We start from the raw sequence: 112,773 nt of genomic DNA on the forward strand, positions 1-112,773 counted from the left end.
TCTGACTGCGTTGAAGGCAGTAATGGATGTAGTCAGTCCTTAGCTGCCCCCTGGCCCGCCTGGTGGCTTACCTCGAGGCTAATCTGTAAAACTTGTTCTCCTTCTCTGTAGTACATTTTTAACATTATCACTAATTTACTTTTTCATAATTCCTCTATGACACACATTAGGAATTCAAAGAAAGATCTTGAAAGAATAGCAGTTGATTGTCTTAAGCCCTTCTCAATACTCAACTCCCCGCTCACATCTAGATTAGCTCGCACCTTGGAATTCAAAGTTGAAAAATTAGAAGCAGTTTCCCTTCTTGTAGCTGTTCTTAGGTTAAGGCTTTGATCCACCTGAGAGTAACTACAAAGATGGGGGAAGATGAATATGGTATAAGATCCACAATGTGGCTTCATGATTTCTTTGGCAGTTTTGAAAAATCCCCATGTACCTGACACTTCTTTTGTCAGGATAAAAGTATATGTCTATATATTCCAAAGCCAACTTAAAGGAGATTTGGGGATTGGGATCAGTTAGTATGATTTGCTCTATTTCAGAGGATAATTGAGAGTTGGCTCTTTCTGGGTAATAGTGTATAATATAGAGCAAATCTTTTCATAACAGTGGGGGAAACTATAAAAATACTTTATTAGAATCTCAGTACAGTGATTGTTGAGAAATTACTTTCCTGGTAACCCTAGGTTAAGGGGCAACTGCCACCATCTGAGAAGTCTGTCTCTCTCTCGCTCTCGCTCTTTCTCAAACACACAGTCACCAGTTCATAGAGTTCCCCAGGAGACATAATCAAGTATCCTCTGGGTAGCTTCAACTACTTAGGATAAAACAGCAACAATTAGTGTTTGACCTTTAAATTCTCCTGTAGAACAGTACCTCGCATCTGGCTCTGCTTTCCTCCAGCGTGCTTTCTCGTGACCTCACTGTATCCTCACAGCAGCAGTGGAGGGTAGAACTGTGGCTACAGTCATCTGCTGATGGTGATATGGGAGGTAGGTCAGACTTGCCTGAGTCCCTTAGCCCTCCAGCCCAGCTGTTCTCCCCACAGCAGCGGCAAGTCCTGGGGTTACATCTGTTCCTCGGTACCTGTGGGGTGCCCCGGGTCAGCAAGAGGTGCTCTTTTTCCTTATCAGAGTTGGCAGCTGGCATATGGGAGCTGAGCAATGAGCAATGCCGAGTTCTTTGTGCTGCCAAGACAGCGCCTAGAGCCAGTAGTTTTCTTACTGTCACAGTTGCCTGCTACCACTAGGCTTGGCTTTGTAATTACCCAGTGCTCCCTTGCAGGGTGCAACACTCTGTGTTTAGGGCATTAATTAGTAGCAGGCTGTCTCAGCCTGATAGAAAGCAGTGAACGCCTCCCAAAGTGCTGAGGAAGGTCACTCTCAACACACACCCCTCTGCTAGAGCCAACAGGTGAGCTGTGAGAGCCACCAGTGAGCTGTGCAGCCCTTGGGGAACCTGCCGCTGCAGGCCAAGCCCCTGGGTGCTTCTGAGCGCCATCCCCCGCCAGGCCATGCACAAGTCAGGGCGCACTTAGACATTACTGTGTGTGCATGCTGCCAGTGTCTGCTTTGCAGCTAGGAGGTGTGCTGTATGCATGCGTATTAGGGAGGCTGTGTGTTGCTGTGGCCTCCGTTCATGGATAAGGGCATCGTCATTTCTTCTCAGGCCGTGCTGTGAGGGCCGCCTTAACCCCTGCTCCCTTCCCTCCTGGAGCTGCCTTAAGTTCTCCAAAACTTTTCCTCTGTACAGGGATGTCTTGCCTGGAGAGAAGAGCAAGCCCTGTTTCTCAAGGTCTTGTGAGGGTTTTGGTTGGGTGTGGCCTCCAACCACTAATTCCTTTCCCCGAGTCTGCATGCTCCTCCCCGACCTGTTACTTCTTCCTTTCTTTTCTGGTATTTCCGAACAGGTAGTAGAACTCTGAGGCAGCAACAATCTCAGAGCCAATGGAATGTGGGCTTAGAAAGCCTTCCTGAGTTTGGGGGTCAAGGGGTGGGAGGACTCTATGTCACAAGTAAGCAAATGAACATATGGAAGAAATGTTAGATTTTTGGTAGTGTTTAAATGGCTTGTTTTCCACCAGCCTCTTCTTAATAAATAAAGGTAAAGAGTACCACTGTAAAACTTTTCATGGACATTCTTTAAAAATATTTTTTAAGAACCCGGTACTATAAAAGGTTGAAAACAAGAAAAAGTGCTATAAATTCGAACCCATTGTATTACCCTAAATTAAATCAGCCTGGAGTTAGTGGGTTTTCAGAAGATCAGGAACAGAAAAGTACTATGTAACGTATCTGCCAAAATGTGTTTTATACATTTTTTAATTTTATAATTCGGTCTAGCTAAAATGTTCATTAGCTTAACTTAATGGGTGTTAGTAGAGTCATAAATATCTGAAAATGACTAACCTTTTTAGTACTGTAATATTGCCTGAAATATTTGAAAGAAACATGTTTTTTGAGTTGAAACCGGAATGTATAATTCAATGCTTGGTAGGTGAGTACATTTTAATGCATTTTTCAGAGTCAATAATTTCAAATGTCTTATTGTTGCCATATGTTGTAAGATTTTAGCTCACATTTCAGGCTTTCTAAATCACTTGAGCCATTTAATTTTTCCCCAACAAATGCTGATTTTTTTCCCATTAAATGTGGATATGTGTGTTGTAATTTGTGATTCCTAGTTATGTATTTCTGTGGAATCCTGGAGTAAGGTTGACATGTTTGTGTCTTGGAAATTTTAATTGCTCTAACAGTGTTGCACAGAAATGAGCTCATGACATTTAACATATTGTATTTTAATTATTAACTTTAAATTGTTAATTTATTGTGAAATGGCTATGCCTTTTAACTAAAATGAAATTGAACATTGCAATTTTCCAAACAGTTTTTCTTCTTGGACCTGGAAAAGTTTTTAGGTACAGTATTCATCTATTAAAAAGGAAGCAGAAGTACTGAGAAATGAAGGAATTACCAACCAACTCTAGTTTTAAAGGGAACCCATCCCAGCATATCTCACATGTAGTTTTTAAAAATAAGTTAATAATTCACCTCATTTTAACAAAAGCCTTTGAAACATGGGTTTTTCACTAGATATCACCTAGTGCTAAGATGGAAACCAAAACAATATCAGATTGACATTTAAGCTCTAAATTTGTAGTTGTCTAATGTTGTATTTAGTAAATGTGTGTCATTAATGCTGTATTCTCCTAGCTATTATAGAAAATTGTTCAAATAAAGATATGGATATAAAGGATTTTTGTTGGTGTCTTATAAATAAACCCACAACACATGAAACATGGAATATAGACCACATTCTGGATCACCTTTAAAATTTAAAAAATAGAAGTTCTATAATGTATGCTTTCAGATGAAAACAGAATTAAACTAGAAATCAATGACAAGAAAAATGGTTGAAAAATCTCCAAATACTTGGAGATTAAACAACACACTTCTAAATAACACATGAGTCAAAGAAGAAATCTCAAGAGAAATTTAAAAATATTTTGAACTAAATGAAAATGAAAATACAACTTATCAAAATGTGAGGGGTGCAAAGAAAGCAGTACTTAGAGGGAAATTTATAGCATAGACTGCAGGTATTAGGAAAAAAGAAGGCCCTAAAATCAAATATCTAACTTTCTACTTTAGGAAATGAAAGAGAGAATTAAGTGCAAAATAAGAAGGAGGAAAGAAATAACAATTAGAGCAGAAATTTTTAAATGAGATTTAGGACAGGAAACCAATAGAGAAAATCAGTGAAATAAAAACTTTGAAAAGATCAATAAAAAATTGATAAGCCTCTAGCCAAGCTAATTAAGGAAAAAAGAGAAATGACATACAGTAGATAAGTGGTTGCCTACCTACACTTAGGAGTAGAGGGTACTGATCGGGTAGGGAGTGATAACTACCGGTAAAGAGCATTGGAGTTTCCTTGGAGATGACCATGTTTTAAAATTGACTGTGGTGATAGTTTAACATACCTGTGACTATATTAAAAACTACTGAGTTGTATACTTTAAATGGGTGAAGTTTATAGTATGAGAATTATATTGAAATACATTTTTATTTTTCAGCAGACTTTTGCCACCTGGTATGGCAGACTGAGGAAGGAGCTCAACAAAGTCTCTCCTCAAAAAAGCAAGCACAACACTAAACAAAAGTATCAAAAACAACAATTTTAGAGCTCTATAAACTGGTCAACAGCATACAACAAATTAGTAACGGTTATCCATGAAAAACCAGTGAACTCAGTAAGAACAATGGAATTTGACATTGTTGCCTGGGCTACTCCATCCTCCTCCCCTCCCCCAGTTCAGATAACGTGGTAGTTCTGCCACAATTGGGGAGCTGTGAAAACCAGCAGCTTTGCCTTGGGAGGGCTCACTTGATTGGAGTGGAGTTCAGTAAAACCCCCACAATGAGCCGCACTGTGAGAGAATACATTTCTGTTGTGGTACTTCGTTACAACAGCTGTAGGAAAGGAATACAGTGTTAAACTGAAGTATCTGTGGTGAGTTCAAATGCATTAGTTAATCCCTAGAGGAACCACTAATGATTTAACTCAAAGAGCCTTGGTCGGTTTGGGTCAGTGGTTAGAGTGACGGCCTGAGGACCAAAGGGTCTCAGGTCTGATTCCCGGTCAAGGGCACATACCTTGGTTGCATGTTTGGGCAAAGGGGGAGGCAACCAGTCGATGTGTTTCTCTCTCTCCCTCCTTCCTTTCTTCCACTGTGTTTAAAAATCAATGGAAAAAATATCCTTGGGTAAGGATTAAAAAAAAAATTAACTCAAGAAATATACCGTAGTTCTTTTAAAGGTAGGAATTAAAATGGCCCACTAAAAAAAATCTATCACCACAAATATTGGTAAAAGAGAAGCAGAGGAATAAAAAAGACCTGAGCCATATAGAAAAGATGTCAATCATAAATCCACCCATATCAATGGTTACATTAAATGTGAATGGATTAAACACTTCCACCAGAAGCAGAGATTGTGAAACTGGATAAAAAAAACAAAAAAGCAATAACAACAACAAAAAACAAGACCCAACTGTATTGCTGTCTATAGATTAAAGAACAAACATGGGTTGAGAAAAATATATCAATCCTATTCAATACTAAAAAAAACATAACAAACTAGAAGTAAGAGGAACTTCATGTATGGAAAGACCTACTGCTAACCTTATAATTAATGCCAAAAAAAACACAAAACAAAAAATGGAATACTTTCCCCCCTAAATTGGGAACAAGGCAAGGATGTCTATTTGTTCTTACCACTGCCACTCGACATTGTGCTGGTGGTTCTAGCCAACTCAAGAGGCACATACGAAAATAAATGCACCTAGGCTGAAAAGAAAGTTAAAAAAAAGTGTATTCATTTGCAAGTGACACTTTGTGGAAAATCCTAAGGAATCCACAAAAAATTACTATAATAAATTCAGGAAAGGTCACAAGATATAAGATCAATATACAAAAATCAATTACATTTCTATATGTTAGCAATAAACAATTGGGAAATGAAATTAAGAAATCATTTATATACATTCATAATAGCATAAAAAAGAATAATATGCCTGAGAATCAGTTTAGTAAAAGAAGTGCCAGACTTGTACACTGAAAACTACGGAACATGGCTGAGCCATCTTGAAGTTTTCCAGCAATCCACACACTTCCCAGAGGCTGGTGTTCAACCAGGATGGGACTTTAGACCATAAAAAATGTCAAATCATCGTACAATTTCCCAAAAGTCCTGCTAGGGTTTTTGTTCCAAATATATTAGGCTTACATATTATTAATTTGGGTAGAATTGACACCTGTACAATATTAAATATTCCCATCCATGAAAATTACATGTCTTACTGAGGTCTTCTTTTATGCCCATGAAGGGAAATTTAAACATTTTCTCCACAAAGGCCAAGTGCGTTTTTGTTAGTGTAATTTCTGGACACTTCGTATTTTCGTGGATATGATAAATATCTTATTTTCCTTTCTTCGTATTTTCTAAATGGTTATTGTGGTTATAAAGAAAAGTTACTCATTTTTAATATTTTATTTTGAATATGGTCACCTGGCTGAACTCTCACAAGTTTGTTGGTTCTCTTGGGTTTTCTATGGAAATGGTCCTATCCTTCTGCTCTTGACAGTGAACCCGCAGCGACTTAAGGGAGCTGAGACCGGGGCCGGGGCCGCCTCGGACACACCTGTTTCCTGCGGGCGGGACAGCGCCTCGCGCTCCGCCTGGTTCTCGGAGGGGCGCTCGGCCCCGCGGGTGGACCCACTCCACCGCGGACGCTCCCCGGGAGGAGGGTCGCGCGCCGCCCCGCCCCGCCCCCGCCCCGGCCAATCGCGGCGCGGAGTCGGGCCGGAGGGACCAATCCGCGCCTCCCTCCCCGGGCCGCAGCTGGGAAAGTGTGTGGATCCGCAGGAAACTTCTCCCGCAGGACGGCCCAGCGCTGCTGACGCGGCGCCCCGCACGGCCACCTCCCGGGGCCTCGGAGCCGCTGGCCCAGTCCCGCGCGTCGCCCCGTCGCCCCGTCGCCCCGTCGCCCCGTCGCGGCCTCGAGCTGCCCAGGCTCCTTCGCTCATGGCGGTGGCCGCGCTGTACACGCAGGTAGGCAGGGGGCGGAGGGCCGGGCGGGAAGCGGCAGGTGCTAGTGCTGACTGTACCGGTGCCCGGCCGCTCCTGCGCACCTGGCGCGCCCGCTGCCCGGAGCGGCCGCGGAGAGCCCGGAATGAGGGCGCGGGGAACCTCGCCCCCCGAGGACCCGGGTCCCTGTCCGTGGGAAAGGCGCCCCTGAAGCCTGGGTCCCCCGGGACGAGGAGACCGAGCGTCACGGGGGCCTGAGCTTCCAGGGGTCGCGCGTCAGGCCCCGTCTCCGCGTCGCTCCGTCCCTCTTCCCGAGCCGCAGGGGGAATCTGTTGCCCGCGAGCTCGCAGAAATCTCAGACGTGGGAGAATAATCGCATCCATCATGTTCCCGGCCCTCGAGGGAGCCTCTTGAACCTCTGGGCTCAGAAGTGTAGGGGCGCGGCTTTGGGGCTGCTTTCTAGAGTTACTGGGTCTCCCGAAGGCCCGCGCGTGTGTTTAAGTTCATCTGAGGCCAGAGCTGCAGCTGCCTAGACGGGTGGTCCAGGCCTCACCCTACGAGCTGGGGGCTTCCAGGAACCCAGGGCTCCTGACGACGTGCACTCACAGGCTCCTCACCGAGCACTGATGTGGTGCTTGCAGTTTGTAAACCACCTTCCCTATACACCCCTGACCCCAGGAATCACTAGAGCATTCCTCGGAAACCTCATCTTCCCTGGGGGCCGAGGGCTCCACACTTTAGGTGGGAAGGACGGCATTCCCACGCGGTGTCCAGAACTTTCTAAGATGACCTTGGTTAATAATTGGGATAAAAAGTGTGAAAGTGTTGGTCCTTTTGGGAAAAAAAAAAAAAATCCACTTCAATCGCCATAAAGCCAGGTCCTCCTATACCCTCATCCCCAGGATTCAAATTGATGAGACTACAGCCCATTCATTTCTCCTGACACATGCCCCATCTTTATATTTAAAGACACTTTTGCTATAGATGGAAACAATAGTTGTGAGTAAATATTTCAATAGCCTAAGCAATCTTTTTCTTCTACCTTGTTTAATTAGTAACAGACCTTTTCCCCACGAATGCACGTGTTTCCATTAATGTGTTCTAAATGGACAGTGTTTGAATTGCCTCTGTTCTAGGCTAGTTTTACCAATGAGAATATGAGCCATCAGATATCCAACAGTGCTTCTTTGGTCTTCAATTTACTGGAGGTAAAAAAAAAAAAAGTTCTTGAACAAAACCATTCTTGGAAGATACTTTGGAGGACAGAGAAAACTGTTAACCCATTTTAAGTAACAATCCCTCCCACTCCCTATCATCAAGTGCCTCATAAATATATGTAGGTTTACAGTTGTGAGTACACGAAACACGGAGTGTATTCTTAGACTAGAGGCCCAGTGCACGAATTCGTGCACAGGTGGGGTCCGGCCGGCCTGCCCCAATGCGGGCCCCTCAGGCTGGGCTGGTGGGGAGGAGGGGCTGCGGGCAGTTGGCCAGCTGGCCCCGCCCCTGATCAGGGTGTTGGGGGCCGATTGGGGGCCTGGCCGGCTGGGGCGGGGGGGTGGGGGGGAATCAGGCTTGTCAGCTGCCGCAGTGTGCATCATAGCCACTGGTCGTTCCGGTCATTCTGGTCGTTCCACCATCTGGTTGCTGGGCTTTTATATAGATAGATTATTTATTAATTATTGTATTATTGATTTGTATTACAACTGTAAACCTATGTTTGTCCACCCATATATGAGATGCTAACTCGGACCAGGCACAGTGTAGGAAAACGGATATGGAAGAGTTTTCTAGAGATGAGCTTGAATGGATAGAGAATCTGAGAATCCCAGAGCCAGAGGAACCGTGATGGCTGCCCCTGCCCACCTTGTGTCCAAGTGGGCACACGTGTCCCTAGGCTGCCGCCTTCCTTCCAGGTGGGCAGTCAGCCCCCCATGGTGTCAGTTTCAGAGGTGGATGCTCTCCCGTTTGTGTAGCTGCCTGTTTAGGCTTTAGAGAGCTTACTCGTTAAAGATTTCTTTTTTAAAAAATATACTTAGTTTTTCTTTTCCCATATTCCTCTCACTACCCTATTCCTCTCTCCCAAGGAAAAAAAAAACACTACAAAGTAGCCCTAGCTGGTTTGGCTCAGTGGATAGAGTGTTGGCCTGAGGACTGAAGGTTCCTGGGTTCGATTCCGATCAAGGGCATATGAAACGGTTGCGGGCTCGATCCCCAGTGGGGGTGTGTGCAGGAAGCAGCCAATCAATGATTCTCTCTCATCATTGATGTTTCCATCTCTCTCTCCCTCTCCCTTCCTCTCTGAAATTAATAAAAATATGTTTTAAAAAAACCTACAAAGTATATTGTGTACATTTTCAGAGAAGGAAAAGGGTAATATATATTCTCATACATTCTTTACTCTTCTTTTCCAGATCAGCACACACTTCATTTTTAAAATTTATTTACTGACTTTAGAGAGAGAGAGACAGGGAGGAAAGGAGGTAGAGAAGGAGGGAGGGGTTATTTATGCATTCAGTGGTTGATTCGTGTATGTGCCCTGACCAGGGATGGAACCCACAACCTTGGCATATTGGGATGACACTCTAACCAACTGAGCTACCCGGCCAGGGCAGCATACCCTTCATTATAGTTTACATTCAATAATACTTTGTGTTACTTTCAGGTGTATAGCATCGTGGTTAGACATTCATATACTTTACAAAGGGTTTCCCCCAATATTTCCAGTGCCCACCTGGCACCATACATAGTTATTACAGTATTATTGACTACATTTCCTATGCTGTACCTTACAGCCCCACGACTATCCTCTAACTACCGACCTGTACTTCTCAATCCCTTCACCTTTTCACCCCGTCGCCCAACCACCCTCCTCTCTGGCAACCATCGGTCTGTTGTCTGTATCCATGAGACTGTTTCTGTTTTGTTTGTTCATTTACATCGTTCTTTAGATTCCACATATAAGTGAAATCAAAGATTTCTTTCTTAGACGAAATCTAAACCCTCTCCCTTGCTCCCCCCCCCCCCCCCGTGCCTCCCACCCCACCCCTGATCTACTCTCCTGAGTCTAAAGATCTAGCCGATTGTCCTAGAATGTCAGCCCACAGGACTGGCCTAAATCAAATGTTTGTGACTGGAGACCCTTAGCCACATTTAACCCACACACCATCTTAGCCACACAATGTTTTAAAACAACCCGGAACTCATTTCTGCACCCCGGCTAATAGTGGCCCTGCAGTGGGGTGGCGGGTGGGCTGTCCATTCAGGGCTCCCTGTGTGGCAGCCACACCGACCCCATGTCGCTTGGCTGCCCCAGGCACCCCCTTTTCACAGTTACCTGCCTGGCCTCCGTCTAATCTCTTCCTGCATACGTCTTGAAGACAGGCATACTCTCTCCCATAAAATATTTATTGGGCACTTTCTGTATATACAACTTTATGCTTGGGGAAGGTTAGAAAGTGTTGTGTGTGTTTTTACGTGATAGTCCTGCCTCTCAAGGAGTTTTCTGATCAGTGAGAAATGAGAAATGACAAGTGACCCAGCCTGCTGAGGCGTAGAAGGCAGGGAGGAGCGTGCTGGGCAACAGAGCGAGAAGGGGAGGGTCATGGCAGGCAGAGGTAGGCCGGGCCTTACACTCTGGAGAAGGTTTTAGGGGGGCGGGGGGACAGGGTCAAGGGCGGTGTTTTCGGAGGTTGGGTGTGCCAGCATGGCCTGTGGGACTCTGTGCCCATGGGAGAGAGGCCAGGGTCACATTGCTGATTTGTCAGGTCATCTTGACTTAGGGCTGCAGTATTGGAAATGGAGGATGAGGCAGAGTCTGGAGAGCATGTGGAGATAGGTGAGAGGAGAGACTGGACTGGCGTGTGTGTGGGAGCGTCTGGATGATTGAGAGTGGGGGCGCACCATTGACACAACGAGGGACAACAGGAGGTGGGGATGTTTCTTAGGAAAGTCGTGAGGCAAATCCCTGCCAGGGTTGAGGTGGTGGGGGCTTCCAGGTAGTTGCAGGTTTGTGTAGACTCCAGAGGATGGGCCAGGAGTCTTGTGCCCAGAGGTGGAGTTGAGGCCCAGGCAGTGAGGGCCTCGCCAAGGGAGAGAAGAGGGCCAAGACAGGGCCCTGGGAAATGCATCTGATCAGGGAGGGAGGGGAAGCGGAGGGGCCTGGGCTAGAGCCAGGGCAGGGAGGAGGAGACAGGAGAGCCGGCGTCCGGAACCAAGGAAGAGAGGTTCCGAGAAACAGGGACTCCTGGGAGGAAGTGGTGAGAGCCGCAGTTGCTTCGGGGAAAGTATACAACAGCCCATCTCTTTTCCAGTGCAGTTTGGCGACATGCCTTAGAAATGCCCAGAGCATTTGACCCAGCAGTTCCACGCTGGGAAAACCAGTCTGGTCATTCTCTTCTGGAGGCCTCTAGAGGCTCCGTCACTTTCAGACTCACTAACCGGCCATGAGGTCCCGCCTCTCCGCCTCACCTCCCAGCCCCCTGCCCACCAGCTCCTGCCTTGGCACATGCTGCACTGACTTCTTTTTCTTTTTAATTTTTTTATTGATTAAGGTATTACATGTGTCCATATCCCCCCATTGCCCCCCACCCCACTCCCATACATGCCCTCACCCCCCAGTTCTTGCATCCATTGGTTATGCTTATATGCATGGATACAAGTCCTTCGGTTGATCTCTTACCTCCCTTCCCGCTCCCCAGCCTTCCCGCTGTAATTTGACAGTCTATTCGATGCTTCTCTGCCTCTGTATCAATATTTTTGTTTATCAGGTTATAATGTTCTTTACTATCCATAAATGAGTGAGATCACATGGTACTTTTCTTTCACTGACTGGCTTATTTCGCTTAGCATAATGCTCTCCAGTTCCATCCATGCTGCTGCAAATGGTAAGAAATCCTTCTTTTTTAAAGCAGCATAGTATTCCGTTGTGTAGATGTACCATAGTTTTCTAATCCACTCATCTGCTGATGGGCACTTAGGCTGTTTCCAAATCTTAGCTATTGTAAATTGTGCTGCTATGAACATAGGGGTGCATATATCCTTTTCTGATTGGTGTTTCTAGTTTCTTGGGATATATTCCTAGAAGTGGAATCACTGGGTCAAATGGGAGTTCCATTTTCAGTTTTTTGAGGAAACTCCATACTGTTCTCCACAGTGGCTGCACCAGTCTGCATTCCCACCAGCAGTGCACGAGGGTTCCTTTTTCTCCGCATCCTCTCCAGCACTTGTCATTTGTTGATTTGTTGATGATAGCCATTCTGACAGGTGTGAGATGGTACCTCATTGTTGTTTTGATTTGCATCTCTCAGATGATTAGTGACTTTGATCATGTTTTCATATATATCTTGGCCTTCCTTATGTCCTCTTTCGAAAAGTATCTATTTAGGTCTGTTGCCCATTTCTTGATTGGGTTGTTTATCATCTTTTGGTAAGTTGTATGAGTTCCCTATAAATGTTGGAGATTAAACCCTTACTGGAGATAACATTGACAAATATGTTCTCCCATGCAGTGGGCTTTCTTGTTGTTTTGCTGGCTGCACCGACTTCTTGCTGCCTCTCAGTGCATTCCTCTGCCTGGGCACCTGGGCTCCCCCTGCTTGAAATGTTTGTCTCTCCTTTGCTCACCCCTGCCTGCACCTTCCAGATTCCATTTGAGCAGGGCCTCTTCTGAGAAATCTTTGCCCTCCAACGGGCACCTTTAATGTGACTGTTAACGGCTCATTAGCTCTCTGTCTCCCCTGTGGACCAAGAGTTTCTAGAGAACATGGAGCACTGGGCACTCAGTATGTGTGTGATGTGGGCATGCATGAGTGAAGGAGTTTTTCTGCTCTCAGAAAAAGCTACGGGCATGAAAATGAAGATGTTGATGATGGTTACTTTTATTTCGGTCACTGAGTACTTTTTATGTGCCAGATACCGTCCTCAGAACTTTATGTGCCTTCTATCACTTAATCTGAATAACCAATATCCCAGTCTTACAAAGGACCCAGGTTAAGTTGCCTAATGTTCCATAGATGTGATGGAGCCAGGATTAAAAGCCTAAATTCTTTTCTTTTTTTTAAATATATTTTATTGATTTTTTTTACAGAGAGGAAGGGAGAGGGATAGAGAGCTAGAAACATTGATGAGAGAGAAACATCAATCAGCTGCCTCCTGCACACTACCTACTGGGGATGTGCCTGCAATCAAGGTACATGCCCTTGACCGGAATCGAACCTGGGACCCTTGAGTCCGCAGGCCGACGCGCTATCCACTGAGCCAAACCGGTTAGGGCAAAGCCTAAATTCTTAACGCCCCCCACTACCATCCCCTTGGTTTTACCACCTTATCATCTTCCTCCTCTTTAAGAGATCTGACCTTCCTCCCACACAGAGGACTGGTGGGAAGTCCATCCACTTCATAGCTGCCTCCCTTTACGCCGCGTTATCACATCATTTCTTCTAATAACAAATGGAAACAAACCCAATGTCCAGCAAAAGGGGTAGAATTTGGTGGGTTATAGAAGACCCACAGGATAGAGTAGTGTGAAGCCATTTAAAGTGCTACCTAATGAAGAGTTCTTAGCAAAATGGGGGAAAATGCTTGTGTCACATAAAAAATGAGGGCACAAAAATTATATATGCTGTGTGATCATAAACATGTAATATATGTGTTTATATATGGCCTTCTTCCTTTCAAACCAAGGAGGAAGTCCATGTGTCAGTAACTGAAGACTGGGCAGTCAGTTGTATTGTAGCTGCCAAAAAGTCAGGGAGGATGAAGGCCGAGGAAGCGTCATTAGGTTTGGCCACTAGGAGGTCCTTGGCATTGCTTCTCTTTCAGTAGAACTGTGAGGGCGAAAGGGGACGCCTGAGCATGGTCACAGGCTGAAGAGAGGGAGGTGGAGGACTGGGGTCTGAAGCTATAAGACAGGCACCAGGCGTGGGATAGCCTCAGAAAGGAGGTGGGGACCTGAGGCTGTGGCCGCAGGAGGATCTAAGAGATACTTAGAAGGAAGGAAGCCCAGAGGCTTGACAGCTGCTGCGAATGCCACGTGGGCGGGGCTGAGAGGTTGGGGAGAGTGACAGTACCACCAGCCTTTTCTCTTACAGCATCATTCCAGACCCTCAGCATCAAGGCCACCTTCCTCTGGGTGAGTTTCCATACCTGATATCTATCTTATCTTAGTGGACTGTTTTCTAGAGCTGGTCTGCTGAGCCATGAGTGCCAGGGGACTGGGGGTGCAACCTCCTGTGATTGCCCTCAGTGCAGGCCAGCCTTAAGTCCCTGTTCCGTTTGTTTCAAGGAGAGCTGCTCCTGTAGCTGGTGGCTGAGGTTGAGTCTGGTTCTGCCCCTTGCTAACTGGGTGACGTCGTACAAATTACCTAACCTCCCGGGTTTCCACATTCATAAGATGGACTTCGGTTTTACCAGTCATTGTAAGGATTAAATCATCTGTGTAAAATCCTTAGCAAAATACCTGACACACAATGCCTAATAAAAGTTTTTCACTATTGATGTTATTATAATACTGTTGATATGGGGTACCTGTATACTGGATTTTACATTTATCCCTATTAAATTCTCCAACTTGTTGTTTAGTGTTCTGCAGATTGTTTAGCAGTCCTGACCTCCTTGGCTAATAACATTTCATCTGATATTTGATGCACACATGTTGTTTTTCATCTGAGATGTTGGTGAAAGTGATGAGTGGAGATGAGGCACCAGAACTCTAAAGACCTTCCTTAAAGTAGTCGCACTCATTCATCAGAACTCAGGCTATGACTGGTTATAGCCACAGATTCCCAAATTCTATTATCCTTCAACTGTGTGTTTCTTTCACTTGTGCATGAGGAACTCACAGACATCTTCATTGAAGTGTTGCTTAAATTCAGATGTGAAGTGTCTTTTTTTTTTTTTCCCCCTGCAGCACTTTTATTTTGAAGTGTCTTGACTAGCAGTCTGGGGTCCGTGGCTAAACTCAGGTCAAAATTCAGTTGAATGACTTTCCTTTTGGCTCTGCTAAGCAGCTTTTAGATTTCTAGATGTCACCAACAGCTCTGGAAAACTAGGTTTATCTGTTGTATTGTATATGGGTGGTTCAAAAGTGTAAAAAAAAAAAAGAGGGGGGGACATAAAGACTAAACTACCACCTAGTCTTTCATTGATGCAACTGAACTACTGCAAATTCAAGTTTTTGTTCAAAGATGTTCATTGAACATCTAGTGCTAGCTAGGGGCAAATCATTGTATTGGGTTCCAGGGCAAAAAGACAAGGCTCTTTAAGTTCAAATGTCAGTGGGGGAGATGGAAGTGAGGCGGAAACCTGGGAAGGGTAGAGAGAGCTCTAAAGAAGAAGCATTCATCTCTGCCTGGGGTGAGGGTGCCGGGGAACGTGCCGCAGAGAAGGGGATTTTGAGCTGATTCAACTGCAGTTGCTCAGTGATGGGGAGAGGAGGGAGGCTCGGGCGTGGAAGGACTCGAAGTGTTCAGGGTGCTCTATGAACTGCTGGTGGTTTGGGTGGGAAGCGGACAGAGGGCGGATTCACAAGAGGGTGACCCAAGGAGGAAAGTTGGTTAAGATCGGCATAATGATCACTTGAGCTTGGGCTTTGTGTCTGAGGACATTTCGGGGTTGATGTCTAGAAGGCAATTGGAATTGTGGTCTAGACCCATGGGGAGAGCTGGGCTGGAGGACTCAGTGGTACCGTGTTGTGAGAAGAGACCAGGAAGGACTTTGGGAGACACGAGAGGAGGCCTAAGAAGGGCCCTCGGGAACGAGGGAAGAGGAGGGAGAGAGGGAGCACTGTGTTACCACTCCGGCCTGGCTGACCCAGAAGGTGTAGAGTCCCCTCCAGGCCAGAAGGCGGCTGGGGAGGAAACGGGTGACATTCCATGATCCCTGTGAGGTCTGCAGATGCCAGTAGACCCCCCTCAAATGGGGGGGCAACCAGAGAAGATGCTGCTCTCTCTCACATGAGCATGTGGGGTATGCGGATTGGACACGTTCCTGGGAACATATCACTTCCTAAGGGTCAGTCAGTGCCTTTGCCTCATTCCCGCGCCTCCCATGGCTTGGGGACACCACGATCTCCCGGCCTGGGGGAGGATTCCCAGGAAAGGTGTGGGAGATGGGCCTGCCCCAGAGGGTGGCCTGAGTCGGGTGGCTCCTGCTCCAGGAAAAGGAACCACACTGGGGAGATCACATGAGAGCTAGTCACATTGTTTGCAGGAACTGCGTTTGTTTGTCTAAATGCTGTAAAGTTAGCTCTTCCTCCACTTTGAAGTGTTGCCTTGTGGGTAAAGGAATGAGAGGAAGAAGGGAGGGACCGAATGGGTGTAACTTATGTGGAACTGGGTAAACGTTGGTGTGTTTACTTACCAGGCTGGGTTTCAGCCTAAATGACTGGCAGCGTTGTCGGTAGAGGCACCGGGCCCAGTAGTGGGTGGGGGGGTCTGGGAACTCAGGGGACCAAGGAGGCCACTGTGTTCACACCAGAAGAGAAGCAGACACGTCCTAACAGTGCCTACCATGTAACACTACTTTGAGCTGAAATAAACCAATGAAACAAATGTAACGCGAGTGCTGGGAGAATCTGTGCGCCCTCAGCAGGCGGTTGCACCTGGTCCCTGGAATGTGTCCGCACCGCAGACCCCCACATGCTCAGGAGAGATCAGAATTATTTTCAGGGCCAGACTCGTGTAGTTAACGAGTAGTTCAAGTAGGAGTCCTGGCCCTGGCTCCCCTGAAGGCCGCACCTTTGCGACTCTCTGTGTGGTATCTGGTGGGTTACTGACCTCTCTGGGCTCCAGTTTAGGGATCAGGAAAACAAAGGGCTTAGATTGGCTGAGGGATTTGAGCATTACTTCTCAGACCTCATGCTTCCGTGGAGGACTTGACAGACCTCAGCCGCAGCCCCCTCTGGGCTCCCGCCTGGACACCTCCATTTTCACCTCTTTCCCCTGTTTCACTGAAGTCAGCTTTCTGCGGCTGTGTGAAGAACCCCTGGAGTAGACAACCTTCATGGGCCCTTTCAGCTCTAAAATCCTACCGTGGCCAGTTCGTGATAAATTGGGATATTCTGTTAATGATTTCAGCTTTATGAGGTTAGTAAGAAATACTTTCAGTAGCAGACCTGAGGTAGAAAATGGTAGCCCGTGGCAACAAGGATGCATAGAGTGTGGGCGTCTGTGTCTGAGAGGTGTGTGTCTGTGTGTGTTTATTAGGCTTCTGTCCACCTGTTTGCAGGGGGAGGGGTGTATCTGAGGATGTGTCATTGCCTGCCAAGTCATGCTTCCTCTCTCTCTCCCTCCCTCTCTCAGGTCTTACCCTCCCATGCGACATTTCAGCAAGCTTCTGCTCTTAACTAGCTGTCAATAATTAAAGCAACCCAAATAACTTAAGGAGTCATGATTGATATCCAACCAATTTTAACCATTTGCACTCGGATGTCGAGATTAAAATTACTCTTTGAATGTATCAATAATTTGAAATATAAAAAAATCCAAATAAATAAGTTTGTATAAAAAGAAACTCCAGTTTTTTATTCTACTGCCGCGCTTTGTAAAATCTGGGGTATTTAAAAAATTAAATCCCGAGTAGAATAAAGGAATTGAGAAAAAAGCAAGCGACTGCAAAGGGTTAAATATATATTTTTTATTAAGTGAAGCAATTTATGTTAACTAGCAGATTAATAGCTATGCTCCTCAGCCAACTTCACCCAAGTCTAGCACTGAAACCCTGAACTGTGTTTTACACTTATTTTTTATTTCCTCCAACATCTTGTTATGAAAATTTTAAGCGTAAAGTTGAAAAAACTCTACAGTGAGCATCTGTCCCACCACCTAGATTTGAGCATGAACATTTCACCTTGTTTGTTGTATCACATATCTATCCATCTTTCTATCCTTCTATCCAGCCCTCAACCCATCTTATATGGAAGCATTTTAGAGTAAATTGTATATGTCAATACCCGTCCTCCTAAATACTTTAGTATGCATATTGTTAAGAGTTCCTATTTGTTCTGTGTGTAAAATTTCCAGACAATGAAATGCACAAATCTTAAATCTATGTTCTCTGAAGTTTGAAAGTGCTTTGCACCTGTGTAACCCAAACCCCATCAAGACATAGAATGTAGCCATCACCCCAGAACATTTCTTCAGGCACCTTCCCAGTCACTCCCAGGCTCTATCTACCCCTAGAGGCAATACTGCTTGGATTTTCCTCACTGTATGTTAGTCTTACCAGTTCTAGCACTTCATGTAAAGGGACCTATACAGAATGTACTTGCTTGTATAAAGCTAGTGATTCAAAGATTCATTCAAGTTCTTGCTTGTATCAGTAGTTGACTTTTTTTGGTTAGTAGGATTCCATTGTGTGAGTATGCCACAGTTGTATGTCTTTCTCTTTTTAAAATGTATTCTCATATTAATGGACATTTAGCCTGTTTCCAGTTTGGGGCTATTATGAAAACTGTGGAGCTCATCTTAGCTCTGTTCCTGGGAAACTTGGAGGCCAGTGTTCTGTGGGCAGTGAGGGTCAGACACTGCCGGCCTCTTGGGCTTCATCCAGATCTGGGATCCTGGGCTACTGCGCCTTTAGATTCAACAGCTTTCTTTCCTAGGTGCTGCTTAATGTCTTCATGGGGGTGCTTTCCAGTTCTTGTCCCTGTTGGCCTACATTAGGGTATCCTGGAGGGGTGCCCTACTGATAGAAACTGCTGGTACTTGATCTGAGAGATGAAAATATGCACATATGCACAGGCCAGTGATTGGCTGGTTAGTAGGAAGACCATGGTGACTATGAGAAGATGCCTTTCCTTTTTGGTAACCCGGCACTGTGCATCATAGATGTTTATTAAGTGTTTATTGAATGGATGAATGGATGAATGGATGAATGGATGGGCAGAGGAATGAATTTACAGACTACTACAGGAGACTTAGATGTGGGGTCTAGGGGGAAGGGGATGATGTACACAGCATGCCTGGAGGAGAGAGAGGAGCAAGTTATGGACTCTAGGATGGCAGCTGCAGTGTAAGCATCTTATGTTTATTTTTCTAAATATATATATTGTTATTAGAAGGATTTCTTACCCTTTGAGACAGCATAGAGGGACCTAGAGAGTATTATGCTAAGCGAAATAAGCCAGTCAGAGGAAGACAAGTATCACATGATCTCACTCATATGTGGAATCTAATGAACAAAATAGATCCAGAAACATAGAAGCAAAGAAGAGAATGCGGAAGGAAGGCGGGGAGGGTGGGTAGGTGAGAAGTGATCAACCAAAGAACTTATATGCTTGCATATATGCATGACACATGGACACAGACAATAGGGTGGTGAAGGCCTGGGGAGAGGGGCAGAGGCAGGCTGAAAGTGGTCAATGGGGGACCAAGGGGGACATAGGTAATACTTTCAACAATAAAGATTTAAAATAAAAATAAAAATAAAAAATATATATATATATATTGTTATTGATTTCAGAGACAGGAAGAAAGAGGGAGAGGGAGAGGAAGAGGAAGGGGGAGAGGGAAAGGGAGAGAGAGAAACATCAATGATGAGAGAGAATCATTGATCGACTGCCCCCTGCATGCCCCCTACTGGGGATTGAGCTTGCAACCCGGGCCATGATCTGACCTGGAATCGAACCATGACCTGCTGGTTCTTGGGTCGACACTCATCCACTCAAGTACACAGACTGGGCACCTCGTCTTTATCTCGAACAACATTCAGGTATGACTGGTAAATTTTGGAGTGTGAGACCACCCTCTTCCTAATATGTGAATTATTAAGTGTGTGTATTCATCGGCTTGGGTTGATGTAAGACTATACCACAGCCTGGGTGCTAAACAACAGACACTTATTTCTCACAGTCTGGAAGCTGGGAAGTCCTATAGCAGGGTGTTGGCAGGGTTGGTGTCTGGCGAGGACTTCTCCCCCCCCCGGGTGGAGACAGCTGCCTTCTCACTGTTTCCTCACATGGCCTTTCGGCAGCGCATCAGGTGGAGAGAGGTTGTATGTGTGCGAGCTCGCTGGGGTCTGTTCTTATAAGGACACTGATCCTAAAGATCAGGGCCTTATGACTTCATTTAACCTTAATTACCTCCGAAAGACCCTGTCTCCAGTCACATCGGAAATTCGGCCTTTAACATGAATTTTGGAGGACACAGTTCAGTATACAGCAGTGTGGTTCTGCCTGAAGCCTTGCACATCAGCACCGGGTGTACCGATGGCTTGTTGGGAACTGAGCTCGGCAGCTCCATCTGGACTTGCATTTCCCACAGTGGGAACCCTGGGCTGCTGGCCTGGGTGGTAAGATGGGGATCATGCTGCTGTGACATTACCTCTATAGCACTTTGCAAAGTGCTTTCAAGTACAGTGTCTAATTTAACCTCCCAGCAAATCTGTGAGGTAGGCCTTGTTGTTCCCATTTTATGGATGTGGAAAAATGAGGCACGAGAAGTTAAGTGTCTGGCCCAGATCCCCATGGTCCATCAGCAGTGAACCCAATCTCTGCTCCAACGCTTGCAGGCAGCGCTCAGGTCTTCTGTTTAGGGCACTCAGGGACTTCTTGTCACTCCCAGGGTTTCAGCTTTCCAGGTGGATGTAGGAGGCTTTGGGAATCCCGTTGTCTAGAAAACGAAGCAGCCAGGCCTGATGCGTGACAGATACCTAAAGCTTACCTCCTAAGCAAAAATTAGGTGCAAGTGTTCCTATTGAAGGAACAGAAACAACCTTCCGAGTCTAATCACCAGGGGATCTGTGTCTTATTGTCGAAGTGCTGGAATTAAGCCTGTCTCATTGTGCTGGTCAGTACAACAGGGTTTGGATTCCGGATCCTGAAGATGTTTGGAAATCTGCTGAAATAGCAAAGGACTACAGAGCCGGTGACAAAGTCCTGCGACTCCTGCTGGAGGATGGAACGGTAGGTCCTCGCTGGCTGTGGCTGCCGTGACATATGAAGGGGTAACCGGGGTATGTGTGTGTCTGTGCGGCCGGGGGTGGGGGGAAGGGGGGGCGCAGATGGTCCCTGTGGGAGCAGCCAGGGGAGGGCCCTTGAGGGGCACCCAAAATGGCCAGGTGGTGCTGTGGATGCACTTGTGTGTGTACCACTCTCGCTTCTCGCCCCACCCCCCTACCCCCACCTCAGGCTGCCCCACTGAAGGCCAAAAGTGCCCTGCCTCAGCTGGGCCTCTCTGGCACCGAGGTGGGGCAGGCAGGGCACCGAGGTGGGGCATGCAGGGCACCGAGGTGGGGCAGGCAGGGCACCGAGGGGGCAGGCAGGGCACCGAGGTGGGGCAGGCAGGCCTGTGCCCTCTGCTGCATTTCCAGGGAGTCCGCACTGTTCGGAAAAGGCTGAAAGGCGATTAGCCATTTTGGTTTCCTAGGTCTTAGCTCAGAGACTGGGCAAAGACAAGAAACTTGGAGGGAATCCTTTGAGCCCGAAGCATAAACTGGCAGAAAACACCATCAAGATGGGAAGAGAGCCCTAGCTGGTTTGGCTTAGTGGATAGAGTATCGGCCCATGGCCTGAAGGGTCCCAGGTTCAATTTCTGTCAAGGGCATGTACCTCGGTTGCAGACTTGATCCCTGGCCCTGGGCAAGGCAAGTGCAGGAGGCAACCAATCCATGGGTCTCTCTCACTTCAATTTTTCTCTCCCTGTGTCTCTCCCCCTCCCTTCCTCGGGTGATGGGAAGAGGAAGAGAAACAGAGTGGGGAGATAGAAAATAAGACGGGAGTGGGAGGCGTGAGAGGAGAGCAGAGGGAGAGCGAGTCCGGCTGCAGGTGGATGAAAACATGAAGAATTGGGACCTCCACAGGGAGCATGATGGGGCGATGAGGAAAGTGACGGGAGGTGGGACAGTCGGACAGGAATGTCCAGCTTTGTGTGACATCATCAGGGCTTCTGTCCGTGTTGGTGGCGAGGGAGAGACGGGGCTGAGCAGTGCCTGTGGTGGAGCATGTTGGTGAGGACTTCCTCTTGAGGCTGGGTATGACCAGCTTCCGCACATTTGCCTTTGCTTTAGTTATCCATCGTGCGTCGTCCTATTCCTCCCTGGTGCAGATGACATCCCACTGGGCCCATAGCTGAGGTGGCTTCTTCACCTTTTTAGAATCAAGTATGAGGATACAGAGCTGGACAGAGGATTCCTGACCCATCTGGATGCCAGAGTTGGTCTGGGGAAGATCATCTGAATATTACCATAAAATGCTGGAATTTCCAAAGCATGCAAATGGCCTCTGTAGAGACAGGACACACGATTTCCAATCAGAGTATCCTGGCTTTGGGAGTCACTTCCTGAGATACTGAAGGAAGATGAACATAGATGTGAAGGGCACATCCTCTAGAATCAGTATCTGGATTCAAATCCTGCCACAGCTACTCGCTGGTCTGTGACCGCGAGCCCCGTGATTGCTTCATATGTGAAATGGGTTAATAACGGCACCACAGCACGGGGAGGGTTGCTGCAGGTCAAATGAGATGACCTAGGTGTGCGTGTGCAGATGCAAGAGACAGGTAGTGAGAGGGTGCTGTGCCTCCATTAGCCTCTCCCTTCCCATCCGAAACTGCTCACAGCATTTGTGGAAAACCTCCTGTGCACAGCCACGCTTCTAATTAGGGATCAGATGGCTCTGGGAGAAAAATCTCAGACAGCAGATGCCGTGGCGGCTCGCTGCCTTAGTAATATCAGCAGGGCCTCAGGTGGCGACATTCCTGGCCCTGAGGCAGGTGAGATGGAGGCTGCCAGGCTGCTCTGTAACTTGACTCTTTGTACCGTGAAGGACAGAGCCTGCTTTGTGTAGGAGAATGGCAATTCTGCCCCGACTGCCAAGCTGATGTTCTTCACATTTTCTCCCTCTACCCCCCGCCCAGGCTCTCCCTTCTGTTTGTCTTTCCCTCTGTTTCTTACACACACACACACACACACACACACACACACACACACACACACACTGGCTGAACTGGAAAAGGAGGCTGTTAATTTATAACAGAAAACTCAGGGAATGTAAAAATTACGTATGACCAGCATTTTTCTTTTATTCTCAAAAGCATGTAGATGAAGAATGTTCTGCAAACATAATGACATTGACCATGGAACAGGCAGCTGCGCTGAGGACTCACGTCCAGTTGTCCTGGATTGTCCAGAGCTCCTCTCCTTACGCAGAGCAGAGCAAGCAGCCAACAAACCACACCGCTGTCGGCGTGGATAGGGGCCATCCTGACGCAGGCTTCAGGGTCAGCCAGACCCGTATCATGGGTGACCTTGGACAAGGGCTGAGCCTCTCTGAACCTGTCTCCTTCACCGTTGCTCAGGATAGTCATGCCCTCCTTGGAAGGCAGTTTTGAGGATTAAATTAAACAACCAGTGCTGAGTGCTGACACAGTGGGCACTTGCTAAGGGGCAGCTGGCTCACCTGGAGCTGGTCCAGGACCAGGTATCGAAAGGAAGGCAGCCTGGGAAGGGGGAAGGGAAGCAAGCTTGCTGGTGCCTTGTTCAGTCATTCCCCAAGCTGTGAACGGCAGGTGAAGGCAGTTAGAGCAGGTAGCCATAGGCCCCTTGGCGCTCTGACATCTGGAAGGCGCAGTTGTCTGAGGTGTGGACACCGCCAGGCAGGCTAACCTGGCCTTCACTCTGCTCAGGCAGCGGCCTCCGGAACACAAGGTGCAATCGGCAGAGGCCAGCCTGGGGTTCCCCAGCCCAGGGCTGAGGTTGGTAAGCACAGGCAGCCCTGCAGGGGAGCCTCGCTCAGAGAGACCACCACCTGCACGGGCCCCTTCAGACACTTCTCATCCCGAAGCGTGTCAGCTTCCAGCAGAGATTCGGCAGCCTGAGAGCTGCAAGGGACCTTAGGTGACCATGTCATCTTTAGCAGCAGGATTCAGTTTTCAAATAAAGACTTCCATGGCACCCAGTACCTAAACCACATACGAGTAGGGCCCTGTGGTAGGACTGGGGGTGAGGCACCTGATCTGGTCCAGCCAGTCTTTTCGCAGATGAGCGAAGAGAGGCCCAGAGAAGGTGAATGACTTGTCCTAGGACACACAGCCCCTGGCTCCCACTTTTCAAAGCCAGCCATGAAGATAAGTTTCTCATTGCTCTACATAAGTTTGGTTTTAGAGTGTCGAGGGTCAGTCTGAAGGGAGGGAGGTAGAACAGAGATGGCGGTCCAGCAGAAACACCCCAAATCTTTCACTTCCAGAGCTTGACGTTGGTCTTTGTGCACAGGAGCTGGATTATTCCGTTGATCCGGGATCTCTGCCTCCGCTCCGGAACCCTGACATCCTCGTGGGGGAGAATGACCTCACGGCCCTCAGCTACCTCCACGAGCCCGCGGTGCTCCACAACCTCAGGATCCGCTTCGCGGAATCCAAGCTCATTTACACCTACAGCGGTAAGGAGCGGCTCCCGGGAGCAGGATCGCGCAGACACAGTGTGTGCTGCCCAGAGCACCCTGAGGATACATTCCATATTACGTTTATATTGGAATTGCTGACTTCGGTCAAGATGTGTAGTCACACCGACACATGTGCCCGCATTTCCACCTAAACGGTACAGGCATTGGATCTTAGAGAGTCTGTTATAAAAACAAGTGTCTGGGTGGAGAGAATTTTCAACAAGAGCTGAGGTTGGACTACCAAGAAAACTATATGTGGATGAAGCTTGTGTTTGAGTTTCCCAATGGAGTTGATAAATTTATTACTTATTTGGGGCAATGACATAATCATCATATTTCCATTGAGAATTGCCAAAGCCGCTCAGTATTAGGGTAGTCTCATCTGTCACCTCACCGGTCCCTCTTGGAGTAGCCCAGACATGGGGGTGGCATCGGCAGGGAACTGATTCAGAGCGCTGAGTGACCTGCCCAGAGTCACACAGAAGGTTTTGTAAGTGGCAGAGCTGGGGTGACGGTGAGAACCCCATCACTGTGTCTAACGTCTTTTCTCAGGAATCATATTGGTGGCCATGAATCCTTACAAGCAGTTGCCCATCTACGGAGATGCCATCATCCATGCCTACAGCGGGCAGAACATGGGCGACATGGACCCGCACATATTTGCGGTGGCAGAAGAGGCGTACAAGCAGATGGCCAGGTAGCCTCCTGCGGGGCGGGCTTGCTCTTGCTCTCCTAATGCTCCTGCATTTGCTGGGTCCTCGCCGGGGAGGGGAGACATCAGGCTTGTTCTCATTAGATGTGACCATCAGACCGGAGGGGCCCCGGTAGAGCAGACTACCTGTACCAAGTAGCAAATGACTCTCGGCGTGTACCTGGCCTGTTTAACCGAGTTTCCTGGGTTTGGTTCCTTCTGGGTGATCAAAAGTTGTTCCTACAAATCCGGGACTAGCAGGTGCCTTTCTTGCAGTGTGTTGGATTGGAGGAATACTGACGTATTCCCCACTGTGAGATGTTGAAGCTTTCTGACCCACCAGGGCAGCAGAGCCCAATGGTAGATGAACACAGGTTTCAGTGTAGATTTGGGTTTTATCCTCATTTTGCCACTTGTTTTTTTTTGTTTTTTTTAAATATATTTTATTGATTTTTTACAGAGAGGAAGGGAGAGGGATAGAGAGTTAGAAACATCGATCAGCTGCCTCTTGCACAGCCCCTACTGGGGATGTGCCCGCAACCAAGGTACATGCCCTTGACCGGAATCGAACCCGGGACCCCTCAGTCCAAAGGCCGACGCTCTATCCACTGAGCCAAACCGGTCAGGGCTTGCCACTTGTTTTTTGTGTGGCCTTGTGGAGTTCTTGCTTTGCTGGCAAACATTTATTAAAAGCCTCCTCTGGACCCATGACCACGCACACATGCCTGTACATCAGCCTTGCGCCCTCAGGATGGCCGTGACGGAGGTGCCTGGGCAGTAAACAGAATCCAGAGCCACCGCACGTACGAGGCTGGGATTGGCACTCAGATATTTTTACTCCATATGTAATTTCTTTTTCCCATAACCAGGCTCTTTTGGCTTCAATGTCCTCATCTGTAATGCATGAAGAATAAAACACCACCTTATCTTTGTAGATCCTTTCACAGTTTGCAAAACAACTTTCACAGTAATCTTTGAGTTTTCCAACACTCCAGTCAGCTGAGCTACCATCGTTGCCCTCATTTCACAGATGAAAACCTGAAGTGAGGGACCTGGGCCTGCTCATTATTTACCATGTAACCTTGGGCCCAGTGCCTGGTCCCCCTCAGCGCCAGGGTCCTCACCTGTGAGCTGGATGCACCCATTCCAAGCTCCACTGCTTGTCATCAGGAAAAGATAATGGCGGCTTAAACAAGGTAGACGCGTGTGGTTCTCTCCTGCAGAGGAGTCTGCTGGGCAGTCAGGGCTAACACAGGACCTCTACCAATCACCAGGGCCCTGGTGCCTCGCAGTCCTCACCCCTGGGTGGCACTCGTCATCGGGGCCAAGCTGATACTTTTATTTTTTTAGTATATTTTTATTGATTTCAGAGAGGAAGGGAGAGGGAGAGAGAGATAGAAACATCAGTGGTGAGAGAAAATCATTGATTGGCTGCCTCCTGCACACCCCCTACTGGGGATCGAGCCCGCAACCCATGCATATGCCCTTGACTGAATCAAACCCGCAATCCTTCAGTCCACAGGCTGACACTCTATCCACTGAGCCAAGCCAGCTAGGGCCAAGCTGATACTTTTAAAATAAATTTTAAAAATGTTTTTTATTGATTTTAGAGAGAGAGAGAGAGAGTAAGGGAGAGGGATAGAGAGGTAGAAACATTAATGAGAAACATTGATCAGCTGCCTCTGGGGGTCGAGCCTGCAACCCAGGCATGTACCCTGACCAGGAATCAAATCGGTGACCTCTTGGTTCATGGGTTGGTGCTCAACCACTGAGCCACACCAGCTGGATCCAAGCTGATACTTAGCCATTTCCTGCACATGCTAGGTGACAGAGTCCCAGGGAAGGTTGTGCCCCCTCCAGGTGAAGGAGACTTTCCAGAAACCCCACAGAGCACTTCTGATCACAGCTCATTGACCAGGCCCCACCCACATGGCCATGCCTAGCCACAAGGGAGCCTGGGATATGCAGTTTTTCATATGGGCAGCACTGTGCCCACTAAAAATTGGGGCATAGTCCCTAGGAAGAAACGGGAGAGTGAATGTTGGGTAGAGAATTGCCAGTTAATAACCAAATACCTTGGTTTCTGCCACAGCAAGTTTTCTCCCAACCCTAACACACCCGTGTTGTCACAGTGCATTCTGGGATTTTCCCTGGCTCCCTGCAGGTCCAGGACATCCGCTTGATTAGTGTCCCTGGCTCAGGGCCCGAGGGGCCAGGGCTGCTCCTGGGTGCCAGCAGTATGCGCTGCTTGGAGCTGCAGGGCTGAGCCAGCTTCAAGCTTGAAAAGCCAGGTTTCCACAGGTCTGTCTGTCTGACTGTAGTAGCAGAACAAACATAAGACAGGCTCCTGTGGGACTTGCTGAGGCTAGACTGGGATCGGGAGAGCCTGGCATTAATAACCCCAGCCCCATCGTACCCGGCCGGCCACGGAACACTGGGGGTGTCACCCACCTCGGAGTCTTAGCTTCCTCCTTTGAACCAGGAGCTCGCTCTCTCTCTCTCTCTCTCCCTCTCTCTCTCTCTCTCCCTCTCCCTCTCTCTCTCTCTCTCCCTCTCTCTCTCTCTCTCCCTCTCCCTCTCCCCCTCCCCCCCCTCCCCTTCCCCCTCTCCCTCTCCCTCTCCCTTACTGGCCGTCACATCCCTCTCCCTCTCCCTCTCCCTCTCCCTCTCCCTCTCCCTCTCCCTCTCCCTCTCCCTCTCCCTCTCCCTCTCCCTCTCCCTCTCTCTCTCCCTCTCTCACTCTCTCTCTCTCTCTCTCTCTCCCTCTCTCTCTCTCCCCCTCTCTCTCTCTCTCTCTTTTCCTCTCAAGCATTCACAAGGGAAGCTGTGTGCTCTGAGCCCTGGGTCAAGTCTCTCACTCTCTCTGAGTCACTGTTTTACTTATCTGTAAAATGGGTATAAGCGGCATAGGATTTTTGTGAGGCTTGAATGAGAATCCCTGTAAAGTATTCACAGAGCCCCTGACACATCAGCCGTGCCGGATACATAAAATGGCATTATAATAAAGTTCTCCCACCATAATCTCATGATATGAGAAGTTCAATGCATTTTTTAAGCTCTCTGAGTTATGCAGCACAGCATTTTGGCTTGCAGAGCATCTAAATATGTTCCCAAGCATATTTTGAATAACTGCTCTCCAAATAATGTCTTTAAAATGTCTTATATTTAAGTGGGGGTATGCAGAAAGGGGTTGACATAGGCTTGAGACTGCTCTCACGAGAGGCCTGTTTGCCAACATGTCCCGTGGCTGGCCTCTGGGGACCTGGCTTTCAGGAAGGTTCTCCCCATTTCCTAATCGATGAGTGGCTCGCTGTACTGACGCTTACTTCCCTGGTTCATGCTGAACATCTGCTTTCCTCTGGGCACCTGGACTGTTGGTACCCGTTAGGGGATGCCTGTGTGACCAGCCCCAATGGGAACTCTGGGCACTGGGTCTGATGCGCTTCCCGGGTAGACAGCATTTGCGCGTGTTGTCACAGTGCACGGCTGGAAGAGTTAAGTGTGTCCTGTGGGACTGACTGGGAGAGGACTCCTGGAAGTTGACGCCTGGCTTCCTCTGGAGGTGGCCCCATGTGTCTCTGCCCTTTGCTGAGTCTTTTTTGTATCCTTTCGGTGTAATAAATCTTAGCCGTGTCTACGTGCCTACGACTCCATGCTGAGTCCTGTGGGTCCTCCTAGCGGACCACTGAGCCTGGGATTGGTCTTGGGGACCCTCAACACAGGAGACATAGAACACAAAATTGTGTCTTCAGCATGGTCACATAGGAAAAAAGACTGGGAGGAAATTCTCTGGAATGCTGAAAACAGGTACGTGAGAACAGCGATTTTCAACCTGTTTCATCTCACAGCACATAAACTACTTACTAAAATTCTGAGGCACACCAAAAAAAATTAATTTTGCTGATCTGACAAAGTGGGTAGAATTTTGATTCATTCACACTGGACAGCATTGTTGTGTTGGCTGTTGTCATTTTCTTATTTGACAACCTAAGGGAGAAGAGGTCAGTGCCCTGACTCACAGTCAGGTAGTGCATGTTTTACAAATTCTGTGGGAAAACCATTGTGCCTGTCGCCAGCACCCGGGCTGAAAAGCACTGCTTTGGAGTGATGCAAGTTTCCCTTCCAGCTTGTCTGCATTTTTCTTAGTGACTAGATACTGCTCTTTTAATAAGAAGGAATGTACATGTTAAAATCCTTTCATTTGTTTGCTTTAGAAACAATAAAAATCAGTCAATAATTGTGAGCGGGGAGTCGGGTGCTGGGAAGACGGTGTCTGCTCGCTATGCCATGAGGTACTTTGCCACCGTCAGCAAGTCGAACAGTAATGCCCACGTGGAGGACAAGGTGCTGGCGTCTAACCCCATAACCGAGGTGTGTGCCCGGGTGGGTGGGGGCAGGCTGGGAGGCAATGGCATGTGGTGATGGAGAGGTGGGCTGGCCTGTGTGTGTGTTGTCTGACTAACCATAGTTCCCTCCCTTGAAAGACCTGACTAACCAAAGTTCCATGCTTCTGTGTCTCTGTCCAACCTCAGAGGGAAGGTGAGGGTGGGTGGGAAGAGATTAACCAAAGAATTTATATGCATAAATGCATAACCCAATGGATACAGGCACTAATGTGGTAAAGGCCTGGGGGTGGGGTGGGGTTGGGGGTCCAGGTGCAGTCTAGCAGAGGTCAATGGGGGGGGGGGGAGCAAAAAGGGGACACCTATAATACTTTCAACAATAAAGATAATAATAATCTATATATATAAAGAGCCAGGGGCCGTCACAACCGAAACAACTGAACAGATGACCAAACAGGCTGAGTGGGGCAACAAGGCCAGCAGGGGGGTTAGTGAGGGACAACCAAATGACTGAGCAGCAGGCTGTGTGGGGCAACCAGGCTGGCAGGGGGGTTAGTGAGGGACAACTAGCCTGGCATGGGGGACAGTTGGGGGCGACCAGGCTGGCAGAGGGGGGCTGACGGGGGTGACCAGGCCAGCAAGGGGGGGCAGTAAGGGGCAACCATGCTGGTGTGTGTGGGGGGGGCAGTTAGGGGCGATCAGGCAGGCAGGCAGGTGAGCAGTTAGGAGCCAGCGGTCCTGGATTATGAGAGGGATGTCTGACTGCCGGTTTAGGCCTGATCCCTGGGATTGGGCCTAAACCGGCAGTCGGACATCCCTTGAGGGGTCTCGGATTAGAGAGGGTGCAGGTTGGGCTGAGAGGACCCCTCCCCACCACACCGTGCACGAATTCCATGCACTGGACCTCTAGTAATAATAATAAAGATCAAAGAAGTGAGGGTGAGAAACAGCCTGGATCTCTGTTCTCAGTGGGAGCTGAAGGAGATGGGGCAGAGATTGCTGCCTCTGAGGCTCCCCCGTCTGTCTGCTGGGCTAGAAATTCTACCAGCAGATTTCAGGAGCCCCCTGTTTACATTTACATCCCGGGGAAATGTCCTCAACCACAGACACCAGTGCACAGAGACCAGCAGTTCTGCAGCCAGCGGGCACCAACTGTCCCGAACTGAGTGTTAAATGTGCAGGCATTGTATTGTGAGCTATTGTTGAACCCATGGGAGTTTGAAATCAATCATGGTGGGAGTATCCACACCTTAAAAATCAGCAAATGCCATGTAGCAAGGTTCTTCCTCTTCCCTGCAGCGGATTCATCAGCATAATATTGATGATCACGTGTGCGCAAGACCAGAGGTGATAGCAGCTAGGTGTGAGGACACTACCCTCTCAGAAGAAGGGGCATCTGAAAGGCTCAGGGCCGGACCCAAAGGCTGGCTCTGGCTGCCTCGCAAAATGGGAAGAGGATTGATTTGGGTTTATTTGGAAGTGGAGCAAGTAATTAGAACATTAGATTTCTAGACCTCTCCTCTCTACTTCCTCCTCAATTAATATTTATGTATCAGACCACCTATTTTGTTTAAGCCACTGTGCCAGCTAATATGGGATGTAATGAAAAAGAATAAGACCCAGTCCCCAAGTTTTAAGGCTCCTCTAACATAAGCATATTTTCAAGTTAAATAGAAACATAAGTCACAGTCCAAGGTAGCAACAGAAGAGTCCAGAAGCCCTGCCCAGTTAAGTGCCCCGTGGGTGGTTTTATGGTTATTTGTTCAGAGTTGGCCTTGCCCACCAGCCTATAAGCTCCATGAAGGCAGGACCAGGTCTGTTGGGTTCACCTTTGCCTCCCGAGCACGTGGCCCATAGCAGGGGCTCGGTAAATACACGTCGTAATGGAGTGTGGTGACCGGGCAGGAAGCACAAGTACATGTGCATCAGAAGGGCACTTCCAGACAAAGGTGCTCAGGAAGGGAGACAGGCAGAAGAGACGGAATTCAAGGATGGAAGTAAAAAAGCTGAAATCATGCACAGAGTGTGTCTGTGTGTGGGCGGGGTGGGGTGCAGGGGGAGAAGGCAGTTTTTTCGGTTAAGGGAAGTGGTAAGGGCTAAGGATAGAAATAAAGGTTGAATGAAGGATGTGGACTTTTAATTGAGCATTTATACTATGCGGGGCATGGATAAGGTGAGGCACTTTGTATTATCTCATTTTCCTCCCAATTCTGTAGGGTGCTTATTTCCCCATATTACAGAGAGAGACGAAGTAACATTTCTAGTATCACACAGATAGTGAAAAGGAACCTAGGGACCTGAAATATCAGAGCCTGCGCTCTTTCTGTTCTGCTCAGCGTCTCCCAGAGATTGAGGAGAGCTGCTTTCCCATTCCCCAACCTCCCTCTGCTAATACCCTCCCCCCCGCCCCCCGCATACAGGATTGGATTTTACTAACACTGCTCCAATAATGTGAATGCAAAGATCTTTTTAATGTGGTTATTTCAAGGGAGTTCTATGCTTTGCAGGCTGTTGGAAATGCCAAGACCACCCGCAATGACAACAGCAGTCGGTTTGGGAAATACACAGAAATCAGTTTTGATGAGAGAAATAAAATTATAGGAGCCAACATGAGAACTTACCTGCTGGAGAAATCCAGAGTAGTCTTTCAAGTAAGGATAAAAATATTTGTTAAATTTTCCTTTTCCCAACTTTTTAAGTATTGTTTCCATTCATATATGCATTAGACAGCCTGCATTGTTCTGTGACATGAATAGTCACTTCATTTACAGTTTGTTTGGTTTCTTCTGTTCTTAAAAAAATGTTTTTAAAATTTTCATTGAATTTATTTGGGTAACATTGGTTAATAACATCATATAAATTGCAAGCGTACAACATTATAATACAACATCTTTATACTATATTGTGTGCTCATTACCTGAAGTCTAGTCTCTTCTGCCACCATATATTTGACCCCTTTTTTCCTCTTCATCCTCCCCCCACCCTCCTTTCTCTCTGGTAAGTACTGAGCCAAACTGGCCAGGGCCATTTGTTGCTTTTGTTTTATATCCCACATAGGATTGAAATCATATTGTTCTTATCTTTTTTTTCATCAGACTTACTAGTATTTCAGTTATAATACCCTCAAGATCCATCCATATTGTCACAAATGGCAATATTTTATCCTTTTTTATGAGTAGTATTCCATTGTATATATGCCCTACATCTTCTTTATAGTCTTCCATTGAAGGACGCTTAGGTTGTTTCCGTATCTTGATTATTGTGAATAATGCTGCAATGCACTTAGGGGTATATATCTTTATTTAATTTTTTAAGAGTAGTTTATTGATTTTTAGAGAGAGAGGAAGGGAGAAAAGAGAAACAGTGTGAGAGCATAGCAGCAATCAGCAGCCTCCTGCGTGGCCCTCTACTGGGGCAACCCCCAGAGACTAGACTTTAGGTAACGAGTGTTGGTCTGTGCACCAAAGGGTCTTGGGTTTGATTCCCAGTCAAGGGCATGTATCTGGGTTGCAGGTTCCATCCTCCACTTCAGTCAGGGTGCATGCGGGAGGCAATCAAGGTGTCTCTCTCTCACATTGATGTTTCTCTCTGTCTCTCTCCCCACCCCCTCCTTACCCTCTTACTCTCTCTAAAAATCAGTGGAAAATATATCCTTGGGTGAGAATTAGCCAAAAATTTTTAAAAAATAAAAAACATTTTCTCTGGGGTCATTATTTGGAGGGCCATCAGAGCCTCCAGTTCTCCGTCTGTAAGAGGCAGGGCTGGCCTGTGGGCCAGCAGAGGGAGCAGGGTGGGTGCCAGCATTGCTGATGCAGCAGAAACCAAGGTAGGTGCCTGGGTCCCCAGAACAGAACTGTCAATCCAGATCAGCCATCTAAGACCCTCTGGTAGAAACCTCACATTTTCATTTATAAAGATTTGGTGTAATTTGGGGACTTTTCTTTCTTTTACAGTCAGAAAATGAACGAAATTACCACATTTTCTATCAGCTCTGTGCATCTGCACAGCAGTCGGAATTTAAACATCTTAAATTGGGTACGTGACGGATGGTATGTGGAAGAGTCTCTCTTTTACATAGGGGTTTAAATTCTAGGTTAACTTCTTCTTACAAAAGAAGTTATATCACTTCTTATATCACTTCAAAAATATATTCTGTCCAAAGGTACAAGATCCTTGGGTTTTGGTGTGGGATGGATGCCTCTAAGGAGATAGATAAGGGCTGGAGGGTAGGGTGGGCCCACAGAGAGGGGAGCCCTTCAATTCCAGGCTTCTTTTCAAGGTCATGGTGATTGTGTCATCCATCTAGAGCCACGTGGATAAGGCCTCCTGACAACTAGAACTTAGCTCTAAGTCTCCAAACTTTTCTTTTTATCTGAACTCCTTGGTCATTTTTCTAACGTGTATGACATATTTGTTCCTTCTAAGATAGAGTACTTTTATCATAATTTGAACTTCCTTGATGACTCAAGGTCACCATTTAGGAAGTCGTAATGAAGTCACACGAAGATAATACCCATGCTTTGTGTGCTAAACAGACTGTGAATAGCGAATGTGGAAGAAGGGTTACCTACTCTCCAAATATCAGATGCACAGGAGGTCATGATCTTGTTTGTGGTGATGTTTTATCAGGGTACACATATATCAAAACTCATCAAAGGGTACATCTAAAATGTGTGTGGCTCATCGTACCTTTAATAAACCTCACTAAAAATGTCTGTGACACAGACATTTGCACAGAAGTTTGACACAGAAAGCTGCATAATAAAATTGTTAGATGTGGGATCAAAACCCATGAGCTTTGGAGGCAGCCTGTGTTTAAATTCTTGCCCTGCCATCAGTGCAGGACCCTGAGGAAGTCACCTCCCTTCGGAGCCTCAGCTTCTGAGTCTGTAGGTAGAATTCTAGGGAATAAATGGAATAATGTGTGTAGAATGCTTACTATAGCTAATTAAGAACTTCCCTTTTTGATAAACTTGCATGTCCAAGTTTTTATGCTACAGATGTAACAACCTTGTGGTTTCAGGGAGTGCGGAAGAATTCAATTACACGAGGATGGGCGGCAGCACCGTTATTGAGGGGGTGAGTGACAGCGCTGGCATGGAGGAGACGCGGAAGACCTTCACCCTGCTGGGTAAGGGAGGCGTCCTGTCCACGGTGTGGCCATTTCCTCTTCTAAACAAATTTAGAAAGTTTAAAAGCAGGGTGCCCAGCATGCATGTGTGCAGAATATTCCTAATAAATCCTAACTTTAGAATGAGCCGATCAGAACGTAGAGGCCAAATGATCAGGACTGTGTCTTTCCCGGAAAAGATGGAGCCCCCAGCTTCTTGGTCCTCTGCCTCGCCGTTGCTGGGAGACGCCTGGGCTGTAGCCCTGTGGGTGCTCGGAAGCACTTCTGGGCTGACCAGGGAGTAGCTGACTCAGCTCAGAAGTGCAGTGTTGACCCCAACTGGCCTTCATGGACCTCCTGATGATGATAAAATGGTGGGCACTTATATGGAGCTTAGGTGTCACCCTGAGCACTTTACCATGCTTATCAACGCATCTGAACCTTTCAGCCACCCTGGGAGGTAGGCGCTAGTATTTCCTGCATTTTACAGCAGGTAAGCTGAGGCACCAAGATGGTAAATGATTTACCCAAGGCCACATGCCAAGTATGGAGGGAACTGGAATTGAACTCAGGGTCTTAAAACATCTCATTTAAAATTTTTTATTTGTTTTCAATTACAGTTTACATTCAATATTATTTTGTACTAGAGGCCCAGTGCACAATATTTGTGCACTGGGACAGGGGGGTCCCTCAGCCCGGCCTGCGCCCTCTCACAGTCCGGGACCCCTCGGGGGATGTCTGCCTGCCGCAGAAGCAGGAGAGGCTCCCGCCACCGCCGCTGCACTTGCCAGCCATGAACCTGGCTTCTGGCTGAGCGGTGCTCCCCATGTGGGAGCACACTGACCACCAGGGGGCAGCTCCTGCGTTGAGTGTCTGCCCCCTGGTGGTCAGTGCGTGTGATAGCGACCGGTCATTCTGCCGTTTGGTCAATTTGCATATTAGGGTTTTATTATATAGGATTAGTTGCAAAGCATGGCATAGTTACTTGATAATCACATACTTTATGAAGTGTGTCCTCCTGATATTTCCAGTACCCACCTGGCACCATACATAGTTATTAGAATATTATTGACTATATTCCCTATGCTGTACTTTACATCCCTGTGACTACTCTGTAACTTCCAATCTGTACTTCTCAATCCCTTCACCTTTTTCAGCCAGTCCCCCAACCCCTCTCCCCTCTGGCAACCATCAGTTCAGTCTGTTCTCTGTATCTGTGAGTGTTTAAACATCTCATTTTATATGGAAACCAAATCTTGCATTGCTAGGAGGTTGGCACAGGTGAAGCAGGTACTCTTCCCAGTCTTTCTCCAGCTGCTTTCCCTACATGGAGCTCATGTTTGGAAAGACTGTCAACCAAATGGTTTTATAACAATAGTCATTCTCTTTCCTTGTTGTATTAGTCTAGGCATCCACACATAACTGCCAACCAGAGCTTCTGATCAGTGTGAGACCAGAGCCAGCTCAGCAGGTGACAGGGCGTGGCTGGCAGAATGCCAGGACTACAAAGGAATCTGCATGCTTTCCTTTCCATGTGCCTGTTGTTCAAAGATGCTAGCCCCAGACCGTGTTCTCTTCTGACTGCCTGTGCATTGGCTGTTAGACCTCACAGTTTAGTACTTAATTATCTGTTGTCATGTATTTTCTTTTTTTAAAAATTCTTACCCAATGAGATGCTTATTGATTTTAGACAAAGGGGAAAGGAGCGGGGGGGGGGCAGAGAGGGAGGGAGGGAAGGAGAGAGTGACGGGGGGAGAGGGAGAGAGAGAGAGAGAGAGAGAGAGAGAGAGAGAGAGAGAGAGAGAGGCATCCATGTGAGAGAAGCATCCATGTGAGAAGCATCCACACCAGTTGTTTGCCTTCTGTATGTGCCCCAACCTGAAACTGAACCCAAAACCTAGGTATGTGCCCTGACCAGAACTTGCAACCAGAACTTGGGATGATGCTCCAACCAACTGAGCCACACTGGCCAGGGCGTGCTCCAGTTTTTCATATGTCATAACACAGGTCCTTGATCTCATGCAGGTCCATTATTATCTCTGGGCATCAGTTTTCCATCTGTAACCTGGAAACATAATGACAATATTTAGTTGTTCCAATTATCTATTGCTGTTCCCCAACTATTCGTGGCTTACAATGACAGTTTATTATCTCTTGTGATTCTGGGTGGACTGGGCTCAATTGGGCACGTCTCACGTGGGACTGTCGTGTGATGGTGGCAGGGGCTGGATCCTCTGTGAGCCACGGTGGCTGCAGCCACGGGGGCTGGGCGGTGTCTGTCTCTCCACGTGGACGTCCCCACAGCTGCTGGTCTCACAATGAAGGGACTGCACGTGTGCGGCTACCATCTCCCAGAGCCGGTTCCAACAGGCTCAGATGGACTCTGTAGGGCTTTTTATGAACCATCCTCAGAAGTAATGTGTTCTCACTACTGCCACATGCTAATACTCATGCTAATAGGCCAGCTCAGACCAGGACTCATGGAGGGAGCCACGCAGGCACGAATGCTAGGAGGGGGCCCCGGGGCCATGGGAGTAGCCACCACAGTAGCTGTGAGTGATGTTGTGAGATGAAGAGATAATGTCTAAAGTGGTTTATGAGCTGTGCCATGCTGTATCAGAGGTCAGTACACATTTAATGAAAGCATGACCTCACTGCATGAATCACTAAAAAATATCCTAGACCAAAGGTTGGCAGATGGCATCCCATTTTTGTAAATACAGTTTTTATGGGGACCCAGACACACTCATTTGTGTAAGTATGGTCTGTGGCTGTTTTCACGCTGTGGTGGCAGGTGAGTAATGGTGACGTCAGCGGCACTGCCTGCAAAGCCTACCAAGAAAACAGTGGCTGACCCTTGTCCTAGATGAGAGTTTTCTTGCGATATGGGAAAGACCGAGGGAGTTCATGAAGCCGTCTAGCTTCACCCAGTGTGTCCAAACACGGAAGTCCCCTGATCACCCAGGGCCAGGCAGAGGGGGATGTGATTGACTCTAGAGGTCCAGTCACTGGATTCATGCGTGGGACCAGATGACCCCGTAACTTCAAGATGGCCATCATCCTTTGACCCTGCAGCCAAGGAGATCATGCTGTGAGTTGGCTTCATGGTTTCTAAACTGACGTCGTCCAACACAGTAGCCACCAGCCACAAGTACTTTAATTAAAGTGAAACTAAATTGAGTTCCTGTTTCACTAGGTGTGTTTCAGCTGCTCATAACACGTGTGGCCTGTAGCTCCTGAGCTGCACAGCGGAGCCATCATGTCGGAGAGTCTATCTCCTAACAGGTGAACGCTGCACCTGCTTTGCACGGCCTGTCCCATCGGCTCTGTCTCCTGTTTGTGCGCAGTGTTACCTGTCTCCGGCGGAGCCCTCCTCCAGGGCAGGTGGCCTAACTTGAATCTTACGTAGCCTTATCAGGCACTCGGCACGTCACCTCCGTTAAATGTGATTGCTAGTTGTGGTTGACTTGTCCGTGCCTGTGTTCTGTGATGGAAACAGGAGAGAGAGGCGGGCCGGTTAGCAGTGAGGTCATCTCGTTCAGTTCACACGCCGCTTCACACCAGCCCAGGAAGCGGGCCTCGGAGCCCGCGCATCCTCTCTGCCTGGCCTGGGTCGCCAGGGCACCTCCACGTTACTCACACCGGGTAAAGCTAAGACGGCTTCACAAACTCCACAGTCTGTCCACACACCGCAGTGGTCTGTTTACATAGGACATACCCAGGCTGACTGTGGGCAAGTGCCCTAGCCCTCCTGTGCCTTAGTTTCCCGTCTATACAAAGGGAATAATCCGAGTACTTGCTTCATAGAGTTGTTGTAAGCATAAGAGGTGACCGTGCCCGAGGGACTCAGGGTCCCACCACGTCCCCTTCCCACCCGGCTCCTGAGGCACCTCCGCCAGCCGGCCAGCTGCAAAGTTGCCCCCTGAGGAAGCAGAGGTGGTGCGTGTTGATCGTAAGCTCCTCCCTTTGTTCTCCTCTGACTCATTGAACCCGTCCTTTGATCCTCGCCTGGCCGGCTAGAGCTCCCACAGAGCACCCTGGACAGTCAGACCCAGCCGGGACTCGGGCCCAGGGGACCGGACATTGTGCTTCTCACTGAAATCTAACTCAGGCCGGCGGAGCTTTTGTGGGACGGTGTCTCCCTCGAGGAAAGTGCTGCACTGAGAGCTTGCGTTCTTTCCCATCGTGGCTTTGGACTTACTTCCCTTTTGTCGAGTCTGGAGGGCAGGGAGTGGTGAAGAGGCTTAGTTATGGACCATGCTGAGAGGAGTGTCACTTTTGGTTGCTGTTCCTCGTCCCTGGCCTGTCATTGGTCATGGTGGCGGCCTGGGAGGTTGTTTCTGCCAGAGGTCCCCGTCCTTCAGTGGAGCTTTCACTTCCATGTGGCGAGGCGGCGAATGCCTAGACGCAGTTGGAGCTGGAGTCATCCGTGCATTTTTGGTTTGAAGTCTTTTGCGACTTTGACTTTGTGTAATCTTTGAAGCAGAGAAGCCGCCTAGGTTTTGAAATATTGAAGAACAGGACCTCGCTGCTATTGAAATATCCCAGGAGTCCTCAGGCAGCGGTGGGGCCAGCGGCTCTCGCTCAGCCTTAGGGCCGCTGCTTTGTGCCCAGAGGGCCTGGGGGCAGGTGGGGTCTCCGTTCCAGGTGCCATCCCGGTGCAGACCAGGGAGCTCGGACACCCACCTGAATGAGCCTCCCACCCGGCTGAGTGTATCTCCAAGCCCCTGGACTCACTGCAGTGTCACTGCCACCGCCTGCGCTTACCCTTCCGCCCACCCGGCACCAGGCTCCTGACCTGGCCGAGCCCCGCTCACCACTGGCAGGTTCTCCACTGTGATTGGTGGGAGTCAGACACAAAGTCCTTCCCAGTAGCCTGTTGGGTTTATTTTCAGCTCTGGGAAATGCACGAATCCCTTCCTGATGACCAAATATGCCAGGCATTCATAATCTGTGTTCCGCCCACAGCAGTCAGGGTGCCAGTGGGAAACATGGGGCACACTCCAAGTAGGAGAAAAGGAGGAGGGCTTGTTCATGAAGGGAGCAGCTGTAAGGGTGTGGGTGGGGCTTCGGGGGCAAAAGGGGCAGTGGGGACCCAGTGCAGCAGCAGAGCTGTTCGCTGCACCTTCCCATCAGTGTTATAGGCTCAGGGGTGTTACTGGAGCCAGAAAGAAGGGTTGGGAAAGCCAGTGCTGGACCAGGAGCAGTGACCTTACGTCAGTCGGCAACATAGTCAGCTTGGGGCGATGTTACCAGAAAAGAGACAAGCAAGCAGATCAGCCCCTCTCTCCTCCTCTCTGACCTCCTCCCCACAGCCCCCACTGGTCAAACCCAACCAGAGGCCAAAGGGCATGACAGCCCATGCCATGGTCCACACAGGTCAGCCCCCTAGGGCAAGTGAGATACATCCAGCACCCACCATAAAAATAATTCAGGCGGCTTGTGAACAAAAAAGAAAAATGCATATTAAAGATAAAGCAAGTACATCACAGGATAAACGAGAGCCGATGCTCCCAGGCACCTGACACGAAATGGTTAAGGATATTAATTTGTGTGGAACTTCCAGCAGCCTCGGCTGAGGGGGACCTAGCGGGTTGCAGAGTTCACCCTGTGCGTTTGCACAAGTCCACCTGGGGAGAAGAGTGAGCGCCGTGGTCCTAGAGTATCTTAAAGGAACCCAGGTGTTCGCTTACTAGCGGCCAAGTAAGAGAAGAAATGCAATATTCCTAATTTGGGAACATTTTTGTCTTTAGGTTTCAAGGAGGATTTTCAGATGGATGTGTTTAAGATCCTGGCAGCCATCCTACACCTGGGCAACGTGCAGATCACAGCAGTGGGCAACGAGAGATCCGCCGTCAGTGTAAGAGGCTTGCTTGTTCCACCCTGCCTGTGTTTGGGGGGTCATCGGTAGAACGTCTCAGGGTTCCCCTGCTTTTGCTTTTTAGCACCAGGCGCGTTGGACCAACTGAGGAGGCCAGCTTAATAGGAAGAGGAGAGCAAGGGTTTCCCTGGGTTGTCTTCAAAGAGTAAAGCTTCTTTCTCTTGCAACAGAAGAGGAGGGGGAAGTGCATTTTCTATGTATTTTTCTTTTATTCAACAAATTTTACTAGCACTGTTATGTGCCAGGCACTGTTGTAGGCTCTGGAGAAACAGCAGTGAACAACACAAAGCAAGGTGCTTTTCATCAGAGGAGAGGAGACACTATAAACAATGACGGGCTCTGGCAGCTGCTGATGGCTGTTCAAAAGGAAATAAGGCAGAGGAGGGGCAGCGAGGAGCAGGGCCTTCGGAGAAGTTTTCTGAGGGCCCTATGTGAAAGGCCGCCTCACACCTGAATCCTTCCTTCTTCCCGATACGGCAGCAGTGGGCAGAGGCCTGCACACAAGGACGTGAGCTATGCCTGTGTCTGGGGCAAGGAGGTGTAATTTCAGAAATAGCAAAAAAGCCAGTATATCCCAAGAGGTGCGAGTGAAAGGAGGGGTGGAAGGTGAGGCTGGAAAATGGGGGGCTGAAGGGTACAGGTTATGTAGGGCCTGAAGGGCACGGGCCAGTTGGAAGCAGAAAGGACACCTCCTGCCTCTTACCGTGTACGTTCCGTGGCCGATTCCTTTATTAATGGACACTAGGTAAGTTTATGTGTGCGTCTTCTGTGACACATGTGAGTGATGCTCGGTCAGGGGCACGTGTTTAGTTATTCTCATTAATGTCTGCACGAGGAAGAAAAGAGCACTAGTAAAAAACACGTCTATGAATGCAGATGGCGCAGCACCCGCCGCTGGGCCCTCCCGCTTCCTGCCCAGGCCTGGCCGTGTCTCTGAGTCCTGGCCATTCTCACGCCAGCTCGTCCTCCTCTCATGCAGGCTACGCGGGGGCGCAGGGGCCCTGGCGGGGGGCCCGTGCTGGCTTTGTTGGCTGACGGCCCTGGTGGGGCCCGTGTTTGTTTTCAAAGGCGGATGACAGTCACCTGCAGGTGTTCTGTGAGCTCCTGGGCCTGGAGCGTGGCAGCATCGCTCAGTGGCTGTGCCATCGCAAAATCATCACGACCTCGGAGACGGTGGTGAAGCCCATGACCAGGCCCCAGGCCGCCAACGCCAGGGACGCGCTGGCCAAGAAGGTCTATGCTCACCTGTTCGACTACATTGTGGAGAGAATTAACCAAGCGTTGCAGTTTTCAGGCAAGCAGCACACTTTTATTGGTGTTTTGGACATTTATGGGTAAGAGCCTGTCTTTCCCCGTTTGAATGTCGAATGCCCGTTACCCTTAGATCATTTGGTTCTGGTTCCTCCTCTGTGTTTCACGTGATCAGAGAGATGGCGTCCTCAGTTTTTGCACGTACGGGTGTTAAGTCCCGTCTCCTGAGCGACGGTGTCTTATTTAGTGTGTCAGTAAACGCTAACTTAACAACGGCCACCTCGAGAGCTCACCGTGGCCAGCGACCTTGTCGGGTGGTTTCCACGTGCCGCTCACCTACCCCTCACTCAGCCCTGAGATTATCCCCTGTTAGGGTGGAGCAGCGAGGCTGAGAGGCTGGTGGGAGGACCCAGCACCGAGGGAGGCCCTGGCCCACTTCTGTCTCCTGATAGAGACGCCATGAGGTGTGGACCCCATGTCCCTTTCCCGTTCACAGGGAAAGACGTCTCAGAGGTCCTGCCCTCGCCCAGGCCCACAGGCTGGAGGAGGACTCACACCAAGGCCTCCACCAACCTGCCTCCCACACCCACACCCACGTCCTCATCCTTTCCCGTATAATGCAGATCTTGCATTTGCCCAGCCCTTCCCCCAGGAGTCCCCACGTTGGAGTTCTGTTCTTCTTCCTTCTCTTTGCCCCATCATGAGTTCCTAAATCCCAGGTCAGACTCACGAACGATGCTCACAGACAGCCAGAGGGCGTGTGCGGCCAGGCCCGTGTGGAGGTGGGCTCGAGGGGCCATCACATTCCGGCTTTATTTGTTGGCACCTGGCCTTCCACGCCCAAGCCCTCCCCTCCCAGACCAACCCTGGCTTCTCTCTGGGACAAGGGGCAGCTTGTCCCACGAAAGGCACCACAGAGTTCCGCCCAGACTGGGAGCGGTCAGTCCCCCAGGTCTGCGAAAAGCAGCCCAGCCCCCTCCCCATGCAGAGGGGAGAGCCGGGCTGGGCCTCCCCACCTGGGGAAGGGCGGGCAGGGGGCACACTGACCCCAGGTAAAGAGGGTGCCTCAAGGGAGTTACTTTGTTTAACTTAGACTCAGTTAATACAATGACTACCAATTAATAGTACATGTCAACAGTTATAAAATACTGAGACATTGCGGGATCTGGAGTAAATTATTTACTTTTCCTTGTTCTAAAAAAAGGTATGTGAGCAGCCAGTAAGGATGTAAGTAGACTTGTAAAAGGGAACAGTCCTGCCAAACAGTAGTCTCTTTGTGGTGGAAATGGGTGATGGATGTATTATTCTCTGTTGTTTTCTGTGTTTTTAAAAATGCCTTAAAAGTAAATAGGCCTTTATTATAAGAATATATTATTTCATTCATCCAACAAATATCTATACAAATATCTAATTGCCAGGCACGGTGTTGGGTGTGATTGGTGAACAGCATAGACACATGGCCCCTGCCCTTTTGGGAAGTAAGTTTTAGTGGAGTGGGCAGGTAGGTAATTAGGTGGGGATGGTTTGTTTGAAAGGAATGTGTGGGAGTTAGCTGGGGGTGGGGAGAGAGGAGGCAGCTGAGTGCGAGGAGCAGTAAGTGAGGAGAATGGCATGGAGGCCAGAGTCAGATCCAGGAATCTGAATTTTTTGGCTCAGTGTGCAAACCTGAGACAGGAATAATTATAAATTCACAAGAACTTCTTAGAGTATGTGTTAAATTTTAACTTTAAAATTAAATCCCTCTTCAAAAAGTATAAAAGTAATATGCTTGCTGCCACCCCTCCAAATAAATGATAAATGGTACCCCTCCAAATAAATGGTACCCCTCCAAATAAATGGTAACCCTCCAGAAAAATAAGCACCCCTTTTTAAGTAACGATGCTATTGCCTAGGGTGAATCCTTTCATGCTTTTCTCCAGTATGCTCATGTCTATGTGAGCCCTGTTCCGTGTTCACCCTGAAACAGAGAGAACTGAGCTGTTTGGCCTAGAAATGAGGCAGCCTCAAAGGCAGTGCCCCCTCACTCAGAGCATTTAAAGATGAAGCTGTGAGCTCTGAGGTGCAGCTGAGAATGACTGAGGGCTTGGGGTCCCCCAGCCAGTGGTGTTTGTCTTTTCCGGCCCCAGAGCTGTGAATGCCTGGGCTGGGAGGTCGGACCCTGGGAGTGCGCACTGCAGCGTACCGGACGTGTGGCCCCGAGAAAGCCACAGAACCTCTCCGAACCTCAGCTTCTGCCTCTGTAAAATGGGGCCTCTGTTGCAGGGTGTGATGAAGATCAAATAGGAGAATTGGTAAAGATATCTTCAGAACCATAAGCATCGTTCAAATGTGAAGTGTTGCCATCGCCAATGAGCTTCTGGCATTTTAAGTCATAGATTTAGTTCTTTCCATTGGGTTGTGAACTTTAGCTCTGGGGAAGGTGGGCAAAAGGGCAGGAAAATAATCACTGATGAGTGACATTCCGTTCCTGCTCTAGAAAGCCCTGCCTCTGGCCTTGGCTGTGCGTGTGGAGCACAGTGAGGCCCTTTTGACCCTCCCCCAACCAGCCCCGGCCTGTCCGCAGTGTCCAGACTCAGGACCCCCGCCCTTGAGTGTATGGAATGGGGCTGTGAGGGTTCGGTTCCTGCTCCGAGTCAGCCTGGAGCTGTTTAGAGAAAGTCGAGGCCCTTCAACTGCCCAGGAAGTCTAAACTGAGCCAAGCTGGCTGTCGAGTGACACTCCCAGGGGATCCATGTTGGCAATGGCAGGAACCCCAAGGGATTAGAGAAGTGAAGAACCACAGCTTTGGAGGCACCAAGAGCTGGGGTCAAATTGCATGTCTGGCACCATTTGCTGGCTGCCTTCTCCGTGATGGTCACCGTCTCCTGGGACCCTCACGTGTGACAGTGGGGTCACTGAGCCTCCACCTAGGGTGGTGTTGGGGCTGGAAGTGATGTGTATCTGTGCTGATGCCTAAGCACCGGGGAACTTCCTCCGGGCAGGAGCATTCGCCTGGCCGGGTGGGGAATTTCATGCATGAGTTTTGTTCAGCCAATAACATGGGATAATTCACATAAACGTCCAGATTTCTGGCTTTTCTGGAGAATCAGGTGATCTAGCATCCTGACCTGCATGCATCCGTGGCCACAGCTGGCGGGAGCTGAGTAGCAGCTGCCCCACTGGATAATCCTGTTTGCCACAGCCCCGCACAGCTTACTGGCCGCCCTCCAGCCTGCTTCCCCTCTCTGTCACCTGCCCACCTCCTGCCAGCCCCCGAGTGGGCAACTTCAGGGCAGCGCCAGAGACAGCACTGAAAGTCTGAGGATGGAGGCAGGGCATGTCTGCTGCAGACCTGATGGGGTCTGCTGGGCTATAGTATTAAATGACCTTGCCCTTTTCTTCCAAGAACTGGGAAAGCGCCCTGGCGGGGGCCAAACTGGGCTGCCTCTCCCTCCAACAGGCAGCAAGTGGGGAGCAGGAAAGAGCATTGCTTTTTTACCAAAAGCGTCCTATGTTCTAGCCCGAGGCTCATAGCAGTCTGACATTGCTGTGTGGCCTTAGACAAGTTTCCTAACCTCTCGGAGGCTTATTTCCTCATCTACAAAGTGATGATAATAGTATGGCTGTGCATGAAATGACACTTGATATTGTGAGGGGCCTGATTTAGTGCCTGCCTCAGAGTGGGCTATGAACTTTGTCCAAAAAATACTAACCAATAAATGGTGTGTATGTCCTCCAAGTTACATTTTAACTTGTTTAACTGCATTTCAGCTTTGAAACCTTTGATGTGAACAGCTTCGAACAGTTCTGCATCAATTACGCTAATGAAAAACTGCAACAGCAGTTTAACCTGGTAGGTGACTTTTCTTTCTTCTTGAAACTCATTCTTAGCACTGAGTGCAGGGAATCTGGACCAAGGCAAGCCAGGCTCTTCCCTCTCCAAGTTGTGATTAAAGGAGCCGCACACTGGGTCACTGCACCACCTTGTGGCCATATCTGAAGTCACACCTTCCCACCTTCCTATTTTATCTTTTTGGAGCCACCTGCCTACTCTTCAGTTCCAGTTCCTCATCTGTCATTCTTGGGTACAGACCCCGATATGCAGCCAGACCAAGTGGTTTTGTTAGCTTCCTGAAGCCCCCACGTCCTTGCAAAACTCTGTATCTTTGCACCTGCTGCTCTGTCTGCTGTCACCCACCTGCTGTTCCCATCCTTTCCCCACCCCTTCATCTTCACCTGGTGAACTCTCCTGCTTGTCTTTTGAGAGTCATCTTCTCCCACACAACCCCGAAGAAAAGATAGAATGACATCCTGGAGAGCATGGACTTTTTCCCAAAGTGAACTGGTTTGAGTCTCAGTTCTCCCACCAGCTTCCTCTGGGACCTCGGGCTCTCTGAGACTCAGTTTCCTCACTTTAAAAATGGTTCAATAGCACCCGCCTAATATTGTTAAGAAGACCTCATGTTGAATCATATTCAGTAAGTGTTTCTTTTCTTTCCTTTTCCTCACCCCAGAATTAATCCATGTGTAAGCATTAAGTGTTATGCTATTGCAAATTTCTATTTTATTAGCATTCTCAAGGAGTCCTGTGTTTCACATTTAATGACCCCAACAAAGCTTTATTCCAAGTAGATATGCAGTATAACTAAAGTATAAATCTGCAGATCCTGCCCTCTCCCCAACACAACTTAAAATAATGCACATGCAAGACACCTCCTGGAAATAGCATAGCAGAGGCTGCAACTCTGTTTTCCTCCTGTTCTTCTCCACCTCCTTTTTTTCAAGTCATCTGTCAATGTGCAGAGCTCCTGGGAGGGGTAATGCCTTAAAATGTCAGCACTAAAGCCCTAGTGAGGACTGTCTCCTAGCTCCTGTCCCCTGAATCTGGCTGCTGCTGGGCCCCCGCACCTGGTGGCCTCAGGGAGCTCAGCAGTGACAGAGGGAACCCACCGCCTTCCCCTCTTGGCCTCTGTACCCTCCCTGCTTATTTCTGTGGTTAAACCACTACTATCATTGACACAGTGTCCTGGCCTAACGTTTGTCCTAACTATGGCTCTTGGTCATCTTCCTCCCCCAGAGTCTTCCGGGTCACCTCCTGAGTGTCCGGCCACAGCAGAACTGAGTCCTGATGGGCTTCTCTGCCTCCAGTCCTGCCCCCACCCCAAGCTGAACTACCAGGCCTCATCCTGACCCTCCCTCACTCATCCCCTCCCCTTCCCGGGTCCTCACTGCCCCTAGGAAAAGGCCACCGGACCAGATTCTCTAGGGCACATGGGGGCTTTCCTGCCCCCCCCCCATCTTACTTTGCTTTCCCATCGCCCCCCTTCGCTGCTGTGCTCTCTCTCTGGCTGGTTCTCAACCACCTACTGTGCTTCGGAGCTGCTCCCACTGGATGCTTCTGTGGGAGGCTCTCCTCACAGCCCCTACCCCTGCCGCCTGCAGCTGGGAAAAGCCTGAGCCAGGCTCTGGGAAGCCCCCTGATGCCCTCGCAAGTAGTGAGCGAAGCTCTCCTAGTGGCTGGCTCCTCACACTGGCCCACAGCCAGCATTCTCGGCAGGCTGGCTCCATCCTGGAGAGCAGCAGCGCGTGAGCAGGGAGGCCCGGGGACCACCCTGAGTGCCATCGGTGCTGGAGGTGATGGGATGCGGGCACCCACCCAGACCGGGTGGGGAGGGAAGTCTAAACCCGCAATAGGAATTCACTGGCATTGGTCATGGATAAGGGGCGTAGCCTGCACCTCTGGGTCCTCGACAAACATTGCAAATCTGTCCTGTATCTACTACATCTTCCAAATGCTTACACCCTACTCTTCAGAAGCACACCTCAATATTCTGTTTTACTCTGCATTAACTTCTGGATTCTTCCCAGCATGTCTTCAAACTGGAACAAGAAGAATATATGAAGGAAGATATCCCTTGGACTCTGATTGATTTTTATGACAACCAACCAGTTATTGACCTGATTGAAGCAAAAATGGGCATTTTGGAGTTGCTGGATGAAGAATGCTTGGTAACTTAAAAAAAAAATTTCTCCCAACTTGTGAATAGTAACAGATGAGCATATTGTAAAGTGGATTTTTAAAAAATGTACATGTAAATTCTTTTTTAAAAAAATATATATTTTATTGATTTTTTACAGAGAGGAAGAGAGAGGGATAGAGAGTTAGATCGATGAGAAAGAAACATTGATCAGCTGCCTCTTGCACATCCCCTACTGGGGATGTGCCCGCAATCAAGGTACATGCCCTTGACCAGTAATTGAACCTGGGACCCTTGAGTCCGCAGGCCGACGCTCTATCCACTGAGCCAAACCGGTTTCGGCTAAAAATGTACATGTAAATTCTTGATGTGCTACCCAGTTGGTTGTATATTAATATTGGGCAGCGTTCACAGCAGGAACCCATGAGGGCCAGGTGAGCCTCCCACCTCAGCGTGTGGGGTCCACCCTTGGGTCACATGCACGACCTCTTAGGTTACGTCCAGGAAGGAGGCGCCCTTTGAGGCGGTCCCTAAGTGTGTATAGAGTGCACATGGAAGTAGCAAGTGACCCCATGCCCATTGTTAATGACTAACAAGAAGTGAGTTCCTGATTCTATGACTCACCCATCGGGAGGTGTGGCTGAAAAGTCAGTGCCATACCCTTGGGGAGAAGAGGTCCCTAGGAGTTCTCCTCTTCTTCGTTCCCCCTGCGAGGAGCAACCTCGTGGTGAGTTAGCCTTGCAGTGCCCTGCATGGGGCCACAGGAATAAATAATCCCCAGGACACTAGTCATTTTTTGGTTTAAAGGTGGTGTTCAAACATAGGTTCTGTTTCTTTTCCGGATATTTATTTGTACCAAAAAAAGATTATAACATTGAGGACTTATTGGTGTTTTCTCCCTAGAATTCTCAGTCCCATGGCTTTTCTCACAGATCATCTGTTCTGGTGGCCCGAGCTTTAGTACCTGCAGCCATATAAGATTAAAGGGCCAGCATCAGTGCCACGCACTCTGGAATGATCTACTCGGGGCAGGGGACAGAGGACAAGGTGGTCTCTAGAAAATCACAGATATCCCTAGGTGACCAGTGTCACACAGCAGTATTCAGGAGTCATCCTATATAATAAAAGGGTAATATGCAAATTGCCCCCTCGACTGAGAGTTCCACTGGAGTTCAACAAGGGGGCAGGGCCCACCAACGGCCCGGGGGCTCTCCCCGTCCCCTCCCCTTCTCCTCTTCTCCCCCTCCCCCGCCGTCCTTGTCCCCAATTGGCACCCCCCAAATGGGGGCAGGGCCGGCTGGCCAACCTCCTGCATCCCCACCCCCCAGCTGGCAGCTGATGGGGTGGGCAAGCCAGACCCCACCTGTGCACGAATTCATGCACTGGGCCTCTAGTTTGAACATAATAAAGTATTAGATTCACAGCGTTCAGGCTGAATATACTTGATAGCTTTAAAATCACCAGTATCAAGAACAAGTTTTGCAGCTAGCTTAGTTTGAAGAGGTAAGATCTTAGTGCAGGGAGCTAGTTATTCATTAGGCAGTGAAACAAAGAAAAACTTCTCCAGGAGGGCAGGGAACTACATTTAGGTGCCAGTCTTTCTCCATAAAACTGAGAATAAAGTCTTGTGCGCATAATGGAATCAGTGCTACTTTTCCCTGAACCTTTGGACTTCTTTGGAGAAAAATATAAAAACACTGCCCATTTTACAGAAGTAAAATTCTTCATTCTTAAGTTATTATATGACCATTTCCTTGTAGTTTATAACATTTTGTTCTAAAAGGGCATTGATATAGCCATTTAAATATCACTCTGAAGATTGTTAGATCAAGGACAGATTTATGCATAGAGTTGCTTTTTTATAAAAGCATTTATTTGTTCATTTATTTTATCCTCACTTGAGGTTATGGGTGGTTTTTTTTTTATTGATTTTAGAGAGAGAGAGAAATGTCTATCAGTTGCCTCCTGTCGTGTTCCAACCAAGGATTGAACTGGAAACCTAGTTATGTGACCTGACTGGGTATTGAACCCACCACCTTTTGGTGTACCAGACAACACTCCCACCCACTGAGCCACCCGGCCAGGGCTAGAGTTGCTTTTTAAAAAGGATCTGTGAATCTAGAGCCCTTCACTCCTAAGGCCCCACATGTCCTGGTTTCTTAGAATAAGTGCTTTTCCATAGAAAGAAATGAAATCTTAATTATTTGTGACAGCATGGATTGACCTAGCAGGTATTATGCTCAGTGTAAGTCAGTCAGGGAAAGACAAATATATGATTTTGTGGATATATGGAATCTAAAGAACAAACAAACAAACAAAACAGAAATAGACTCATAGACACAGAGAGAACTAGTGGTTGCCAGAGGGGAGGAGGGTTGGGGAGATGGTGAAAGGGATAAAGGTCTCATTTGATTGGAATGTTGTCCCATACACCAAAAGGTTGCAGGTTCCATTCCTAGTCAGGGTACACACCTAGGTTGTGGGTTCAATCCTGGTTGGGGCACATTCAGGAGCCAACTGATGTTTCTCTCTTACATCTCTCTCTCTCTCTCTCTCTCTCTCTCTCTCTCTCTCTCTCTGTCTCCCCCCCCGCCCCCCTCTTCTTACCCCTTTCTCTCTGTGTCTTTAAAAATCAATAAAAGCTTGTCCTCGGGTGAGGATTTAAAAAATACAAATTAGTACTTACAGAATAGTCACAGGGATGTAAAGTACAGCATAAGGAGTATAGTCAGTAATATTGTAATAACTATGTATGATGTCAAATGGATACTAGATTCATCAGGGTGATCACTTAGGAAGTTATATAATGTCCAATCACTGGGTTATACTCCTGAAACTAATATAATATTGTATATCGACTGTAATTAAAAAATTAAAAAGTCATTTTTAAAAAATGAGCACTTTTCCTTGCCTCTACTCAACCTTCCTCTCTGTTTTCTTTACTTGCTATTTGGTTTGCTTCCTCTTGCAGTTGCCACATGGAACTGATGAAAACTGGCTTCAGAAGCTGTATAATAATTTCGTCAACAAGAACTCTTTGTTTGAAAAGCCCAGAATGTCAAATGCATCATTTATCATCCAGCACTTTGCTGATAAGGTACAGTGAGTCTGGGAGGGTGCTGTGTGGGGAGCCAGAGCTGCTTCTCATGGGAGAGGCTGGCCAGGGACTTCTCGGGTCAGATCCAACTCATGGGGACATGAGTATATGCAACAATTCTTCATTTGTCTTTATGACAAAACACATGCATTCCTGTTGTACTGCTTTAAAGATAAACATATTGCTAGTGGACCCCATTTCTGAGTTTGGATTTATTGTGAATTTATCAACCTCTTGTCATTTTATTTTCTCCATGAAATTGTTATAATCAAGACAGCATAATTGTTTCTTATAACAAAAGCTATGCCTTTTTTTGAGGTTTTCCTTTGTTACTAAGTTGTAATGTATTTATTATACTGGTGACATAGGTTGACTGAAGATGGTGGGTTTTCTAGGTGATCTTTGTTTTCTTGATATACCTCCTATTTTTAATGAAACAAATGTTACTCTATTAAAAAAGAAAACTAATTTTAAAAATCACATTGCAGAAAGCTTAGAAAATACAGGGTGGGGTAAAAGTAGGTTTACAGTTGTGAGTACCCAAACAACTTATTCTTATATTATTATTTATTAACTAGAGGCCCGGTGCACGAAATTCGTGCACGGGAAGGGGGGGTGTCCCTCAGCCCGGCCTGCACCCTCTCCAATCTGGGACCCCTCAGGTTCGATTCTGGTTTAGGATCCGGCCTAAACCGGCAGTCAGACATCCCTCTTGCAATCCAGGACCACTGGCGCCTAACCACTCACCTGCCTGCCTGCCTAATGCCCCCAACTGCCCTCCCCTGCTTGCCTGGTCACCCCCAACTGCCCTCCCCTGCAGGCCAGTTCACCCCCAGCTGCCCTCCTCTGCCGGCCTGGTCGCCCCCAACTGCCCTCCCCTGCTGGCCTGATCACCCCTAACCCCCTGCCAGCCAGATCTCGCCCCTAACTGTCTTTGCCTTGGCCCCCACCACCATGGCTTTGTCCGGAAAGAAGTCGGATGTCCGGAAGATGGTCGGTCGACCCAGTCTAATTAGCATATTACCCTTTTATTTGTATAGATTATATAGGATAGGATTGCTTAAATGGGGTGGGAAAGCCTTTTTCAACAGGAGGAGATGCTCTTAGCAGACACAAAAACATAACCCCTATATCTGGACTTATAGCCAGCCATATGCCCTATACTGCCAAACTGGTTATTAAAAAATTGAACCGCTTTCTTACACCTTACACCAAACAGCTGTTGCCCTTAAAACCCCTCCTCAGTCCCCATCTTAGGTTCTGCCTTTGCAGTTCACCCAGATTTGGTTCTGATTGGTCTGTTTCTATGCCAGTCAGCGTCAAAAGCTCCACCTCCTAGGCAGCCATTGGCTCCTCTGGGAAATCCAGAATGGCCCTGCCTTCGTGTTGGCGCCAGCCCTTCAGTCATGCCTCCAGTCTGCTACCGGGTGTATCTCTGGCCACTCTGAGAAGCAGCACCTCAGGTTTGTGCTGGTGGCAATTTTGAATTCTCATCCCTGACCTAACCTTACAGTGCGAGCTCCGTGAAGGCAAGCATTTGTCTTGTTCATTCTTAGTTCATTCATAGACTTTACCTGTGTCTATGCATCTATGCTAGCACCGCATGGTGACTGGTCGAACAGTCGTTTCGGTCATCACGGTCACTGCCTTTATATATATATATATATATATATAGAGAGAGAGAGAGAGAGAGAGAGAGAGAGAGAGAGAGATATTATTGTGTTATTTTTCCTACAAACTAACTGCAAATCTACTTTTGTCCCTCCCTAAAGAAGAGGGGGGGAGACAAATCTCCATAACTACCTGCCATAAACATGCCTTCTCATCTTGTTTTCCTTTCTCAAGGACGCTCACTCTCCTCAGTGGCTGTCACTCTTGTGGCCTGGCCAGCACTGGGGATGCTGGGAACAGGCTGTGCTTGCCTGTCCCAGCAGCCGATGCTGTGAGTCAGTGCGTGCTGGCCGTGCGAGTGACCGAGGGCCTGGGAGGGACAGGAAGCTGGAAAGCGGTAGCAACTCTGTGGGCTAGAGGAGTTCTGTTAAATGTAATAGCCTTTTAGTGCTTAGGGTTTCTCAGATTTGGTTCCTGAAGAGAGGCATGTGAGATGGATGATGATATAACAAGTTATACTTACATTTTCGAGTTGTCCTTTACAATTTCCCATTTGGGGTTCTAAGGGGAAAAGAAAGGAAGGATCAGACTTCATGCAAAGCACCTATGGGATTTATTTCAGGAGGCCCTCTTTATACTAGTAACACACAGTTTCTGTACATCTCATGCTCTCACCTGGCACTTCCAAGAAATGCCTCGTAAAAGAATTGATGCAGTAACTCAAGTGGGCTGCGGATTGGTGGGAAAAAACACACATGCTGTAAGGTCAGCTTAGCTCTCAATTCAGTAAGCCGAGGACATAGTCATTTAGAAAGTAAGGCAGCTATGCTTAGATGCAACAAAACTGCACATCTTCCCTCGGTCTCCTGGCCCCCAACAGAGGCACGCAGCTCTCTGCACCTTCCCCACAGATGGTCTCCCGGATCAAAAAGGCTCTTCATTTGTCACAGTTTTGCACATTTCAACAAGTGGCTCACACCACCAGCCTGGAAGAAGTTATACAAGAATCCAAGTACTATACTTCATTCACAAGGGAGTGTTTGTAGACAGTCAGTGATCCCAGTGAGGACCCTTCCTCACCCAGAGGGACAAGCAGAGTCCCTTGCTCAGGGGTCGCTCAACACCCTCCCTGCGCCAAAAGCCTGTATCCTCATAGTTAATATTTTATTCTCAAACATTTTTTAATTTATGAAGAATATATGTCACATATTAAAGTACATAACTCAGAGGCAGATTCCTGAAGCCTCGTGAATCTGGAGGGGCTGCGTGGAGAGCTTTTCTAAGCCCAATTCAAGCAGTGCAAACACTCACCCACTCTCACCCCGACTCTAAGAGCTTTGCTGGCTCTGGGAAGCCCTGTGGTCAGGTGGTCGGGTTCTTTCCTTTCTGCCCCATTAATGCTGACTTAACGAAAGAACCCAAAGGGCACCGCTGAAATATTTCCCTCCCTGGTGGCTTCTCAGGCCAAGTGAGCCCCAGTCCAGGTCTTGTTAGACCTTTGTGTACATTAGCTGCCCACACTGCAGAGCATGGTCAGTGTGGCCAGAGGGAGCGGACAGGCGAGAGAACAGAGTGATCAGCGGCCAGTGGGGAATCCAGGCAGTGGGCAGCCGGCCTCTTCCATCCATGACATGTTCCCAGCTTTCTAAGCTTTAGTAGCTATTGGGGTGGCTGTGATTGACAGAAACCGAATCTTTGTTAGGAGATTGCCTTTAGAGTCCCTTCGTACTCTTCCTGTAAAAAGAAAAGAAACTCCTGGTACTTAGATGCTGTCTGCGCTTGTCTTTTTGGAAATAATGAATTCCTTTCTCTGCGTAGGTTGAGTATAAATGCGAAGGTTTCCTTGAAAAGAACAGAGACACCGTCTATGACATGCTGGTTGAAACCCTGAGAGCAAGCAAGGTTTGTCAAGTCCCGAGGGGTAATTAATGTTCTGCATTATGCAGATGCTTGTCAGGAAAAGAGTACGAAGTGTGAGTGTGTGTGTGTGTGTGTGTGTGTGTGTGTGTGTGTGTGTGTGTTGCAGTGGCAAATTGTAAGTCAGACATACAAAAAACTATTTTAGAATTGGGACTAAAATATGTGTCTAGCTTCTGAAAGTGTGCAAATCTCCTCTGTATGCAAACTCAGAAATCAAATGTGCAAATAACAGAGAGGAAGGACAGCTGATCCAGCCATTTAAAGAACCACAGCTCACTTTTTATTCATTCAGTCACAAATATTTGTGCAGCTCTACCTTTTGCTCTAAGTACTTGCCTAGGTTCTGGGGATACAGCAGTGACAAGGCAGACGGGGTTCCTGCCCTGTGGAGCTCACATCCCGGAGGGAGCACCAGAGTTAAGCACATAATCAGCAATGGCAGGCAGTGCTGAGCGTGTGAGGAAAACCCAAGCACGAGGGAGAGAGAACTACACAGGGAGGGACAGCGGCTGTGGCCGGGGAAGCTCCTCAAACCCACGGTTCTGTGTGATCACTAGTGTCACCAAAAGAGTGACTTCTGGCTTTTTTTGTTTCCTCTTTAAACATGTCTTTATTAAAGAAAGGCTATTTCATAAGCCTTCATTTTTGTGAAGATTTGGTTATCATAATTATTTTCCTTCTTTCTAAAGATGCCGGTCCTTTGTTGATGTTCAAGTATTTTGACCATTTCCCAGATGAGCACGGGCACTTCCACTAACGACAATAAATCAGTCACTGGCCGTGACACCTTCAGTTATTGAAACGGATTCATGATAGAGAATCCATGTCCATGTGCCCCATGGAAATGGCCTGCATCTTGTGTGCAAATTAGTTGACTTAATTCGCCAGTTGTTTACTCACCCCCAAGCGTAGCCTGGGGTCCAGTCTGGAAGACGGAGGCAGATCCTGGGGAAGACCGATGGGTCTCCCGTAAAGCACACAGGCTCTCGGAGACTCGGGTCTCAGACCCACTCCTCCATGGGCACACCAGGATGCATCAGGCAGGGATTCTGCCCTGAAGGAGATCAGTGTCCGATTTAAAATAAAAAATAGGAGGTTCGCTCTAAGAGAGAAGATGGACATTTAAAGAAATAACTGATTAGGTAGAAAGTAATGAGTGTCTTAGAAGAGGTACAAATAAAAGATTAAGACAGTTCAGAGAGATTTAGAATTCTTTCCTGCTGGGCACCAGGGAAGGTATTGTGAAGGGGTAGGTGAAAAAATATGTTAACAAGACCTTGAATGATGGGTTGGGTTTGGGTCTGAGGGAGTGAGGATGTGGGGTGGGAGGTAGGCCTTGTAAATGTTTCCACCTTCCCGACACTGAGTGATGCCCACATGTGGATAACCTCTGCTCCCATTCCCGGTCATCCTGAGGGAGGAGATCGCTCAAGGAATTGAGACGTGATATAAAGACTGTCGTTTGACCCTCCACTGGTTTGGGTGGGCTTGTTGTGGTCATTTACGTGGCTTGTACCAGCTGAGGGCTGCAGGTGAGCATTTTTGGACACTGAAATCCTCTCTGCTCCTTCCAGTTTCACCTCTGTGCCAAGTTTTTCCAAGAAAGTCCAGTTCCCCCTTCCCCTTTCGGTTCAGCGATCACAATGAAATCTGCAAAGCAAGTCATCAAGCCCAGCAACAGGCAGTTCCGGACCACCGTGGGGAGCAAGGTACCGGGAGGTGTGGAGGGTGAGGGGCCACGGGCTCAGCCAGGCCCCAGGGAGCCAGGCACTGGGCGGACCCACATTGTAGGCCTGGACATGGCACCACCTCCATCCAATGTGGTGTAAACTCAAATGCAAAGAAAAGCAGTAGTTCCCCGTGGTCGCACCTCAGCCTCCGAGGGCACACACCTGGGCAAACCGCATATTTGCACAGGAGCGTGACTTACCACACTTCCTGCTGTGTGGGAATGTGGGACAGAGCGGTGTTCCGTCCAGGGCGGTAGGACACGCTGATAACCGCAGTCATGGGTTGAAAGCTTTCATAATAGATGTTTAGCATGAAGTTAACTTTTCCTCTTTACTTACCAAGGTGGGGCCTTTTTTTGCCGCGATGTAAGCATTCCCTTTCAGCACATTTGTCGTCTGACTCTGTCTCCTAGTTCCGCAGCTCTCTGTCCTTGCTCATGGAGACCCTCAACGCGACCACGCCCCACTACGTTCGCTGCATCAAGCCAAACGATGAGAAATTGCCCTTTGAGTAAGTGCTCTCACGTGGCAGAGTGTTTCCGTCATAATATTGGAGAGTGTGCCCAAAATTGTCTTGAACTTTACTGTTTCTGATTCAAAACGATCCTGCCCTGTACACATAATGTTAGCACAACCCCTGTGGCCGAGCCCCTTATCTCCCGCATGAAGCAAAGTGGCGAGAGGTGAAGGAACAGTCTGCACTTGAAGTTTATGCAACCGAGAAAGCCCGAGTGTGTTCCTTGGTTCTGGAAGACTGTGTGTGTTTAAAGGAGAAAGGCTGAAGGAGGGGCCACAGTTTCACGCTCTGACATGGCAGGAGACATGAGACTTTCCTCTGGGGCCCCGGGAAAGGGCTCCAGACCTGTGAGTGGGAGGTCTCGAGTCCCTCTTAGCTGATGGAGCCGAGGGCTGGCTGAGGGGAGGTGCTGTCCCGGAGGTGGTGGATGTGGTCAGCAGAGGGTCAGACCAAGGCAGAGGGCTGCCTGCTGGGTGTCTCGTAAAGGGAACTCAGGCATCAAACGAGCATTTGGACAAGGTCAGCTTGAACATTCCTTCCACTCTTGTCATTCGAAGCTCAACCCAGTGGTGTTTCCCCATAAGGCCTTCTCCCTGTCGCCTACATCAGAACCAGCCGCTCCTTTCTCTGTGTCCTCAGCTTCCTGAACTTTGTCACAGAGGTGCCATTTTCATTTGACATCAACAAACCCTCATTAACTATCTGCTGTGTGTGGCATGTGGGCTACAGAGACGGCCCTGCTCCCTGGGAGCTCCCGGTCAGGGCAGCTCTGCTGCACTACTCACGGGCACGATCGTCCACGATGATGGCTTAACGCCTTGTAAAATCCTCTTCTTTAAGGTTTGACTCCAAGAGGATTGTCCAGCAGCTGCGAGCCTGCGGCGTCCTGGAAACTATTCGCATCAGTGCGCAGAGCTACCCATCCCGGTATGCGGTCTGTCCTTGTTTCGGGGGAAGGTGCCCAACTTCAGGTCTGTGCTGAGAACCGAGGGAGTGTTGGTCACATACTTTTGTAAGATGCTCCCAAGTTTTGTCCCACTGTGCTAGGCCAGAACAGGGTGATAGGCAGGCAGTGCGGGGGGCGGAGGGGAGAGGTGGTGAGAGGGGGGGCAGTTGCCATCACCACCACCCCATCCCCCACCTCAGCTGCTGCCGAGGGTCACCCGTGGCCTCCCAGTGCCTTGGAAAGGGAGTGGGGATGGGGAGAGGACATTGTTGGAACTGAGCATTAATAAAATCAGTCCAGGTGTAGACAGATGTGCTCCGCATGAGATTTGGGTGGTGTCCCAGCTGGGAGGTGGGTCAGAGGTCAGGGCCATCACCCCAGAACAGACTGCACCAGCAGTGTCAGGTGACACGCTCCCTGTCTGGCACGCCTTCTTACATCCACTTTGACTTTCCAGGTGGACGTACATCGAGTTCTACAGTCGCTATGGTATCCTCATGGCCAAGCAAGAGCTTTCGTTGGGTGATAAAAAGGAGGTCTGCAAGGTGGTTTTACACAGGCTCATCCAGGTCAGGTTCGCTCACCTAGAGTCGCGGGCTCAGACCAAGAAGCGTGTCTCCCAAACGCGTTTCCTCGTCTTTGCCTCAGTCTCTGGACTGTGATTGTCATGGGTGGCTAAGAGGAAAGAAGATGTGCCCTAAGCCTGTATGCGCTAAGGAGGTCAGAGCAGTGGGCTCATGGGCATCAGCTCCTGGCAGCAGGAGTCTCCTTTAGGGACCCACATTCCAACCTTGGCTTCTCCCAGTGTCCTCCTGTCCGGCTTTGTTCGCCCACATCCTGGGGATCTTCCATGGGCCTGGTTTATGTTGCACAGTCCACCAGACGGTCACCGAGCCAGGGTTCCAGACGGGGCCCTCGGTGTGGGTTTAGATTATTGCCGAAGCAGTGAGTTATGATGGAAAAGAGATAGGGAAGGAGTCGTGACGGTCAGGAAGGGGGTCAGAGAGGAGCCAAAATGAAGACAGAAACCAAGCCTTTCCCGGTGCCTGTGCCTCTTCGTGGACAAACAAGTCAAAATATAAATTTCTAGATCATGATCAGAGTTTTTCTGCTTTATGTCGAAGAACAAAAATGTAAACATATCAATGTTTTGGGCATCTTTGAATCTCTAAACACCTTTTCCAAATACTGTAGAAAATCTGAAAAGATTTTGTTTCTGATTATTTTTCTCTTCCAGGATTCTAATCAGTACCAGTTTGGTAAAACCAAAATTTTCTTCAGAGCAGGACAAGTGGCTTATTTAGAGAAACTCCGATTGGATAAACTGAGGCAGGGTTGTATTGTGATACAAAAGCACGTCCGTGGCTGGCTCCAGAGGAAAAAATTCCTCCGCGAGAGACAAGCCGCCCTGACCATCCAGCAGTACTTCCGGGGGCAGCACACCGTCAGGTAGGTGGGAGCCAAGGAGGCGTGTGCAGTTGTGCAGCTTTCTTTGCTGGTCTCGTCCGGGAGGGGGAGGGGCCTGTCAAGGACAAAAGACCTTTCTCGTGGGACTCAGGGTGCATGTCCCTGAGGTGGCCATAAGCCTCCAGATGAGAAGGGTGTGTCCCTCAGGGCAGGTGGTGCTGACTCAGCCCGCTGTCCCCATGTGGGACAGGTGACAACCAAGACCCAGAAGAGAGGAAGCCCCAGTCAGGGTGTCTCGGAGGAGGTCAGAATTCCCCATGAGACTGGGCCCCTCGCCTGTGAGAATTGAAAATGCCTAGGAAGGCTAGGGTCTTGGTGAAGCCCCTGAGTAAAGACGCCATAATAGCCACTGACCAGCCTACCGGCAGAGGACAGGAGGCAGAGCACACCTGAGGGGACTGACGGGGAGGCCCTGCCAGCAAACGCAGAGCCCTCGGGCAAGGCTACGTGGTGGCCCACGGGGATGGCTGAGCACAGGGCAGTCCCACCAGCCATGCCCGTCCCACCCTCCTTGGGAGCTCCCAAGAGGCCATGTTGGGCTGGCCAGTGAGGCCTGTCCCCAAACTGCACCGTGTGCTTCCATGTGTGTAGCACGGCTCGCTCCCTGGCTCGCTCCCGGGCATGCCCTAGGATAGTTGCAAAAGCAGGGGTGTCACTGAGCCTGACCTCTTCCTGCGCTTCTCCACGTGGTTGGTGCACCACCACCTTCATCTCAGCCCGCCCCAGACCGGACTTGCCATCACAGCCCACGTGCCCCAGGCAACCGGCTTACACGCACGTGCAGCCAGGCTCGCCCTCCTGAGCTTCTTAGTTCAGTTAACAACGGCAGCCTCCAGGGCAGGAAACCCTAGACTTATCTTCTTCCCCAAGAGTGTGCTCCCTTTTCAGTCGGGAATCACAAAGCCTGACTATATTCCACGCACCCTTCACTTGCCTCTGTGTCGGTCCCGCTCGTCCCATTCCATCATCACTTCCTTACACCCTTAGAGCATATTCCTTCACCTGCCGCCTTTCTCTTCATCTTCCTAATGCAGGGCCTGATCCAGCCACTGCCCTGCTCCTGTTCTGCATGCCTCCAGCAGCCCCTCTTTCCTACCTAAGAGTATTCAATCTTTTTATTTTTATTTTTTAAAATATGTTTTTATTGATTTCAGAGAGGAAGGGAGAGGGAGAGAGAGATAGAAACATCAATGATGAGAGAGAATCATTGATTGGCTGCCTCCTGCATGCCCCACACTGGGGATCGAGCCCACAACCCAGGCATGTACCCTGACTGAGAATCGAACTGGTTCATAGGTTGATGCTCAACCACTGAGCCACACTGACTGGGCAGCATTCAATCTTTGCTATGGCCTGGATGCATTCATAAGAATAGAAGCTCCGTGAGGACAAGGACCATACTTGTCTGGTTCCCATTACATCCATACTAGGACCCAGCATAGTGGCTGTCACATAGTAGATGTCCAATATATATATTTCAACTAGAGGCCCAGTGCATGAATTCGGGTGGGGTCCCTTGGCCTGGCCGGCGATCAGGGCTGATGGGGGCCAATTGGGGCGATCAGGGCCAATCAGGGCCGGCTGGCCAGGGGGAGGGACCGCAGGAGGTTGGCTGGCTGCAGGAGGTTGGCTGTGGGAGCGCACTGACCACCAGAGGGCAGATCCTGAGTTGAGCGTCTGCCCCTTGGTGGTCAGTGTGTCGTCAGGTCGACTGGTCATAAAGGTTGCTTAGGCTTTTATATATATAGATATATATTTTAATAACAAATGGTTTCCATCTGTTTTTCTAACCTCATTGACTACTAATTTTCTCCATGTATCTCATATTCTAGCAATTTTAGACAGAGTCTCTTTTTCTGAACATTCCAGCACTGCTAGGCCTCCAGTGTGAAATGCTTTTCCAACCTTTGCTGTCTACAGCCTTTTCCATCAAGGGCTGGCTCGCAGATCAGCCCTTTCCAAGCAGTTCAGTAAGATCTCGCTTACGGATCTTTTAGCAGTCATTCTATTTCTCTCATATCCCACTTGGCCACTTATAAGTCTGGTTCACAAGGTGGTAAATCCTGAAGGTAAGCTTTGTCGTCTTCTCCAGTCCTTTGGATAGAAGTCGACAAATGTGTTCTGTGAGAGCTGTTGGGGCCCTGCCGTTTCTCTCAGTTATTCACCTCTGCTGTGTAGCATGACATCAGGCACAGGGAATATTGTAAAGCATAGGCATGGTGTGTTCCTGTAAACCCTGACCATCACAGGTGGACAGCTGCAGGCTTGGCCCTGAGGCCCTGGTTTGCCACCCACTCCCTGATCTAGAGCCTTCAGCCCAATGGCCCACAGAATGAATAAACAGGTGAAGGAGCAAGAGCAATGCCAAGGCACGGTTTTGTTGCTGCCGTCCCTGTGGGCATGAAGGAGACGAGTGTGAAGTTCCTCATGCCTGGAGCCAGCATATTCAGATCAGGGTGAAAGGGGAGATAGTAATGACTGATCTCAATCTGGCATTACAATAAACCACTCACAGAGCATAATGTGTAGATTTGCAAAACATGTGACTATTCCTTAGTAGGAAAGAGTGCACGCTGTAGAAGCCAGTGCTCTGTGGGTAACAGGTTGACTCCCCATTCTTCTTAACCAAGGAAAGCTGTGACCGCGGCGGCCTTGAAAGAGGCCTGGGCAGCCATCATCATCCAGAAGCACTGCCGTGGGTACCTTGTCCGCAGTCTGTACCAGCTGATCCGTGTGGCCACCATCACCATCCAGGCCTACACCCGAGGATGCCTGGCCCGGAGGAGGTATCGCAAGGTGCGGCCGGGACCACAGGCTTCCCCAGAGCTCGTGTTATTTTTCATCAGCAGTACTGGCATATCTTGCTCTTCACAGATATTGTGGGGATTTTTAATATATAAATTGAAGGTTTGTGGCAACTCTGTGTTGAGCAAGTCGATCAGCACCATTTTTCCAACAGACTCAGGTGATGGGTAGCATTGTTTAGCAATAAAGTATTTTTTATTGTTATGTGCTTTTTTAGACATAATACTACTACACACGTAATAGACTACACTATAGTGTACATAAACTTTTACATACCCTGGGAAACCCAACAATTCATGATACTCACTTCACTGCGATATTCACTTTATTTCGGTTTCTGGAACTGAGCCACAGTACCTCTGAGGTGTGCCTAGAGTGAGATAGTGTTTCTGCATGAAGACCTTCCTAGAGCAGGAAGCTCTGGTATGTGAATGTCCAGACATGGCTGCTACAGGTGGGATTTGGCTATTGTTTCAAAGTCTGTTGTTGGTCCCTATGGGTGGATTAGAAGAAGTCCATATTTTGCACTGTGGGAACATTGTGGTAGTTGCACCTCCCAACATTGGAGGCGTTGATGAGAGAAAGAATGGCGAGCCAGTTTGCATTTCACAAAATCTTGTTTTAAAGATGCTGGAGGAACACAAGGCTGTGATCCTTCAGAAATATGCGAGGGCCTGGCTGGCCCGGCGCAGGTTCCAGAGCATCCGACGGTTCGTGCTCAACATTCAGCTCACGTACAGGGTCCAGCGCCTGCAGAAAAAGCTAGAAGATCAGGTAGGTATTCCTAATGGATCTTTCATACTTACTTTTTCCAATAGATGTATTTTGTCCTGGCCAGTTCCTTAGCTATGCAGTCAAATTTATACTCATGCCAGAATGTTCACATGGACCCTGAGCTGGGAAACAGAAGCACAGTTTAAAGGGCTGCTGCATATGGTCGTGCAGGTTGTACACTGCACAGGGCAGCTGCCCAGAAGGGCCGGTGGGGCTGAAACCCAGCCTGGTTCTGCTTGCCAACCCATGTGTTCTGGCACAGAGATGGGCTGCCTGGAGGCAGGGGTGCCTTTTTTAATTTGCACAGAGCTGCTGTCTGGGTGCCAAGCCAGGCTCCCTCAGGGAGTTCTTGGCTCAGAGGAGCTTCCATTTCCTAATCTGCCTGAAGGTCCATCTGGCCTAGCTGCAGCCCTGCCTAGTGTGAGAAGACTCCCCGTGCCATTCCCACTGCTCTCCGCCCGTGGGCAGGGGCTGTGCAATATGCAGCGTCCAGGCCTATGGAGCTCACTCCTGGGCTGCCTCCGTTTATACTGAGAGTCTCCTGAGGTGAACTTTCAATGTAGCCTTAACTGTACCATGAGGATCCTTAATGAATGGATCAGAGTGCAAGCAAATACACTTGACATTTTGATGCAGTTTCCCCTATTGCTCTGCTGTGTGACAGGCCTGTGTTATGTGGCTTGTGCAGAACATCGCACCACGTTCAAGGTGTTGGCCAAGCTGGTTTCCACTGAGTTGTCTCCCCTGGGCTTGCAGATGGCCATCTCCTCACCATGTCTTTATAGATAGATAGATAGATAGATAGATAGATAGATTGATTGATTTTAGAGAGGAAGGGAGAGGGAGAGAGATAGAAACATCAACGATGAGAGAGATTCACTGATTGGCCGCCTCCTGCACACCCCATACTAGGGATCGAGCTGGCAACCCGGCATGTGCCCTGACCGGGAATCGAACCGAGACCTCCTCCCTTCCTTCTGTGTGTGTCTGTGTCCCGATCTCCTCTTCTTATAAAAACACCAGTCATACTGAATTAGGTCCACCACATGGCCTCGTTTTACCGTAATTGTGTTTAAAGTCAGTCACATTCTGAAGTGCTGGGTATTAGGACTTCACCATGTGATTTGGGGGACTGGGGAACCCGATTCAGCCCACACCACGAGAGTTGCCTGGTGCTCTGGGATTAGACCGGCCCCACAGAAAAAGAGCCCCACCAGCTCAGGAACATGAACCGACCAGCGCTGCCTCGCTGTTTTCACTGGGACGAGGATGCTCATCCACGTCCTCACAATGATAAACGCGGCCAACGAAACTGAACCTCTGAGAGACTTAGATGCCGTGTTAAAGGCTGTGAGAAGCCAAGGGAACGGCTTCTTTATTTGGGATAAACCCCTGAGCACCTGCTGTTCTTCTCTAGAACAGAGAGAACCACGGGCTGGTGGAGAAGGTGACCAGCCTGGCTGCCGCTCGGGCCGGTGACGTGGAGAAGATTCAGAAACTGGAATCGGAACTGGACAGGGCAGCTGCCCACAGGCGCAACTATGAGGAGAAGGGGCAGAGATACAAGGCTGCCGTGGAAGAGGTCGGTGCTGGTTGTGATTGGCGATGGCTGTGAGTCTTCCCATGGGCGGGACCTCAGCGTGTGTCCCCACAGAGTGCCCGCTGTCAGAGGGGCCTCCCTCTCAGAGGACAGAGGGCAGAGCCGAGTCTAGGGAAGAAACACAATATGACGTTGCCTCTTCCTTTCGACTTTTGTCAAGAGACGAAGGCCAAGAAGGAGCCCTGCGGCTGCTTCCCCCTCTGCCAGGACCATCTTGGTCCCCTGTTGCTGGCCCATCTGGTGTGAGCCCTGGGCACCTCACCCAGAACAGCAGCGCAGAGCTCGGGCCGGGGGGTGGGGGGGAGCGGGCGGGGGCGGGGGGGAGGGTGTCAGAAGAGCTGTAAAAATCCAGTGTCCCTGCTCTAAAGCTTGTCTTTGCTGCTGTCTGGCTGGGTGGCCTTAAGTTGCCCTCACCCTCTCTGAACTTGAGTTCCTCGTATGTAAAACAGAAATGACAAAAGGTGACTTGGCAGCATTGTTGCGAAGATGAAATTTTCAGGTGAAATTGTTTAGCTAAATGCCTGTCACAGAGCCCTGCACAAGCATGAGCTGTTTTTTGTTTGTTTTTTTTTAATATATTTTATTGATTTCTTACAGAGAGGAAGGGAGAGGGATAGAGAGTTAGAAACATCGATGAGAGAGAAACATCCATCAGCTGCCTCCTGCACACCCCCTACTGGGGATGTGCCCGCAACCAAGGTACATGCCCTTGACCGGAATCGAACCTGAGACCCTTCAGTCCGCAGGCCGACGCTCTATCCACTGAGCCAAACCGGTTTCGGCTGAGCTGGTATTTTCTAACGAGGTGTCCTTATTCTCATCCATCCTCCTGCACTTTTCAAAGTCCTCAGCACCCAAGGTTGTGGCAGCCTGGAGTCCTGGGCATCTCTCTGCCTCCCCAAGGCCTGTGCCTGGCTGCTGGCACTGCTCACACTGCCGGTCACCAACCATCCATCAGCGCCTTCAGCTGCCAGCCCGGCAGACACTTGACCAAGAAGAGCTAAAATAGTAGAACTTACATCACAATCACACAGCCTGCCTTCCTGGGTCATAACACTCTCAAAATGTGAATCCACAGTATGTTACAAATAATTTACATCACATTAAATAGATAAACACCCTGTGTGTTGAGAAGCTCAAGAAAAGGATAGAGAAGACTCCTTGACATGTGAGGTGACCTTGGTTTGGTCTGGCGCCTTGATCTTAGCCCTTGCAGGCTAGGAACTGGTGTCTGCTTGCAGTCACCTGGAGCCCTTGCATGCAAAAGTAAATGCAGTGTGATGCCATGCGCTGATGCTGGCTGCTATCCACGGATAGAATGTGTGTGTGTGTGTGTGTGTGTGTGTGTGTGTGTGTGTACACATGCATACATACATACACATACACATGCACACATACTATTTTCACCAAGTAGGACAATGGTGACAAAACTTAAAATGAGGTTTTCCAAAAAGTTTTTGCTTCCCTTTGCTAGAAATTGGCAAAGCTTCAGAAGCATAATTCGGAGCTGGAAGTACAAAAAGAGCAGATACAGCGGAAGCTTCAGGAGCAGACTGAAGAGCTGAAAGGTAAAGCCCACGGCAACCTGATTCATCCACCCATGCGTTCGCTTGTCCAGTCATCCTGGAATAGCTATTGGCAGTGAACCGCGTTTTAGGCAGCATCGGGAGTCTCTGGTGTATACTTAGTATAACAAGAACGTTGTTGCTCCACATAAAATAACTATATTTAAATTGTGGTAACATTACCCTATAGATTCATCTGTTTATTTCCATCTTTGTCAGACAGCACAGCAATCCCTGTCTCAGCCCCTCCCTGGGCCACTTGCAAGGTACAGATGTTTGGCCATAAGCCTGGAGCCTTTTCCTCACAGGTGGAAAAGGATGTGTGTCTGTGTGTGTGCATGGGTGTGCTGTGGGGGGTGGTTAGGATAATGTTGGAGTCGTGTTTGTTGTTTGTCAAGGATTTGCAGTCAGATTGCATAACTGTCCACCTTACTTGATCTAAGGGGTACCCTGGCCCTGAACCAAGGGTATGCTTACCTCATGAGCCACAGCACCCCCAGGCTATCAGGCACAGATGCTTGGTGCCTGATCACCCCCAACTGCTCCCCTCCGCCAGCCTGCTTGCCCCCAACTGCCCCCCTGCTGGCCTGATTGGTCCCCAACTGCCCCCACTGCCAGCCTGCTCGCCTCCAACTGGCCCCCCTTGCCAGCCTGCTTGCCCCCAACTGCCCTCCCCTCCTGGCCTGATCGCCCCTAACTGCCTCTGCCTTGGCCCCGCCACCATGACTTTGTCCGGAAGGACATCCGGAAGGTCTCCCAGTCTAATTAGCATATTACCCTTTTATTAGTTTAGATAGACATGCTGGCTTCTAAATTTAACCTTAGGCATCTTCCCTCGTGTTTTCTGGCTGACTCATGATGTTCTAAAGTAATCATTTGATTCAGGGACATTTGACACTGCACTGGACAAACTATTAAACTGTTGACTTTTTTTTTAAACCAAATAATTTCGAGGATTGTAATTGTCACTTCATCCCTGGGCTCCCCTCTGGGACAGGACTCAGAAACCAGGCAAAACTCAAGAATGAGGTGTCAGCTAAGTACAAATAGGGACACCAGGCTCTGATGGGCTGCATCTGTCATCCTGCTCCTATTTTGAAAGGCACCTGTCGTTTGTGGACATGCTGGGGTCGTGGGATTGTCATGGCCAGAGGCTGTCCGGACCCCATGCTACCTTAACCTGCAGTCTGTGTTAGAGACCCCGGATTTAAATGAAGACATTTTATTATTTTCTTGGTTATCATGAATGACTGGTTTCAGTCAAGGTGCCCCCCAGGTCACTTGGCAAGGTCTGGACACATTTTTAATTGTCACAAGTGGAGAAGGTGCCGCTGGATTCTAGTGAGAAGAGGCCTGGGATGCTGCTCAATATCCTACAGTGCACAGGGAGCCCCCCCCCCCAACCCCCCACATTAAAGAATTACCTCCCTTAAAGTACCATAATGCTAAGATTGAGAAACCCTATCATAAATTGATCATTTTCTCCCCAAAGGGTTTCTGTTTACTTGTAATAAAAATATTTATTATCTCAAAGCCAATATGCCTAATTTTAATCAAACAAATGATATTCAGACCAATAAAAGTAATATAAATGAAACTAGATTTCAATATGACAAATTTGTGAGGATTATTATTTTGAACCCCCGGGACCTGTATTTCTAGTTTATAAAAGTGACAGTTACACTCGTTGTCCTATTAGGAATAAATACCCCATGACTGTTCTTGCATTCACACTTTCTTAAATAAGATGTGAAGCAATCCAGGCATTGGTGTGCATTATGTCAAAAAGCGTTGTCTTTTCACAGGGAAAATGGATGACCTCACCAAGCAGCTCTTCGAGGACGTGCAAAAAGAAGAACGACAAAGAATGTATGAACCATGGGTTGCCTTACAACTGCCGCTGTCTCTCTCTGCTGTTTTCTACTTTGCTTCTTGGCTTGCAGAGAGCAGGTCACAGGCACAGGAGAGCGGGGTGTGCATATTTGTAGGCAGTGAAGACGTGGAGGTTTGCGAGAGCGAATGCCCTCCCTGTGCACCTTGCAGACACTGCCCGGGTTCTGCAGTGTGAGCAGGGGACCCTGGGAATTTCTTGATTTTCCCTTTTTTGCCAAGACAGTGAGGAGTTCAGACACTGCCACCCTTTCAACTTCCATGAAGCCTAAGAAGATTATTGCCTAGGAAATACACCTCCCTCTCTCCCCGCTCCTGTTACACCTGTTCATGTGACTCTTGTCCCACACAGTAAGGGATATGAAACCCTCACAGAAACCAAGGCAGCTCCCTATGACCTTGTCAATATCAAACCCTTTACTAATCTCCAATCTGGGCTCCCTTCTCTTAAGAAGTCAACTGAAAGGTTTTAGATCTCAAAGTAGGGATGCGGGGCAAGGTGTTGGGAAGAAATGGAACATTCTTGGCATCCAGGGTGTAGGGGGCTAGGAGGCTCAGGGCTGCCTGGGGTGGTAGGATATGCAACCTCCTCATGCAGTTAGTCAGTAGCCTGGGTCTGGGTGAGGAGGAGGATGCCAAAAAGTTAGGGGAGGGAGTGTCACTGAAGAGTCCAAAGAGCTAACGAAGTGTCTCATGACCCTGCATCGGTTTTAAAATAGGGATATTTGATTCTACCTTGGAAAATCTATTTTTCAAAGAACTTACAACTCTAGGAGAGGAGTTCGGTTTTTGGACCCTCACTGTGTACTGGGGCCACTTGGGAGTGACCATTGCAAGCAGGGGGCTGGGAGAGCCAGGCTGAGGCCAGGTCACCTTGAGCTCTTTGTAAACCTCATCAGCACTCACCTGTAGCTCCGTCTGGTCCCTGGTCAGCTGACGGGGGACATCTTGGCCATGGTCACAATGCTACAGCGGCGCAAAGAAGCCCACAGTGTGTGGGAACACACCGCCTCATTTAGGCTACAAATTTAAGATTGTTTTTACATGTGACTGCCGGCTGCAGTCTGCTTCTTCAAAGGTATTTTGCTGGCCTCTTAGGAGTACTGCGGGGTTTTTTTCGTTTTGTTTTTTTAATATATTTTTACTGACTTCAGAGAGAGGAAGGGAGAGGGAGAGAGAGATAGAAACATCAATGATAACAGAGAATCATTGATTAGCTGCCTCCTGCACGACCCTTTCTGGGGATCGAGCCCACAACCCAGGCATGTGCTCTGACCAGGAATCGAACTGTGACCTCCTGTTTCATAGGTCTACATTCAACTGCTGAGCCACGCCGGCCAGGCAACTGTATGTGTGTGTGTGTGTTGGCGGGGGGCAGGGGGGGGCGGGGGGGATTAAAAACCTGAAAACAAAGTTTATATTTTTGATAATATCTATAAAAGGAAATGAAACAAAAAACCTATTGGGAATGTGACTCTCTTCCTCAGGGATTTTCCTTTCGTGCTATAAAAGCAAGTCATAAAATAAACCCGTTGACAGTTTAGCAAGTAGAATGATAACTCATAAACTCATAGAGCCCCTAGGTCTGCTTCAGTTCTGACTGGGCTGCTGTGGACTGTGTTGGCTGGTTTAGGTCATGGATCTCTCTTCAGTTATTTTCTTGGTCACTCTTCCCATATTTAATTGAGCAACCATCTCACGAGGAATTGGGTTTTCATGGAAGTTGGGGCACCTGAATTTGCTGAACCTTATTCTAGAATCTTTGAAGGGCTGGATGGTTTGACATATTAAATGACTGCGCTAACTTGGGTAGGACCAGGCCAGAGCCCTCCAGGATCCTTGGGACTTGGCAGGGGCCAGGACTTGGCTGAATGTGCCAAGGTCTTTGCCGAGGGAAGTGGCCCCTCCAAGGGGGCCACATGGAACTGGGATGGCTTTGGGAATACAATGCCCCAAACACCACTGAGACTTTAAGTTCAACCTCCCGTGCTGTGTTTCCTCTGTGTGGGACCGTGTTAGCCCCACACTTCTCAGATCAGAAAGTGTAAGAAGCTTCCTTACCCTAAGGGGACAGGAAACAGTCAGCTAAAAATAAGGCCATTATTATGGGAACTGTCACAATAGATCCTAATTAACTTGTCTCCTCCTTTCTGGAGTCTCCTCTTATTTTCAAAATGATGTATCGTTCTAACTCAGGGTAAAGACTTTAGAGACAATTCTGAATTATTTTTCCTTTTGCTGCCTAGTCTTCTTGAAAAAAGCTTTGAACTGAAAACACAAGACTATGAGAAGCAGATGTGCTCTTTGAAAGAAGAAATCAAAGCTCTCAAGGATGAGAAAGTGCAACTGCAGCACCAGCTGGAGGAGGAGCGGGCCACCTCAGGTGGCCTGCAGGGGGAGGTGGCCCGGCTGAGCCAGCAGGCCAAGGTAGAGGCTTCCGCTTCCCCAGCTCCCTCTGAGTCAGGTCACTGCACAGGGTGTGTGTGGGGGTGGGGGGTGGGGTGAAGGGGGAGCAGCTTTACTTTCCCACAGGATCAGACAGCGAAATGCAAATGCATGTGTGAAGCCAGAAGCGAAAGGACCCTGATTGCTTCAGTTCCTCCCAGTATAAACTCCCAGCCACCTCTGATTTAGCAATAATGGCTTTTCCTACTGTAAAGGTCAGCTCTCCTTTTTAAAATTGCATTTACATAAAGTTACACAAATATCTTGACCTAGAGAATACGTCCAAATTAAATTATAAATGGACATGAGCTCTTACACAATCCATCATGGTGTCATCCTATATAATAAAAGGCTAATATGCAAATTGTCCCCTCAACTGGGAATTCATGCACCAGGCCTCTAGTGTAACTATAAATGCCTGTATTAAAATTACATTGCCGTACTGTCAGAATCTTACATTTTAAACTGTTAAAAGCAACTCTCACAAAAGCAATGATGCAGGCTTGGACAGTCAGGCTTTACTGGAATTCCTTCCCTGCCAGAATGTTCCTGTGTTCTTAAATGCAAAACATGTCTCTGCAAGGTTGGAAAGTTTTTAAGCTTCCACTGAATATGTGAAACACATGTTAGTAGATGTTTGTGAAGATTTTGCAAATATTCTCTGATTGTCATGGAAGAGCCATGCGTGGTTTAGAAGAGCTCCAGGAATCACCCCGGACTTGCCTGTGAACTCCACAGTGGAGTTGTCTGTACTCTCTGTGCCCTGGGCCCCTGATGCTTAAAGTGGGGGGTGGGACCACCCAGCCCTGTGACTGCCTCACTCTCAGCAGTCACATGAGACGGCTGCCCCTCTGGGAGTCAGGACGTCTGGCTACGGTCTGCATCTTGGGAAATCATGTGGCTACACTTGGAGTAAGGCACCGATATTTGTCACTTCCTCTTTGATAACGAAAACTCTGGTCCAGACTCTCCGTGTGGCAATTAGTCTCATTTGCAAGTTAAGTAAATGTATCATCATGAAGTTATCTGTGTTATAATCCATCTATATAAATACACTTATAACTTACAACAATGACTGAAACATTACAGAAAGCGGGGCTTTCAGATTGGATAGTCCTGGGGCCCCATCAATTTGCCGTATGATCCTGAACATGCCGTTTACTCTATGCAGCTTCAGTTTTCTAACCTATAAAAGTCACCCTACTCACCCTATGGGCCTGTTTTAAGGAAGAGGTTGTGTATGTAAAATGACCAGCAAATGTCAATGTGATCTCCTTTCCCACGCCCTGTAGAAACAGGAGTTGTATGCAGGCCTTAAACACTTGGACTAACTGAGAAAATGTCAGCGAGGGCTTAGTCACCTCTGCATAGCCCCCAAAGCTGCAAGCACAAACCTGACATCCTTGCTCAAGCTGAGCCGATCGGTGAAAGAGGCAGGATACAGCCTCCCCCTCACAACCAGGGCTGCCCCTCAGGGGACCCCGGCACGTCCCATGGCCACCCCCCAAATCCTGGGTGCGCCTGGCTCTGCCGCTGCACCACTCTTAAACCCAGCTGGAGCCCAAACCCACACTTCGCAACGTGGCGGCCTTGCCCACATCCAAGATTTCAAACTGCAGTGAAAGAGAATCAGCCCCTTTGAATTTCCTTCTCTGGGCTCTCCTTCCTCCCCACCCCACCAAAGCTTGTAGTAATTAGTCATTGTTTCCCTTTAAGTAGGGAAACCAATTCTGTTGATACAACCGAGTAGATCTGGAAATAATTAACAGTATTTTGGGGCAGTTAAACATGTATCAAGGCCACGCTGTATGTATGGGCAGGGATGGTTTAACAAGAGTTTAGCTAAGAAGCAGCAGTGAGGACACCCTGCATGGGGAGACGGTGCTGTAAGAGTGTTCCCTCTGTCTGATAAAAATTACAATAGCTCTTTTTTCTTCACCTGGTCATTGCTGTGATTCAGACAATCTCTGAGTTTGAAAAGGAGATAGAGCTACTTCAGACACAGAAGATAGACGTGGAAAAACATGTGCAGTCACAAAAGCGGGAAATGAGAGGTAAGAAAACCACGAGGCACCGAGCCCATGGGTGCAAACTGAATGTATCATAAGTGTCACTGGTAAGGAAATGCTCCTTTGACTGGCATGAGGCTGGTTGGTTAGCTGGTTGGTTGGATATATGGCAAGCTGAATAGCTGGTTGGCTCCATAGCTAGTTGGTTGGTTGGTTGGATAGCTGGTGGGTTAAATAGCTGGTCAGTTTCTTAGCTGAGGGAATGGTTAGCTGAAGACTCTGTGAAGGTAACTGGGCCCTAGAAAAAGAGCGGGAGAAATCAGGCAAGAACGTAATTTATACCAGCTCTGTCTTTTCCTCTCAGAAAAGATGTCGGAGATCACCAAGCAACTTCTAGAAAGCTATGACATTGCAGATGTGAGAAGCAGGTAATCATTTTTGCATTATCAAACATTTAGAAACGTGTAACACATGAGAGAGACGATAGACTTTCTTACCCTCCTTATTTTCCAGGCTGTCTGTGGAAGATTTGGAGCATTTAAATGAGGATGGAGAACTTTGGTTTGCTTATGAAGGACTAAAGAAAGCAACCCGGTGAGGAATTCCCCCAGGGTTCCTTTTTTCCCCAGAGATAATAGATGATTGGAAAGTGAAAAGTTTATCTTACATAGACTTGATACATAAAATAAATTTCTTACAGTAGAATGATCTAATAATCACTGGAAATATTTCTTTGAGAATTAAGTAATTGGTAAAAAAAGTACACTCTTTATGGGATAAAATGCTGAGTGATAAAACTCATAACCTATACAATAAAACTGATTATATCAAACTAGAGGCCCAGTGCGCAAAAATTCATGTACTCAGGGGGGTCCCTCAGCCCGGCCTGTGCCCTCTTGCAGTCTGGGACCCCTCGGGGATGTCCACCTGCCAGCTTAGGCCCGCTCCCTGGGGGATCATCCTCTGGTAGCCCAGGAGCCCTCAGGGGATGTCCGACTGCAGCTTGCGGAGAGTGGGCCTAAGCCGCAGTCGGACATCCTTAGCGCTGCCGAGGAGGTGGGAGAGTTTCCTGCCACTGCCGCTGTGCTTGCAGCCACCAGCCCAGCTTGTGGCTGAGCGGAGCACCCCCTATGGGAGCGCACTGACCACCAGGGGGCAGCTCCTGCCTTGAGCATCTGCCCCCTGGTGGCCAGTGCAGGCCATAGCAACTGGTCATTCCCAGTTGTTCTGCTGTTAGGGTCAATTTGCATATTACCCTTTTATTATATAGGATTGGTTTTGACAAATGTATAATGAAATGTATCTTTACCATTATTGCATCATACAGACATTTTTTAAACTATTAGAATAAAAATATAACTTTAATAATGTCTAAAATAATATTTGTTATTAACTGCATGTTAATGCCACATATGCTTTTTAAATTTTATAATTCTGTGTTCCTAGTTCCATATCCTGTAGCGATGTGCACATAAGTACGCTTTCTGTACTTAGCGCTTGGCTCTAGTGGTTGGTTTTCATAACTGCTGCACGTGCACACACTCAGAGCGAAGACCAAGTGGCTAATTTCTCGGTCCCTCCTCTAACAGCGTCTTAGAGAGCCATTTCCAGTCCCAGAAGGATTGCTATGAAAAGGAGATAGAAGCTTTGAACTTCAAAGTGGTGCATCTAAGTCAAGAAATAAACCACCTGCAGAAATTGTTTAGAGAAGAGAATGACATCAATGAAAGTATTCGTCATGAAGTTACCAGGCTGACGTCAGAAAACATGGTATGGTCTCAGCCATGGGCCCCAGTTGTGGGCACTATTCTAGATATGTTATTCATTAGCCAAGTCATATGCAGTTTCTTGGCAATAAAACATTGGATCAGACTTATGTTTTCTAGGAGTGAAATACTTGGGTCAGACAGAAACTTATATTGCCCCAGGCTGGAGAGCACTCTGATTTGAAAGTATGTGTTTTTTCCATAGGATGAGTCCACATTCTGTGTGTGTGTGTGTGTGTGTGTGTGTGTGTGTGTGTTCTAAATCTAGCCAATACCCCTTGGAAATTGACAAAAGCAACATTAAGGTAAAAGGATAATTCGAGAGAGGCATGCATTCAGGTCAGTCTCTCTATTCCTGCTCCTCATCTCACCTTTTCAGAGGCTTCCCCTCCTGTAATGTCCATTCTTTCCTCCTGCACATGTCTTGTCCTTTCTTCTAACTCACGCCTACTGACATGGAGAAAGGCTTTAGAAATCTCCTCACTCAAAACTATCCCTTTCTTGGCCCCACATCCCCTGTAGCTACCACTCCATTCCTTTCTTTTTTTCCTTTTTCTTTTTTTTTTTTTAAATATTTTTATTGAGGTATTATATGTGTACATATCTTACTATTACCCCCCCCCACCCCACACCCACACATGCCCTCCCCCCCCAGAGTTTTGCGTCCATTGTTTATGCTTATATGCATGCATACAAGTCCTTCGTTTGATTTCATAACTCCCCCACCTTTCCCAAACTTTCCCCCTGTACTTTGAAAGTCTGTTTGATGCTTTACTGACTCTGTATCTATCTTTTTGTTCACCACTTTATAATGTTCTTTACTATCCCTAAATGAGTGAGATCATGTGGTATTTTTCTTTCATTGACTGGCTTATTTCACTTAGCATAATGTTCTCCAATTCCATCCAGGTTGCTGCAAATGATGAGAATTCCTTCTTTTTTATGGCAGCATAGTATTCCATTGTGTAGATGTACCACAGTTTTCCGATCCAGTCATCTGCTGATGGGCACCTAGGCTGTTTCCAAATCTTAGCTATTGTAAATTGTGCTGCTATGAACATAGTGGTGCATATATCCTTTCTGATTGGTGTTTCTAGTTTCTTCGGATATATTCCCAGGAGTGGGATTACTGGGTCAAATGGGAGTTCCATTTTCAGTTTTTTGAGGAAACTCCATACTGTTCTCCACAGTGGCTGCACCAGTCTGCATTCCCACCAGCAGTGCACGAGGGTTCCTTTTTCTCCGCATCCTCGCCAACACTTGTTGTTTGTTGATTTGTTGATGATAGCCATTCTGACAGGTGTGAGATGGTACCTCATTGTTGTTTTGATTTGCATCTCTCGGATAATAAGTGACTTTGAACATGTTTTCATGTGTCTCTTGGCCTTCCTTCTGTCTTCTTTTGAAAATATTCTGTTTAGGTCTGTTGCCCATTTTTTTATTGGATCATTTATCTTCCTCTTATTGAGTTGCATAAGCTGCCTGTAGATGTTGGAGATTAAACCTTTATCAGTGATAGCATTTGCAAATATGTTTTCCCATGCCGTGGGCTATGAAGCCAGCATCACCCTAATACCAAAACCAGATAAAGACAACTCAATGAAAGAGAATTACAGGCCAATATCCCTCATGAACATTGATGCCAAAATCCTCAACAAAATTCTAGCAAATCGGCTCCAGCAGTACATCAGAAAAATCATACACCATGACCAAGTAGGATTTATTCCAGGAATGCAAGGATGGTACAATATCCGCAAATCAATAAACGTGATACATCACATAAACAAATTGAGAGATAAAAATCACATAGTCATATCAATAGATGCAAAAAAAGCATTTGACAAAATCCAACACCCTTTCTTGATAAAAACTCTCAACAAGGTGGGAATAGAAGGCTCATACCTCAACATAATAAAAGCTATTTATGATAAACCCACAGCAAACATCATACTCAATGGGCAAAAACTAAAACCATTTCCCCTAAGAACAGGAACAAGACAGGGATGCCCACTCTCACCACTCCTGTTTGACATAGTACTGGAAGTATTAGCTATCGCAATTAGGCAAGAAGAAGAAATAAGAGGCATCCAAATTGGAAAAGAAGAAGTGAAGCTGTCCTTATTTGCAGATGACATGATATTGTACATAAAAAACCCAAAAGATTCCATCAAAAAACTAATAGACTTAATAAATGAATTCGGCAATGTAGCGGGATACAAAATTAACGCCAAGAAATCTATGGCTTTTCTATACACCAATAATGAACTTACAGAAAGAGAGACTAAAAAAGCAATCCCATTTACCATCGCACCAAAAAAATTAAGATACCTAGGAATAAACTTAACTAAGGAGGTAAAAGACCTATACGCAGAAAACTACAGGACACTGAAAAAAGAGATAGAGGAAGACGTAAACAGATGGAAGAACATACCATGTTCCTGGATTGGTAGAATCAACATCATTAAAATGTCCATACTACCCAAAGCAATGTACAGATTCAATGCACTCCCCATCAAAATACCAACAGCATATTTCACAGACCTAGAAAGAACTCTCCAAAAATTCATCTGGAATAAAAAAAGACCCCGACTAGCCTCAGCAATCCTCAGAAAGAAGAATAAAGTAGGTGGGATCTCAATACCAGATTTCAAGCTGTATTACAAAGCCACTGTTCTCAAAACAGCCTGGTACTGGCACAAGAACAGACATATTGATCAATGGAACAGAATAGAGAACCCAGATATCGTTCCTTTTTCTTTTTTGGTAATCCTCATCCAAGGATATTTTTTCCATTTATTTTTTTAGAGAAAATGGAAGGGAGGTGGAAGGGAGCAGAGGGGGGGAGAGAGAGAGAGAGAGAGAGAGAGAGAGAGAGAGAGAGAGAGAGAAACATTGATTTGAGAGACACATCGATTGATTGCTTCCCACACACTCTCCAACCAGGGCCAGGGAATCAACATGCAACCCAGGTACATGCCCTTGACTGGTGGAGCCTATGACCTTTAGTGCTCAGGCCGACAGTCTAACCACTGGGCTATGCCGGCCAGGGTACCACCCCATTTCTTTGGGGATGTTGTCAGACTTCTCAGCAGCCATCCAACTGCAATCTCTCCATTTACCTCCCATTTGCTCTGTGGCCACCCCATTTTGTCATGTGCCCCTACCACTAACTGGTCTGTCTGCATCCAGCTGGACACAGAGGGGTCATTCCCATCCTCCTCGTTGTCTCTCAGCGGCATTTGATGACTTACTCGCTCCCTTTCCTTCCTTATTGTTCAGATGGCTTCCAGGGCACCACCCTCCTAGGTTTCTCATCCCCTTCATGGTTCACACTGCCCCTTCTCAGCTTCTTTGCTGTCTCCTCCTCCTCTGCCTAACCTGGAACTACTAGGACCTCTCAGGTCTGTGTCAGCAGGTGAGGAGCTGTGGCCCCGCCATAGCCAACACGTGGAGCAGGAGTAAGAACCTTCACATCTTTCTTTGGTCCTTGGGTGAAACTTTCATGAGGAATCTGTGTTGAAATCCTATTGCACAATCAAACAAGTATTCTTCATTTGAGCGTTAGCGGTGTGGGTGTTTTCATAAACTTGGACAACAGAAAAACTGTTTTTACCTGCTTGAGGGTAGAGGTGACAGACATTTAAAAACTATACAGGTGGACAAGGACAAAGGATTGAGCCCCGCCTAGAATGCAGAGGGCGCAGTGCGACCCCCTCGAGGTGGTCCGTCCCTAGATGAGGAGGTGAGGTCTCTGGGTCTGGACCAGAGAGGCTGGCTGCCACCTCCTCACATCACCCTCCCTCAGCTCAGCATAGAATTCCCATCCGCCCCTGCCCCTCCACTACACACCCTGCTCTCCGGGAGACATCTGATGGGGACCGTGGCTGTGTGGAACTGCTTCCTCTGAGCGTGCTGGTATTTCTTGTGACTATATAGGTCCCGAGGTAAAAATATCATGATACCAATCCAGTATAATGTCTTAGCTGGCTGGCCTTCTTATACAATTTACTAAAGGCCCAATGCACAAAATTCATGCAAGAGTAGGCCTTCCTTCCCCCGGCTGTCAGCACCGGCTTCCCTCTGGCACCTGGGACCCGGGCTTCTCTCGCAGCCTGGCTTCGTCTGGAAGGTCATCCTGAAGTATGTCTGGAAGGATGTCCAGTCTAATTAGCATACTACACTTTTATTATTATAGATTAGATGTATGTTCCGTGGGGTTAAACTCCTCAGCAGTTGGATTTGCTTCTGACGAGCTCTGAGATTTTAAAGTTCACGTATAAAAGTATTTCATAGTCTAATATTTCTAATCCTTCTCTAAAGATGATCCCAGACTTTAAACAGCAAATCTCAGAACTGGAGAAACAGAAGCAAGACCTTGAAATCCGTCTGAATGAACAGACTGAAAACATGAGAGGTAACTGGACCCCTCAGGGACCTGCTTTTAGAAAAGGGTTTTCTCCACCCAGGACATGACAGAAGTCACTGCACTCGGGGCCTCACACTCTGACCCGCCGTGGGCCAGGCAGCGGCATGAATGTGAGGAGTGGGCTGGGTGGAGGGTGCAATCAGGTGCATGGGCATCAAAAGGGGGAAGCTGCCTCAAGCTCTGGGGATTGTTGCCACATAGGAATGCAGGCCCAGTGTTGCTTGATAGTCTTGGTTTTTTGTGTTGTGTTTTTTTTTTAAGAGAAGCCATTTTTATGTGAAGTAAAAGTTTTATGTGAAATATCACAAGTTTTAAATAATGACTTAAAAATATTTTAAACATTGTTTATGCCAAACAAAACCTAATCTCTAGCTGGATACAGCTTAGGACCCCTGACAACTATACATAGGACCAAGCCCAAATCGGAATCCAGTGATACGGCCCCAAGTACTGACAGTTCTTCTCACTGTAGGAAAATCAGAAGAATTATCTAATCAGTTGAATCACACTCGAGAAGAAGAGGGAATACACACCAGAGAGAAGGAGAAGCTGATGGATGACATTCATGCAATGCCAGAGGTCAGCGAGGGCTTGAAGAAACAGGTTGAAACTGAACGCAGCGTGGAGAGTAGCCTCCGGCAGGAAGCGTCTCGTCTCACTATGGAAAACAGGGTGAGGAGTTGACTAAGTTGTTGATAAATGACTGCCTGCCTGTGTGCAGATGTCACAGAACGGGGGCAGGCCACCTGGAGCACACGCTGAGCAGCTGTGGGCCAAAGCCACAGTCAGAGCACTCTGTTTCCTTTTGCAAAAGACAGGTGGTCTCGGAGGTTGAGCCCACTCGGGAGGCTCAGGGCTCACAGGGACGTGCCTGATAAAGCCAAGGGAGGTGGGGTGCAGGGGTCCCACGCACTGTCCCATGGTGGCACCCATCTGGGAAGACGATGTCCAAGTGTTCTGCTGGCGGTATGTCCTTCCTGCAAATTTCATAGACAAAATGTTCTTCCATGAAATGATCATGGTAGTAGGCAACAGACTTTAAATCATGAAAGTCTTCATCAAATTGAAGAGGCCCTTGTCAAAATGAAATTTGGCAGCTCTGTGTCGGTCCCCAGCAATTCTTTTGTTAATGATTGGTGTGTGAAGCCTACAGGACTGAGACACACTAAGTAGCGGTTGGGGTGCTTTCCTGGGGGCTGAAAACTGAAGCCCTTCCTGGCCGGGCAGCCTCTGCGACGTGCCCAGGGGAGGGCTCACCAGGGCAGTGGGCACCTGGACATGCCCACAGGCCCTGCTCCCCATGGTCAGGGCCCCCATTTTCTATCTCACAGGAAAACTATGATAGGGTGAGATTATATTTTACAGTGTCAGGATTTGACTTTGAAGAATGATTATACCTAAAAAGAGGAATCCAAGGAGTTTGATATCTAACAGGAAATAACACATTCCAGTCAGGGGCACCCAGATGATGGCCATCTTTTCTCAGGGGACACAACTTCTTCAGAGAATAGACTCATCAACTCACACCAGGTAAACAGCTGTCCATGGAGCCTGTGTGAGGATGTCCTCCCTGCCTGCCTGTCCCTGGGTCTCAGTTGGGGCCAGTGGTAATGGGGATGGGTCACGTGTATGTTGCACGTCTTGTCCCATGTGAACTGTCATTCCTTAGCTGTGAGTGTGCCTCTGGGTAGGTATCAGGCCCTAATTGTGTGGGATTTGTGTGAGTTTGTTCCCGATGCTCCTGGACCAGGAGGTCCCACACAGTGCCCTTCTTAGGAGCCCCGGGTGTGTGGCTCTGTTCCCAGGTGGGGACGGGCCAGCCTGCTGCCTCCACACTGAGCTGGGGAACAGTCACAGCTTCCTGTTTTATATCTACATGGTCCTTCCAACGAACTCCCCCTAAACCAATGGGGAGCCTTGGTGCTACCAATGAGCTGATGAATATGCCACAAAGGACTATAATTCCTATAGATTAGGTGCTGGTTTTACCCACAAGTGAGGCTTAACTGCATTAGTTTCCTAGAGCTCCCATAACAAAGTACAACAAACTGGGTGGCTTAGAACAATGGAAATGTGTCTCTCATACTTGTAAGGGCCAGAAGTCCAAGTTCAAGGTGTTGGCCCAGCCACACTCCTCCAGAGTCTCTAGGGGAGAGGACTTCTTGCCTCTCTCAGCTCCTGGCGACACCTGACATCCTTGGTTTGTGACAGCGCACCCCAATCTCTGCTGTCCCTTCACATGGCCTCCCCTCTGTATCTCTGTGTGCCCTTTATCTCTGTTATAAGGACAGTCTCATTGGATTCAGGACCCACCCCAATTCAGCGTGATATCATATTGATTTGTGGTTTAATTACAACGGCAAAGACCCTATTTCCAAATGAGGTCACATTCAGGGGTTCTCAGTGGACATGAATTTTGATGTTACACATTTAATCCCATATCTGATCCTCTAAGTCAAAGAAAATCCTTATTAAAAAATAAATAATAAAAAGTTTTAGTGATAATCTCACTATTTATCAAAGAAATTCAAAATTAAAACTAGGTAATATTTTTGCCCCTGAAATAATAGAGTTCTTATGGTGCTGGTGAGGCTGTCATCATATATGGTGTCTGGGAACATAACCTGGTGTAAGCTCTCTAAGGAGGTTCGTTCCCTTTGACTCAGTGATGAACCACTATTGCTTTCTATTCCTAGTAAGCAATCAGATATGTGGACAAATAATAGTGTTAATAATCATAACAAAAAAGGGGGAATAAAGTGGATGTCTAATAAAAGTGGGTAGGTTAATTACTGTATATTACTGTATCCATTGAAATGATGATTTGAGTATGTTATCAGACATGGGAAAATATCTGCAATATAATTCGAGAAAAATATAGGATATAAAACTTCACATACAGTATGATCCCAATTTTGTAAAACGTATATGTGCCATATTAGAAAAAAGAAAGGAATGAAATAAAATGTGAGCAGTGGTTTCTTCCAGATTATGGATTGATGGGTGCTTTTTTGGTTTTTAGACGTATAATAGGATGGGCTCAAGTTAGAAGACAGTATACCCACACCCCCAAGGTCAAATAAAGTTCCAAAGGTGGTAGCAGGGGGAGAGGTGGCCACAGGGGAGAAACAGCACGATTTCTCTCTGCCCAGGAGTCCCCGAAGGCACAGGGCCACAGTGAGCATGGTGGGCGTTGCTGAGCTGGAGGGGCCTAATTCCTTCCTGTGCCGAAGCCCCTGGGATTCAGGAAGAACCTGAAGACCCTGTGCCATTTAGAGGAATATTTATAGCGACCCCAGACTTTCCTTGTTCTTGAGCCAAAATCAGCCTAGGCAGGGCCAACCCTTTTCAGTAAGGAAGGTCAAAGCCAGGACTCCAACCTCTGAAGAGTTTCTCTGCCTCCAGCTTCTGACATTCAGGGAGCTTACTTTCCCACATTCATGTTTTTTAATTCTCTACAATGGACATTATTTTATTAAGGGGAAAATAGATCAAGGTAAGTGTGATATATGCACACAATAGGATATTATTCAGCCACAAAAAGGAATGAGGTACTGATGCAGGCTATAGCATGGAGAAACCTTAAAAATATTAATGAGAGAAGCCAGACACAAGGGTAGATAGAGACAAAAGTAGGTTAATGGTTGCCAGGAGCTGGGAGGGAATGAGAGACCAGTGGGTGACGGCTAAAAGTCACAGGCTCTTTTTGGTGTGATGAAATGTTTTGGAATTAGATGATGGTGATGATTACACACAGACTATATACAAACCATTGGGTAGTATAGTAAACTATAAACTATATAGTTTATAGCCACCTGAATTGGGTAAATTATCTACACTAATAAAAGAGAAATATGCAAATTGACCACCACTTCATGACACCCACCAGCCAATCAGGAGTGAGTATGCAAATTAACCCGACAAAGATGGAGGTGGCCCTGCCCCCCAGCCGCTCCAGGCCTCTGGGCAGCATGCATGCAGACTCAGAGCAGCTAGGCGGGGCGGGGCGCCTGCTATGACGGGGAGGGCAGAGGGCGGAGGGAGCTACAGAAGCAGTGCTCTGCTGGAGCAAAGACTGAAGGCTCTGGCTGGAGCAAAGACAAAAGGTGGCAGCCACAGCGAAGGCCTGGGTCCCGGGTGCTGGAGGAAAACTGGTGCTGGCAGCCAGGGGAAGGAAGGCCTATTGCACGAATCTTCATGCAAGGGGCCTCTAGTAACTCAATAAAGCTATTACCAAAAAGCCAATTTAGATGCTTCTAAACCAATGATCTTGTTTGTTGTCATCTCTGCAGGATCTCGAAGAAGAGTTAGACATGAAGGACAGAGTAATTAAAAAGTTACAAGATCAAGTCAAGAGTCTAACTAAGACAATTGGAAAAGGTGGGAGAAATAACATTTTCTTATTTCTTGAACTTGTAGCTAAGGTCAACATGTGTTGATGAAATGTTTAGTTTTTGATGTGGCCCAAAGTCTTTGAAACCCAAAGGAATGATTCTCAACTGGAGGAGTTTGGGGCTCAGTGATGGGGAATGGAAAGAAAGATCCTTTGAGGCAGGCTGATCGCTCACCACTCCTCAGACATTACCACGTCTGTCCTTCCCAACCCTCATTGTGTCCTCACTGTTGGAATGGATGAATGAACTGCCATCTCTGCATAAGGACTTCCACAGCCTCCCACTCCTCACCTCTTTGCCAGAGTCTCAGTCCCTTTTGCCTCTAAGATTACCTACTTCGCCTTTCTCTTATCACCTAAAGCAGAATACATCAGCTTCCCTTCCTGTATTAGTTTTCTATTGTCATAACAAATTACCCCAAATTTAGCAACTTAAAACAAGTTGCTACACACAGTCTCTGAGGGTCAAGGATCTAGAAGCAGCTTAGTTCAGGGCTTCTGGCTCTGAGTTGCAGTCAAGTTGACAACAGGGACACAGTCATCTGAGGGCTTAACTGGGGCTAAAGGCTCTGCTTCAAGTTCATTCACATGACTGTTGGTGGGAAGCCAATATCTCCTAAACACTGCATACGTGGCAATAGCTTCCAGGTTCCTGTAAGGAACATGCCCACATATAAGTCTTCACACTCAAGAATACCCAAAGTTATGGGGGGGAAAGGAGGACCTATGTAATACTTTCAACAATAAAGATTAAAAAAAAAAAAGAATTCCCAAAGTATGATGTCTTTATCAGATACATCTGCTTCATTTATTGTTCTTCCTGGTCCAGGTGCAATTTGCCAATCAGAGGTTATTCTTTTTTTATTCTTATTAAATGATTTTTAAAAATTCTCACCTAAGGATATGTTTTTATTGATTTTAGAGAGAGAGGAAGGGAGAAGAGAGAGAGAGAGACATCGATATAAGAGAGAAACAGGATGAGTCACCGAGCCAGGGCCAGAGGTCATGCTTACCATAAACGGTGTTGCTTAGTAAAGCAGTTGACACTCTACCTTTATCAGTCTCCAAGGGAACAGAGCTAGTAAGTTAAAAGAGAAATTCTCATGTAGTAGAAAGAGAGTTCTGTAACTCTTTATCTACACCACCTTCTTTTTCATCCACCAAAGGCTACTCTTATTGGCCCAACTGGAGTGCTGCCTCCTTCAAGAAGCATTTGCAACAGCTTCAGTTCACCTCTGTGTGAATCCTTATGGCCCTTGTATTAATTTCCTGTGGCTGCTATAACATCACCACAAAATTAGTGACTTAAGAGAGTACAGATTTATTCTCTTAGAGTCCTGGAAGTCAGAAGTCCAGAATGGCGTTCACTGTGCTAAAATCACATATCAGCCAGGCAGCATTTCTTCTGGAGCCTTCAAGGGAGAATCCATTCCCTGGCCTCTGCTAGCTTTTAGAGGCCACCGCATTCCTTGGCTTATGTGCCCCTTTCCCCATCTTAAAATTCAGAAGCATGGCGTTTTTTAAACCTTTCTGACTCTCTAACCTCTGCTTCTGTCATCAGACCTCATTCTCTCAGAATGTACATGAATCTTTGAGAATCAGAAGGCAGACTGTGGCCCACCCAAAATGTCCCTCTCCCAATCCTGGGAACCTGTAAATATGTTACCTTACATGGCAGAAGAGATTTGCAGGTGTGATTAAGTTAAGGGTCTTGAGATGGGGAGATTATCCTGGATTTTCCACATGGACACAATATAATAAGAGAGGCAGGAGTGTCAGAGCGAGAGAAGGTGATGTGAAAACAGAAGTAGATGGAGAGGAGATATGATGATGGAAGCAGAGATCAGAGTGATGTGGCCACAAGCCAAGGAATTCACATAGCTCTGGAAGCTAGAAAAGGCAAGTAATGGATTCTCTCCTACAGCTTCTAGAAGGAGCACAGCTCTGCTGACTGATTGATTTTAGCCCTATGAGATCCATTTTAATCTTCTGATCTCCAGAACTATAAGTTTAAAATTTTATGTTGTTTTAAGTCACTGTTATGTTAATTTCTTACAGCACATGGGACACTAATACAGTCCCCTCGGGGCCATACACTTTGGTACTTTGCACACAAAATGTTTCGTGAATCTTGCTTCCTTAACTGTAGCATCAGATCTTAAAGACAGGGGCTACCTCTTGAATTGCTTTTGTATCCCAGTGTGCTAGATGCATGCCAGGCACTTATAAGGATTTCTTCAAGGATAACGCGACCTTTTCAGCAGAAGCTATACTCACTGATATACTCCCAGATAAGAATCACTATCAGAAGAAATTCTTCAGCATTCAAGAAAGTTTTCATTGATCTGAAATCACCAGAAGTTCAGGTGCCAACCAGTCAGAATAGGGTAGGAGATGTAGAGTCCTGTTATAAAGCCTGTGGAAGTTGTTTTTGAGTGTTTAACTCACTGTTTACCTCTGTCTGCAGCCAATGATGTGCACTTGTCCATGGGACCCAAGGAGTACCTGGGAATGCTGGAGTACAAGAGGGAAGATGAGGCCAAGCTCATTCAAAACCTCATTCTCGGTAGTGAAACCTGGAACTCTGAATTTTTGCTTTGTTTTGCGAACTTGAACATCAGCCATTGCCACAGTCCTGCGTGCTGGCAGTCCCTTCTCTTCTTTCACTGCTTCCTGCCTTAGCCCAGAGTTTCTCAGCGTCAGCCATGTTGAGAAGATACTAGTAATTCTTTGTTAGGGGTGCTGTGCACTGTAGGATATTGAGAGGCATCCTTGGCTTCCACCTGTAGAAGCCAGTAGCAACTTTTAGTCATGACAATAAAAAGATATCTCCAGACATTGCCAAGTACCCTGTGGGGATGCATTGCCCTCGGCTGAGAAGCACTGCCCTAACCTCCTCCCAACCCTAATCACAGGGCCCGGATAGAAGACCCACTTCCACAGCTTCGGGTCTCAGAACAGGGTCCCTGGTGGGAGTGAGCGTGGCTCCTGTGCCCTATTTGACTTCTGCTGAGAAGTGTATTTGCAGGCAATGTGACTGGGGCTTCCCAGCAACACCCCGATAGCAGGAATGTCCATGTGCATCATGCTCAAGGGCTGGTGGTCAGAATACTAATGGGACTAGACTGTCTTCACCATGACAAAAATATGAGTCTTTATCAACTGGTCCCAGGATCTCAGAGCAGGAAGCCACTGTGCAGCCTTTCTTCCTCCTCAGCTAAGGGAGGAAGGAGCACCCCTACCCTTCCTTTCCACCCTCACTGGGGCACAGCTTTGGAGCCTCCTCTTTGTCCCCCCGTTTGTATGCAGCCATAGGGAGGTCTTTGTTTGCTTATCTTAATTTGTTCTATAAAGCTTCTCTCTCCCCTTCATCCCATCTGTCTCCCCACCATTCTCTCCTCTCCAAGCCAGCAAGGCCTCCTCTGCAGGACTGTTGTGCTCCTATTTTCCAGATTCAAGGCAGGTACATGTGAACACTGAGATCACATTGCATCCTTGTCATAGAGGTTGGGGCGGGGGTGCTTGGAACTGCAGTTCCTCTCTTTCACTAGAGATCTGAAATCCAGGGTCTCCACACCAGGGAGAAGGTACTTTGCAAATGAGAAGGAAGAGGAGCAGGTAGCATATGAACATTTTTGCCAAAAGGAGAGCCAAACTAAATTCTTCAAACAGAAAAGACATCCCTGTGCATTCAGGCGTTGCATCGAGTGCATCGAGCACAGAAAAGCAAACCCCTGCCCCATAATCAGAGGTTCCTTAGGGGGAGAGCTAACCACCCAAGGTCATCCTCACTGACTCTTTCTGCTCCAGACCTGAAGCCCCGCGGCGTGGTGGTGAACATGATCCCTGGGCTGCCGGCTCACATCCTGTTCATGTGTGTACGCTACGCAGACTCTCTCAATGACGCCGGCATGCTCAAGTCCCTCATGAACAGCACCATTAATGGCATCAAGCAAGTGGTTAAGGTAGGAACTACCTTTGACATTGGCCCTTGGAATTATAGGTCCTTTAGCAACATCTGTGGGGATGACCAGATGCCCATCCTTCACCTCCTGGCTTTGGTGAACCACATGATTCCTCGAACCAGTCTGAGGCCCAATCGGTGAAAGAAGCCAAGTTGTTAGGAAAAGACAAGTTAGGTCAGGGATCCCCAAGGGTAGGAATCTGCCAATTGACCTTGAAGCCTTACTTGCAAGATTATAGCCTCGTAGCCACCACCCCATTATTTCTATCCCTTCAGGGTGTCAGAGTCCCGGCTATAGTGTAAGAAATGTGAAAGGTGAGGAATGGGAAGGCCTGAAAAATTACTCATCTATAACTGTCCTTTCTAAAACTACATTGTACACCCTTAGTCCCAACTCAGAAACAAAGACGAGCTGCATGCTAGTAGGAAGCAGTAAAATATAGATCCAATATTTTCATTCCCCTACCACATGGGGAGCAATGTTTGATGTTGGGATATATTTGAATTTTTAGTTGCAAAAGGTCCAGTCTCACTTTTAGTAAAACGTATGTTCTAGTAAAATCATGAGTAATTAAATCCTATTTTAAATATCCTAGGAAAAGAGAAGAATAAAAGCAGTGGATGCATGAGAGGTTAGAGTAATTCTTCCCTCCCCTCCCAAATATTTTGCACCAAGAATCCATCAGGAGTTAAGAGGAGAAAATTAGCATTTGTTTGGTCCTGGGTCCTTTATTGTCTTTGTCTTCACAGCAGCCACCAGAGTGTCCTAGGAAGGGCCTCCCATATGTGGATATTTTCCCTGTCCATATTTTCATAAATGGGGTTTTCTTAGGACACATTTGCATTGTATCCCAGGATTCAGGCACACAGTATTTGCCCCATCTTGCTGCTCTGGAATGTTTAAATATTTAGAAAGTGAAAGATGCATGACATGAGGAGTATAAATACTTTCCCACCAGCATCTTCTGTCTCAGCTTCCCCAGCGCTCCCTGTCCTCTGCTTTTGCTGTTGCCAGTGCCTGCCCCTTCCGCTCCAGTGCACAGCACATTGAAGCAACTCTCACTTGGCCCCACACCCTTAGCCACGGTGCCTTTGCCTCTATCCCCCTGTCCCCCCGACTGCCAAGAGCGGTTAAACTAGTGCTCTCCGCCAATTCTCCTTTTCATCCCTTGCCATCTGGCTTCTACCCCTATCACTCCACAAAAAGACCACCGGTAATTCCTCTTGCTCAATCCAGTGGTATTGCTGTAATTCCTATTCTCCTTAAATAGAAGAAGCAGTAGCAACATCTCTTTGAATACCTTGTACCTTGTCTTTCAAATCCCAGGACTTCCCCAATGTTCCTTTCACCTCTCTGATCACCATACCTCTTCCTCCTCCGTTGTTCCTCTTCGTTCTGTCCCATAAGTGGGGGTGTTTTCCCCAACAGTCCTGGATCCTGAGCTCTTGTCTGTCCCCGCTTTCAAGGAGGACCATCCTCCCACTTCTCTCAGGAGGTTTTTTCAGCTGCCCTGGTTTCCCATGGTCCCTCCATCCTCTAAGCACAGTCTACATCCACTACATGGGCAATCAGCCACCTAATTACTGTGTCTCATATGTTATGTCCATCCTCCCAGTGGAATGTGAACTTTGGAAGGCAAGGCCTGAGATTGACATTCCGCAGGGTCCGATTTAAGCTTCAAACAAGTAACCTGCTAAATAACATAAGGGCCTATCATTATAGCACAAATTTAATAAAGACTTTAGTGAATAAAAGAGGACTCCATTTTGGGCAAAGACACTAACTAACCAACAGGTAAGGTAAGTCTGATCTTGTTCAGAGGCACCAGTAATCACCAACTCCACCTTTGTCTTTTCTTGTTTTGTTTGTTTTTTTAAGGAGCATTTAGAAGACTTTGAGATGCTATCCTTTTGGCTTTCCAATACTTGTCATTTCCTCAATTGCCTGAAGCAGTACAGTGGAGAAGAGGTAGGGATGCTCGTCTGCTCTGTGTTCTGTGCCTTGACTGCCCGTCTATAACCTCCTCATGAGCCAGAGCTCACTATGGGGGTAGGAATTGGGGCACCCAGCTCCAGGGACAGCCTCTGTTCTCACTGGCTTTCTGGCCTCCTCCTCCTCACTCAGGAGGTCAACCTCCTATCACCAGGTAGACAGAAGTGACAAGCAGAAGACTTCTAAAAAGAGGCTTAGACTTTGGGCATGGTACTGAGCCTCAGTGTCCTTGAGTTTTAAGTGAATGAGATAGACTAGATGATGTTTAAGTTTCTTTCTGATTGTAGAATTCTGAAGTTTTTAGTATTAGGTCTCTAAACTACAGCCTTTAGTTCAACATGCCTGTTTCGTCAGAGCTGTTCTCTATAAAATTCTGGTTGTTCCTTCATAGTCTGTAAATCCTTGGCCATTTTGAAGGGACTGACGTCATAAAGGAGTTTTCCACCTTCAAGTATTCACAGAGCAGAATTTCATTGATTAAGTAATAACAAAATGGCTTTTAGGGTTTTTACTGCTCTCCAAAATAGTTGCACCATTTTATAAAGTGTCTCATTCAGTAATGTATGAAGTTTCCAGTGTCTCAGACCTTCACCAACACTTGGTATTAACAGACATTATTTACCAAGATCATGGGCATAAAACAATACCTTGTTGACTTAAATTGAAATTACTTGATGCCAATGATATCAAGCATCATTTCATATGCTTATTGGTCATTTGGGTTTCCGTTTAAACTACCTATTTACATCTATTCTTTATTTTTTTAGGGGCGATTTTTTTCTTATTTACTTATAGAAAATCTTACATATTATGGATAGATTGTGGTATATCTTCTAATTTTATTTATGGAGATCTTTTTCATACACAGTTTTTGAATTTTTATGTACCTTATGTTATATGTTTCAAGAAACTCTTCCCTACCCTGAGATCATGAAGATATTCTCTTACTTTCTTCTAAACTCTTACAATCCAAATTTAGAATTTATAATTATGCTTTTACCTATCCCAAATTGGTGTGATTAGCTATTCTACATTAATCTGCGAGGTCATGATCACATATCTTCTTCCACATGGATAGCCAATTATCCCAATGAAGAGAAAGTAAAACAAAATATAAAAGTATTCCTACTGGAACTATAGAACAAAGGAAGAAATAAGTAAAGAAGATCCAAGCTCTGACTAAAAGGAATGCCAAAGTGTGTGGGGAGAAGATGTAGAAAGGAGAGGGGAGACACAGATCATCCATTTAAGAAAAACTTGCATCTACAAGGCATTAATGGGAACGGATATTATATTATACAACAGCATTTACTTTTTTATCCTATTTTTGCCCCCTTCGGCCATGTACACAATGTTCTTTCCCCTGTCTGTTTTTCAATTACTATATTTTTATTTCTAAAACTTGAATGGTTCTTTTTCACCTCTGCCTTTTATCATAGTGTCCTATTCTTGTCTTAATGTTTTCCTTTTATCTATTGGGATATGTTAAACATATTGTATTCATCTGCTTGGGATGCTATATACAAAGTACCATAGACCAAATGACTTCAACAACAGAAAGTCATTTTCTCACAGTTCAGGAGACTTAAGTCCAGACCAAGGTGCCAGCAGGGTTGGTATCTGGTGAGACCTCTCTCTCTCTCTCTCTGGCTTGCACACAGCCACCTTCTTGCTGTGTCCTCACATGGCCTTTCCTCTGCATGGGGGCGGAAACAGATTGAGCTCTTTAGTGTCTCTCTTATTATAACACTAATCCTAACAGATGAGGGCCCTACCCTTATGACCTTATTTGACCTTAATTACTTTCTTAGAGGCCCCATCTCTAAATATAACCACATAGGAGGTACAGGCTTCAACATATGAATTGCGGACCAGGGGGAGGCATGAACAGTCAGTCCCTAACACACATTTTATAATATTTCAGAGTAGTCTATAATCTGTAATTATAAAGTTATGAATCTCATTTATCTACTGTCCTCTTATAGCAGTTTGTATCCTTGGGTGCTTTGCAGGTTTTTTCTGTGAGCTCCCATGGGAGTGGTTTTCTACTGTGGTTTACAGGCCTGGGGGCACGTATTTGTAGGAGGAGTGACGTTCAGTTAATTATACAACATAAGTGCTACTCTAAGCATCAAGAACCTTTTTGATACAAATCAGACATTAAATTTTAAAGTGTGGGAGTATAGTAGAAGCAGATTATGACATCATTAATAGAGATAGTATTTTCATTTCCTATGTGTCTATATTATTTTAATATTTATATGCCCCAAATTACTTTCAGGAATTCATGAAGCATAACAGTCCACATCAGAACAAGAACTGCTTGAACAATTTTGACCTGTCAGAATACAGACAGATTCTTAGTGATGTGGCTATACGAATATATCATCAGTTCATTATCGTAATGGAAAATAACATTCAACCAATAATAGGTAAGAAAAGACTTGATAACCAAAAATATTTATAATAACATTGAGGCCTTAATAAATCAGGTATATGGTTATAAAGAATATAATTTCTAAAACCAAGAAAACTTAGCTGTGTATATGTGTAACTTTTAATTCTTTGTTTGCTTGAAGCAATTCCATATATATAAGTACATGGTTCATAGTTTTTTCCTATAAGAGCGATTCATCCTGAGAGAAAAACCTTGGAAGAACTGCAGCTACTTACATGGCTAATCCTGGGTCTTAGACAGGTGTTTCTGAAATCCTAAAGTCTGTCTCAAATTCCTATATCCTTTCTTCAGTTTTCTGAAATGTAAATACTTTAAATGGTCCCAGACCATGAGCTATCATGCTAACCTGCTCCCATTCCCGCGATTTTGAAAGAAGAGGTCTCCAAGCCTCGCCAGGGGCTGCTGCCCTGTTGTAAACAGCATCTGTCCCATCCACCCTGCAGCCTGTGTTCCCCAGGCCTTGAGTCTATTGCTTTGTCATAACTACACCCACTACTGAGTCTTGTGGAAAATGTCCCACCTCCTGAAACAGACACACAGAGCAGTGAGAAAGTCCTCTGGGTGCCCCCCCTGCAGTGCCGGGCATGCTGGAGTACGAGAGCCTGCAGGGCATTTCCGGCCTGAAGCCCACGGGCTTCCGCAAGCGGTCGTCCAGCATCGACGACACGGACGCCTACACGATGACCTCCGTCCTGCAGCAGCTGAGCTACTTCTACAGCACCATGTGCCAGAACGGCCTGGACCCCGAGCTCGTGAGGCAGGCCGTGAAGCAGCTCTTCTTCCTCATCGGGGCCGTCACACTCAACAGCCTCTTGCTGCGCAAGGACATGTGCTCCTGCCGGAAAGGGATGCAGATCAGGTAAAACCTAGACACCACCGCTTCCTCCAGGGAGGCTGGCGGGGAGTAGTGCTCATCAAGTCTGACACACACTCCGTTCCTCCTTCCCCGAGAGCTGCAATGCCAGGGGTAAGGGGCGCGGGACAATATGACTCTTAGAAGCTTAGAGTGTCTGCCATCCACTGGCCAGACCGCCTCCCATCACTCCGCACTGTGCTCATTTGAGCTGTGGCAGAGTGACTTTAACTGGGAACTAGTAACCCTGTATTTTAAAAGCCTGCCTTCTGTGGTTATCATACACTCACCCAGGGTTTACTGACCACCACCTCTGTGAGCAGCACTGCCTGGTGCAGGACAGAGGAAAGCAAGGACAGGGCTCTTCGCCAGACATAGGCATCATAGATGTTTAGCAAGTGTTTATTGAATGGATGAATGGATGGGCAGAGGAATGAATTTACAGACTGCTACCCTCGAGGGGTCCCAGATTGGAGAGGGTGCAGGCTGGGCTGAGGGACACCCCCCCCCCACCATGCATGAATTTTGTGCACTGGGCCTCTAGTGTGTGTGTGTGTGTGTGTGTGTGTGTGTGTGTGTGTGTGTGTGTTTCAGAGACAGGGAGAGGGAAAGAGAGAAACATCAATGATGCATGCCCCCCTACTGGGGATTGAGCCTGCAACCTGGGTATGCCCTGACTGGGAATCAAACCATGACCTGGTTCATAAATCGGTCGACGCTCAACCACTGAGCCACACAAGCCAGGCTGTGGTTTGTTTTTGTGAACATTCCATGTGCAGTTGAAAATAATTTATATTCTGTGGTTGTTGAGTAGAATCCTATCTAATAAAAAGGGAATATGCTAATTGACCCTCACACCACCACAAAGATGGCAGCGCCCACAGCCAATAAGGAGGGATATGCTAATTGACTACCCCGCCCTCAAAGATGGTGGCGCCCACAGCCACAGGATGGTGGTGCCCAGTCCCCTCAGCCCCAGCCACTCCGCGCGCCTGCCTCCGGAGTCCCCCAGTCCCCTCAGCTCCCCAGCTGCCCAGGGCCGCCCAAGGCTCAGGTAACCAGGGCCAGCCGAGGCTTGCGCTGCTGGCAGTGGCAGCAGCAGAGGTGTGATGGGGGCGTTGCCTTCCCTTGATCGCCAGGTCGCCTCCTGCCCCTGAGGGCTCCCGGCCTGTGAGAGGGGGCAGGCCAGGCTGAGGGACCCCCCCCTCCAATGCATGCATTTTCATGCACTGGGCCTCTAGTGTTCTATAAATGGCAATTGTTGATGGTGTTTTTCTCTTCTATACAGGATGGGGAAAAGTAGGTTTATAGTTGTGAGTACACAAAACACAAAACAGTTTATTCCCCCCACATCTCATTTGGATATCATTTCCCTTTTGCCTGAGGAAATTCTTTTAGTAGGCCTTTTAGAGCAAGTTCACTGGCAATTATTTCTCTTAGTTTTCTTTTACCTGAAAATGTCTTCATTTCACCTTCATTCCTGAAATATATTTTTGCAGGCTTTAGCATTCTGGGTTGACAGTACTTTTTTTCCATCACTTTAAACATGTTTTACTTTATTCTAGCTTTCATGATTTCTGATTAGAAATGCACAATCATTTGAATTATTGTTTCCATACAAGTAATGCATAGAATTTCTCTGATTGCATTCAATTTTTTTCTTTGTCTTCAGTTTTCCACAGTTTGACTATGATGTGTCTGGGTGTGATTTTCTTTGGGTTTACCCTCTTTGGGGGTTCCCTGAGCTTCTTGAATCTGTAGGTTTCTACATTTCACCAAATTTGTGACATTTCCAGCCAGTATTTCTTCAGATACTGTGCACCATAATTTCTTCTTTCCTTCTGAAACTTTGATGATATAAATGTTAGATCTTTCATTATTGTCCTCTGAGTCCCTAAAGTTTGGTTCATTTCTTTCAGGTGTTTTTCTTTCTCTGTGCTCTTCAGATTGGATAATCTCTATTGATGCCTTAAAGTTCACTGGCTGTACCCTCTGCCATCTCTGTTCTGCTATTGATCCTATTCAGTGAGTTCTTTTATTATTGTATTTTTTATGTCTAAAATTTTCATTTTCTAAATATCTTCTATTTCTTTTCTGAGACTTTCTATCTTTTCATTTATTTCAGGATAGTTTGTCTTTACTTTTTGGAGCATTTTTATTATAGCTTCTTTACAGTCTTTGTCAGGTAATTCCAACATCTGTGTCATCTCAGAGATGACATCTGTTGATTATCTTGTTTAAATGTGAGTTGAGATTTTCCTGGTTCTTTATATGCCAAGAACAGATAATTCTCAACTTATGAGGGGTTACATCCTGATAAACCCATTACAAGTTGAAAATATTGTAAGCTGGAAATGCATTTAATACACTTAGTAAACTACAGAATATCATAGCTTACCCTAGACTACCTTAAACGTGCTCAGAACACTTACATGAGCCTAAAGTTGGGCAAAATCATCTAACACAGAGCCTATTTTATATTACTTTGACTATCTCATATAATTTATTATAAATATCACTTCACATCATCGTAAAATTGAAAAATGGTAAGTCAAACCATCATAAGTCAGGGACCATCTGGTAATTCTGAATTGTTCCCTGGACACTTCTAATATTATACTATGAGACTCTGGGTCTTTAAGTCCTATGGAGAATGTGGATATTTTTATCAGATAGTCAACCCATTTGGGTTCAAGCTGCAAGTTCTGAGTATCCCCTGGGGGCTGTGGTTCCCATGTCAGCTCATTTTTCAAAGTCTTTGTAAAGCTATTTAGTTCTGTCTCATGTGTAACACACAGTGGCCAGACTGAAACTTGGCTCTTGCTCTATCCCATAGTTTAGTCCTCAAATCTGTATGTGCTATTGAGGGTCAGATCCATGCGTGGGCTCAGGGGTGCTCCCAGGAGTTCATAAACAACTTTAAGGGGTCACTTTCCCAAGCTCCTTCCTCTCCATAACCCCCCTGGTACTTTCCAGCTCCCTACAGATCCCCTGTTTGCCACACACCCCCAACTGAAAATGGGGGCTTTACTTTATTTTATTAATTTGTTTATTTATTTATTTTTTTAATCCTCACTGAGGATATTTTTCCATTGATATTTAGAGACAGTGGAAGGGAAAGGGAGAGACACAGAGAGAAACATCGATGTGAGAGAGACACATCAATTGGTTGCCTCCCACATGCACCCCAACCAGGGCCAGGGATCGAGCCTGCAACCAAGGCATGTACCCTTGACTGGAATCAAACCTGGGACCCTTCAGTCTGCAGGCCAATGCTCTATCCACCGAGTCAAACCAGCTAGGGCTGGAGGCTTTACTTAACTTGCTGTGTGGCACAATTCCTAGAAATGTCCCCATCTGGGGGCCAGGTGGTGGGAGGATAGAGCAGCGAGAGTTCTTAGACTATAGCTCCTCCAGTTGCAGTAACTTCCCTCCTCTCAGAATTTTAGGTTTCTATTGGACCCTTTGCCAACACTGCCATCACCATCTGATTGTTTGGGGATTGAATATGAGAGAATAAAGAAAAGGAAAGACAATGGAGAACAAAGAAAAACGGGAGATTTCCACCCTCTCTCTGAGCATTAGGACACCTCTCTTCAGCTCCTTGAGCCAAACTAGATTCCTCCCCCTGAAGCTCATTGTTGGCCTCAATGCTCACTACTAAGTTTCAGGCTGCTTTGAGTTCAGGCCAACGAATAGCAGGAGGGAAAACCTGGCAAACTCACTATCGAGTGGAGATATTTCAAAGTCTGGTTTTCTTCCCCGATCCACCTGCTGCTGTTCACTTTTCGCTAAATTAAAAGCTATGGCCTGGCCAGTGTGGCTCAGTGGTTGAGCATTGACCTATGAACCAGGAGGTCATGGTTCCTTTCTAGGTCAAGGCACATGCCTAGGTTGCAGGCTCAATCCCCAGACAGCTGCTCCAGGAACATGCAGGCTTTGCAGCTGCATTTGGTGGGAGAGGCATAGGGGGGGTGCTTTCTCCATCGTACCAGGAGCCAGGACTCCACCGCAGACTTCTGAGCAGGAGGATTAACATTTCAAAATTCAGATTTACAAAGTGCTGTGGCAGGATTACGATGGAGAAGAAGGAGTGAAATGGGAGGCTCATTAGGTACCTATTGTAATAAGAACTCAAACTAGCAGGACAAAATAGACAATGAAAAAAAATGGGATGAACCAGTGCAAGAAATGTCATTTCACTCATTGCATTCCTGCGGAATACACTAATTCAGCATTAGCCTCTCAGTGTTATAACCAAAGAGAGGAATCCCCATCCTCTGATCACCTAGTTCAACACTTCCTTTCTTGAAACATTGATATGTAATTTATCTGCCATGAAGTTCACCCATTAAAAGTGTATAATTCAATAGTTTTTGGTATATTTACAGAGTTGCACAACTGTCACCACAATGTAATTTTAGAACATCTTCATTACTCCAGAAAGAAACCTTATACTCATTAGCAGCCACTCTTATCACTACCCACATCCCACCTCTCCAGTCCCCTCGCCCTCAGCCTACACAACCATGAATATATTTTCTTTCTCTATAGATTTGCCTATTTTGGACATTTTTATAAATGGAATCATAAAATATATTGTCTTTTGTGACTGGCTTTTTTCACTTAGCATAATGTTTTCACAGTTCATCCATATGGTAGCATGTACTAGTTCCTCATTCCTCTTCATTGCTGAATAACATCCCATTTATGGACATAGCACAGTTTGTTTATTCATTAGTTGGTCATTAGTTGATAGGCATTTGTGTTGTTTTCATTTTTTCGCTAAATTAAAAGCTATGGCCTGGCCAGTGTGGCTCAGTGGTTGAGCATTGACCTATGAACCAGGAGGTCATGGTTCCTTTCTAGGTCAAGGCACATGCCTAGGTTGCAGGCTCAATCCCCAGTAGGGGGCATGCAGGAGATAGCCAATCAATGATTCTCTGTCATCATTGATGTTTCTATCTCTCCCTCTCCCTTCTTCTCTTAAATCAATAAAAATATTTTTTTTAATTAAATACTATGAACACTTGTGGACAGTTTTTTTGTGTGGACATGTTTTCCGTCTTCTTGAGTGCATATCTAGAAGTTGAATTGCTGGGTCATATGGTTCTTTTATGTTAAACATTTTGAGGAACTGCCACACTATTTTCCTTAGCAGCTATACCATTTTACATTCCCACTAGCAACGTATGAGTGTTCTCAGCATTCATTTACCCAGAGAGTTGAGTAACTTCCCAAGCTCACACAGTGGACTGGTGAGATGAAAACCCATACTTCTTAACTCGTAAATCTATGATAATTAGTAACAGAAAGGAGAATTAAAAACTCAGTGGACTGAAAGAAAGCCTTCTGCCCATTGAAAATGTTCTGCCAATTTAGGAAAAGAAATTAGTTTTCATACCAATGTAAGTCTTCTCTTCAGATACCACTGCTTTTCCCTTTAATGATTTGCAAGTCTATTAGTGACTATTTTAATAGATTACTTTATAAATTATTGTAGTCACTATATTTGGCTCAGATTTTCCCCCAAAGTTTATAGCTGTAATAGTCCCTCACCCTAGACTATCATGATCCTTAGAACCAGAAATCATGGTCCTACACCCTCATATTATAAATGAAGAAACTGCTGGACTGAGGTCCTGGTCTCCTCAGTGTACTCTCAGGACATACTAGGGATACTAGGGGATTTGGCACCCTCCCCTAACATGTCCTATATGGATTGCCCACCGTCTGTTCCTTTGGCTTTTACTACAGGTGCAACATCAGCTACTTAGAAGAATGGCTTAAAGATAAGAATTTGCAGAACAGCTTGGCCAAGGAAACTTTAGAACCTCTCTCTCAGGCAGCCTGGTTGCTTCAGGTCAAGAAGATCACAGATAGTGATGCCAAGGAGATCTTCGAACGCTGTACCTCACTGTCTGCTGTGCAGGTAACCAGGCTTGCTGAGTGTCTCCCTGATCTTCACTGACAGACCCTATCATTGGTGTCAGCGTTCCTGGCCTAGCCAACCATGGAGTGCACCTGAGTCTCTGTGTGCTTTTTGGTAGCATAGTATCTCGCATAGCCCACCCTCTTATCTCATAAACATTTATTAAATACTAAGTCCAGGCCTTAAAAACAAAAAAGTGCATATGACATATTGCCTATGCAATAAACTTACAGATGTAGATGGGGGCAGGAGGCTGGAAGAGGAGAGTTGTCTGTCATCTAATTGTGTGATTTGTCTTTGCTCCCTTCAATGCACTTCTCACCTTGTTTCCTTTCCTTGGAAAGAAATAACACATGGTTCCTAGAGCCAAATCCTATATAATAAAAGGGTAATATGCAAATTGACCCTAATGGTGGAACTACTGGGAACGACCGGGTGCTATGACTGCACTGACCACCAGGGGGCAGATGCTCAATGCAGGAGCTTCCCCCTGGTGGTCAGTGAGCTCCCACAGGGGAAGCTCCACTCAGACACAAGCTGGGCTGATGATTGTGAGCGCAGCAGTGGCGGCAGGAGCCTCTCCTGCCTCCACATCAATGCTAAGGATGTCCGACTGCAGCTTAGGCCCACTCCCCCAGGGGGAAAAGGCCTAAGCCGTCAGTTGGACATCCCCTGAGGGCTCCTGGGCTGCCAGAGGGATGTCTGACTGCCAGCTTAGGCCTGATCCCCCGGGGAGTGTGCCTAACCCAGCAGGTGTACATCCCCCGAGGGGTCCCAGACTGAGAGAGGGCACAGCCAGGCTGAGGGACCCCTCCCTCAAGTGCACGAATTTTTGTGCACTGGGCCTCTAGTTATAGTATAAAAGAGCTACCTGTGGTTCCTAGCTGTCCCAGAACCATCAGAACCATTATATCACAGGCAGAGCTGTCTTTTTTCATGGTCTAACATGTCTTCTGTATGGTTTGCAGATCATAAAGATCCTTAATTCATACACACCTATAGATGACTTCGAGAAAAGAGTGACTCCATCCTTCGTTCGCAAAGTACAGGTGAGATCCTTAAGAATGTGCCTTTTAATTTTTTTTTTATGCCTTTTAATTTTTAATAGAAGACAATTATATTTAACTAGAGGCCTGGTGCACAAATTCATGCACCAGTGGGGTCCAGTGGGGTCCCTTGGCCTGGCCTGTGGGATTGAACTAAACCCAGCTCTCCAACATCCCCTGAGGGGTCCTGGATTGTGAGAGGGTACAGGCCAGGTCAAGGGACCCCACCGGTGCACAATCGGGGCCAGGGAGGGATGCGGGAGGTTGGCCAGCTGGGGAGGGACTGCAGGAGGGCTCCAGGGCATGTCCGGCCTGTCTTGCTCAGTCCTGATCAGCCAGACCCCAGCAGCAAGCTAACCTACCAGTCATAGCATCTGCCCCCTGGTGATCAGTGCATGTCATAGCAACTGGTCGATTGTCTGCTCCCTGGTGGTCAGTGCACATCATAGCGAGCAGTTGAGTGACCTTAGCATATCATTAGCATATTACACTTTGATTGGTTGAACAGATGACCGGACAACCGGACACTTAGCATATTAGGCTTTTATTATATAGGATTAACGTTCTAGAAATCCAGGATTAAAGCACATTCACCAAATAAGCAGACAAAGCAGCAGGAATTTTCCCTGTCAGGTTCCCAGTTTTCAAAATGCATGTTACCTGGGGAAAGGGAACAAAAACACCAGAGGTGACTGACATTCTTAGTTCCTTCAGCAGTTCCTGTTTCTTATCAGCCTTTGAGTGCCAGGCAGGTGAGCAGAGGCTGAATGGAAGCAGAGACCTATGGACCCGTCTTCCTTGTTTTAATCCCAAAAGTTTCTTTCCCAATGAACTAGGGCATCAGTTTGATTCAAGGATCTCTGGGGATCCTCAAGACCCTTCTGGGAGGTCTGCAAAGTCTCCCTTTTTCCAATTCCATATCTGTATGAGGCCAACTTTTTTTCTTATACTTCAGCCAAAAAAATGAATCATGATAGGTTGAATGCAGAAGCAGATCTGAGATTCATTCCACCTATCATATTAAGTCAGACATTTAAAAGATCTACAAAAACATAAGATAATACCACTTCTCACTAATCTTTTTTGTTTTAAAAATATAGTTCTTTTTCAATAAAAATATATGAACATGTGTTGGGTTTGCTCTTGTCATTTTATTTATTTATTTTGCTCTTGTTATTTTAGTGAATGAATACATTTTAAGTTATTGCTTTAAATACTAATATGGTAAATATCAGTAGTTAGACCCATATACACGAAGGCTCTTGGAAGCCTCAATAATTTTTAAGAGTATAAAAAGAGGTCCTGAGACCAAAAATGTTTGCAAACCCTTGAATAAAAAGAAACCACTGAGTGCAATAAAAATTTAATACTTGAGATCTATTCATGTCTGGGCTTGGGATTCTGCCATGAGAATAGCGAAGAAGAGAGAACAGATCGATTTAGTGGGAAGTTATCTTCTGGAGTGAAACAGACAAGGAAGCATTCAGGAGAGCTGGTCTGGAAGTCCCGCCAGACCTCCTCACCTGGGAATCGTGCTGTTAAAGGCTCTGTGTGTCCTCTCATGGCCTTTTGAAAGGAGTGTCTCCCTAGAGAGGGAGTTGTTGTGTTTTCCTTACTCCTGGCTTTCAGATAGCAGTGAAGCAGAATACACAGGTTTCCTTACTCACTTCTCTCCGGTTCTCATTTCAGGCTCTCCTCAACAGCCGAGAGGACTCCGCGCAGCTGATGTTGGATGCCAGCTATCTCTTCCAAGTCGTCTTTCCTTTTACACCCTCTCCCCACGCTCTGGAAATGATTGAGATCCCCAGCAGTTTCAAGCTAGGCTTTCTCAATAGATTGTAGCAGGGGAAGAGAATAAATGCACTTTTCCCTCAAAAGCTAAACGAAGGTCAAACATGAGGGATGTGGCATATTAATTGGAACGGGAAATGCTCTAGAATGTGATTTAAGGAAGAAAATGAGAACTCTCCCAAATGGGCCACATCTCCTCTCGCTCACAGTGGTGATGTTCCCACTGTCATTTTACAAAAATTAACACACACCAGCTGTGGCCTTGTCTAGCTCTGGAATCCCAGCTGGCTTTTACTAGAATTCCTGGAAGCTCCCATTTTCTTCAGGTGTCTCTTGGTCTCCATCTATCTTGTGACAGGGCTCCACCCACAGGGGCATAAGATCCGGGGACACAGTGTCTCCCAGATTTTCTAAGGTTCATGTGAAGCCTGGGTACATTTATGAAGTCACAGTGGGGTCCAGGGCTGAGTCTTCCAAAAGTCCCCTCACCCCATGCCTGTTTTGGGGAGAGGTGAGGAGTGTGTGGGGGGTGGGGGTGGGGGAGTTACCACTGACTCTTTACTAAAAATGCTCCTGCATAAAAAAAATATTTATTATTTCAGACCCTTCTAATTTTTAAGAGAATATTCAATCTGAATGAATTATATGAAGTATTTTATGTATTTATCTAATTGAAACCAACATATTATTAAAGCTTAATTGCCACACCATTTTTCATCTCCTCCTCCAAAAGAACATTTCTTAAATTTTGTCTGCCAACACATTTGCCATCATTTTTTATTGTTTAGTATCTTTCACATAGTAACCTTTTTTTAAAATATATTTTTATTGATTTAAGAGAGGGAGAGAGAGGGAGAGAGAAATAGAAACATCAGTGATGACAGAGAATCATTGATCGGCTGCCTCCTGCACACCCCACACTGGGGATCGAGCCCACAAACTGGGCATGTGCCCTGACTGGGAATCAAACTGTGACCTCCTGTTTCATAGGTTGATGCTTAACCACTGAGCCATGCCAGGCAGGCTCATACAATAACTTTTAAAAACTAAGTTTAAAAAGACAACCTAAATTATTTTCTCTGTCTTATTAGCATTGAAATATGTTTTAAATTTTCTCATAAAAATAACTGAAGAATTATGTTAGGTCCCTCCTTTTGAGAAGTCTGTGTTTCCCAAGCTTTATGACTATTCCTTGTCCCCCGAGATATCTTAATTCCTTCCTTTCAGATCATAAAATGTCACTTGGTAAGCCCTCTTAGCCTGTGGCCTGCGGACCCAGTGCCCTTTGCAACACCCCAAGAATCCCAAACCGGCCCTGCTGTTTCTGACAGTCACAGGCAAGAGGAGTGATTCTGTAACACAGACATGTATCTTAGAAGTGGAAGTCATACATGATTATGAAGAAACATCACCCTACTAACATGGAATAATGTCTTTTCTTATGATAAGTAATTTAATTTAGTTCATTTAGATACATGTATATGAAGAAGTGAAAAGTAGAACTTTGTAATATTTTAATCAATGAAATAAATTCCCATATGAATTGGGTCAGGTTCTTTTAATTGCTAAGAGATTATATTTTTCTTAAGTACACAAGCTTTAGTGCCTTTCTTTAAGGGTCGTATCTTGCTGGGGCTGAGCAGCAGCCCCTGAAGGACGGACAAACAGATTCCTCCGGCACAGTTTCACTGTGGGAGAGAGGGCTAAGGGACGGCCGCTGAAGGAGCCAGGCTGCCTGCCTCTTAGGCTTTTATTGGAATTTTTATCTTTAGATGCAATCAGTGGGGTGAGTAATCTTGGGAAGACACATGTGTTTACATTGTCCTCTAGGCAACGGCACCCAGGGATTAAGCAAAGGATCCCAGTAAACACCCAGGAGCTGCACATGCACAGACTTATTTGGGAAGGTCAGGGAATAATTAGGGGCTCCGCCTTCGACACTCCCCTAAGTCTCCCCTAGGTCGGAATTCCGATAAACAGGGCAGGCAGCCTTCCACGCACTTCCCTTTTATCAGAATGGCGTCCTTACAAACTTTCCAACCCAGTCTCATGTGCTTCCCAACATCATCTCATACTATCGCATAAAACGTATATAAGAATTCTTAGAAAGGAAGTAAATATGCCCTAAGCCCTGCCTCGGGCCGCACCTCCGTGGGGCTCCCAGACTGCTGGGTTTGTGATCCGCACCATGCCTTCCCTGTGCCCCTTCCAGACCTTCCCTCTGCCATGAGGAGCCCATCGCCCTTCCTTTTCCTGCTCCCATAACTCAGGTTCGTGCCTGTTCTACAGCACTGACCCTCGGCTGGAAGCCCGTAACGCTGCCCAGTCCTCTGCTGGCCTGGCCTGTGGACCCTGGAGAGCAGGTCCACTCTCCCTCATCCCTGTTGCATCTTAATGCTGGGGAGGTGGGGGGGACTGCAGGAGCCAAGTCCTGCTGGAGGTGGCAGGATCAGGGTGGGTGGTGGTGGTCAGCCTTGGGAAGGAGTAGATCTTGTTTGGGGACCTGAAGAGGCTGAGGCGTGCATGCATGGGAAAGGGGGGGCGGGGGTCCTCATCCCATAAGCTTGATCAGTTCTTCAAGGCTGAAGGGGGGAGGGGTGGCCAAAATTAATGAGGTGCTGGTGGGATGAGGACTGAGGAGGCAGGAGGTGCTGATGACATCCAGTCACAGGTGAATGTCAAGGTTGCCCAGGGGAGCAGGTTGTGGATCCAACCTGTGAACTCTGCCTCCTCAGAGGGCAGACGGAGAACTAAGCTCAAGAAATTGGTCAGTGGGAGGGTTCCAAGGGCACCTGGCAGCGGGGTGGGCAAAAGGTTCAAGGAGCGAGTGCCTGATGCAAATGGCAGCGAGTGCCCCACATTCTCGCGGGCTGCCAGTGGGCGGTGGAGCAGCTGCTGTAATGCCCAGCTAAGGGGATTAGGTGTATTACAGCCCCTTTGCACCTTGGAGCTGGCGGCTCTAACTTCTCACCTTTCTGCTGACCAATTCCTAGCGCTAACTCTGTGGAAGGTATATATGTATTGATACTAAATTAGAATACTTGGACTTGCGTAAGAGCTCAGAAAAGTGTTCAGGTATGTACACAGCAAGGTGCTAGCCATGGTCTTTCTGTGTGGCGGGAGCACAGGCGAGGGCTGGCGGTGTTTGTTAATCTGTATGTTCTAATTTTTCTACAATTCATGTGCATTTCTTTTGAAACTGTTTTGTTTTTAAAATATATTTAGTATTGGGATCAGGGGAAAAGTTAATCATCTTTAAAATCATTTAATCAGTTTTAAAAATGGATCCAGGTTAATACTCTACATGTCAACATAAGCCTCAGAGTGCAACTTAAGGAATTGAAAGAGGTTTTTTTACACTAAACATTAGTCACAGTGAGTCTGAGATACATCCAGGTTGTCACATGTTCCATAGTTTATTCTCTTTTATTGCATATGTCATAAATTATTTATCTAGTCTACTAAAGATGAACACTTGTGTTTTTCCAGTTTGGAGCTATTATGAATAAGGCTGCTATGGCATTTCTCCTCCTCCTCCTCCTCCTCCTCCTCCTCCCCCTCCCCCTCCTCCCCCTCCCCCTCCTCTCCCTCCCCCTCTTCCCCCTCCCCCTTCCCCTTCTCCCCTTCCCCTTCCCCCTCCTCCTCCTCCTCCTCCTCCCCCTCTTCCTCCTCCTCCTCCATGGCGGTCCGTTGTCCACATCCTCACCCACACTTCTGATTGTTAGTATTTTTCATTTCAGGTACACTAGTGGCTCAGTAATGATAGCACAGTGTGATTCTAACTTTGCTTTGATGACTAATGATGTTGAGCTTTTTATATGTTTATTGACCATATGAATATCTGCATTTGTGAAGTGTTTGTTCATATCTTTGCCCATTTAAAAAATAATTTTACTGAGATATAATGCACAGAACAAAGAACTCGCCGACTAATCCAGAGCACTCTCTTCACCCCAAAAAGGAGGCCCATACCCATTAAACCATCATTCCTGACCCTCGCCTCCCCAGCAACCTCTAATCTACTTTCTGTCTCTGTGGATTTCCCTATCTCAGACATTTCATATAAATGGAAACATAATTTGTGGCCTTTTGTGTTTGTCTTACTTCACTTAACAATGTTTTCAGGGTTCAGCCATGTTGTAGCACATTTCAGAACTTTATTCTTTTTTATTGCCAAACTAGAGGCCTGGTGCACAAAATTTGTGCACTTGAGGGGGCGGTCCCTCAGCTCGGCCTGCACCCTCTTGCAGTCCAGGAGCCCTCAGAGGATGTCTCACTGCTGGTTTAGGCCCGCTCCCCGGGCCTAAGCAGGCAGTCGGACATCCTTAGCGTTGTTGTGGGGGCGGGAGAGGCTCCCACCACCGCCACTGTGCTCGCCAGCCATGAGCCTGGCTTCTGGCTGAGCGGCGCTCCCCCTGTGGGAGTGCACTGATGACCAGGGTGCAGCTCTTGCATTGAGCGTCTGCTCCCTGGTGGTCAGTGTGCATCATAGTGACCGGTTGTTCTGCCATTTGGTCGATTTGCATGTTAGCCTTTTATTATATAGGATAACATTCTACTTTTGGATATACCACATTTTGTTTATCCATTCATCAGTTGATAGCCATTTGAGTTGTTTCCACTTTTTGACTTAAATGCTGTTACAGGCAAGTTTTTATGTGAACATATATTTCAGTTACCTTGGGCATCTACCCAGGAGTGGCTTTGCCGGTTCAGATGGTAACAGCCCTGTTTAAGCTTTAGTGACTACCAACCATTTTCCACAGTGGCTGTACCATTTTACGTTCCCACCAGCGAGGGATGAAGGTTCTTTTGCCCATTTTTAAATTAGGTCAATGAGGCATTATTTTGAAAGTAAAAACTGGAGGTAGTCTATATATCCAACAATAGATTGGTTTAATAAATTATGATACTCCATAGTAGAGAATAATACTAAAGCTATTATCAAAAATACAGATAGATCTAAAGTACTGACAGAATAAGTTAGGTGAAGAAAACAAGTAGCAAACAGCCCCTTTGTATAGCTAACAAGGCTCTGTCTAAGGCATCAGCAAAGTCTGGAGGAATGTGCATCCATCTAAACAAGGGGAGTGAGTGCGGTGCAGGCAATGGGCACCTTCACTTCTGACTTTTTATCTTTGGCATTAATTCTTTTTTTAAAATGTGGGAGGGGGCAATTTTTAAACCACATATTTAGGTGAAACATTTCAAAGAAATTTTGTGGTTGGTGTAGAGTTGGGGGAAGATTTGAGAAGGTCTATTAACTTTTTCTGCAGAGCAGCTCCCCATCAAAACTTGTTAAAATGGGGCATTTTTATCGTTTTCTTGTCAAAATGCTCATTGAAGCATTTACTCTAGCTGTTAAAAGTTCCCTCATCGTAAAAATGATTATGACAATAAGTACAGTAGAATATACTAAAATTAAATCTAGTTCATGATATAAATACTAAATGAAAAACCTATCAGGATATAAAACTATAAACAGTATAGATGAACAAATTGCCCAAAAATCTGTTCTTAATGTAAAAAGGGATCTCTCTGGACAATGGGACTATGGGTGGTAATTTACTTTCTTACACCTTTTTTAATTTTTTCCCAAACTTTCTACAATAACCATGTATAACATTTATGGTTTTAAAATACTATAATCTTTCAAATTTGGTTTGTAGCTTGCCCATGTTTAACCAGATCTAAAATGCTAGTTATGTGATTTAAGGTTGATATAACCAAAACTTGTGGTCTCCATTAAGATAAGGTGTTTTTCAAGAATATGCAATGACACGTGAAGACAAAAACACTATTTAACAAAAAGTTGAAAATTGTATATGGTATATAATTCTAACTTTTTAAAAGGTATACACATATATGTTTATGTTTTTTCTAGTGTCTTCTATGTTTATGAAGATACTAGAAAAAACATAAAATGCTAGCAGAGGTCAATTATTTGTTAGTATTAGAGCATGTAAGTGGTTAACTTTCCTTCTTCATGTTCTTTTTTTTCCAATCCTATATAATAAAAGCCTAATATGCAAATGGACCGAACAGCAGAAAGACTGGTGGAACGACCAGTCGCTATGACACACACTGACCACCAGGGGGTAGACGCTCAATGCAGGTGCTGCCCCCAGCCCACAGGCCCCAGGCCAGCCAAGGCAGGTGACGGGGGGGATGGGGGGACGATTGCCCCACCAGTCACCTCGCTGAGGGAGGTGTCCAGCGGAGCGGCAGGATGATTGGGGGCAGGCCTGGCTGGCGAGCGGGCGGCGCCACCCCCCAATTGCCCCATCGGTCACCTCCCGCAGAAGGAGGCGACTGGTGGTGGTGGCAGGGGGTGGGGTTGGTGAGCAGGTGGTGCCAGGCCAGCCAAGGCTGGTGCTAGTGGAGGCCTCCCGATCACCCCGCCAGTCACCCCATAGATGGGCCCTGATCGCCGGCCAGGCCTAGGGACCCTACCTGTGCATGAATTTTGTGCACTGGGCCTCTAGTTATTTATAATGAACATAGGCAGCTCTTATAACTAAAAAATGGGAAGGAAAACATTGTCCAGATTTGGAATATTGACATTCTATTCTACTTCTAGATCTTCCTTGATCTTCCATAACTCCTAGCCTCCTTCTATTCCTTCTCCTCTTGGTTCTGGTTCTTCTCGCCTTTCATTCCTGCAGTTGCTTCTGGCCAGAGCTCATTTCCTCTTCCCCAGAATTGGTAACAGTTTCTTAACTTAGTTGGTTTTCCTGCTGTACATTCTGTCTCTGACCTACTTCTGGAAGCACTGATGCTGGAATAATCCACTGGACATTGCTCCCTTGTTGAAAATCCACGGCTGACCTTCCTAATGCTATTACTTGGAGTCCTCAGCACGACCTTGTGACTGCCCCCTGGGCAGCTTGGACAGTAGAGGGCAGCATCACCAGGGCCCCACCACAAGCCAGGCTCTCGTGGGCAGAACCTTTCACGTTCTTTCACTCACTCATTGTGGCAAAGCAGAGCAGCTTCATGGTGCTAGCTTGATGGTAAGGGTTGTGGAGTCCCACTACATACAGATTCAGGCTGCACCGCTGACCTTGAACTCGTTTAACCCTCGGCATTTCCTCAGCTGTCGTACAGATGTCCTGCCGCCCTCCCAGGGTGGCTGTGAGAGGCCAGGGCTGAGCACGCTGTGGCTGGCAGGAGCTGGTTCCCTTCCGTCCTCTCATCCTTTAGGGCTGTCCTCGACTCCTCGGTCACTTAGAGATCCCAAGAACTGTCCCAGCTGCCCCTTTGCTGTAGGGGTTCACCCCAACTCACGAACCCCCGTTCTCTCTGCAGCCCTGTGGTGACCTCTGCATTGTAGACATTCCTCTCCGAGGTATCCCCACTGTCGCCTGCCCCTCCAATACATCCCTCACAAATTTGGCTCCATGGAAATGGTCAGACAAGTGCCTCAAAATATCTGTATAGTCAGCGGGTCATTTCTTTGAACCTTGGCGTGGCCCAGTCTTAGGAACACCTATTCAATCGACATGGCCACAATGGCTGCCCCCGCCCACCTTAACCTCCTGTCGTCCATCTCTAGCAATGGCACCACAAACCCTCAGCCTTCCGAACGGAAACCTAGGAGTCATCGTAGACATCTCCCTCTCCCCGTCTCCACACGTTGCCAGGTCCAGCTCCTCCTCCTTCCTAATTGTGGTCCACATCCATCCCACAGCATTGGTTTAGCTCAGGCCTTCGTGTGTCTTGCCTGAACTTTGGCAACAGGCTCCTCTCTGCTCTGTCCACATCTCCAGCCTCTCTCCCTCCTTCCTGCTGCTGCTGCTGCTATTACAGCAACTCCCAGGGCAGCATAACAACTCACTATATCCCAGCCTTGAGCTAAGTGCTTCCTGCTTAAAATCCCCCTGACAACCCTAGGAGGTGGACTTAAGATCCTCATTTTATAGATTAGCGAACAGAGATTCAGAGAGATTAAGCAACCTGCCCAAGCAGCAGGGCCAGGGGCCGCTCAGCCAAAGCCGGCACCTTAGCCACTGGGCGGTTTTGGTTCAACGTTGCCCTCCCTTCAGTGGCTTGGGCCAGTGGACTTCTGGGTGGAGAGGCGGTGAAGTATGGTAGCAACTGATTAATGAATCTAAGGTTTAGATTCATTCCCAAAAGACCAGTAGGGAATGAAATAAGGCTTTAAGGACATTCATACATTCATCTCAGGTAAAAACTGCTGTTTAAATTTTAACCCTGCTCTTTTGGCGTCTGCACGCACTTACTTGCTTAAACAATAGGGTAGTTACCTCAGCCCCCAGATTGAGACCTGGAAGCTCACATTAATCCATCCCACATCACAAAGGTCATTTTCCTGTGCCTGTGGACCAGAACCACAGGAGACTGATTCCCACTGACTCAGTGGCTCCAGGAGTTGACTACCTTTAGAGATTATTAACCCTGCTCAGTTCTGCTTTTGTACAATCTGCTTTTGCAAGATAGGTCCGCATTCCAATGTCCAGTATTTAGAATTTAGAATTTAGAACAAAGGAAAATTCTTGTGGTTTAGACCTTTAAAAGAACTGCCTATACCTAGGACGGCGCCGTCGTGAGTGTGGCCACCTGCGTGTGGTGCCCTTGAGGCTGTCCTGGCCAGTTTCAATAAATCCTTGCCTGCTTTTTTAATCAATTAGCAGCCTCCGATGGTCTTATTTTTGACTCCAGGGTTCGACCCCACAACAGCAGGGACCCTGGGTCTGCGCTGTCACATGTTTAGTAAGAAAGTGGGATGCTGTGTTCCTGGCAGGGAGCCAGCACGCATTTACACGGACTCATCACTGGTTGGAGTTAGGCTCTGCCATTTTCTGACTCTTTACTCCAAAAGTTCACCCTGAAGGGAGGAGTTGTTTTTTAAATTTCAAATTATACTCTTCATTACAACAATGCTTTCCATGTTGAGCCCCACAGAACTGATATTGTGCTGCAAAGATTAATTGTGTCCATGGTCTGCAAGCTGCCAAAACAACCAGTTAAACCTAAGTTCAGAAGACCTATTGTCTGATGCTTCCTGATAGATAAGCAAGTTGGTGTTGACCCAGCACGTTGTAATAAATCAAAGGTTGCAGATTAACTGCAGATACTTTATCCCAGTGTAGAGGTCTGAGCAACTACCATGACGAGCTTTAAAACAGCGTTTTCTGTTGGCTTTTCTCACACACGCCCCTTCTCTCTCTCTTTTTCAGCTTCATCTTGCATTAAAGATGTGTGATCAGACCTTTCTAGTTAACGTATTTGGCTCCTGTGACAAATGTTTCAAACAAAGGGCTCTGAGACCAGTTTTCAAGAAATCTCAACAGCTCAGCTACTGCTCAGTATGTGCAGAAATTGTAAGTGTAACTTTAAAAAATTTTAAATAGTGACCTATCTTAAAACAATGTCTAATGTGCGGGTCCTGTGACAGAATCAGTGTACACACACAAACATTTTCAGCGTGGCCAGGCTGGGTTAGGCAGAATAGCATGGGGGAGGGTGTGGGCTGGTCTCTGCCTCCCCGGGTTCAATCCTAGTTCTGTTCCTTGGTGGATGTGAATCAACAAACTCACCTCCCTAAGGAGGTCTGTTTTCCCACCTGTACTGGTAAAACAGGAATAATAGCAGCTATCTCATAGGGCTTTGTGAGTATTAAATGAGTTCATTTGATAAAGGGTTTTAAACAGTACTCAGCACAGGATGTGGCCAATGACTGTTCCAGTGTTTTAGCTGGTACGCTTTTATAGAGCTGAGGCTTTTCTCTTTTGTCCCCTATTAGTCTTCTTGGCAAGCAACCAAGCTTAAGGGACACTGGCAAATCAACAGCATGGGAGCATCTTTCCAAAGGCCCTGTGCCCCCTGCCCCTAGGAACGGCTCTGTTGAGACTGAACCACACAGGGCCGCAGTAATGAGCATAATTAAGCTGAAGGAAAAGTGCTCCTTGGACCTAAAACCCAAGCCTTCAGCGAGGGCTAGAGACTAAACATAAATCCTGACATTTTCCCCAAAGTACACAAAATCAATCCTCACCAGAGGTGGCTATGCACAGGTCTTATATTCGAATCTTTAATTATGGAAGATGTGTATTCAGATCTTGCAGGGGAAAAAAAATGTCCAGAGCATGACTGAAGCCCTAGGAATTAGACCTATCTCAGAAGATTTGCAAAGCTCTGCTTTATAACGTGGCTGAGCCCAGCCGAGCCCCCATCTGGTCAAAAGTGGTAAAGCACTCTTCTCTCAAAGCCTAGCAGGAAATTCCCAATTATTAACACACTAGAGGCCCAGTGCACGAATTTGTGCACATTGAAAGGCAATTAGAAGAAATATTTTTGAGGCCAGGGAGGGACCGAGGGAGGTTGGCTTCAGGGCGTGTCCAGCCCATCTCACCCAGTCCCAATCGGCCGGACCCCAGCAGCAGGCTAACCTACCAGTTGGAGTGACTGGCCCCTGGTGGTCAGTGTGCATCATAGCGACTGGTCGAGCAGTTGGACACTTAGCATATTAGGCTTATATATACAGATAGATAGATTTTAAAAATCCTCTTATCAAAAAGAGAAGAAAGGTGACTTTTACATTTTATCTAACTAAAGAGGAAAAGGCAATATTCATCCTCCTGCTTGTATTGTAACCCCTGACAGTGCTTTAAAAAATTATTCCCATAAAGTAAGTGGCACACAGGGAGGCACACGGGCTTGGTTTAATAACCCTGATGTCACAGAGTTCAGGCCCAGGGCAACGGGCTTCTGCCTGCAGCACATTATGTTCTAAACTTGACGCTGCAAATTGTCAAACTGAGGACATTCAATCCTGAAAATAAGCCTGCTTTCGGGTGGCCACCCTCCCACCCTGGAACAGTGCTCTTTATTAATCTAGCTCTTCTGTTATTTATTTTAATTTTTTAAAATATATTTTTATTGATTTCAGAAAGGAAGGGAGAGGGGAAGAGAGATAGAAACATCAACGATGAGAGAGAATTGACCGGCTGCCTCCTGCATCCCCCCTACTGGATCCTCCCACAACCCAGGAATGTGCCCTTGACTGGAATCGAACCTGGGACCCTCCAGTCCACAGACTGGCACTCTACCCACTGAGCCAAACCAGCTAGGGCCAGCTCTTCTGTTTTTTAAACAACTTTCTCCATGGGCAGAAGGAGCCCAAAATCCCAGAGGTCGAGTAATCTGTGACCTCATAGGTTCTTCCCAGCTCAGAGGCCCTGCCTGGAGATCGTCTGCAGGGGCTTGTACCAGCTCTCGCCATCACAAGCACTTGGGGTTCCCACACAGTCAGGCAGCCTCCTTTGGCTGAGGAGACACCCAGATGACTGACAGCTACCTTTTATCCGAGTGTTTGGGAGTGTGTAGACAGCCCCCCGTGGGCCCTTTTCATGAATAGGGGCGCCCCTGTATCTCCACCACTGCTGAAATGTAGCAGATCTCCAGCCGCTCCACTTTTTAAGGAAGTAGCTAAAGCCAAAGTACAGGAAAGCACTTTTCCAGCTATTACGAGTAAAAGTCTTTCCAGACTTGAAGAGGTTTGGGATTTCTCTTACACAGAGAGCCTCCAGAGATCACACACCTAGGGAGGTTGGCTTCAGGGCATGTCCAGCACCGCTCATCCCAGGTCTACACAGATGGGCAACCGCACACAACCCACCAGGCCCAGGAGGTGCCAGCCTGAGAGGGCGAGGAGAGGATGCTGCTTGGATGACCCTGTGAGAAGTGTCCCATGACTTAGTGTCTCCTCATTGAGTGTCAACTCAATTCACATGAGTTGCTCCAGTGTACAGGCAGCCTTAAAAATAATAGCAAGTACTGTGTGCCACACATTGCTCAGAATGCTCTACTCAAGCATGTGAAACTCACGGCCGGCGGGCGGCAAGCCTCGAGGCATGTGGCCCGCCAGCCCTGAGTTTGACAGGCTTGCAGTCATTCCTCATGAGGACCCCATGAGGAGGGTGTCATCCCTGCTCATGGAAGAGCCTGAAACAGAAAAATTAAGTAAATCACCCAAGTCCACACAGCCAGGGTTGGCCCCTGGGCTGTCTGATCTAGCTAGAACCTAAGCTCTTAACCTTTGCTCTGCAAACTCTTTTTTTTTTTTTGAGACATTTTTGCTCTGCAAACTCTTAAAACAGATCTATGAAGAGGTGAATGTATCTAAAACATGTATACACTTTATACACTTGATATTTTACTTAATTACATTTTATATATTTATACGTTCTGCCACACGTCCATTTAACAAACTAACGTTAACTGAGCACCTAATGTATTTATTATAGAGATTGATATTAGTATAGATTCCTTCCAACTTTTCTTAGGGAGGGCTCAGGATGGCAAGCCCCGGCTGGGTTCCTCAGGAAGGAGGGGCTACAAAGAGGCGATGTTTCCCTTTAGAATGTGTGCCGTGACCTGCCTTCCCAGTCTGGACGCACACACACAGGCAGGGTCACGGAGAGGGGGAGAGGAAGCAGCGTGGGCGGGGTCCTCCACACCGACGTCCTGAAGCGTGGAACTGAACGGAGCCCGGCTGCCTGGGCCCAAATCCTGCCTTTGCCTTTCTGGGAGTGTGCACCCAGCAAAGCACTGAA

At 47.1% G+C, this 112,773-nt stretch overlaps 1 protein-coding gene across 1 annotated transcript; it reads left to right on the forward strand.

The window, feature by feature from the left end:
- Positions 1-6,584: 6,584 nt before the first annotated feature.
- MYO5C (myosin VC) lies at positions 6,585-100,641 on the forward strand. Its single transcript, XM_054715632.1, has 42 exons — positions 6,585-6,611; positions 7,724-7,795; positions 12,313-12,370; positions 20,345-20,490; positions 23,796-23,961; positions 24,517-24,661; positions 28,870-29,026; positions 31,506-31,649; positions 32,952-33,033; positions 34,022-34,129; positions 39,862-39,968; positions 41,058-41,323; positions 44,991-45,072; positions 47,088-47,228; positions 50,169-50,294; positions 53,724-53,807; positions 55,400-55,534; positions 55,969-56,066; positions 56,913-56,999; positions 57,476-57,587; positions 58,256-58,467; positions 61,116-61,281; positions 61,918-62,064; positions 63,482-63,646; positions 65,139-65,232; positions 67,035-67,098; positions 69,366-69,546; positions 71,525-71,618; positions 71,938-72,001; positions 72,087-72,167; positions 73,163-73,343; positions 77,660-77,753; positions 78,238-78,437; positions 82,058-82,145; positions 84,626-84,724; positions 85,969-86,123; positions 88,002-88,091; positions 90,397-90,547; positions 91,150-91,432; positions 97,184-97,358; positions 98,327-98,407; positions 100,094-100,641. Exons 1-42 carry the CDS (start codon positions 6,585-6,587, stop codon positions 100,244-100,246), a joined length of 5,361 nt encoding a protein of 1,786 aa, XP_054571607.1. The 3' UTR covers positions 100,247-100,641.
- The last annotated feature ends 12,132 nt before the right edge of the window (positions 100,642-112,773 follow it).

This window comes from Eptesicus fuscus, chromosome 5, assembly GCF_027574615.1.
Source record: "Eptesicus fuscus isolate TK198812 chromosome 5, DD_ASM_mEF_20220401, whole genome shotgun sequence".
NCBI classification, from domain to species: domain Eukaryota; kingdom Metazoa; phylum Chordata; class Mammalia; order Chiroptera; family Vespertilionidae; genus Eptesicus; species Eptesicus fuscus.

Bases quoted from the DNA above. Each gene is read 5' to 3' on its own strand.
- MYO5C (XM_054715632.1), top strand. From the start codon at position 6,585: ATGGCGGTGGCCGCGCTGTACACGCAG. The intron at 23,962-24,516 runs GTAAGGAGCGGC...GTCTTTTCTCAG, and splicing joins GCTCATTTACACCTACAGCG to GAATCATATTGGTGGCCATG. The intron at 61,282-61,917 runs GTGCGGCCGGGA...CTTGTTTTAAAG, and splicing joins CCCGGAGGAGGTATCGCAAG to ATGCTGGAGGAACACAAGGC.